We start from the raw sequence: 122,643 nt of genomic DNA, 5'->3' as shown, positions 1-122,643 counted from the left end.
GAAAATGTTCAGATTAAAAAAGTTTAACCCCATGTCCATTAAATCAATATTAACAGCATGAAAACTGGTTCAGCGCCCTCTGACGGAGGTAGCTTTCAAATCTGAGATAGTTTTACTTGTCTGTGGTGCACTGGTTTCCTGTCAGGGGATAAATTTACATGCTTAAGTGTTATAGCGTTCGTCCAAATACCATTCACTAAAATCGACTTCAGTACGGAAATACCGAACACTTTGAACAAATAAGCTTATGCACGCTATGGACTTGAACAAACCATAGTTGCATTGAGAAACAGATTAATCTGTCACAGGTTTGCCACATATTCTGAAATTCTAGATTGGGCTTGCATATCGTAACCAACTCCAAACATTTAAGTGATATTTATTTGGCAAGTACGGTATTTGCCTCTGTGTGACCATTGATATTAGTATTTGAAGAGCCGCCTTGCTGATTGCCACGGAATTTCTTTTGCGACTGGAACGGAGCGTACAGATATTGTGAATATTGTATGGCTAAATATCGACAAGGAAACACAAACGTAAATTCGAACATTGTTCAGTCTTAAGTATTGACATTTGACACTGACTTTCTCTCCCATCTTCTGAAATCATTTTCTAGCAAGGCTCAACAGGAGTTAAAATGTGAGCGTCAAGCAAAAGTTGGGATACGTTTCGTCTAAGATTACACTGCTACACACATGAATGTGTGTGTTAAAAACTAAAAATAGAGTTAGCTTACATTAGCTGGGAGATTCATGAGATCAATGCGCGCAACCGATAAGGAAACATTTTGATTCACAACCGTCCAACAAGACAGCAGAGACAGGTGGTCGGATTGATATCTAGATTTGGTGTTTTTGGCGTTGCTATTCAGTATCTGGCGTTATTGACATTAAAAGGTGTTAAAATTATTCCTTTTGAAACGCCTAATAAATCATATCATCTTTGGTTTTAAGAACATAGCTTTGAACGTTTGAAATTTTAAAATTGTCATCAGCGATAGTTCGAGATAAAACATCATTTTGTAGTATTGTCCTTCGATTAGAGCGTATAGTTGCAAGCAATAAAATCACGTGCACATTCTTTTAGGATGGCAAACTTTCGTTTACGGCTAACAGCTGCCAGCAAAGTACAATATCATCACGCACGCGTTCTTTTTGGGTCGAAAAATGCAGTATAGTCTTGTAATAAACATTTAGATGATATTGTCGACATACAATAACAATGCGATAAATAAGTTGAGGTATGCGGATAAAGCTAAAGGGTTGGTAGAATCATTTTGATTGCAGTAACTTTATTTGAACTTTCAGTTCTGTAATTTTCCAAACCCGTGTCACTTTGCACGTTTTCACGTAAGTCTGACGGTTGCTGTAAACAATGGTGAGCCAACCAATGGGCATTACAGAGGCACGACCTCTTTGTGGTGTCAATTGACAGACCGGCTTCATATACTGGGATGTCTCGGCCGATAGATGAATGTTTATCCTATGTATGCCCCGTTTCCTTCGTTGACATGTGACCTGCCTTTACTCGATGTTTGATTAAATCTCTCTACACAGACATTTCTCTCAGAACGGCTTGTCTTCCGTGTCTGTAGGTTCACGTCGCTCTCTATCACCTGCGATGCATTACTGTCATTTTGTTCACACATTCTATTCACAAGTAGCACTGTAACAATTGACTGCATTGACATCCGACGACCATGAGAGGGATTAACCAGGGAGTACAGGGCAACGCCCGTGATGTTCATATTCTTACTGATAGTAGGAAACGTTTCTAATCGATATGCTTATGTAAATATTTTTCACTGACAAAACGACTATGATTCATTATAAAGACGTTGCGTATTTAGGAAATTGCTCTCTCGGAGATCTCTCTCTCTCTCTCTCTCTCTCTCTCTCTCTCCTCTCTCTCTCTCTCTCTCTCTCTCTCTCTCTCTCTCTCTCTCTCTCTCTCTGAGATTTGTCTTCTGCAATAGCCATCATAAAATTATGAAACTAAGTTTTCGATGGAAATTATTCATCCCATACTTAATTTCAATTCCAGAGGGACATAAATACTTCAGCATAGTCACGCTCGGGAAGTCATAAATTGCAAAAGCTATCGAGGTAAAAGTTGTTGATATTTTCTGCAACTTTTTCATCAGGAAGTGTCCCACGGCATTAAGGAATTCTATGGGAAATTTCATTAATCTATTAATATTCACGAAAGGTTTCAGTTTGTATTTCCAAGTGGGCAAAAGTTACCATGCACCGTCTAAACAGGTCCTGGCTTGTGTTCTTTCCCGTGGGCGTTGACTTGTATGTCCACGTTGGATCCCAATCAGATTTCCCGCATCTTGGAGAGAAGGATTTGCAGAGTGAAATCACCCTTTCCCCTCCCTGACTCAGCACTTCCCCTCCCTGATTTCTTCAGCAGACATTAAAAACAAACCAGTGAATGGATGATAATCCACGCACAAACTTTGAGAAAACGCACATTACTTTAAAAGGAATGCAGGACATGTGAACGGGGTCTAAGAATCAATGTGAGTGGCGTGAAAATGAGAAATACCAAAATTATGTTCATCAGATATATTTATGTTGTGATCCCGATTTATTGCAAGTGTTTTATAGACATATCATGGAAGTGTTAAATTGCAAATCAAATATTATCCGCAACTGTAACAGAAATTGTTTTTACGAAGTCGTATAGTGTAACAGAAAATTCGATTTTAGATATCTCGCCTTAAATACAAGTAAATACAATATTTAGTGTTTAGAAGGATCAGCATTCATACACATTTTATCCAAGTCAACTTGTTTTAGAAGATGTCCCGTGCATGTGGAAGGGAATGTATCTTCCTGTGCGTAATTTGTCAAGTATTTAATAAATTTTGTGGTAAAAAAAACGTGGCTCTCACACACACTTAAGCTTCAACAGTGTTGGAAACGGAAGCTGAAAATAAAGGAAGCGGTTTCGATGAAACAATGAAAATCAAATATCTTGCCAGACTAAGTCTCACCAGAATTAATTACAATTTTCGATTTTCCCAGCCAACGTCTTTTAAAGTAAGAATACGCCTGACAGATGATATAATGAAATAGGTGCCAAATAAGGGAAGTATTTGCAAGCGTACAAATCATAACAGGCGCATTTCACTTCCTCCATCGAGCAGCTCTTCATTCACTCTGTTTCTGCCTTTGGTATTTTTAACAAGGCCTTGCCAAGTAATGTGGTTGTCAGGTCAAACATTGCAGAGAAATTTGGTCAATGCGTGGTGTCTTATGTGCAGTATATATCATATCACGTGTGCAGGTTTATGAGCTTGATTGACCATGGGTGAGATATCCGGTCACACATTTTCGTCATGGGAAAGTTTTGATTGTATACTTCAACCATTAGCCGCCATGTTAATGTAATAGAACACAACATCGTAAATTATGTTGTACCATTGACAGCCGTTTAGTAACAGTTTGGATTCCTCCTACTCAGTCTGGACCTCATGTTATTCCAAATAAATAAATTGTTACTGGTCGTGCTTCTAAACGTAAATGTAATTTTTAATGTGTTTTAACAAGGTTAAATTTGGAGTGGAAAACGAAAGCTGTTGCAACTCTTTGTAAAATATCATCTCCATCTTTTCATTTTCGCATCTCCAACCCCCCTGACTCTCTATTTATTATATAATCTTCGAACTGCCCTCTCCTAAAAGCGCTCCCCACTGTCCTCTCTCATACATAATACACAACCCTTGCAACTCTCGCAATCGACTTGATCGTATACTCCCTACAACTTGCGTTGAGCTGGGCCTTTTCAAGCTGTTAGTTGAGCAACAGAACTATATATGTCGCTATATATGATTAAAACTGTCTGTTTACGCCCTCTCTAAAAAAAACAAATATTAACTATCGTCCCGCGAGAAACCTCATGCGGTTTTTATACTATTAGCTTGACTATTGCATCGCTAAAAATCAGGCGGCACTCACTTCAAATAAGGTACAGATTTGCCTAGAAAGTTCAAATGACAAGCACAAACTCTACAAACGGATTTCAAGTTCTAGATGTAGGGATAAATACATATGTCAAACGCTCCCTTTCTACAAAATCATTGGTCTAAAGCGCTCATTTTCGATTAAAAGTTGTGCTAGCTTCAATATGAGAGGAAAGTCCACATTTGATCACATTTTATCGCTCAATTATGACGAGAGAGAGAGAGAGAGAGAGAGAGAGAGAGAGAGAGAGAGAGAGAGAGAGAGAGAGAAGAGTGGCGACGGGGAGAGATGGGAGTGAGTAGGGTGAGGAACTTAATAGTAAGAATAGTATAGAACCAATGAGCAGAATTTAATTGAATAGAGTTAAACAGAACGGAGATGGGGTTTAATTACTGTTGACGCATATGATGTCAGAAATATCACACAGTCGATGACATAATTTTATCGATAGTGTTCTTATTTACTCTAAAATTAGATCTTGTATACTCTTTGTTGGTGACATTAATCAACACAGACTGACATTTTGAACGCGTGCTTGTCGCTGATAACTATGCTTAATTTCGAACAGCTCACAATTCTCATCAATTCAAGCAACATGCAGGGGGTAAACTCGGGTCACCCGTTAACGTTACCCCAACAATTTATAGAATAGAAGAAGGAAGTTTGTGCTCGAGACTTGCACCGTAATTATCACGTAAGCGTAAACCCTCTTTAAAGTTTTCCTATGAAATGAGAAGCATAGTTATTTTCAGACCGTTGGAAAAACCGATGACTTGATTACAGCGGTATGTAGGCGTGAAAATTTTTCGACCACGAGAATATAGGTTATGAGAATAGTCTTCAACCTGGCCTATTGACAAAATCTTGATTAGGCCACATTTACAAAACACCTCTGGAGGGGAAGGGGCGGGTAAATCCAAAAAGGTAGTCTAATTTTTATAATTCTCCCGTAACAAACTTAAAGTGCGTTAATATGCGCCCTTCTGACTCTATAATTTTGAAATCTCCCCTCCGAGGGACTGCACAGAAATCACAGTGGGGAAGGCCAATGTTATTTGGGTTTGGGTCGCAAATTTTCGCCAAAGCATTTTTGAAGGGTCGTGAAATTTCACGCATGCTTTTTGGGGAGGGTCATATATTTGCGCAATTATTAGAACGCAAGATGTGGCCGATATAGAGCTTCATCCAAAAACATCAAATCATCATTCATGGGAGTCCATTAGGCAAACTATTAACAAATTTCCCCTAAAACAAGCTATATCTGTATATTTATATATGTTTGATAATTTATGTGAATGTACTTTGCCTGAAGTGGGAGTTAAAAAGTACATGTGTGCACAAGAAATTTGATTTTTTAATTTCTTCGAAAATGTTGATTCATTATACATGGTTGTAGTCTATAAGAAAACTATGGACAATATTTTTCCAATATAAAACTAGCAATATGTGCATTTATAGATGTTTGTTAATCTATATCAATGTACTTGATTAGATTAGGATGGTTACAAATGAAGTGCATACATGTACAAGAAATTTGACTTAGGAATTTCAGCATAAATGTTGATCCACTATACATAGCAATCTATGAGAAAACCAATTGTATGAACAACATTTTTCCTTAATAAAACTAGCAATATATGTGCTTTGTAAGTGTTTGACAACTGATATAAATGTACTTCATTAGAAAATGGTATTTCAAAGTGAAGATGGGGACAAAGATATGATATTTGAATTTCACGCAAAATATTAATTCACCTCTCACATGATGGTAGTCTACGTGTAAATTATAATTCACTGACTAAACTTGCAATATCTGGACATTTGTATGTTAATGTTGTTAAATATTGACTTTTAGACTGCAATTATTTTCTTGATAAATAATTATAGAGCTCTCTGTACAATTACAAGCGAAACTATATATGAAGGTCAACTTTACAGCTCTTGTCCCTCTTTGATTTTGAATAGCCAATTGTATTTTATGTACTTGATAGAATTATTTATTGTTAAATGTGATCTTTTTTTCATCGAATTACTTGGAACCTTTCATAAAAGTGATTGTTTGTAAAGGTTAATTAAAACGTATTTGTTGAAAGATTAAAAGTCAAATACATTGACTGTGACATGCAAGGGGAGGGTCACTGTTTTTTTGCATCAAAATTGTGGAGTGTCACTTGTTTTCTCCAAATCGCAAACGCTTTTGAAAGGTTACTATTTTAAAACTATTGTAAAACTGGCCTTATTTTGAAATGGACAGATTATTGCGGTGTGTGTCTGTGTGTATATATGTGTATGTGTGCCTGTGAATGTGTGTCTGTGAGTGTATTCGTGTGTGTCTGTGTTTTCTCCCAGGGAAGGAGGGCGCTGTTTATACATATTTTCTCTTACAGGAAAACCTCATCTTGCAAAACAAAAAACCAGCGATCACAAAAAAAGGTTTGGAAACAGGATGACTTCTCTCACCTGTCGGGAAAACTGAACATAATTGACACAATTGCATATAAAGGCACTTTGCTGTACCTTTTGAACAATATTTCAGTATGTTTTGTTCTGTGTATCGCCTGCAGTTTCTTGTTCTACTCCCCACAGAATTTTAGTCTGACAAATATCCTATTTAGAAAAATACTCTGTACATGTGTAAAGACCGTAATCATTGTTATTGATGACAGATGAATACTGGTCCGAGCTTGAATTCAATTTAAAACAATAATAATGCTAACTGTACACATTTGGCTATGTTGATTAGCTAAAAACTGGACCTTTCATCATGCTTGGGGAGTAGAACAAGAAACTGCAATGGAAACACAAAAAATCGCCAAAAAATTAGCCAAACGTTACTGCTATAAATTGACAACCAAGCACATATTTCGAATCAATCAAAGAGAGTTTCCTTTCGTGTCCCCTTTAAGTCCCAAAATCCCTTCAAATGTCCAAACATACCCTTGATATTTTCAAATCCCCCCGTCAATTCCTCTCCAGAGGTGTTTGTGAATGCAGCCTTATAATGTTGGTTAAGCACGGTGGTAATGTTAGCGGACTCTTCATTATGCCGTGTGATTATGTCTTGAGGGTCATTGATCTAACAGTGACTGTTTATGATACTGCGACTTTTTCTGACCCGAGTGTTGAGAATAGGGTTCACACAGATCTTTACACGTGCACAGTGTGTGTTTAGAGTTGGTAGTAAAATGTACACTGCTGTAGGGCCCTGTAAGGGATTCTAACTTCATCGTACTGCCGGCAAAGTTCTACAGAGGCGAGGTCAATAATACACTGAGAGTCGCGCCTTGTAGGTCTCTCTGCCATTCTGCTCAGATTCTTTAATGGTGAAATACATCATAGTCTTACTGCTAAACGCTATGCCCTAGATCTCTTACCTCACCGAAACATGATCTCTGTGTATTGCCCATTTGAAGGTCGTTACAATTTTCCTTGGAAGTGAGGTTCTGTTAAAATGAATGATACACAGTTTTCAATCAACCTGGTAGACGTATATTAACAGAAATACTAGGATGTGTGGTCCAAAAAGGAATAATCGAAATGGCTATGTAGTTTTGGTCCAATGCCTGTTGAGAAGTACACGACAAATTACATTTAAATGGGAAAGCTATATTTAAATTACATGCAGATGATTTTCACATAATAGAATAGAAAGTACAACAAAACACACATACATTTTACATATAAAATTATTTTTAACTGAATAGACGATATGTTAGATTGCAACAATTAGAGAGTGACAGGGCAACGACGTAAGAATTAAACAAGTAAATCCGTGTAGCACATATACTTCACTCATCACAATCTGCAAACCAAAGGGAACAAAGGAGACAAAATCAAAGCAGTTACCTGTCGTGTGCTCAGGAGAGAACAAGAAAACATGGAAACTCGGAGAAAGATCATATATCATTTAGAAACTGTTCAAATCACAGATTTTGACAGTAACAGTGACATATCAGACTCAGAAGAAGATGATGGTACAAATCAGTGTTGGAAACTGGCCAAAATATTTGCCAGACATCAGGACTGGTAACTTTCAAAACTTGCCTGTCCTGCCAGAAAGTTGCCTGTCCTGAATTTTTGACAAATCTATTCATTCAAAAAACACAAAACCATTATGTACTTCAAACTGTAGACAACTTTATTTTCAAGATGAGTATTAACTGTGATCTTACAAACAAACTGTTCTGAATTCCACTGTTTGAAATGAATTCTAATCCGGACTTACAAAATACAAAATTCTACAATAACAATGCTGATAACACTCTGATACATCGTGTTGATAACCGAGTACTGGACATTTCATCATGGATCTTTGCATGGTCTCCTTGATGAAATCAGTGCTGACATGAGTCAAGCACAGATTACATCAAGTCAGTGTCACTACCAACATCACTTTCCAGGAGATCAGAAAAGTCTGATTCATAATCAGAGTCCAGTCCCTGTCCTGCTACAAATGACTGCAGCATCTGCCCCCTATATATTTGGTTTTAACAATGGGGAAACTGAATTTTTTTTTTAATTTATCTCCATTTCATGCCACAACTTATCGTATAAAACCAAGATGCAATCTGTCATCGAATTGGTACTACAATCAACCAAACTGAAAAGATTGCTGAGCAATACAGAAAACATCATCTGGCAAAGAAAATCAAAACTGAGAGAGTTGCCATATAAGTAATCATAGTTGGCGGCATGAATTAAATAAACCAATACTCTCCTCAGACCAAACCGATTTCAAAGGCCGTTTACAGAAAATATTGTTAACGAAACCATGAAACCTGGGAATGGCTTAACACAGAGAAACAAGATTTATTTCTCGAAACAGCCCTTCACAACATGCTTTTCAAACACGGAAAGCAGGCACCAATATCGACCCGAAATCTATTACAAAGTCCATGAAAAATTGACACAAAACTAAAAGTTCCGATAATCGATTAAATGCCTAAAACAAACCAGTCGTTGACAGATTAGTACAACATTTACTGTTAACACAACGAGCACTAGCAACGCTCAAAATATGCCCTAAAACAAAAATCCTTATAACCGTCCAGAAACTCCGGTCGATGCTGGGTCATGTTAATTATAATATGACACCACACACCGGATCGCTCACTATAGAGTCAGTCAATAGTGGCTAACTCTCTCAATAACGAATCTGGCTTCTCCTCTTCGAGGACGAAGATGACTTCATCACACAACCAAGCGGATGGGATACAAAACAAGAGAGCGACTGATGAAGGAACCCCATTTTTGGTTCCGAAACACCGTTAAGACGAATCACTCAATCAACAAACTGGTTTAAAGGGGACCCAAATCACATGACTAGGGTCAAAGCACTATCGATTCACCGTTGTCTCGCCATCTATTCCACACAAAATAAATGCAATGATCCTCTTATTCACCATATCGTAATACTGAACAATCTTGGTAGAGCCGATGTGTGGAGTTGCCCTCATTTTCCTTTATATTCCTTTATAAGCGGCTGATCGATGAGATTACTGGGCATGCCGTATGGGCTACTATCGAGAGCCCGACACACGGACGTGGAAGTACAATTTCTCTCCCGTCCGACTGAAAAGTTACCCGTCTCGGACGGGAGGACGGGCGGTAGTTTCCAACGCTGGTACAAATGTAATCCATTAAATGGGAAGCAGCACACAAGTGATGAAGAAGTTTTGAACCTTCCGGAACACAGTATAGTGTATATGAGATCTGGAATCTCTTTTCCACTGATGTTATATTTTATCTATGCACCAGTAATGACTAGCGTTATCATTCAAAATTGGATCAATACTTACTCAGGCAATAGATGGGGGTCAGAATATTTTTTCATCTAAAAACGAGGTCATCAATTTTTGGGGGCAATGGGTGAGAGGTTCACTTATTTTTACTGATGTACAAGAAGAATTTGCCGGCCCATTCCTGAACGGTCCTTTACATGCTTCGTCGAGAGGATAATCCACAGGCGCTCATGGGTTGGGTAGTCTGCTTGATCGATCGATCGTCTGCTCGATCTATCGATCGCGTACTCATTGCTCTTTTCTCCATCAAAACTAATGCGATGGAGAGCAGAACAACGAGTACTGTCAAGCCCTCGGGCGCCAGTGGGATAATCCGACATGGGCAGGCGTCCATGTTTTGCTACATTTATGTCCTCACGAAACACTTTTCACGATTAGGATTTCATCGTGAGGTCCTTGCATAATAGTATTTTCGTCCTTACATTTTCAAGCTTCCATTGGTATTTGGAAGTTATTTGGTAAGCCAAGAGAGTCCCTAGGCTACTGGTATGAGGGATTTGTCAGTTAAGGTAGTATGCACCTCGAAAGTGAAAGACTACTTAAACTTTGCTCCAACTTTCCTCAAGGGATCTTTCAATCATTCTCTTTCAAAATCAAGAATAAAAATAGGGGGTCACCGTGCAAAGTTTTGTTCTAGAGAAACAAATTACCCAAGATTTACCGATATTAGAAATTCAAAATGGCCGCCATCCCTGTGTTAACTCTATGGAGAAAAATAAAAGTTTTCGAATTTCGAAAACTAAGCTGGTGAAAAGTTTCTTTCACCAAGAGCTTAAAATGAACCCCCACATGTGGTATGTCAGAACAGAATTGTAAAAGTTTGAGAGTCCGAATGTCTGTCCCCGAGGTGCGTTCTACCTTAAGCGCGATTTTGTCCGATAGTTCTCTTACACACGTGATACGGCGTCCTATTGGCAACATAACAAATGAAGCGACCGTTCGACAAACTATGACAATAGCATTAAGAATATTCCCGCATTATGTAAATTGATAACGGGTTTTGATCCAAAATGTATCAAGCTGTGTTCTGTCCCCGTCATACAGGACAGAGAATTGTCATCTGTGTGTATGTTTGTTTGTTTGTTTAGTTGGTTGATTGCGTATATGTGTGTTTGATAGGTACATGGTGTGCTTGTTTGTTTGATATTTAATTGATTTTATGCTACGATGCGACTTCATCTGGGGTTTCTATTGGTCAAAGTCGTTGTAAGTCGTCAAAACTAAATTCGCAAGACTAAAATACTAGACAACCGTCTGGCAATATTACAGTACTGACAAGGAAAACAGTCACTGGAATCTTTGATATCTATTCATTGTTAAAACAATATGAATACGCGAAGGCTCGACGCCTGTGATTTGTCGGTTACGTGCCATCAACGTCAATCATAGGAATTTCTTTCGTTAGTCGAGCAGTCTTTAAAGTCACCGAACGACCGTTGATAACGCTCTTTGAGTACAATGCGGAAAGAGTACGACCCCGGATACTGATTGTGTACCACTTGGTGGAAACTATTCTAACGTTTCAATTGTAATCACAGCAATTACATGTACTGCATGGCAAGATGGTTTACATAGTGACTTGTAAAGGCAAGGTATGTGCCTTTGTTTTAGTACTGGCTTGGAGTTTAATCCTCACAACCAAGGGAGGTACGTGAAGCCATGTGATTTTTCTCTTGTCATTGGAAGATTGAATTGCACGACTGCTAAATTGGAAATTCGTAATCTCATGCTTTACGAAATTTGTGAAGAATGTTTCTTTATGTTGCTAGAGCGAATTTCGCTATTCAGTACACAGACGTTATAAAAAACCGACATTCTTTCACAACACTCTACTCGATCTTGCTAACAGTTAAAATGACTTTTTTCTACTTTTAAAATGTAAGACATATAAACACCAGTATATTGATGATATGGTTGATACTATTTTTAGAGGTTTCAGAGGACTAGTATAATTAAACCCAGGCACAATGTATGATTGACAAAATATTTGACTATGTTTTAATGTAGTCCAAAAGCTGAAGTTCTATACCAATAATAAGTGATGCATCGATAAGGAAGCGAGAGCCCAACCATTAATATTTATGAACTCCGATCCCATATCATGCTCTGACGGAGAGCAGACGTTCACTTCTCCATAATGCAAAGATAACGTAGCAAAATGATGACCCAATATCATAATAAGGCAAATTTGCATGTTCGGTTAACACTGTGCTTGCACCGCATCTACACCTTTCGTCTTTTCACAATTGAAACCAGCACTGAGAAATTCTTTTTTTCCTATTTGCGTTGTCGTTTATTGAAGTCCCTCTTCACTTATAGAATATCCTCCTCTGTGCAAATGGTTTATTCCATTGTGTACAGTACTTCAACGCTGTGAAGAGCCTCCGGTCGCCGTGCAGTTTAATATATCTGAACAGGAGAGCCTAGCGTGACAGGTATTAATGGAAATATACATGCTTACCCAAATAAGAAACAGTTAGTATACAAAGAGCGGGGGAGGTATTCATTAGTACATTAACCGTCCTCTAAGTAATAACCATTGCTACACATTTGTCACAGTTTTGTTGTACCAGGGCGCGTTCGTACCACTGGTATTTGAAGTGCACTTCAAATGAAAAAAAACAGCATGCCATTACCTCATGTTAATGAGCACAGGTTACCTTTTGTTTGTTGACAAGCAACTATTATTTTCTAAACATCCAAATATAATGGTCGTCTACAAGCATAAGAAATAACTTTTTGCATGGAAGATTCCACAGATGATAGCCACGACAAAATGAGAAGGTTGTATTGCATCGTCCTTTCCAAATTCGATTACTGCAAAAGACTCGAGCGAAAACTGTACAATATTGTCTTTGACCCGCAAACAAGTCCAACAACCAGAACCGAAATTTAGTTGCGCCAACAATTAGAAAATTGTATGACCGCAAAGGTATGACCACAAACTTTTAGGTATCATATGATGGAAACTATTCTTACCTAACAGTTCGCACCGCGGGCCGCCAAAGATGGCCGCAAACGGCTCACTGCTGTCAGTGCATGCGTCAGTGCAGTACGATGAGCATAAAATTCTTGACGCCATTGCAATGGTATTCTTGTGAATGTGACGTCTCACGTCACGGCCCAGCTTCAATACTTTTTTACTTTGGGCAAGGTTTGCAAACGATAATTAATGTAACTATAAATTAACTTAAAAGTGAAATTCAAAACCATTGGGCATCATTTTACAAGTGGTATAGCCACAAACTGATGACGTCAAAATCACCAACCACAAGACATAGACGTCTTGTAATTAGGGCAACGATTAACTAATAACGCTACAATAAAATAAATTTCCACTTCCAATCACTTTTACAAATTTCAACTGCCTAGTTGAAGCATAGTGGGAGTCAGGAATTCGTCGGAACTTCGCTGAAGCGCTTTGTGTCAAGCGGAGGCAGCCATTTGTGTCAAGATTCATCGCCATGGCACAAAGTACGCTGAGGCGTGCCGAACAGTCGGTCGGCCTCTGCAAGATGCCACACAGCCAGCGAGTTTGAAAGGCTATAATTAAACACCTGTAACGAAGAGGGGTATCTTCAGAACATCTCTCTGCAAGCCCCATCTACTACAAACAGTGAACTGTCACTTTACAGTTACATAGCTGTGCGAGCTTATGGGTTCAGTCCTCGTGTGATATTCATGTTATACTAACACACTTTGCGAACTATGACCGGTAAAGTTCGCAAGATCAGCAGCAGCAAGTCTCGTTAATTACAGTCGATGACAAAGCTACCTGGTACGCACATAGGAATACCGGCCAGTGTTTGTCCTTGTTCACGTGGTATCTAGCCACACATTTCGATTGAAATCACGACAAGTTGACATAGTACATAGCCTTGCTCGTTTACACTGTTACAGAATGGTGACTTCTAATGTCGAGGTTTCTGCCATATTAATACTGCTCGCGAATTTGATCCTCGCGACGTTTGGAGGTAAGTGAAGCCATGTAATTCCTCTTTTTTATTCTCAAATGATCAGAAACTGGGGAAGGTGAGCTTTGTGGACAACTATACAACACGCATATAAGTGTGTTTATTTCCTTCGCTAAATCTGTCGTTTTGCTCATTGCGAGTAGTATCCCTTTTTATTCGTATTATCAGATCGCACAATTTAATGTTTAGTTGGTAAAACAGCAAACCTGTTTGTGACGACCACACAACATTCCTTAAAATCGACGTTCAAAGTACACTGGAGTCTGACATAATAGTAGTGACGTCCTAACAATGGAAGAAATAGTTACATAGCAGAGGGAAATATATCACGGTTTAAGAGAATGTTTAAAAGTATTTGGAAAGAACCTAATAAAGTTTAAACACGGTACCTTATAAAATGTGTGTTTAACAATCTTTAAATGACAAACAACATTTGACTCTTCGAACCAGGAAATACGAAGTTCTAATCGTATATGATGTATTTTTACATTGGCTGTGCTGATATAAGGAACGGCCCGTATGCAATATATGTGCTCGGATATTACTATGTTCCCACATAACTGCTTGAGGCAATGGTGTTGTTTTGATTATTGGTGTAGTACCAGGGAAGTATGTATTACACTCTGTCAAGCCTAATGTTGAAATTAACTGCGTTCGTCAATTTAAAGACTTGATCATTCCGCCCTTGTAAACCGAATCTGCGTTTTTGATCAGAACTCTCACTTTATCGTGAAGCTTTAGGCTACTTCATAGGACCGTATGAAAAGTATACTTGACGCGATTTCATATTCACGGCATAACAAAAGTAAAGCGACTATCTGACAAACTATGATTATATGAATATTCAAGAATATCCTCTGAATGTTGGAGATTGTAAACTCATCAGTACCCAATATGTCGATCTGTATTTTTTCCTGTCACAGGACACAACAGATTTTCATCTCAGTGTTGTTTTTACTTCATTGATTTATCATACATGATAGGTACTGCTTCCCGGTAACGTGATAGCTGGTCAATGTTTTTGATTAAAATCACGGCAATATCACATATACTGCATGGTCAGCTCGTTTACACTGCGATGGTGACGTGTAAATCGGGCGTGTAAAGGCTAGATATCTGCCCTTGTTTTAGTACTGTTTTGGAGTTTAATCCTCACAACTGACGGAGGTACGTGAAGCCGTGTGATTGTTCTCTTGTCATTTTGAAGATTGAATTGCAGGACCGTGAAATGGCAACTTCGTTGATTTTATCATACTTCCCCTCTACTGTCGATGATTTCATGCTTTACGATAATTGTGAAAAATAGTCAGTCGTTTTCAGCGTGAAACGACCTGTGTTGACGGATATATTTGCTGTGAGCGATTCTTACGTTCATGTTGTTGCTCTTGTTCTTATTGATCGGCGTCAGATTTTTAGATATTTTAGGTAACAAAAAGGATAAACGATTACACAGAACAAAGTCAATGCATCTTGTGCAGAGGAAATCGTAGACGAGGGAAGACGTCGCACAGGCCCTGCTTTGCTGATATAGTGCAGGCTTCTTAAATCAACATTGACATTTGTTTGCCCATCAACTATACGGGTGCTTGGACATCGCTAAAATGTGATAATATGACAGAACCCCATGACCTGTCAGTGCAAGCGCGCCGTACTAGCGGTATTTGCACGAGTGCTGCGGTGCAGTGTATTCGGCGGCAGTCCTTTCACGAGCGAAGCGAGTGAAAGGACAGCCGAATACACCGCAGCACTCGTGCAAATACCGCTAGTACGGAGCGCTTGCACTGACAGGTCATGGGGTTCTGTTATTATTACATATGTTTCATCTTTCATTTGCGTCAAATATGAGAGAGAATCGACGATTACGAACGTACTACATCTCGTCAATCCAACAGTCACAACGCTACCTCGACACGTCAGCCTTATCCTGCGGAGTTATATAACATTGACGATACTGTAATGAGGCATTGATTCAGTTCTCACTTTCATTGGTCAATGTTGACACACCCTCTATTTTGATTGGTTAAACAATTGTTTACTTGTTTACTAACATGACCTCAGAGGAACGTCAGAGAGTGGGGCTGTACTCAACACACATACGTCTCATGCAAAATGCAAAGGCAGCCAAAATAAACTTTGAAAACGGAACACTTTATTATTATTTGGTGATTTTGCAAACGTTATGCTTGAAATTGTTCGGAATTGTCAAAACAAATCACAGGAAGTTCAAGAATACGATACGGCAGACGTAACTTGTCGAAAATGATTAAATTTCAGTCTCCGCGGCCAAGGCAAGCAAGGACTGAGTCTCACGTTATATTTGTATCGTGGACGAAACACAAAACAGAGTAAACTGCACCATGCATAAAAAGCGACTTTCTTAAAATTCTCAAATATCAAAATCGGGAACTGTCCGGTGATAACGACTATCAAAAGTGTCACTGAAAACGTTGAAAGTTTACTCATCGTCTGAATCGTACATAACCATGGGCGGCGTCTCTTCATGGCAGGCATTCCAATGGCGTGCACATCACTGACACTAGATTGGTTACGGTTGCCTTCTACGGTGAAGTTAAAATTAAGTCCCACCGGGTTATTGTTGCATTCGCAAACATACCCGCGACAGCACTCGCTTGTTGTGATGTTATGGCAGGCTGAGGTTGAGAAACTTCGGCAGAGAGAGAGGTGTTACCAGTCGGCAATACTGCGAGGTTGTAGGGCTCATACTTCGGTTGACCGCCGGTGAGAATGTCGCTCATTTGTTTTTGTTGGTCGTTCGAAGCTACGGCGTATCTGTTCAGACTGCTAACGTTTTTATGGCCGCTAAGTTGAGCCACGGTGTTTGGTGGTACACCAGCGTGAAGCAAAACGTGTAATTGAAGTCTTCCTTGCGCTGTGGTTCGTAAGTTTTCCATCCAAACCCGCTGCTTACACATGCGTTTCATTATGGTGTCGATTTTATTTCTGCCCATTGGCTGAGCTCGGAACCATATTCCCCTTTCGAGGATTGCCGTTGACGTTTGTATGCCGAGATAAAAGGGCGAAGTTGGACATTTCATCGTTTGCGGCCGACGAAGCTCGTACTCCCGGTGAACTTGCACGGGGCATATTTTTTATTGTCCGGTACCGCATATGCCTTTGGTGAAAATTTCCGTGTGTTTCCCGGTTCACCTTTGCGCGTCTTCGTGACTCTTTCATTGTACTCCAAATATTCGCCGCGTTGATCTTGCTTAACGACGACGTCACCCCATGTCATTTGGTGGTGTTCGTTACTTCCACGAAGACCGAACAGCTTCGTCATATTAAACCAAACTGTGTTGATGATTGCATCTGGCGATGAAGTGCCAAGTTGGCCGCTTTCAATAAGTTTGGTCTCGTCGCTCTCCGTCAAAGCGGATGCCTTGCATGGCATGTTTCCTTTTCCTTCGGCTTTTAATTTCTTGCGCTTGGCAGCGAGTGATTCTCTGCTTCTTTGAAACTCGTCGTCTCGAATTATGCTCTTATTGTATCTCATTTCTCGGAGATGTCTATCTATACTTTTCTGGTAACTTGACAGTGAGTCTGGCTCGTACTCTTTTCCGTTCTTCATTTTCACTGACCAGAAGAATGATGCCAGTAAGTTATCAAGGTCCGCGGGTGGTATTTCATGCAGAGGCCGTCGTTCAGCTGTCATATTTATTTTCCACTCGTTGAAGACAGCTACCTCACGCCTGGTCTTGTTGGCGGTATTTGTGTTCTTTTGAAGAGCAATTTGATGGTTCAATGCATCTTCAGTTAAAACACTTGCGAATCTTTGCTTGACAGCTACACCTAACGTTGTACTTGTACTTGGACCAGGTAGTGGCTCCGTTGAGCTGACGTCTTGCGTTGTCAGTGTCGATTTTGCTTCGCTGACGACGGACTGCTCTTCCGGATAATAAAAGTCATCCTCACACTGAGATAAATAAATGCAGTTTTCTTTGTCGTAGATTTTATCGGTTAGGCTATCCATTATGGGGTAACTAATAACTTGCAACAGCCTCCGAACTGATATGAAATTATGCAGACGACAATTTTTGTGTTTACAAACAAAAGTAGTTCCGGGTCAAAACTGGTAAATACTCATTAACATAAAGGAATGGCATAATGTTTTTGGTATTGCACTGCAGTGCAAATACCGGTAGTACGCGCGCGCTTCGATGCACGTAAACTGTGGTACATATGTAATAATATGAGGTTATTACGAAAATACCGCAAAGGATGCACGAGGACATTGGCGCAGCGTATCGCCCGACGCGAAGCGGAGGGCGATGCGCGGCGCCAATGTCCGAGTGCATCCTTTGCGGTATTTTCGTAATAACCTTATTATTATACATCTTACATTCCTGATCGGGGCATCAAAATGTCGGAGTAGTGACCGTTTTCGTGCAATGTCAACAATTTTTCTTCCGATTTTATCGCGCCAGTGTGGAACGCTACCTCGGACGCGCTTCTGCAAGTTTTGGAGTGTGTGCACTACACACATACGTACGTACAGAGCGCGCGCGAGACTTGTTCTGGCACTCGTCCAAGGGGTCCCTTGAAACCGTTCTACAGTGAACGCGCAGATACAGCCGCAGGGAATGGGGCGCCTTGAAACCGTACGTGTTACGGAACGGGCGCGCGTTCCGTACGGCTTTTTTAGCGCACGCTAAATTCTATTGTTCTCGATGGTAGATGTTTAGGGGTTATTACACGAAGTTTGGGCGATACCGCGTCGTATTCGAGTGATGTGTCTGTATTTTGACGAGTTGCGCAGCAACGAGTCAAAATGCGGACACATCACGAGAATACGACGTGGTATCGCCCAAACTTCGTGTAATAACCCCTTTATCATACATGCATGCTTTGGTTATGATTGTTTTCCTACAGACGCTCCGAAATTAGCGACGAAATCAACTTGAAATCGACCTTGCTTCCTCCAGGCTGTACTTATAAAAAGTTGGTTGCTAAGGAGTGATGACAACCGTATCACTTCTTGATATTATTCCGCTATTGGGCCGTTCCACTTCAAAGGAGGGTTATGGAGCACTTTTAAAGCAAACAATTTAAATATTACGATGTTGACACAGGTTTTCACAATTTGAAGAAGATTTATTTTAGTTTAAATGACGGTGGATGTAAAACATAGGCGGGAGTTTGTAAAATGGGTGTGTTTTGTGTTTTGATACATAATCTCATCCCTGCGTGAAAGTTATGAGGCCGCCAAAATCGGGTCAAAATACTCGCGCCACGCTCAAACTCTATCGAGTATGAACAGCTGAGAGCACAGAGCAAGCAGCTCTGCGACATCTATGAATGCACATACAGTGGATATAATACCCGTACCAGTCAGTTTATCTCAAAGAATTATACATGTTCCCAGACGTCAAATATGCCGAATTTACCATCTCAGTACGTAAGCGGATTAGTGAAAACATGAAGTGAGTACACTGTAAGCTGTAGTGTCGTAACTCGTTCGTGATTTTTATTTGTTGCTGTACGAATAAAACATTTCAAAGGTATTTCCGTCGTCTGCTCGTATATTTTCGTTCTGGCTTGCCTAAATAGAACTAAACTTCCTTTAACAACCTAAGCGAAAGTTTTACTTTCCCTAGATGGTACTTGTATCTGAAACCCGCACCGCATCGGTGCCACCAGACACGAACATGACCTGTGCACTGACAGGTACAAATCGGAAATATCATGTGCACCTTCAACCTTGTCTGTCGCGAGTATTTTCGTGCGATTGGATTTTCGTGGCTCATTTACGACTGTAAACGATGTAATTCACCGCTTGTAATTCAAGCTCATCAACAGGAAACTTGTCGTAAAGCGATTCTATCATGATGCTCTGTCAACCGATATCTTTACGTGTAATCATACATCCATGGTGTAATCTTCAGCAGCGTAGACGACACGAAAACACTGCCGCCACGGGACCGGCGCGGCCGTGAATTGACAGGTGTCGCGATGCCGGCAAATTATACAAATTTTCAATACGTTTGTTTGTATGATTTTGGTACAACTGTACTTGTGCCTAAGTGTAATGCCCATAAAGTGACTGCAAACAACATAATTTTGACCATAATCATAATGACATTTCGGATTGTCATTTGTCTTATTCGCTCAGCTGTTTTATATGTACATATACCAACGATGGTCATGCATACAGCGAAGGTCACGCGTACGCGTCGCTGTAAGTAGTTCGGTTACAGTGAAAATATAATCCATATTTTCACTAGTTAAAATATGGGCTCATATCAGTACCGTCTGAACAATAGAAGAATGGCAATACAGGCATAGCATGTATGATAAATGATAATATGCAAGTTTCCAACTGATATGAAAGCTAAATTATCCAGTGAATGCGATTGATGCATGTCGGATGTGCGAGTAAGAACGACCTAAGGTAGAATGCGCCTCGGGGACAGATATTAGGACAATTCTCTTCTGATCTACCACTTAAGGAGCCTATTTTCGAGCTCTTGGAGTAAGTTTTATTTCCCCACAGAGGCAACATAGGGATGGCGGCCATGTTTAATTTCAAATATTGGTAAATGTTAGGTAATCTCATTTAGTCCCCAATTCCAAGCTATTCACGGTAACCCCTGATTTTTTTCTTTATTTGGTGATAGCATGATTGAAAATTTTAACTCTCAACTTATATTCTGACGGAAGTCTGTGGAAACGATATTTTTATTTTCATTACTTAAACAAGTTCTGACGTTCCCTTCCCCATAATGTAATAAACGTAGAGAAATTGCAATCAAATACAATAATCAGACAATTTGCTTGTAGGGTTAACATCTCCGCATCTCTCCTTTCGTCCTCTCACACTAAAACTGCCACTGGAAACTTTATGATTATTTTTGAATAATGAAATATTAATATGTTCTCGCAGGTTTGATTAAGGCCCAAAAGTGTGGATTGATTTCAAATCATTTTCGCCTTGTTGTTTATCGCAGTCGCAGCTCATCTATTATAGAATATCTCACTCCGTTCGGATGATTTATTCAGTAATGTAGGGTACTCTCGGCGCGTAAAAGAGTCTCAGGACCCTCGCGGTTTTGACACATCTAACCAAGGGTATTCAGCGTGGCAAGTATTAAAATATACGATTAGGCACATGATTTATAAGTCTGACCGAATTCCTTACGGCGACTCTCTATAGATGGCATGATTATACGTCTGCCTTGCTTGTGATGCTTTGTGCAGCACGGGAGCAATGCGTGTTTTAGGCCATTGCAACTTTTTAACAATATTTTCATTGACTTCCAAATAATTATTGTCAACGGCCCTCTCAGGGTAGTTTCACTACCTCTAACGGTGAAGGGTTCCGGTTTTATTGAGAGGGTAAACCTGACCTGTAAACCTGACGTGTTTGCTTACCTTTCGAAGATAAGGTGGTGCCGTGTGACACGGTATAAAGTACATCTGCGGATTTTCTGTCAGGTCTTGTGTGCGGCTTCAATGGAGTAACTATCCCAAAACCTGTTAACATATTTTCACCAGAGATATGCAGAACGCAACTCTGTTTGAAGCAGCGGTTGAATTCGTCCTTTTTTGGGACATTATAAAACCTCAGACTTTGCATTAGACATCAAGACTTCCCATTTCTCATAAAATACTGTAAGATCCGTGAAATATTTATCACTAACAATATTAAATCGGTTCATCCTTAGCCACTAATAGAAAGTGGTAGTACCGGGTATCTGGAGTGGATACGTAAGCATTGAATTTCCCTACAGACATTCCACACCCATCGGGATTGGCCCAAAATTGACAAATTTGTGAGTGATGCATTTTAATGAACTTTGTCAATGTATGCTGTCACACAGAAGTGTCATATTTGCCCCAAATATTGCAATATGTAGCTTACTTAACTCCTTGCCTCACTAATCTAGATGCCAATGCACTGTCACGTGCCTCATTTAGAAATCTTCATATGAATCAGAAACTATACAGTGTTTCAACAACTGACAGACATGTACACAATAAGCTGACACTGAGGTAATATTACTCGACCAGTAAGGATAATTGGGATTTTAACATTAAAATCACCCCATTTGTCAAACAGCTTGTTAGTTATTGGTCAGGATAGTACAATTTATGCCTGTGTCTTCCAAGTCCGGCAGCTTTACAATATATCAGTAAGTATTGTTGAAATATCTTGCAGGTGTTTTTGATCCTGACTTGTAGGGAGATTAAAGGAACTCAGCTTCATAATTTTTTGAGAATGAAAATAAATCATCAAGAAGGGCTGCACAGTTTTTTGCCGACAAATCTGTCATGATGTTATATCACAAATATTAACAATGTGGTGTCAGGAAAATGTAAATCACTTTAGTAGTCCCATAAGCAGTGCAATTTGTGAAGTGGCATGTTGTTACCAAACGCACCTTTGCGTTCCAGCCTGATGAATATATACTCAGGTCCTGAAAATAGTATTATTCAATGACAGTCAATTCTAAGTGATTTTCATTCATGTAATAACGCAAGCATGCCAAACTTTACTCTTAACCCGTAAAAGAAGTGTGAAAGTTCAACTTTGTTTCGTTCATTCTCCATACATGCCAGGTATAGGGTTCATTCAAGTCAAATTCGACCAAACCACAACCTCCATTAATAATTCATATTTTACACCATGCTGTTTTACAAAACTGCTACAAAATAAATTATCGTTAGATCAACAGGGGTCAGTTCATTAGACCAGTATATTTAAATATTTCACACATTATCTTTGTGTATGGTCCTCTTAATGTCTTGTTAAGTTATATGTATCAAAACTATTTGACTTTCGTCCTTACATTTTGAATGCTTTTAGTCAGTAAGTAACGAGTGGTGTGATAGCGGAATTTGCATGATCATGAAGACCTGAATCTTGAGTACTCGCCGATCGGCGTATGTTCGGGATGTACATACTGTATGCACTTATACAGAAGACAGAGCAGAAGTTACGATGTCATTCTACACAAAGCGATGGCCTTGTGTGTCGGAGTATATTCACGTGGCGTGAATATATACAAATCCCCTACGAATACTTCCTTGTTGGTTTTACAGTTCCAAATAATTACGTGCATTAACACAAAATATTTCTAAAGGCAGACATTGAACATGCATGTAATAAATTTGTTCAAACACAGATCGAATTAACATAAGTAGGAATACGCTTTTTGTCTGTTTTAGGAACCGAGATTAAGAGTATTTTCTCTCATGCAACGATTTTTACTGTTTTTTTCTGCTATCTAGCCCAGTTAATGTATAGAATTTCGATCCACCTTTTATTTTCGAACAATGAAACATGTTTCTATAGTTTTGTCACGAATAGAATGTGGTCATAAAAGATGGTTACTTAGTTGTTCCTAATTTTCAAACAAATCTGCCTTATGTCACTTATTAGGATCTGTTCCTTTGTTTATTCTGCATAAACATATTTTAAAGTGTACAATCGGACTTCAATGCTAATGCTTCATCGTAGAAAACTTTGCCTAAAATTTTACTGTAATAAAGCTAAATCATTCCAGCACTTTCCCAGATCGAGAATGTGTTGCGCATGAGCCTGATCGAATCGACTGTAACCCAAGAAGTGGTGGTGGATCATCGGGATGTGAGGATATCGATTGCTGCTATGAATATCCACCAATTGGTCGCCCATGGTGTACATTTCCAGGTTAGTATAAGCCAGACCATTACGCGATGGGTGTGCTACATTCACTTGGCAAAATAGTTGATATACAACAATATGACACACACACACATAATGATTCTGATGTACATCATCTGCAAAATAAATGTATTTATGTACAGCTCCCTAATAATGTTTTAGTTAATTTACTTTTGGTAACTTAAGTCAGTCAGTGCAGCTATAAGTCCAGGGAAACGTTTCTTTCCTATAGCCATGTACTTTTCCCCGTAGAAACTCAAAGTAATGATTTAGACCGATCTCTATATTTGTCGAATTTGTAGTGGCTACGTATACAAGTATAGTCACCATATTCTCAACAGTATTCAAACACGAAGTTTGGTAAATAAATGGTTAGAGTCAAGTAGATATATTTCATTTTGCTGATATTTTGCAGTGAGCCGTCGAAGGAAATGCGAATTATTGCTCTTAACCATGCGTACTTTGCAAAACTATCATTGGCTTAACTTACGAGAGTTCATCCACATATTCATTCTGAGATGTACATCACACCTTCGCATACTCTGGAACCTTTGTCACAGAAAGGCCAAGCATACTAATGAAGACGAATGGCATTCGAATTGGAGAAACTTTACATATTCTCTTTCCATAAACTGAAACATATGTCGATTGAATGTCATGCTTGTATACCTCTATTCATATTAACATATAAAGAGTTGTAAACTTCTTGGATACTGTTTGAATATCTGTTGATTAAAAAAATTACAACTAGCATAGCATTCATCCAAAAAATATTTACTTAACACACCGATTTCAATTGCAGTACAATGTTCAATAGAACAAAGCTATAGGGTTAACTGTGGAAATGCTGACAATGCTGATGCCTGCTTAGCCCAAGGATGTTGCTGGGAGAGGTCATCGCCAGGTCAATGTTTTCTCAGAGGTAAGCTATTACTGAAGAAATCATTTAATTTGCGAAGTAAAGGAAAAGAAAATTAATACTTCTATCTTACAATCAACGAATCTCATTCCGGTATGTCATAAAATGTCAGAACATAATTCAGTGAGAAATAACTTGTCATAAACATTTTGCAGTAGAGTGTTCCATCCCTAGCCGAAACCGCATTGACTGTAGTTCAAAATCAGAAGATGATTTTTTTTAAATGTTGCTATGATAATGTATGTATCTCTTTTTGCTTATTATCACATGAACTTGCCCAAATCGCCACCTGTCTGACGTATACCAAGACAGATAAAAATTCCACATTACCTCTGTTCTACCGGAGCGTTTTTCCTGCACGCGAGCACGCACAGACCTATCTGTCGCGATCGGTACACTACATTCCCACGATAAAAGGAAATGCGATAAATTTAGATATGGAAGCCATGGATATTTCGGGTCGCTATTCTTCAGCAATTCACAATAAGCGTACCGGTTGCCAAGGCTCAGTAGGCCTAATGCCAAATGTCTGTAAGCAGCGATCCGTCCATCGATTAGCTTTATCAACGTCGTGGCTACGGTGGTATGGCTCAATGTGGAAGACGTACGTGGCGATAAACCTGAAACCGTCCTAAGCTTAAGTTCAACTGAAGAAATAAATAGATACCGTATGATCTTCAGAAAGCTCAAAAATCAATTCATTCGACGAACGTCGACAAATTTTCTTCCCCAAATAAAAACTCCCGTAAATTATCGATTGTGATGTTTTTCACGGAACCGTACAACTTCAAGCCGAATGCGAAAAGTTATGCGGCTCCACAAAAAACACCAGTATACGATGATGTCAAATACAAAACTTTCATGGAATTATACGTTTATCACATGGTCAGTCTTCTTTCCGTTTAATGTGGGTGAATCAAAATTATTTTTACAGATTGCAAAAACATTGCCGCGATCTATGGTTTCTTTCCCAAGATTACTTTCGTTAAATTTGTAAAACGGTCCATCACCAAGCGAATATGCACATTACTGACAGTGTACTTTCATTCATAAATCCGATCAATTTGAAATTTTGAACCACCGAATGCCATCTTTACCAATCAGACTTATGGATTCGGTCATATAAGCTTGTCAATCATTGTTTCGCACTTTTCCAACGCCAAAACAAGTCCGCCATCGGCGGGCAGAGAGGTTTCACCGCGGTGGCGATGGGTGGCCAAAGTAATCAGAGTTATTTGGAATATTTTCAAATATATTTATGAAGTAAATGCAACGACAGGACCGCAATAGTAGTTCTCAGGTGATATCGCGGCTTTTAAAAATATCACAGACTTACGATGTTGTAACCCCGAAAGGTTACGTTCGCTCGATGACACCGAGATTACCCCTTTGCATGCTTGCGGGCACAACGCTGCCATCATCACCGGTCTCCGCTGGTGTCAACTCGTCAATCTCGATCCCGTCGTCCGATAATACATCTACAGCGTTGCAGAGTTCAGGTTACAGCTAAGACCTAATGTCTTCGCCGGCCCTGTTAAAGATCCATTTTCGATTCCGATCGATAATTTACGGAATGTTTTATGTGATGAAGGGAATTTATCGACGTTCGTCGAATGACTTGATGTTTTGAGCCTTGTATGTCGCTTTTCTGAAAATCATACGATATTTGTTTCTTCAGTAGAACTGACGTTTGGTTGTAGCTTTCAGGTTTATCATCAAAAAACGACGTCTGACCGGAGCCGCGGCGTTACTTAACTAATCTATCAACGGATCGCTGCTTGCAGACATTTGGCATTGGGTCTGCATAGCTCGTTCGGTAAGTAGGAACTGCTAAAGCTTTTGTGACTCAAAATTTCGTTAGACATGCCTTCCATGTCTAAATGTTATCGCATCTTCTTTTATTGTGAATATATACGGTGTCGATCGCGATAGATCGGTATGTGCGCTCTGGCGAGCAGAAAAAACACTCTGTTAAAAAGGGGATGAAATGGATTTTTATCTGTCCTGGTCTATGTCACACAGGTGGCGACCCGAGCCAGTTCACGTGAAAAGGTGAGTGATCTTACAGTCTTCAAGAATAGGAAAATTGTACAAATATGTTATTGCCCTTCGCATCTGTCTCATTGAACAAGTCGCCGTTATTGGAGACTCACATGAAATGGCCGATAACGCCAAACGGGTTTGAAAATGGCGTCTCTTTTTGCCAAACACTACATGTTTGTCGTTGATTTTTGGGGCGGGAATTTAAGGTTGCGGCATACCAAATGGACACTTTCAGATTTTTTCGTATCTAAGTTATAGAATTCCCAAACCCCAATAAAGTATACATTTTCTGAAAGCTCTGGTATTGGGAAATTGGACCGTGCACACTACACAGTCATTATTTGCATAATTGTCACGTGACAAGTTTTTTGCTGAACCTTCCAAAAATCTTTTTTCCTCCCTTTGGCGAACATGGTGCAAGATTTCGATTGAAATTATGCAGTGACAAGACCTAGCAATGCCCTTCGAAGCAGTGTCTGCGATTTTTTCTCCGAGTCTCCCTTCAAATTATATGGCGCGACATTTACAATTCCTTGAAAAGCACCGTAGTCTAACACCTTCCATAGCGCACAACAAAAAAGCAGTTGCAAAGGCATATTCAGCCTGAGGAAATTCCAGACACTGATATTGCCAAAGCTTGTAAATGAACAAATTTCCACCGGATATGCGTGTTCACTAAAGGGAGGAAAACCGATTTTTGACGGTTCAGCAAAACGCATGTCACGTGACTATTATTCTAATAATGACTTTGTACTGTGCATGGTCAGATTTCCCAATATCAAGGCTTTCAAAAATTACATATTTATTGGGGTTTGGGATTTCTATAACTGAGAAAAAATATTAATCTAGAAGTTTCTATTTGGTATGTCGCATGATGCAAGATTCATCAAACATCAATCGTTTGTGAGAAGTGTAGTGTATGTATGCTGGAAGTTTGTGTTGTATTTTGATATCACAAATACATTTCTATATGCCCAATAACACAAAATTCGTTTTTCGTGGATGATAACATACATGATAATTTGGTTATGTTTGGCCATATATCAACTAAAGCGTTCATTTGACACAGTTTGAAAGTTGGCTGACCAGTATTTTCAATAGTTTGGCATGTAACGGTTTTGAGGATCCATAGCGATATTGTCTAGTGTTTTATCATGAAGCATACTAGCGGTAACGAATATAACTGTAAATACGTAAACGTAATGAAAGTAAAAATCAATACGTTGGTGAAACTAGGACCAAAGTTTACATATTGTGTTGTGATTTTTCATTTTCATTTCATAGAAGTAACGAAAGTGCTTCTTTTCTGCAAAAATCAGTCAGTTAGTGCTATGCAAATTTAAGTGGTTTTCAGTTTTATTTCGTGGAAATAACACACGCGCTTCTTTTCTGCAATGTTCTACCATAGGTATAGAGTGTGCGGATTACACGTTTCATGAAAACGGTAATTGCATCGGTTGCAATTGTAATACTCCATGTGAAAAGGCAACCGGTGAATGCGACAGTTTCTGCGATTATGGATATATTGGTAATACATGTCAAGATGGTAAATGATTTTATTGTTGTAATCACTGTTTGATTAAAGTTGCTCTTACGGTCAAAATTGCAACATTGAACACATGTCTCTTACGATAGATCACACAAACAAACAGACATCATTCTCGACGGCCGTTCCTCCTTAGAGCATTTTACTAATAAAGTCTTGTAGTTCTTTGAATATACCGTTGAAATCAAAGCAATATATCCCGAATATAATTGCTGTAAACACATGAGGTTCTTGTAGTATATCATTGCGATTTTTCAATATAACGGCTGCTGCCCTACAATTTGCATTTGCGATTACTTAATCAACGCAATGCTTTGGAACTCAATATCGATGATGACACGGGCTTCTCACCTTCCTTACACTATCGTCTCCCACAAGCCTCATTCCCACAAATGTCAAACTATAAACGACAGTACAGCGATCAAATAAAAAGTAGGTTCGAAAGAATTACTTTCATCACTTTCACAGGTGAAAGCACCCCGAGAATTAAAAGTTTCACTCAAGATGAAACGCCCAATTCAAGATATGCTGCAACCTTCACTTGTACAGTTCAGGCCAACGAGGAAAACATGGTTGTTTCACTACACACGCAAACAAGCGTATACACCGGCGATGTTACTCATGGCACCCATCCAAACTATGAATTTATCAACAATTTCGACGATGTGGTTGTAACAAAGGATGAAACTGTTACATGTTCATTGACGCCGGGTGATCAACAACGTTCAATAAATGCTAATGCATATAGTGAGTATAGTGCAACATTTTGTAACGATATGTTCCGGGATACCAATATTTCTTTAATGTCATTCTCCTATGTTTATTTGCTTGTTTATTTATTTATTTATACGTTTGTTTTTGTTTGTTTTTTGATTGGTTGGATGGTTAGTTAGTTAGTTAGTTTGTTAATTAGTTAGTAAATTGCTTGTTTATTAGCAAGAATCATGACGTTATGATTATATATGTGCCTATATATGTTTCTTTTCAATAAGTCCAACCGGTGCTAACACGTGACCCATGGATAACCGATATCGATAAAATCAAATGAAGGTGAATTGGAATGATTGGGACAGTTCTGTTGACATTGGAGATGACCCAATAGAGCAGTATGGACTTTGGTATAAAGTTACTGGTGGTGATGAATTCGAGGAATACGGCACGACAACTCCGCCGCAAACGACCATACTTGTCACTGAGTTGACACCCTATACAAGTTACACATTCGCTGTGAAGACATACAGACCTGGTGAAGGCGGTGGTGGCGATTTAGGCCCTGATGTAACAGAGCAAACACTGTGTGATGGTAGGCGACTCAATCAGTTGGATGTAACGCTAAGAGATTGTGCTGTGTTTGCCTTAAATAGGGAAAAAGAAATGGTAACAAAATAATTAACTTCAGAATAATTTTAAACCGAACGTATTTTCATATTAGTAGTAATGCCTACGGGTTGCATTTTTTGTAAAATTCGAAAGCAAATGCCAGTTAACGTTAATATGGGTTGATTCAATATTTCCTCGACTTAACTATGATGGTGAAAGTGATAGCAACATTATGGTACTTTGTCTTGAAGTAATTCTTACATGATACAAAATGTCAGTTCCATTAGGAACACCGAGTGTGGAAACGGCCAGGACGATCAGTAAAAATGAAATTATGGTATTTGGAAGTATGTAAATGTACATTTTCAATAATAGCCCTGTAATGATTTTGTCATTAGGTATATAACCATGTCGCCGTTGGCTGACTTATAGGTATTACTCGTATTTACATGTCATTATAAGTAGGCTGTGAATAACTTTGAGGTACGCTGTATTAGGTCGGGGTGCATTACTGAGTATCACCCATGTTGCTGATAGAAGCCTGTCTGTTTTAAAGCGGCTAATGAATTATGTCGCAAAATGTTTAATTCACAGCGAATCGTATGAGTTAGGAAAGTGAAGGACTAACTCTAACTGTCAAGTGGTGAATACGTTGCGTAGTTAAGGAGCCGACGTTCAGAAACGTAATTAGATGTGCTTTAGCTTTGCGTGTAGCTGTGCTACTTTTAAGAAATGGTTTGAGGAATGGTATAATGGTTCTTTGTGCCTTTTCTACAGCTTCGATTGAGAATTTCAGCTCTCTCCCATTAGTTTTCACCTCTCTCGATTCCCAATAAGTAATGTCTCTGCTTTCCCTTTGCTCACATGGAAACCCACCAATGTGCCATCTTCTTATTAAAAGGGCTCCATATTACCCGCGTACATGCTAGTAGCAGTCCGACTCACTGCATGACCGTTGAGCAAGAGATTGAAAATTTTCCCGCGGCCAATGAGCAAAAAAGTGCCATATTCCCGTTCTCATCCAACAGATGCCGGGGCAAGACATACTTCCTGCCTCAGGAAATTGATTTCAAACGCATTTTTGCATGAAGGTCATTGTCAGCTGTTCCTGATACATTTTGTGACAGGAAAAATAAAATTTAGTGCTATTGATACAATATCATGTACTTGTTTGTCAATCAAATAATGTGAGCACTACTATTGAATAGGCAATTTTTCCAATCGTCTTAAACGTAAAAGGTCGACGACGACCGACTTGGAACCGAAAACTCTTCATGTGAGTCTGTGACGTCATACACTGTATATTACCGAGTTGCTGGAACCCAAACAGACTTCGATCAGAGAGTTGTAGCGCCAGATGAGACGAGTTTTCTGCTCGATGGACTTGATCCCTGCACAGAATATGATATTAGCTTGTCAATGGATAATGCGGCGGGAAATGGACGATTGAGTGATTCTGTATTCAATACTACACTTTCGTCAAGTAAGTGTCTGATCGTATTTGACTGAGGGGAAGTTACATGATGCTGCAAGACATAGACTGTCTATGGCTAATGGTAAATGGGAACATAATTTTGAAAGAGGTACCTATATGACCTTGAATTTCAATTTGTAACATGCATTTTATCAACAAGTGTAGGGCGACAGATAGATGTATAGTTACTTACTCTTTCCTTTTCGGCAAATACAGCGTTCTCGATTCTTACACACAGCTCCGCAGGAGGTAGAATGGCTTTCAGCAGATGCAATATCGTCATCAGATATTAAAATAAAATGGTCACAGCCGGCAACTGTACACTGTCCCTGGAAAGTTATAGACTGGACTTTCAACAAGAAACTACATATGAATGTGGAGACAGACAGATTTTCGAAAGCATTTACTTTGACACAACTCAACTTGAATACCTGGTAACAAATCTGTATGCGTTCTCTATTTACCGAGCTACAGTTACTGCATATACAAACGCCGGGGGAGGAATCCTTCGCTCTACCATAGAAATAACGCATGAAAGTGGTGAGTATTGATATGCATAAAGTGTGTTAGGACTTCTTAGTTTCGGTGTAAAAGCTGTGTCTTTTTTCAGGTGTTTTATATGGGCCCTCTTTAGTTCAAAATGTGCATATGACCCAGCATAAGCATTCAAGATGGTGTGCATAATCAATGTCGTTGTGGCTTGTCTTCGGTTTTAGACAGTTCTTCGAAGAAAGACATCAAAATTCCCCTGTATCACTTCATCTGTTCCTGTCTACTTCTCCTTGTGTCAGAGTTGCAGCAACTTGATTTTCAATTCCCCCTTCTGGCTGTTCGGTTAAGTTCCTTTTGCATAATAATTTCAGCTTTTTTATAAACATGGCTGTCCTGCAAGTTCAGTTCAGCATTTAGTCTGAGCAGACTGAAATCAGTGATTTCACCGCTGAAAGGACCGTTCGCATATAATTTTTTCATGGTAGTATTTGACCTGAGGCGTTTCAGAATCGTTTTAATGGACCCAGTGTGCACACGATAAATGTTCAACAAGAATGACCTCAAGTGCAGGTGATGATTGGCATATATATGTTCTCATAAATGTCAATACAAGCATTAGCATTAACGTTATTCATATTCATCTACCTTTTTCAGTTCCTACCGTACCTAGAGACGTATTGGCTAATGGTCTGTCTGAGATGAAAATAGAGGTGACTTGGACAGCACCTAGGTGCCCTAATGGTACTGTGAATTCATACATGATTCTTTACCGGGAGTCACTCGATCAGAATATCACAAACTCTGTTGCGGCACCTCAAGATTGTTTAGATTACACGAATGCATTCAGCTGTGTGATTGGAGACCTTCAGCCAGAAACTAATTATATCGTTCAGGTAAGTGATGATGATGATGATAATGATGATGATGATGATGATTGCCCTGATGACCACTACGAACGTTATTGATCTTTTTATGTTAATCTTAAATCTATTTACAAGTCAATTTAAGGTGGAGTTGCACGCAACAGCAGCATATTTCGCTCAAAATAACATTTGTGCAAAGATTCATTCACCGTTTAGCTTGTCAAGCTGTCGTAAGTTGGATGAGAAAAATGTACAATTATGCAAAATTATGCAAATCATTCTATTTCCTGGCTTCACTTTTCTCCCGATTTCAAGATTTCAAAACAATTTAACTCCAGTCTGGTCAGGTCAATTTTTGTGAAATTTTCAAATTACGTTTTTTAAATACTATATAACAAAACGACTTTTGGTTTGGTAATAAAGTTCTTACATTTTGAATGAGGTATTTCACTTTTTTAACCATGATTTTTGGAGTGTCAGCCTATCAACTCCTGTCATATGAAAATAAGAATAGACAATGCAAAATAAAGTTTGTAGTGGTTTTTTTTCAATATACAACACGTTTAAGGTGGTTGCAAAGGCTATTTTTGCACCAATTCTTTTCTCAGAGTTAATGTCAAATTTCAAGTGTTAGAATCAAGATATTTAGTTCAAATTTTCAGGATAACTCCCTTAGTTAATATTTTCTCCAAAGAATATAAAAATTGTATATTTGCAGCCATGATTTTGAAATATGACACCAGTAAATATTAAAATTTAATTTTTCATATTTTTTTTACATATTTGAATTTAATAATAATTGGATAGTATTAATATTACCAAATTAGTTATAAATATGTTGACACTATTTATTGTAAGATTTGTACGGCAGGATTTGTAAATAAAATTTGTTTTTATGATTTTACATGGGTTTATATATCAAAAAATTATAAAAATTCTTTCAAATTTCAAAATGTGATTTTTCAAAAAGTACTTCAAATACAGAAAATTGTGCCGTACAAATCTTATCTGTAACCTTGTTAATAGGCTGTAAAAATTCCATGTCCATATCTCATTTCAAAGTTGGATTAAATTGGTATAACAATTATGTAGGAAAACTGTTATTCTGTCAAAATGTTGAAAACAAGCCATATTTGCACCCCTCTTTTGAAGTCATAGAGCAGTTTTTTTTGGTTAATCTCACTTTTGACACCTCTTTGACACTCAAAGAATCTAAAAATGCATTTACAATAGCAGTCACTCACTCTGAATGCCAGCACCGCCTTGTCAAACTTTCCTGAAAAACAGCAAATAATGACTTTCCCTTTTCAAACATTTTATTAAAAGCTAGGGACCTCTACCATAGTTAATACACTAAGGACTCCCCAACTTCTTCTTATTTGGTCAGTTTTTCAGAAGTTTTAACAGGCTATAACTCTGCAATGCCTTTGTGCCCAAATGTCTGTTTTTTTATTCCACAGAGAATGTTGACTACTTTTATATTTTAATAGTTTTGTTGAAATTTATAACTGACGCTCTAGCCTTTCCAACCACCTTAAGAAAATAGTATCACGTTTTGACTTTAATTTTTTCATTTATACCAAATATATATATCTCCTTATTTTCGAGTTAACTATGCTACCATATTACACGTTAGATTCCATGCTTTTTGAAAATATATAGTATTAAGGTTTCCTTGTCAGCTCTAACGAGAAATATTCCTTGAAAAACATGTTGGTTATCACTCAACTCCACCTTAAGTTGTGTAGATTTTACCCGCATTGAAAGCTCTTAATCATTGTAATGGCATACATGGTTTTGTATATTACCGTGTAGCTTCAAATCAGATATACCAAAATTGCTTCTTTTCATATCGTGAATGGTTCCGCCATACAGACTGATACCAATATTGACTCGTTCTTTCTGAAAATGAACCAATTGTCTGGCTATGCATAGCTAGAGCTTTGAGATCTTGAGCATTGACAAGTACCTAAGGGTACCTATGCCACAGCATGAGCAATATTCACGTGTCAAACATGTCTGCAAAAACATGTGTGACTCATAACTCAATGGTGTCTGTTATCGAACTTCATGCAAAGGATTGTCTCACATTTCAATAACGGCAAAAATGGCAATGGCAATACAGTTTTCTTATTTCTGGAGGAAATGTCTTCTCCTCTCATGCAAGTTGGTACATATGTTTCCGGGGATTGCGTCACTCAGAGTGCTCGTATCAAATTTAAAGTTTTGGGGCAAATATTCTGTACCTAATGAAAATTTGTCTTAAATCGTTTTCATTTTTGCATTTTATATTTGTTGATGTTGTTGTTTCGTATTAATTTTAAGGCGCTATGTACCGAGTCAGACTCCGTTGTTGCCAAAGTCATACCAATATGATGTACTTGTAATTTTGATAGTCTTTATTAGTTATGTTCTGTACATGTACCATTAACAGGTAGAACCGGGCAATTATCTCGTTTCTCGGCTAAGGAAAACCCAAATGGAGCTATTTTGGCAGCCATATCACCTGTTTAAATAATTCACCTTACCTTGACATCTAATTAGAGGTGACTTTCTTCCTTTGGAATCGTATGCACGTTAAATGTTGTTAAGTAGATCTTGGCATGAATGAAGTTCCCTGGACTAATTTAATATTGAAGATGATCAACGGTACTAGCGTTTTATAAAGCATTTATTTGTTCATTCCAATTCGTAATAGGAGGGCACCATACTTTGTTATTTTAATAAATGTGACATGTGCTGTTATCACGTTATTCGCCTTACTATATAACGCTTATCTTGCTTTAAGGCACATCATTAAATATTCCAATAACATATTGTATTTTCGATATACTGAACACAAATAACACTATTTAGAACCTGAAACAGTCAAAGTACTTTAACATCGTGCATACGGTGACAAATCGAGTTTTACATTAATTTCTTCACCAGGTGTCAGCTGAAAATGGTTGTTGTTTCAGTGCATGGAGTGACACAGCTCAGGCAAGCACTCTACGCGTAAAGGGTAAGCAGCATTTTACGCGTTTATAAACGTTTGTATACGCACATTGGAAATCAAATCTGTCGGTCAACTACAAAGACAAATTTGTAAAATGCAAACATGTTCAGAAATAATACGGCGCATGTTCATCATGGAAGCATTGACATTGAAGTACAGAAAAGTTCTCTTCTTCCAGTGTGCATTAGCAAAGAGACATGTTTCGAACAAATCGCTTGTCCTTATTATGTCCACACTTGATCTGACAGAAAGATCCAAATGCAGACAAATGCATTCAGAAATGGACAACATTTTACTAGGGTTATACTACAGCTGCGTAATATCAGGTATTTCCGTAGTGGCTTTTGAAGGCCACGCCTTTTGGACACATTTAGTGTCAACGTGCCCACAGTGTTTTTTCCAGGGTGTACGAGGTAACACAAAATTCTCAATCACAGAAATTCAACAGTTATTCCAACTATAAAGATGTGTAAACTTAAAATAAACATTTGTTTTATCATGGCCGAAAAATACGTTATCTGACGAAATTTCACAGTTGATATTATGAAGTGGATCTGAAGCATATTTCATGTTCAGTAATTGGTCTTTTGAAAGCTGACGATTTGTATCTTGTCAAAATATTTACTTTGATATGATATTGTGCTGCTATTATGAAAATGTAAACTTCACTCAACTGAAAAATGTCTGCTCTAAGTCATCGCACTCAAAGCTATGTACTGGATATAGTTATGCTAAACAATTACATATGACAATAGTCGCTGTCGCTGTCCAAAGTCTGTCCGTTCGCGATATAAAATATGGAATTTACAGCCTATATAGGCGTAGTACTTCACAACAACGGCATCCATGCCATCGATGGTTGTTATATAGGAATCTTTTGCGTCGACCTTCCAAGAGTTGCTTAATGTAATCGAACACCATAGGGATCGGTATTTGTCGCACGATCGAAGTTGGAGTGACGTTAAAATTTCCAGAAATCACTCATAATCATTAAGCAATCCAATAAAAATCCAAACCGCACTTTTGACCAAAAAGTCGTCATGGCATTAATATTTTCCATAGACTCAGCGACGATATTCCGCACAAAGTAATTAGCTATATCTTTCGAAAACAGCAGTTACGTCACTGTAAGAGTAAATAATACGGTCAGAACTAATCATAAAATATGGGTTTTCCACACGCTTTGCTTGTAACTCGCATTAGATCTTTGAGTGTAGGTTGTAGCTTGCTGGAACGGCGTGACAGTGTCCGCGCCGTCGAGATTCAATTGAGGAGTTTTTAATGTTTCTTGCCTTTGAAAAAACTAGCTTTGTCTACGGTGAATTTCTGGGCCTGTACTTTCTTTGAAATTTGTAAAACTCCGCTGGAGGTACGTTTTGAGTCATTGTCTACTATTTGCCTCGCAAATGCGGTTCTTTGCTCAGGATTGACACCTTGAAATAATTTATTACTAGCCTGTGGCATATTGATAGCACTGCAAAGGAGTATTTAAAAAAAATTAACTCGGTATTATTCGTGAAAACTCCATTTTGCGAAATATAATGAGTAACTGGTATGTGTATGTTCAAGTATGTTATTATTGGTTCACTTTTGGATAATACCAGTAACGAAATGACCGTTATTTTTGTCGTTGGGGGCGCACGATCATTTTGTCAGTTATTCTCCTCAGCTGAAAAAATATTTCGGAGTGATATGTAAATAATTACTAAATAACACCGATACAACGACGTTTTAGTAAACTATCAAACATAGTAAGGAGAAGTAGACAACACTCTTCAGACCACACGGTGTCATTTTGACATATGTGCAGCAGTACGTTTTGACGTGTTATTTTCGCATATTGCCCCTCCAGTTCCTGGATCGTCTGTCGGAGTAATAGTGGTAACTTCCATTCTCTTGATGCTTCTTATATCCCTGGTAATCGTGTTCCTTCTTGGTTACCTGTACAAAAAACGGTAAGACCTAGAATAGATTATCTCTGTTTCTTTATTCTTGCTTATATGTCCTGTAAGTTCTTTTGAACTAAAATATCAACAATACCATATTAACTAACTTATGTTCCGTAAAACAAATACGTTTATCACAATACACCTACCAATGTAAAGTTACAAATCTTAAAATAACGAAATGAAAGGCATTGGAAATATTCTTAATTTTGTAGTAGACTCCATCAGATACATTTTAAATACCGAATACCGTTTTGTTGTCACTTTATTTGCACTTTGTGTTAACCTGTGTTTTTCAGCACTGGAAAATCATGGAAAGAAATATTTTGTAAAACTAGAAAGGACCTATCAGGTAAGCTCGCCTTGTATCAAATGTATGTCAGCAAAAGTTAATTTCATACTTATGTAGGTAATTCAAATTAATTTGTGAGGGGCTCGATAGAAAATCTAAACATTTAAAACTATAAATTTTCAAAATTCCTGTCAATATCTGCAAGGTAACTTTAAGAAGAATAGTCTGCCATAATAATGGGGACACAGTCGCGAAGCAAATCGAATAATCAATATCTAGGTTTTGCCGGCACTGTAATATTCGAAAGACGACTGTGCACGATTAAATTAATATTACATAGGGCTCAGCCCTTGGTTGTCGCGTCAGGGGTTAAGATTGGCAATGTTTATTGTATTGATTCACGATAAACCGTAATTAGTACTTCATAACGTTTATATGACAACTATGCCCAGTTTCCCTCTGATGAAAGCAGTTCGAACTGCCCCCTCTGATGAAAGCAGTTCGAACTACTTTCATCAGAGGGAAACTGGGCATAGTTGTCCATATAAACGTTTATGAAGTACTTCACGTACGTACACGACGTCAAACCCTGCAGCAGGGCAGGTATAGGTGTAAAAATTTTGGACAAAAATTGGCAATTTTTACAATGATAACAGCCTATTGCGTTAAACAAGGGACGTATTATGCAATCATTATCACTGCAATGGTAACGCCACTGCCCACCTTCCACTTGCAAGCTGAAAACTATAGCGTTCCGTCTAAAAACTGGCAATTTTTGAATCTAATTATTGACACAGGGGGCGCTCTTCTATAATTCAATCCCAGCATTCTTTGCGTATGCCACCGTTCATATGCACGACAGTTTTCTCCCTTTATCTAAATTAACGATATTTGTATCAGCGACAAGGTGCATAATAACATTTACTGGCTAATAAGAGAGGTATATTTATAAAAGGCATGTTATATAATAGTAATTTGTTTCGTATTTGTTTATTTACGAATACTCAAAAAAAAACCATGGCGGCGCCCATGAAAGAAAGGTACACTTCGGTTACTCGCATAGTATATTATGAATAAGCGCATGCGTAGTCAGTAAGCCGCTGGCGCGACTATTAATGCAGATGTGAATAATTACAAATACCCACTCACACGCTATATGACACGTCTATGGTGCAATAAGCAATCGTTCATCAGTTTATATGCGAATAAATAAATCACGTGTCCAGCTTTACTGTTTCCTGTTTAGCTTGTGAATCTACATTTCGCAATACAAAGCTTTATCGAGATAGTAATGTTATGGGGAAAGTCGTCAAAACTCGCCAAATTCTGAGTATAAATTGTTTATAGTACGAGCATTTAGAATTTAACAGGAAATTGATACCAATTGATATCACTTTTGAGTGCCTCCGACTACTCAGAATTATAATAAGTCACATACTCATTCCGTGTTATGATTTGCTAGAACACGTCACGTGGCGAGAAAATATATGCGATCGGTCTCCACTGGCTCAAAAAGGTTGTGTCAGAGGGTATTTTTAGATACCAGATACTCATCTACTAGCTTGATACCCGCCAAACAGCGTTTGAATGTGGAGACAAGTCTTTCTATGGTGTAACCTTGATTTAAAAGTTTATAAGACAGATTGCCATGTCTCTCTGCAAAATAACCATATGAACTGCATGCTCTTTCATATCGAATAAGCTGGAAAATGTATACCCGAAATGTGCACGTTGTTAGCGATGAATCTCTGACCGGGCTTCATCCATGTCGCAAGATGCGCAAGTGCGAGATCACTTGAATGAACATTTTGCTTCTTAATAATATTTCAAAATTTTGAAAAGAGTGGTTGTAGAAGTCTACCGTCTTGGCTTCGATATCAGACTGCGGTTAACAATGGTGAACAAGTTCGTAGACTGACTCGAATTATCTGATTGTTACGTATACTATATAGTACGTCATATGGTTTATCACAATTTCAGCATTCGTCACATTGTGAAAGTTGGAAATGCGTGTATGACCTTGATAGCACTGTATTTTGTTGGGATTTCATTCCAACATTTTATAGGATAGTATTTAATTACAACTGTTTAATATGGGCTACAAAGTACAAAAGAAATGTGATCTCTATCTATTTTTAATCTCTTCCTTTTCTTCATTTAAGTTAATTTTGAGTCACCGTACATACAAAATGTGCATAACTTGTAATGTCTTTTATTGCAGAAGATACACAAGATAGGCCACAAGATGTTGCCGATGACAACAATGCTCAATATGCCGATATAGATGACGTACCTCAAGGATCGACAGAACTTAAGTCCTCTTCAAAACCTCATTACAAGCAAACAGACAATGAAAAATCATTGTACACAGGTCTCGTAAGGGAAACGGTAAGATTTTTTAATGGGTATTACGTTATCGTGTTCATATTTCGTCAAAAGGGTGATCACAAAGGCACGGTACGTGAGTGGGGATATCAGTTTATGCCTTAGAGTAGATAGTAAGCATACCTTACCTTGTCGTTCAAATATGTTACACGTCATGTTCGGTAATGAATATCGCATGGGTCACAATAGTCTTCTGTTGACATTGGTCAATATTTATGAACTTGTATTAAAATGCTGAGACACTATTCACTTGTGTCGACGTTGTGAACGTTCATGGAAAAGTCTGAACGTCCAGAAAGTAATATAGTCTTGGTTTCATTACAGCAAAGCGAGTCGGAGTACACATCCTTGAACATTTCTGCAAGGAACACAGACACTGCAGAGGTGGGTTGTAATATGCAGAATTTATCATAAGCTTACTATAACTTACCAGGAATGCAGGAAACAGGGCTTTGAATTTACGATTATGATAAGTTAGGCGGTAGTAGAACATCCTCCAAAGCTCGGCTTTAAACTTTAAAATCTCATTTCGTTTAGGCATCATGACTGTCAATAAGGTGTTTACAATCGGCATTGACTGTCAGAGACATGTTGCTATTTAGAAAGATGTTTTTTAGTTTTACACGATGGTTAATGTATTCAGTTCTTTGCATTATATCGTCAGTCAATGGGAAAGATTAAGTACTTCAAATAGTCTTGTATGGCTTTAAATTTAATGAGTCAGGATGTTTTGTTGTTAAGTTTGCACTTCTAAAAGTATTCTTTTTTCACACTTTCTTTGATAAAATTTTACGTTAGTAAGAAAATTAGAGATTTCAAAAAAAAATGACGAGTTCATTAAATAAATTTTACTCCATATCAGTCATTTTTCCGGTTCACCGTGACGTGAAAATATCAACTATCAGAAATGCGTTTTCTAAAATATTCGTTACACACGCAGATGATAGGTACAGACATAGTAGTGATTTGCATCCTTCTGTTCTGTTCTCACTCAAACTTTCAGCCAGGCTTGGCAAGTTACTCATGGATTACTGCTCTTTGACATTTTAAGACTTACTCGATTGTTTTTACAGTGCGATATTCATGCAATATTCTATGATGCTGTATTACAAAGCCAATATACATCACAGGAGTAGATTTGAATAATGAAGGCGCAATTGCTGAGAACTGAGTGTGAGTCAGAGTGTGACTGAATTGATGCGATGTTTAAACCACATTGCGTGTGATGCATAATTGTTTCCAAATAAAGGACATATTGGATCACAAACAATTCAAAGATTCAAACTATTGACTGTGTTATGCTTCTACATTTACAGTCCCGTATTTCTAAAACCCATCATATCTATCACAAACGCGGCCTTAGCAATTAGTTTGATTAGTTGCCATGAGTAGTACGGAATATTTCCTTTCCATGATAAAAATAGAATTCTACACCCATTTTATTCATTTATCTAAATGGGCGAAAGGAAAAATTAACCATCCATGTAACTAAAGTATGACCCTGACCTATATATGAACTTACGCACGCGCAACAGTGCATTGTCCTGAACTAAGCGGGAAATTCCCTGCTGAGCATGTTTATACATGTACGGGAAATTCCGTGTGAGTCATCACCATCAAACTAGCCTATATAAAGGAGCCCCGTTGTCAGTCCGGCCGGCCGGTCGCGGAGTCTAGCTGATGTTGAACACGAAGTTCCTATCGGTGCGAACTAAATTTCATATCCATTCAATCCATAATGTCTTAAATATCTTTCCAGAGGTGGACTAAATCCTTCTTGTTTTTGAATTTCTAGCGCCTGATGAAATATGTCCTGAATAAGTTCTGACCCCGGAGCCTCCTCGTTCCGAAGGGTTGCGCCCTTTTTCTTGTATTTGTGTAAGCAGCTGTTTATATTGAACATAATAATGTTTATATTTCTCTCGTCTCTTTGCTACACCAGTTTTCCCTTGTATCACATCAATAACGACGCCAGGTATAGGAGTTAAGGCTAACAGTACCGGAACTGTTCGGAATTGCGCTATTACAGCAGAGCTTACAAGAATTCCCTTAGTAATATTGAGAGCCATATCAATTCGACCCATTAATTTATAACTTCGTCGATATGCAGCACTTGTTCTTTCTATGTAATCAGCCAATTGTTCAACGCTTTCAACAACTGAGATGTGCATTTTTACTGTATATGTAAGGGGATAAAAAATAATTGTAGTAATATAGAATACAATATGGCAGAAGGAGGAGAAGATATACCACTCCAGGATTTCGATGATGCAAATGATGAAATGATGATGATGACGCTACTGCTGAAACATACTTCTATAGACGATGATAATGCCCTTGCAGAAGCTGATCCTTTCCTTGATAGCCCAAAGGTCGATCGTTTGACTGAACTTAAAGCAAATGAAAAATTAAGAATGGTTAATAAATTCTTAGATGAGAATAAAATTACTGATCCGGATGCACTAAATGTATTGGCTATGGAATCTGAGGTTAGGGATGGAAAGCTGTATTATAAAAACCTCAAGCTGTCTAAAGATAGAGGAGGTGGATTTTATAAGCTGTCCACATTAAGAGAGTTAAAAGGAGGACATGAATTTATTAGAGAGTATAGTCTTAGCAGAGCCCGAATATGTGAAACGTACATTGCATTCTGAAGATGTGAAAAACGATAAAATACCGGCTGAGGAGATGACACCAAAAGACATGGGTATATACAAGATAACTGACAGAGTTACGGCGAGATGCTTCTGGTAATGCAGATAAAATAAAAGCTTTTGAAAATAAAATCGACCAATGGAACAATCTAAAACCCTGAATATAGAGCTTTTGTTGATGAATTAAAGATGGCAAATATGCGTCTTGATGAGCTTTACAGTGAAGAGAAAATCTGTTAGAGCAGACAGAACTTACACCCGAACTCAGAACAAGACTAGCTAAAATTGATGATCGAATTGAAGTACAACTTGATATGATCAGTGGGGCACGTGAAAGACTGGCGTCGACTAGGTCTCTTCGTGATGTAATTTCCGATCCAGAATTGTCACTCAGGCTGAAGCTGACAGAGTTATTTAAACGAAATGGTATTACAATCGCTGCAATACTGACTGCCCTTGGAATGACAATATCAACAATTGCCCTGGCTGTGACTAGAGGAGGAGGGGGAGGAGGGGGAGCGGAGCAGGAACTGGCGCCCGGTGGTTCAGGTCCGCCCAAAGTATATACAAAAGCGAAAGAAATTGTAAACAATTTGGCGAATGGTTAAAAACCTTGGCCGCAAAAAGTGCTGCTGCAATACCAGGTTTAATCGGCTCCCTTGTCAGTTTTCTATTAAAAACAGCAGGATCGGTGGTCGGATTTGTTGGAGAACAGCTATGGATATTTTTAACTGGTTTACATTAGTCATTATAAATAAAATTATGTATTAATATGGCATCAACATGTTTGGTGAAAAGAATATTGCAAAGTTTCTTTCTAAAAATAAAGACCTGTTTGGTTTCTCCGTCGAATTGGAATGGTGCAAACTCCGACGAGTAAATCGACATATACTTCGAGCAAATCCAGGTGTCCGACTCAAAGATGATAATCTATATCATAACATTTTAGCTTTCGTGAAGGAATGTCAAAAGACTAACTTCTTTAAGCGACTAGAATTCATAGCTGTATTCCAGGATACTGAGGATGACCAAGAGGCTCATCATCTCCAAGAATATTGGGTTCTTCGATTGATTCGCGACACAGGCAATCGATTTATCTTTCAGGCAGACGGAAATATTTATGTAAAGATGTGATTTTGAATTTTCTTCTAAGTTATTATATACACGAAGTGAAACTTAAGATGTGATTAATTTTCTTTTAACATGTAATTTCTTTTTTCTTCTACTATATACATTACACAAAAATGGGGTACGATAGAACATTATCACCGACTTTCACCAACCGAATACCGAATGGAACGAAGTCAGAAAGAACTCATCACGTGATTGCTCATAATCCAAGTGAGGCAGATCCAGGCCAGACACTTATCATACGATGTCCGAAGTTAGAAAGCGGAGTACTCTTAGTTCCAGATACTTTCGACCTGGTTTTTGATCTCGAAGTAATGGGAGGTGGAACTACCCGTGTAGTACAAAATTGCAAAAAATTTGGTGGAGCGTATGAAACTCACATTTGAGGCCAGACACTTTCCGATTTGAATAAATATAACCTTATTGAATGCTATCGTGATCTCTTCAAACATAAAAAGGAGAGATCGAACATGACACTGTACGGAATTCAGAACGAAAATCTAAGAAAATTAAGAAGCGGCGCGGCCGATGCAGATGCCGCCGTCGTGGGCGATAATTTACTTTTCGACACATATAAAACAAAATATGCTATTCGTCTCACTCATCCCCTCGTGACAGGTCATGGAGTTGCATATCCAAAAGCGTTAGGGAGTCATATCGAATGGGAAATTACGTTGGCACCCGCCCCCCAATTACTTGTCAGTAATAACTGATTACAACCAATTATAAATTAAAAAACATTCAAATGGAATACGAGACAATTTCTGACCTCGATCTCGCGAGGTCAACTGCTGGTTATTACAACGGTGGAAAAAGTTACCTTTACGAGCATATACATTATTTTAGAACAATCCCATTCAAAGAATCGGACACGGTTATCAATGAAAATATAAATGTACCACGACGTAGCATTAGAGGTATCGCTATACTCTTCACTAAAAATCAGAATCAGGCAGAACTGAACAGTGAACTTTTCTTTAACCCTCCATTGAATCTGTGTCTGTAATGATTGAAGGCATTGCAAATAAAGTGTACGCTCAGAAGATGATACCAAGACAATTTTGGCGAGAGGTGCGACGGTATTTTGCTGAAGATAAAGATTGGTGTGAAATTGATATAGATGAGGCCGATTATTTGAAGAATAAATTCTGTCTGTTTATCGATCTGCGTAGTTTAAAGATATTGAGTTTCATGGAAATGGTTTAAAAGTAATGAACACAAAGGACGGAATTCAACTTGAGATCCTGAAGAAAGATACCGCGTGGGTTGGCGATGACGCTCACAATGATAATATATTTGCCCACATTTATGTTATCAGTGATGCCCTAGTCTCTATTGAAAATAGTAGATTAAAGTCTTTACAATTTTACAACCCGTCGTCCGTCCTATCGGCCATGTTTCTGCCAGCCATTCGCCCGTGTCTGGATTGTATAACTGCACACGTTTGATATCATTTGGCGCCATCATGATTTTACTACGCTTTTCACTACGGATTTCTCCAGCCTTTTTCCGTACAAACTGTACAAACTGTGCCGGCTCCGGCTTCTTCCCAGTTTCAAACAGATCTTTATAATCTTCAAAGTTCAAATGTTTTCTAACACAAACATCTTTCACCCCTTTATTTTTTTTCGTCTCCGAAGTTGGAGTTCGAAAAGCATACACTTTCGAGCGTATGCCGACAAAATCAAGAATAGGTTCACCATTCAACTCATCTTTAAATTTACCTATCACTTTTTTATTAATCTTCGGAAAGTTGGGTCCACTCATCCCACTAGTACATATATAGACTTCTCACCATTCTTTTCAACATCTTCACGGACTATATCATTGAAAGTGCTACCGTAGCCGTCCGGGTCCGGGGAGGGTATTGGCACACTGTAAACAAAACTGTCAGTATCCATGTAGGCTAATCGTATTCCAGGGAACTTGACCCGAAAGTAATTGTAATGCGTCTCATACATAAGCAGCTTAGAAAGTTCCAGTACTGCGGCGCCGATGAAACTGGTTTTACATATCTATGCTCATCCGTTTTCAGTTCCAGTAGGGCACTGTCGCAGGAATCACCATCCTCTTCGGAAGTTATGAAAGTTATATGTTTCATCTTTGGATTATACTTCTGAATCTTTTTACGTCCACTATCCGTGCCGTTCCAGTCCGAAACAAATTTAAGTCTCTGTACTTTCGAACATCTTCTATTGTCTTACCGAACATTGCATTATTCATCAGCTTATAGAAATTCTTTTCGAAATCTGTCCTCCCCTTTGTCCTCATTTTAGTGTTAAAGTCAATATATTTCGCGAGACATGGAGCTTCATCGAAAGCAAGCACCGATAAATCTTTTTCAATCTCATTCCCATCCGAAGATAGAATTCCAGCAACTTGTAGTGTAAGACATAGGACTCTCTATCCATCACACTTGTAATCAGTCGACCGCCCTGCCTCGGAAATTCATAGTGATGTCGGCGCTAATGGCAAATCGCTGTGTTCTTCATGTAATTCGGGGGGATATTCTAAGTCTACTTCTAGAAAACTTGGTGGAAGGTGGAACCAGGTCCCCACCCTCCGGAACCGCTCCCCCTCCGCTCCGCCCCCTTCTTCCCATTCCTCCCACTCTTCCATCGTCATCCAATGAAGTCCGCCCGTAGGCATTGGCCTGACTCATTGCCCAGCCGTAGAGATTGTTTGCATCGAGATATTTTATTTCGGTCACGGTTTCTCAGGATCGTAATTCGCCGGCGTCAGCGTGGCCGGATGATTTGGTCTTTAAATATGAATATTACACTGGCTGATGCCGCCTCGAATTCCCTCTGTACGAAAGTCATCTGCTCAGCATCTTGAATGAGCCCAAATTTATTACCCGTGTAAAGTAACATAGCATCCCATGTCAAGCCAGGCGCTGACATATAGTGGGCTGGATCTAACTTGTACGCTTCTAAACATGTGTCGCGGAAATTTTCAAATATATTTGCAAGAAGGTAGAACGTCAGTCTCACAATAGAATTCCATATAATCACGAATCGTCTTACATCCAACTTCGTCCCACACTCTTAATGCATGTTCGTAATCAGACTCTGAAATCCCCTCTTCCTGTCAATTCGCTATAAAATTCCCCCCTCTCCGGGAGCTCACCCTCTCCCAGTCGCTCAACCGAGTCTAAATATTCGTATGGGAAGAAACCTTTCGCCCGTTGAATGTCCGGGTACGAAAGTGGTACTGCCGTCCACCCATCCGTCCGGCACAGTCGTTTGCCAACTTCGCCAATGACCCCATCATCAACTGAGCACTATCCATAAACTTTATAGAAAAGAAACGTTTCTTTATCTCCCTCTTCCCTCCAGCGACAACAATTGAGCCACTAAAAATAATGTTTTCGAGAGACCCATAATTCCACCATTGCCCGTCTTAGCTATGATTTTGGCTCTGGTCCCCCTCCGGCGTCAGCATCTATTCATGTAATCTTTCAAAATAAAAGAACCATCGTATCCCTTGAGGTTGTGAAAGTAGATAGGAATGGTTCTCGACGGCGACAACCCTCGCAATAAAAAGTCGCCTCCTCCTTCACTACTCGGTATCCTGCCGGCTCTCCACATGCATACAGACTGATCATCGCGTCGGTAATTAGAAGGATCCTCATAGCGTATTATTTTCCAATAATACGATTTCGAATAATACTCGGCCCTTTCTTCATATCCTTTAGAAATTCTGTAACACAGGAGAGACCTGTGAATGTTCTTTTACCATAAACAGTGGGCCGCCTCGTTCCGAAGGAGCCCCACCCCCGTTCCACCATAACATACGAAAGACAAATTGGAATGTGCCGGCCGGTCCCCTTCTCAATAATTGCCTCAGTATCTGCATAGACGACGTAGGGACAGGGCACTTCTTCTGATGTCCTTCGAATTGACACACTTCCTTAGGAAAAACTGGCTGGCGTCGTCTGTTCCACAGTACACCTGATGTATTTTCTAATTCTTCTGTTGACTTAAAACCTCTTTTACAAACCGGGCAAATACACTTCTTCTGCGCTCATTCTTTCGATTAGTATGAGAATTAACGAAGGCGATTTAACGCAGTAATTGGAACGAAGTGGACGCCGCCGTCTTCGCCAACTATCAGTAAGATATTTGCTATTTGATCCATTCCGACAGGGCTCCACACTATATAACACAGTTATGCCGGATGGATCGGGATCATTTTCGTAGATCTGAAATACTTGAAGTTTGACCCTGGATTTTGCTGCTCGAAGCGCCTGAATACAGTCTATCGGCGGGCGTGGGAGTGGTATTCCACCCCAACAGTAGTCAGCCATAAATGGGGCGTACGTATTCCATTTTTCCTTACCTGACCACATTTCTTTTCACGAAACTCGGGGTCGTTCAACTTTAAACTTGCTACGACGGCGTACTGGAAACAGTTCTCGCTACCGAAAGTAGCATCAGATCGCTCACACAATGCTTATTTTTTAACCATTCAGGTAGTTGGATCGAGCCCAGCCCCGAGTAAAACTTCTACTAGAATTACTTCAAAATTAAGTATCTCCTCGAGAACGAGACCAGAACCCTCAACATTTTCAATTGTATCAAGCATACGGTCGTAGCGATCTATTAATTGTTGCCCACATCCGACCCTCTTGCTTTGTGTATGTATCTTTAATTTAACATACAATGTACGCTTTGTGTATTACCAGTTTTCGGATCCGATAATTTGACTTCCATTTCGTATAAACAGAGTACATCTTTCGGGTCCCTTTGACCATACCTTCAATATCCACCAGCTCCCTGATATCCTTGACTCGCTTGACTTCAGGAAATTCTTTACGTAAAACTGCTCCCTTGAATGCTGTATGTAATCGACGGGCCATAATAATCTTTATGATATATACTATCCTAAAAATTTTTTAAAATGAAAAATAATTATTCTAGATAGTCATCAAAATCCACTATAATATTTTTGTCAGCATTTATTTGTTTATAATCTCACCTAATCTTTCTAAGTCGACTAGTTCTTCCACATCTTGAATTTCTGGTTTATTAGGCGCAGCACAAAATATTAATCTCTCAACAGTGAAAGAAAGAGCACGCTTACTTAAGCGCGGTTTAAATGCTAAGAATTCTATCTTACTACCTTTCCGGATATTACGAGGTACAATAGCAGGATTTTCTCGGACTGGCAATGGGCTCACTGCTTTAAAACCGCAGTCAATTTCTTGAACCATATCAATACATGTAGCGAAATTGGAAGCTCCTCTTTTAAACTGAAATTTAAAATACGCAACTGGCTGAGGCCCCTCGCTCCTCGCTTCTGATACACTTTAGATGGATTGTAAAATCCGGTAGTATTCTTGGAGTGAGCGGCCAGGCTTGCAGCATAACTTTTAGCAGTGCTTGCATCGAAACTTTCACCTAAGGTACGGAATATTATTAAATCAGTAAACTTTTGAAGACTCGGTTGCCAACGGACACACACCCCATCACATGTAGCTGGATCTTTAGAACCATATTTAGGTCCGATGTTGAAAACTACTTCTAGCTCACTGTCTACGTATATGAAAGGATCTACATATTCACCAAATACTAATTTGCCTCCATCATCAATTTTGATGTTTTCTCCGGTTTCAAGTATTTTTATTGCATCTGAAATAGAAAGGATTGTCATTGTCTTATCGTATATATCTTAATAAAAATAATTTAAAAAATTTTTTTCTATGATATAGTATCCTAAAATGTCATACATATTCATAAATGGACCAACTGGAAGTGGTAAGAGTTACGATGCAATAAATTTGGATCCGTATCACGTACCAGAATTTGACACTAGTTTTTCAGCAACATTGCCGACTTTTATAATGGGCGCTCCCCCGTTTCGATTGCCGATTTTCAGAACCAGTTTATAGAACATACTCTTAGTTTACAATGTCAGGCTGGGAGGAGGAGGGAGGGAGGGAGGATTTCCCCTTCAGAACAATACATTATTTGTGACTCTTCCATAATTCAACATCTGACTTTTTCTCGAATCCGGGGCGTTTCCACGGAGTCGGAAGAAAAAAAGATTGTTTCTAGAGCATTTGACCATTTACCCAGTTCATTATCATATTCAAAGATATGCCTTGGGATTATTGCAGGCGGAATGTGTTGACTCGAGCCAGGTCGTACGAAATAGACCGCCTTAGAAGAACTAGAAGAGATTCACAACAAGTTCAAACAGACTTTCTTAGAAATTTGCCACGACTACAGGCTTCCATGTTTGGTAATTCGGAACGCTCTTACCCCCCTCGTTCTCAAGAATATACTTAATCCAACAATTGATACCGAGACAGTCGGACCAGTAGAATATCCACGAGCTTTGACTTTGGAATTGCATGGGCAGCTCACGCGATGCGCAGCCAGGATTTTTAATAGACGGTTTCAAGGAGGAGGAACTTGAAAAAGCGTACTTCCCACCTGGTCAAGAACAACTAGAACAACCTCGAGTCTCACTAAAGAACCTACACAAACTTCTTAACGCTTGTGAATCTGTGTGTGCTTATAATGCTTCGTTTGACCTACGAGCACTTGACATTATGAAACCCTACGGTTCTGTAACACCGGACTTTGAAGTTACTTGTCTATGGCTTATGTCAGTTGTGTACATTATACTTCAACCAGAACTTATCGATAAAGCTGAACAAGGGGGACTCGAAAGAACGGACTATGGCAACATGAGAAGTCGTTTTGAAGATCTTGCAAACTTAATATGTTCCGGAGAACTGAGGGGCCCCACCTCATCCACATACGGCCGAAAAAGATGCAGTAAGTGAACATTACTTACGACAGTACATGATAAATACTTGGCCAGGTGGGGGTTGGAAGTGGGGTGGTAAACTGACACTTTCGGCTTTCAAGAAATTAAGACTTTTTCCATGGTACTTATTGAATAACTTTCGTAAATACTTACGTTAGTACTTACGTAGTACTTGACAAGTACCATGGACAGGAACTTACGTAAGTACTTACATAGTACCATGGACAGGAACTTACGAAGTTCTAATAACATTTTCCTCCGGCTCCCAACTATTGAAACTTTCTGGATAACCTTTCCATTTTATCAGATAATATTTCTTTCCTCTAATTTTTTTCGTCTTCAAAATTCGTTCTACTCTGTACAGCTCGTCGCGTTCTGAAGGTGCGCTCTGAAGTTCATCGGAGTAGAAAGTGCCAAGTATTTCCTCTCCATTCAGATCTTTTATTTTGTAAACTGGTGGCGTTCCCAAGCCAGCTGCGTACACAACTTTTGAAACTACGAAAATCTCCTCTGTCCAATTTGGTAAATATCCTTTCTTAAAGTGGTCTTGTATTTTGTAATTCGGACACGTTCTCCCGGCTTGAATTCAGGGTTGGCTCCCCCGGCTGCCAACTCAGGACCGAATAGTGTATAAAATGCCTGCCAATCGTTCTCCTCTGTTACGTCCCTGGGTTTCATTTTGATACTTCCGTGAACGGTGTTATTGTAATTCTCGAGAAGGTGGGGTAGAATAGAAAGCCAGCACGTGTCTGTCTGTATGTAAAGTATTTCCACATCATCGTCTTGAGGGTCCGATTAAAACGTTCAACGACGCTAGCTTTTTTGTCACTGTAGGTGTGAAACCAATGAATGCCTGACTCCTGGAGCCACCCCTGCATTTTCTGATTAGTAAATTCCCGCCCCTCATCTGTCTGAAGTTTGTCGGGTCTTCTCCCAGATTTCTTAATCACATCTTGTAGTGCCTTAACGTATCATCAGCCGTTTTGACTGTATTGGCCTAGCCCAGGCATATTTACTGAGTACATCGATTACTGTTAGCATGTATCGAATGTTATGATTCTCTTTGCGAAAGGGGAGGGAATTCCACGAGATCCGCTTGCCATTGAGAGTCTATCGATGTTACAAAAACGCGCCGGCCGCCCGTAGCATGAGAACGAGGTACCGGTTTATGTAGATTATAAGTTAGCTGAGTTTTTAACCAGTCCTGCACCTCTTTCTTAGTAATTTTAGTCCGCTGGCCCGTGCTGCGTCATACAATTTTTGTACACCTCCAAAACCAGTTTTCGGGTTGTAATATAATTCTCTAAGAGTACCCTTCAGCTTCCATAATTGCTATATTATACGAAAAATTTTATGTCGTACGGATTCCGTAAACGAAATACTAGTTTACTGAATGGCCTACTTTTCAATTGCTTGATTAGGCCCACGGCTTCCCGTTCTGACACCTCCATTCCATATTCTTTTATAATAGTTTTGTTGTCTATCTTGTTCGGTGTGTAAAATAGTACTAACATCTGTATGTTTTCCCTGAATGGTTTACTAATACTAGTATATTGTTGAGTCAGAACCCAGACAGATAATCCGTCATGTCTTGCGCTGAAACCAAGTTGGACTAAAACGTTACTGCGCTTCTTCATATCTTTGGACGAGGCGCAGTCATCGAGGATTATTAAAGTGTTCGTTCCAGCCCATTCTTTATGCACGTAGGTTAATGTATCATCCACTGCATCGAGTCCGACTGGAAATATAAACACATTATCATCGGTGAAAATGAATCTTCTATTATACGCTTTATTATTCATGAATGTTGGGCAAATGAATATCACATATTCGAATTTCCTTAAGTACGGACCGGTGAGGAGGTCCAACATAAATTCTGTTTTGCCAGAATATGTCGGTCCAGTTATAATCATGTTGAATGGTGGGGTTACGTATATTGACATTTCCTCTGGATCTATATACTGTAAATTAATGAATCTCTTCTAGTTCTTTTAAGTTACTGGTTCGAGTTAGATGAAACCCAGTCACATCGACAGCATCTGAATGAACTATATAGTTAGTGACTTTATTCCAGTACCTACAATAGTAATGAATATTGCTAAAGATAACAAACCAATTTTACCATATTCGTGAATAGGGTCTAGCGCTGGTCGGATGCTGCCCGTTCCGGGGAGGGGAGGGGAGGGGACCGAATCCGAGTCGTGTCATTGTGAGGTGGTGACTCTCCGGGCTCGTCTTGCCACTTCACAGGATCCCTCCTCCTCCTCCTTCCATCTCGTGTACAGCACTTTCTCGAACTTCCGTGTTTATATCACCGTTCACCCCGAAGGACATAGATTCTGTAGCGTATTGCAATTCATTATTATAACCCGAGATTGCCGGGCCCGAAAGAATGACCATCTCAGACGGTAAGAGAAGTAAATTGGGTGAGACTGCCATATCAAGTTTGACGCCAGTATTCATTATTGTGTCTTGATATCGCCTATAACTAATTACTTGTCGGTATTACGAATTTCATCTTCGAGGGAGAACACCGAATTCTTTTCGGACTTGCTCTGCACTGCCAGTATCACCCACTATGGTACTACGAATATTTGCTTGTGCGCCGAGTATGCAATATACGTAGGCTTCAAGGCTTTCATTGAGGCGAGCGAGACCGGCCTTTGTTAGTCCGGAGTCTCCTGTCAGAGGATGAAACTATTATATTGTCCCTCCGATCCATCATTTCGGAAGAAATAGTAGTGCGGTCGTTCTTTGTCGGACAGTACATGTTTTTTCTTTCCAAAAATGGTATGTGTATAGAAAACGCCTCCGTCGGAGGAGAGAAAAAGTCCCGACCGTTGTATATCGCTTTTGGCTGTCGAACAGGCCCACGATTAGTGTAATATTCATATCCATAACCAAGACCTTTATTTTGACTTTTCGATAACGAAAGTCGGACTTCGTTGGACTTATATTTCCAAATTCTGTACATAGAAGTTCATATTGGACGAGATTGTACGGATTGTCGCCCGATTTGAAGGTGGGGGTATCGTCTGGAAGTGCAACGCCCATTTCGTGAAGGATACGACGTATTGTAAAGTATACATGGAAACGGCAGAATGATCGTATTTGGGGCGGAAATTTCTTATCGAAGAGATGGGCGAATGATATACCACAACCAGTAGTGCTGCACCATACGGCGAAATTTAATTGCTGGTCCCAGTATTCATGTTTGGACCGCCCAGCCAGACATTACTTTCTTTCGCTGATCGATGAGTGATTACGTTATCTTTAAACATATCCCGAGGATGAAAAGTAAATTTATCTGTCGGCGTTACATATATTTCTAAGTCCATGAGAATAGGTTTTATTCCTCCATTCGGTTTGGAAGGAATATCAGCATGCTGTACTGTCGGTACGCTCGTCTTATTCAATTGAAAAGCAACTGGGAATAGTCTGTACTCATTATTCGTGTTTCTATATACAGATAGATTTAAATGGAGGAGAATTTTCCCGGAATCCCTGTCGGAATCCCTATCGGTACGGTTCTGTTAGGGGTACTAACATTCCAGACTATGTTAATACTTTATTTCGGATTCAGGTTTAAACGAATTTTTTATTTTTTACTAAGAATAGATAACATACTGCAAACAATGGAGAATTTAATAAAGTCATCAGCAGCGGCAAATATGCAGCGCATTCCGAAGGGGCTTCGGCACCTTCGGTCGCCTTCGGACCAATCAATCATCCATAATAGAGACAAAACGTGAAAAAATACTCTGTGTCATCGCAAGTGGTCAAAGTAAGTTATTTTTTGGTAAGGAGATTACAGTTAGAGAAGTGGAAACGTGGAAAGATGAATTCATAAACGAGCCTTCAAAAGTGTACGAAGCGAAATACAGTTCTCTTATAAGTGATACCATCACTCAAAGTTTCATAGATCTAGGAGCCCGTGCAATAAGTCAGGTAGTTCCAATCGATGATCGAGATAACTATGCCACTGATCTTAAAAAGGATTTTATTCTAAATAGTGAAATAAAACGATTATCAGGACGTATAGCTTACACATGGGGGCCCCTGATTGCTCTAATTTCCACCGGTTTAATTACGGGTAAACATTTAAATTTTAAAAAAATTGGGTTTAATATAGTACCCGAAATAAATGGATTCAACTTCGCCGACTCAGCAAACGGCTCCGCCAGAGGATCCGTCAGGGACGATCCTAACACCAACACCGACACCTCCGACACAGCGCAACATAGAGAAATGACGTTACCGACGAAGCATCCAGGGAGAGTTGCTGCGGGCAAGAATTAGCGGAATGGAACAGGCAAAACAGGGAGAAGAAACTAAAAGCAATGGAGGGGGGAGAGGGGGGGAGGGGAATGATGCGGTAGCAGACCTACCGCCTACAATGAAAGAACAGTGTGATAATAATTCACGCTGGTATAATAAATGTTATCTTGTTTTAGAATTGTGGGAGTTTCATTGACTGCATTAGGGCTATATTGGGGGCGTGCTCGGCATACCCCCTGTCTCCCCGGAAAGATCCTCCACAGAAAGCGAAAAAACAGAGCACGTAGCAGCTCCATCCGGAACAGTTCCGAGAGGGGAGGGGGAGGGGGAGGGAGGACCCAGCTCCTCTACATTGTATGAGATGGATTAACTCCCCATATTTTTTATTTTTTATTTTTTATTTTATATACTAGTCAGCAATCATGGATATTAAAACAGTTGTAAACACAATGTACGATGGTATTGTAATCGCAGGACTTGCGATGGGATATCTTATGATCTCCAGCAAATTTCTGAAAATAGAGGTTGGCGATCCAAGTCGACCAAATTTAACTCGATTGGCAAAATTAGGTGGTGCGACTGCTGCCGCGGTTGCAACCAAAGATCTCCTTGAACAGAAAAATATTATTCCTGCAGAACCTTATACTTCGTAATGGTCACCTTCGGAATAATATTCATCGAACATTTATACTTAGTAATATATACATACAACGCACAACGATGATCATTTGGATTGAAAGCAAAACAGGTGAACCTGTTACTGTTAATTTTTACCCTTGTATTGACACGACACAGTTTACGAAGATAAGACTGCTAGAGTGCGGACTATATAATTCATGGCATAACATAACATCGACGAATAATGTAATAAAATATCAAGAAGGTGACCAACCGAAGAAGACTAAATCAATACGTCCAGGTAACTACAATATCGATACGTTAAACAAAGCAATCGGGTTGAAGCAAAAAATTAATTTTGAAAAACATCTGCCGACAAACCATGTTTATCTAACTTTGGCTAAAGATATTAAAGTCTATTTCAATGCCACAGGTAGCTTCGCCAACGTCGTTGGCTTTTCAGATAAGCCCAGAGGACAACCCAGTTATAAAAAGTACTATGAGTCCGAAGAAAGTGGATTTCTTAACAGTCACTAAATATATAGTTCATTCAGATGTAGTCGATGTTACTGGAAATTATGTTTCATTTGGTTCGGGTGCCTCCGGAGGATACATACAGGGAAAGTATCGAACTGTTTACAAATACTTCCCATCCGGGATACGAGAGAAATAAGTGAAAAGGTTACTTACGATTTTAAAAACGGAGCAATTCTATGCCATTGAGAAAAGGGGGAGATTACATGAATTCAATGCGTATCTGGATAACAGATCAGGATGGGAACATGATCGATTTCAATAACTGGCCAATTAGCTTTTGTATTGAATATGCTGTAGTAGTCCGAAGCGTTCCGAAGGAGCCCCCTACCGGTGTAACCCTATCGGAAGATAAACCATCCCACGACCAATCCTCCAGCAATATAGATCATCTCATATTTCTTTTGCTCAGGACTGGGTTGATAATAATCTGAGAATTGAACTGCCCCTTCGGAACGGCTTTGCACCGCTTCTGCTTCTTCCAGGATTTCTGCATCTGTATCTCTTAATTCTGCCGCAGCATGTGCGTCCTTTGCCTGATTTTCTCTTTCCCAGTCAGCCTGTAGTAATCTTTTTTCTGACCAGACGTTGCGATCATGTTCAAATTTTTCTAATGCTTTATCATGTCGGACTTTCTCTTCAATAAGAGCATCACCATTACCAGAAAGCTTTTGTCCGATAATATTTCCTCCTGTGAATGCCGTTGCATTTAATACAGCACCGAGAACTGTCATTCCTATAGCTGAAGCCATGATTGTAGTTGTATATTACAAGGTATTATTTTAATTTTCACTGTATATAGGTCCCTACGGAGTATGTCTGATCCAAGTGGCTTCGGTCTAGGTACAATTCGTATGCAAAATCTTGAGCTTGAAGATCTGAGTGATGTTAAAGTTAACAATAATACTAAGATGGCTGCTAATCATAATAAGGATTACGTCCTTCGTTATAAAGACCGCGAAAAATTTCGTTTTAGCCAATGCCGCGGCGCCACCCCACGAACATGCTGTAGAATTTTCCGAACTTAAAGACATTGATGAAACTGTAATTGACGCCACAAAGGCTTCGAATGATTCTACTCTTTTGCTCTGACATGGGATTCGCTAGTCAGAAATTCATGCCTTATAATGTGCCGCGTAACATCTTAGATATATTGGATAGTGAAATTGCAGGAGGTGTGCTGAACCACCAGGAACTCCGAATGTGATTTATTTTGATAGCAATGTAAACAAATATAAATTGTTAGATTTTCGTAGTTGGCTTACTCCTACAAATCCATACATTGCACTTCTTGGTATACCGATTCACCTTAAATTAGTCCTCTTAATACAATAATGAAGGCAGATAATACACTAAGAAGGTGGATAAACGAGGGGAGAATTATTGCTCGTATACAGCTAGCGGAGTTCCAGTTAGATTATTTTGGGACACAACTTTAAAGAAACTGGGTCTGAAAAGTGTCGGTGATGAGGCAGCTGTTCTCACTTTACAGACTGTAAATCAACAGATGACTGATAATATGAAAATACTTCAACATGGTACAGTTCTCATTAGATGTGTAAAGTTAGCTACTGGAGATGAATTTGACGATTGGTTGGATATTATGCTATGAAAACAGATAACAGAACAACTTGTGATATTATCATAAGTATTGATAAAGATCGGGGAGGGGAAATGAGTATTGAATGTTTTGTTGGTGGGAATAGAATAGAGAACGACTTAGGAACTACATTTGTACGTAGAGATAAAAGAGTGAACACTTTAGATATCAGTACCATTCATATGAAACGTCTCATTTTGTTTGAAGTAATGGTCTTCCGACATATTTTAAGTTCAGAGGAAATTACTAAAATTTTATCTATCGGGTGAACAAGTTCGCACCGATAGGAACTCCGAGTTCAACATCAGCTAGACTCCGCGACGGCCGGCCGGACTGACAACGGGGTCCTTTATATAGGCTAGTTTGATGGTGATGACTCACACGGAATTTCCCGTACATGTATAAACATGTTGTGTATTTAGGTCAGACAGAACAAGTTTCTACATGTCCCAGCACTAGTGGTCCGTTCTAATACCCAGTGAGTCATAGCTACTGTATTGCGCAAGTCCAGGATCTGACTCAGCAGGGAATTTCCCCGCTTAGTTCAGGACAATGCACTGCTGCGTCAAACCCCTGTTGCGCGTGCGTGAGTTCGTATATAGGTCAGGGTCATACTTTAGTTACATGGATGGTTAATTTTTCCTTTCGCCCATTTAGATAAATGAATAAAATGGGTGTAAAATTCTATTTTTAATCATGGAAAGGAAATATTCCTTACTACTGCCATGGTTCAATCGAAAGTGAATATCCAATTTTACGGGAAAACATATGTAATGTTGTGAGTCTATCTATCTACCGTAACCAATAGGCTAAGCGTGCAATAAATTTGACTCAGAAACGATACGTACGAACAAAAATGTTAAACACTTAACTCTTTAAGCCAAAGCACAATAAGTTATTACAAGGTTATTCAATATAAATTTCAACCTTTACATATTTATAAAAGTTGTCTAATATTTTACTGGATACAAAAGTTTGAAGCTTTGAAATGTATTTGATACGTTGACCGAACTGCTGACACAAGAATTTGTTTCGTGAGATACACTGGCTTACATGTAATTCTACAAGAAGGCATGCCGTTTTGTATAAAAAGCCTTCATAATCAAGTAGGGCTAGGTCACGCAATCGGGTATGAACATGATATATGACGGTCCCTTCGATAGCGTAACACGAAGGAATACAAAATATTTTAATTTGGCCTAAAAGAAGAACATTGTGCGATTGGTACGATAAGGAGTTTCCTTTTTTTCATTAGCAAAATGCTTGCATACTACTATTATTAGCAACCACATGCTGATGTTGATCATTTTCACTACACTAGGCATGTGCCATTAAGATGATTCACTGGTGTACCTAAGTAAAACCGGGGAAACATGTTGATGCGTCATATCAGATCATTGATTCGATGTATGCTTTTTGTCTTTTTTATTTAATTGCTGTGCTTAAAGAAGAACTATTACTGGCTTAAATCAGTGCGAATGTTAATGACTACAAAGGCTCAACTCGAGTTCATTAATATATGTATATTTTTGTTGGTCATTTGCCAACAACGTCAGAACAAGATATGTCTTTTGTTTCACCAAAGGCAATAACTAACTATTCATTGCCCTTCAAAATCACCCCCAAAAAAGCTTACGAACTGGTTGTAAAAAGGGAAAAGTTATGACCGCAAACTTATCAGTTATCATGTGGTGAAAGCTATTCTAACCTATTAGCTCGCGCAGTGGGCCGTCATAGGTGGACGCAGGCGGCTCACTGATATGCATGCGTTATCCATTGAATCTTTTGATTGCGTCATCTCACGTCACGGCCAAGCTTCAATAGATTTTACTGCAAATTATTTAATTCTCTTTTAAAATTGATTAAAATCAATTAACTGCAAAATAAAAAGAAATGTATTAAAAAGCGTAGACATATTAACGGTTTTGCTAAAACATATCACTCCCTTCGCCAGCGTCAGCAGTGCGAGCACTGCACGTTGGCAGCCGTCTGTGTCAATGTCACTGGCCGTGACACAAAGTACGCTACAGCGCGCTGAGCAGTCGATAGTCGGTCGGTCTCCGCAAGACGCAAGCCAGCGAGCCTGTGACGAAGAGGAGTATCTTCAGAACTGTCACTTTACTGAAATTACATAACTTTTCTAGCGTTTTGGCTTAGCCCTAGTGTTACAGTTAATACACCGTGCGAACGTTGCCTGGTAAAGGTCACAAGTTCAGCAGCAGTAACTGTTGCTCTTGTTAACGGCCAATCACAAAGCTGCCAGGTACGTATATCGGAATACCGATGTTTTTCCATGCTTATCTTGTCACATTTTTCGATTGAAACCACGACAAGTGCACATAGCGCTCGCCAAGCTCGTTTACACTGTTACAGAATGGTGACGGTGACTTCTGAAGCAGAGATTTCTGCCATATTAGTACTGCTCGGAAATTTCATCCTCATGACTTTTGGAGGTAGGTGAAGCTTACGATCGTTCTCTTTGTATTCTCAAATGGTCAGAAACCGGGGAAGGAGAGTTTTGTGGACAACTGCAGACCTCGCATACAGGTATATACTTCTCTGGCTTACTTTGTGGTTTTGCTCATTGCGAGTAATGTCCCTTAAATGTACATATTTTAAGGTATCACAATTTAATGTTTATTTTGTAAAAGCGGCAAAAATGTACGTGACAACCAATAAACACCCGAACATAAATCACTTGAGTCGGACATAAACGAACATCAATAACGTTCTAACCATTGACATATAGTTATATACCACTCCCCAGAGAGGAAATATATGATTAGTATTTAGAAAGAACTTAATTTGATCGCGGTAATTTACAAAAGTGCGTGTGAGTAACTTGAAATGAAAAACAACATTTGACACTTCTATCCAAGAAACACGAAGTTCTAATAGTGTATATGGTGTATTGTCACGTGAGCTGTTCTGATAAGGAAGTGATGACATAACAATATTTATGAACTTTGATCCAAGAGTAGGACTTCAGAATTTCTCTTTGAAAAAATCTGCATTACATCAGTACTAATTAAACATGATTAATTAACTGATTCAACCTTCATCAAAAAGAGTGTGCACACTGCACAGTGACAACCAAACATAGTAAAGAAAATTGTAAGGGAAAACAATGAGCATTCACAGGATACCGAAACTGCTCAAATGCATTTTATTTACCCGAGTATTACTATGTTCCCACATGTCTGCTTGAGGCAATGATGTTTTTGTTTATTGGTACAGTACAGGGGAAGTATGAATTACACACTCTCAAATCATAACGCCCTTGTAAGCTTTGAATACCTTCAGTACATATATCACTAACATTTAGATGAAGAATATCAATCTAGCACACAGTACCGAGTGTCCTCCACTTGTCGTGTTTAATTTTTAATTGACATGAACCTATCTAGCCTTAGGGTAGGATATGCGTACATGTATAGACATATACAAAAACGCGTTTTACATTCTTGATATACACCATTACGTTCGTCTTCTATTTTCAGCTTTTTTGTAATCACATGGCGACAAACATTTTAGATTTTAAATGTAGAGTATTCTTATTTGATTTGTCATGAATACATCAAAAAGTGAAATATACTTATTTTCGTTTGAATTTATCCCAACTCTTTCAGTTGAAGCCTATTTTCCATTCAAAATTCAGAGGCTGTTCAAAGAAATATATTAGTAAATGATATTGAAATAATTGAAGTAATGTGTTCATTCTTTTAAACGTGCTGTTTATGCTAAGTTTCAAAAGATAAAAAGGAGTCGATTGTTCATAATTTGAATTTGTAAAGTGTAAACGCAAATGTTCAGCTTTTTCCTGATCTCTATGTCATAACGATTTTGAGTGTTCGACCACCGATCTCATCTCACATCTTTTGCGGGTATTTTCAGAGCAAATACTATACGGATTGAAATCCTAGCTACCAATAATCCATATTGACAAGTTTTCAAATCTGAAAGTATAAGTAATTTAAATTTCATTGTTGACAAAGCTTGTAAGGCATTGAAGGCGGATGATTGTAACAATGCCTGTGACCTGGAAACGATGACAGGGTTTGCTAAAGAGAATGAACAATGGAGGAAGACGAGTGCATCCTAAAAATATGTGTGAAAGGTCGTCTTAAGCACCGTAGACATAAAGAACCAGAATAAACGCCATTGAAGATCACCCTTTTTTTAGGAATTAGACTGAGAAAACAGGAAGTGAAGAATAAAAAGAATTCGAACGAAACTAAAAAGAGGCCCGCGCCCAGTTTGTAAAGTGTAAACGCAAATGTTTAGCTTTTCCCTGATCACCATGTCATAACGATTTTGAGTGTTTGACCACCGATCAAATTGCTTACATCTTTTGCAGGTATTTTCAGAACAAATACTTTAGGAATTAAAATTCTAGCTACCAATAATCCACATAGGCCCCTAGTAACTTGCACTTCTTTACATATGCAAATTTAAACAATACAAATCATCGTATATTGCTTCAAGAGTTTGATGTTTTCTCAAGATAGATTGATTATCTTTAATTTTATACTTTTTTTAAAAAATTTGCATTTCATTCGTTTTCCGTCGATACACAAAATCAGTTACCTGGAAAATAAACTCATCTGTGCATCACGATCACTTCAGTTTGTAGTTATCTGATAGAAAAAAATTATTGCCAAGCTTGCTTATTACAATTTCGAAACTTTATGGTTCACGTTGTAAATGCTTTAAAATTATTTCTCTCCAGCATAATTTCTATATGTTCTTTCCTCATAAATCATGTTAGTGTTCGACTTTTCTTTACAGCCCATAGTCCCGTTATTTATCAATTCACTCAAAACAACACGGAAAATTCTGGTCAGCCAACTACATTTGTATGCTCTGTCATAGCCAACAAAGCAGACATAAACGCAACAGTAACAACTAAGTCCAGGTCTTATCAAGGTGTCGTCACAAGCGGGGATCATCCAGACTACGAATTTTCGAACGCCTTTGACAGCGTAGTTGTTGAAAAAGGTGAAACCGTGAAATGTATATCTACTCCTGGTGATGATGAAAAGGACATTACAGCTGACGCTTATTGTAAGATTTCTGTTTGTTTATTGTCGCCATGCCCGCATTCGTCAGAACAAATACATAGTCACTGAATCATTCGACATTGTATGACCCATACGGTAATGAAAGGTCACATGTGTTTTAATAAAAATCTTAATTTTCGAGTACTTTCATTTTAAAAATCTTAATTTTCTACTTACCTTCAAATGAACTTTCCTTGACTTGTACAAGGTGTTTGGTTTGTTGTCGATAAAACCGTACAATACAACTTTGACTGATAATGTTCATTCAAAACCATGAGCTTATTTATCGTATACTTTGAACAAAAAATCGTTCTAAACGTTTAGTAAAAGCTATTCGTCGATATCCGCAAATTGTTCCATGAAAACAAAATGAAAAGAGGGTTGAGTAATATCGCTTCAGTTTATTTTGAAATTCGACCACAAAATCACACCATGACGAACTGAGTGATTGTAAATAAACTTTCTCTTTATTTTTCTATACAAACATCTATTTCAAGTCCAACCTGTATTGACGAGTATCCCTTGGTTAACTGATATAAACAAGACTCAAATGACGGTTCATTGGGATGCCTGGGATAGTTCTGTTGATGTTGGAGATGAGCCAATAGAAATGTATGAGGTCTGGTACAAAATGACTGGCGAAAATAACTTCACTTCATACGGTACAACTGAAGACCAAGCGTCCCTACTTGTCACAGCGCTGACACCCTACACAAGTTACACATTCGCTGTGATGACATACAGACCAGGTGTGGGTGGCGGGGGTAACCTAAGTGCGGAAGTCACAAACCAAACACTTTGTGATGGTAAGAAAGTTAACCATCTTCAAGCCGTACAAGACACTTTACTATCAAGGACTTCACTATTGGTTTGTTGTGAGATCCATAATTCTACTTTTAATGTGACACTTCTATAAATGAACGCTTTTTCCGGAAATTTTACAAGTTTATGTTATCAATTTAAACCCATATATACATGTCACGAGCTGACCTTTCTATACACTTATCTCGTCCAAACTTGACATTGTCGTTTTTGTGCCTTTAATTTGTACGTGCAGATCATTGAAATGTATATTGAAATTAGTTTTACGTAATAACTAAGTTAAATGTATCGAAACTAACATTATTCCTTATAATTATTCCAGTTCCGCTGGGACAACCAAGCATAGAAGAGGCTAACACTCTCAGCGAGACAGAAATTTCAGTTTCATGGAAGGTAACTAGGTACTCCTTTATCATTTTTCCGTTTCAAAGCACGATTTATGCCAGCTGTCAATACTGCACTTTTTGTGTCTTTGCAATTATTTTTATTTTCTACTTCTTCGAGACTACATGATTCTAAGGGAATTATTCGTGAACACAATGGAATTGATTAGGCGATTGACAGGCCGACCAGTCGATTGACTTTTGATTAATTTACTGACTGACTAACTTACTGCTAATCGATTGGGGTTTTTTCTAAGATTCACCGGTTGGAAAATTTACGTAAGCTAGTAATAATCTTTGGCTTATAAATATATTCGACATACAAATATTACGTTCCTCCATTGTATTCGGCTACCGTTATTTTACCATGATTCAACAATTCACATACTTCATGCTCGCTTCCTGGGAAACAGGCCGTGTATTATTCATCCTTGTGACGATTATCAATAGACAGGTATGTCATATCACTTGGCTAACTCGTTACTTGTTAAAATCATAATACCAGATAAATGAAGCCGACTTAGAACCAGAGATTCTTCGATGTGACGCTCTGACGTCGTACACGGTACATTATCGAGTGAGTGAAACGTCTTCAGCCTATGAGACGGAACGAGCAGACCCAGACAAGACAAGCACAATTATTGATGGGCTACATCCCTGCACTGAACAGACTGAGTATGAAATTTCCCTGTCTATTGATAATGATGTTGGACATGGACAATTAAGTAGCCCAATTTTCAATGCAACTATGTCGACAAGTAAGTACTCAACTGGAATAATGAGCTTACTAATTTGTGGAAAGATATGAAAGAAAAAGAGAAAGATTTGTTCGGTTCAGGGACGGGGTGGCAGGAAACGTGAGTTGCATTCAATATTCAAACACGCCAGGTTAATTTTTGATAAGAAATTACGCCATTCTGAAAGGATGTACAAAAAGAATATTATAAATGATATTGAATCCAGTTGCATAGAAAATCCACGTCGGTTTGGGACAATTTGAAAAGGCTTGGGGCTATTAACAACAAATCGATTCAATGGAAGTTTACGATGACACTGGTAATATTATTTGTAGCGATACCGATGTGCTTAATACTTGGCATCGTGAATTTTCTGCATTGTATCGTAATTCAGAGAATGTAAATTTTGACTCTGCTTTCTATGATAGGATGATTTTTCATAAAACCTTCTTGGAAAGGAATTTTGAAGATCCGTTGTATCAGTGTAATGCATTCTTAAATCGGAATTTCACAATTGAAGAGGTTAGAAAAGTTGTCCTAAAAGCAAAATCAGGCAAAGCTGTTGGTTTAGATAAAATTCCATATGAGGTTTTGAAGAATGACAATGCAATTTCAGTGCTTCACCACCTATTTCAGTTGTGTTTTGATTCGGGTAAAATCCCAATGTTTGGAAAAAATCGATTGTGTCTCCTATTCCAAAATCAGGTACAAAAGACACACGGATCCCCTTGAATTACAGAGGTATAAGTCTTCAATCAACTGTATCCAAACTATATAGCTCATTGTTGAATGGTAGGATTTTACAGTATTTCGATGAGGGTAATATTCTAGTAGATGAACAAAATGGCTTTCGTCAAAATAGGTCATGTCAGGATCATATATTTGTTTTATCTTCAATTCTTAGAAATAGGCTTGTTCATGGTTTGTCAACTTTTGCTACATTTATTGATTTCCAGAAAGCCTTTGATTATGTGGATAGGAATGCTCTTTTATACAAACTGTTACTAAATGGCATTGATGGCAAATGTATAAAGGTATAAGTGCCATGTATAGTAATACAGAGGCATGTGTAAAGGTCAATGATTTGTATACTGAATGGTTTGACACAATATGTGGAGTTCGTCAAGGCGATAACTTATCACCATCCTTATTTGCCCTTTTTATAAATGATCTAGCTGTAGAGTTAAAATCGTTCCAGAAAGGTATTATGGTCGATAATTACAATGTATCTATTCTTTTGTATGCGGACGATGTTGTTATAATTTCCGACAATGAAACTGATATGCAGTGCATGTTAGATCATGTAAATGTCTGGTGCTCAAAATGGAGACTTGTTATTAATAACTTCAAATCAAAGGTGATTCACTTTCGAAAACCAGGTTATAACAGGAGTGATGTTCAATTTCATATAGGTGAAAATATTGTGAATTATACTGATAACTACAAGTACCTAGGTATTGTACTCAATGAATTTTTAGACTTCTCTGTTACATCATCTTATCTGGCTGAGTCAGCCAAAAGAGCACTTGGGTTTATTATTTCAAAGTTCAAAATTCTTAAAAATATGGGTTTTAGCACATATACAAAGCTTTACAATTCATGTGTAGCCCCAATACTGGACTATGGTTCAGCTATTTGGGGTTACGGTAAACATCCAAAGTGTGACTCGGTTCAAAATCATGCTTTACGGTTCTTTTTAGGAGTTCATAGATTTACACCTATTGATGCTGTATCTGGTGACACAGGTTGGAATTCATGTCAGGTGCGAAGATACACTTGGATACTCAGATATTGGAATCATCTTGTTAACCTTGATGGAAACAGATTAACAAAGAAAATATTTCTCTGGGACTATGCTCTTCAGCAGTCCAATTGGTCTTCTGATGTATGTCATATTTTTGATGACCTGAATTTTGATACAGATGGACTACTTCATGTAAACTTAAGTCTTGCCTCAAGTCGTTTGCGACTTGAACATTCAACTGCTTGGTGTGAAAGTGTAAACCGAAAACCAAAACTAAGAACATATGTGCTCTTTAAAACTGATTATAATGTAGAATGCTATGTATCGATGTGTCTCTCTCGTAGACAGCGATCTTATTGGCTCAATTTAGAACCGGTGTTTTGCCTTTACGAATAGAAACTGGAAGATATAGGGGAGAAGCTGTTGACAATAGAATCTGTATTTTCTGTAATCAAAATGCTGTAGAAAATGAGACGCACTTTCTTTTCCATTGTAATCTATATGACGATTTGAGGGAAATGTATTAAATTTAAATACTGATTATCAAACTTTGACATCAGATACTGAGAAATGTAAATTTTTGATGTCTAGAAACGTTAGGGGAATATCAAAGTTTATTGAACATGCATTTACAAGGAGAAAAGAGCGTTTATATGTGAATGTTTGAAAGCGTATTGTTTTCCGCTTACAATGCCCTCGTGACCTATATTTTGAATTGTCTTAAAAGTGACATATAAGCCCATTGGGCTGGGAGATGTTAACCTTATGCTGAACTGTATTCTTTTGGAACCATTATATCTCATGTCACTATAATAAACTTAACTAACTAACTAACTAACTCAACATTCGTTTGGGCAACAATTCCAATACAAGAAACAGTACACTGAATATTTTGTTATCTAGGATAAAATGTAATATTTATTGATCACTATTCAAATAACATAGTGACAACTTCTAAACTATCAAACAAACAGAAAACGAGAATGGTATCATTTTGACATACATATAGACAATTTAAAGGAGAACAACAAGGTAGAGAATACTCACTTTTGTTGTTACAGAAGAAATGAACAAGACTGTTGCCATGAAATGTTGTGCTATTAATTTTGCATATTTTGGTTGCAACATTCACGACCTTGAAACCTGATGAAAGAGTGGTTTGCACACACAACATTGGAGGCAACGGCACAATAACATATCATGATATAAAAATTCTAAAGTAGACTTAAATACACTATATTGCTCATGTAAGCATACAAATCTGCAAGGCGAGACTTACACCATTACAGGAACGGTCAATAGCAGTTGGTAAATTAATAATGGGTTCTAGATTTATATCACAGAAACACTGAAAACTGATGCTTTGAGCGCTAAAATAAACATGTAACCACTTGTGTTGTTAGTATCATGCTGGACCAAAGAGTGCTGTGTTTTGTTTAAACAGGGTGGTGGTGTTCGTAGCACCAGTAACAAGAACCTCTTGACGACTATGAAAAGTGTTTGTGTCCCCTTTATCAACTAATTTTCCCATACCAGGTTTCCTCTGAAGCACATTGAAACAATTAATTCTCATTATTTGAGGTGAATTAATGTTGAAGTCAGTACAAACATGTCAACATGTCTATGTAACAACACGAATAACTTTATAAACCGTCTTGACAAACCGAGTGCTTAGCATTTCTACATGATGTTGTAGCAGAGCTAGGGCGCTTAGAATACAACCTATAGTAAATAATGACATGTAATGTTCGTTTTAGGAAAAGTGTGCTAAGTATTGGCCAGATATTGGCGAGGGGGAAATCTATTATGGCAAAATCAGTGTGGAAAATATGGATGAAGAACTCTTCGCTGACTCAGTCATCAGGACCTTCTTCGTCAAGAAGGTAGCAAATCTTCTGTATTTTATTTTTACTTTTTTCTCCAAGAGAAGCAAGTGATATGTCATGTTGTTTCGAGTCTAAAAATGGGTAGAAAACAGTACAGTCATTGACCAAAAACCTGCTTGTAAAGTGCTGCCTGATCTAATTAACCGGTGTGTTTTGATTCTTTGTTGACAAAGAAAGGCGACGCCAGGGCTCAAGAAGTCAAACATTTCCATTTTACTGTTTGGCCAGACATGGGAGTGCCTCAGTATCCATAGTGTGTTAGCATTCTTACAACGGTTCAAATATTACACCCCACCGAATGCCGGCCCTATCATCGTGCATTATAGGTCAGTTGAACGATTTAAGCCTGACATTGTACTTTTGCCTACAGCGTTTTACATGTGTGTATACTGACCTTTAAAACAGAATATTAATTTTCTCTTGTTCGAGAACAGCATAAAATTTATTGGGCAGGTGCGCAAAGCTATGACAAGAAGTCCTGCACGAATTTGAAAATTCAGTGTAACACCAAAGAATATCATAATAACACCAGTATCAAAATAATTTTGAAGTGTGATGGTATATGATCAGTACGTCATGGGAACCAACAGACGTTTTCGTGTCATTGTTAATCCCCGAGACAGACGACTGATCCCTTTGGAGTGTTTGATTATTATCGTTTTGTGATGAATGATAATTGGTTATTGCCAGATACGTATTCATCAATTTACCACCTTTTACCAATATCTAGAATATGCTAGAACTCTGCACTTTGATAACAATGTGAATTTTTCCATTAGGACTGCAAATATGTCTGGCGAAAATAGATGCAAATAGCTTTATTACGATGATCCATTCATGAGAATTTACTACGCTATAAAGGGCTAAACATATTTCGATTTAACTAAGTTTCATTGGTTGATATAAAAGTGCTGGAGTTGGACGCACTGGAACTTTCATAACGATTGATTCAATGCTGGAGATGGCTGAAGCGGAGGGACAGGTAGATGTATTCAATTTCGTTAAAAGGGCAAGACACGACAGAATGCACTTCGTTCAAGTTCCGGTGACTTTAGTTCTTTAATATTCAATATTGTCAATATCATCAGAAATCGCATCTAAAAATGGGTACGCTATGTTCCAGTTAATTGTAGTTTTAAATTCTTTATGCGGACTACGCAATCAGGCATCACAAACTCTGTCAGTTCGGAGGTCAGTATTGTTGAACGGCATGATGTTTTTTGTATAACCAATCAAATTTAAGGATCTGTACTCAGCTGACTATTCACACTCTAAAACATGATGGTTGTTCACAAGTTAGGTCGTTGATTATCAGCAGCTGGTTTTGACAGATTGCTATTTTTGCTCTTATGTGGACTTCTGCAAAACAAAGATAAATCACGACCAATTCGGTCGTGTCTCTTTATGGTAATTAAGTTCTCCCTGACCTGTGCGACATGTGAAAACTTTACTGATGCGAATTGTATTCAACTATAATTATTTTCTAAAATATAATAGTATCAAAAGTTAAAGGTAACTTGATTTCGTTATCTATATATGTTCGAAGTTTGATGTTATTCTTAACAGTCATATTTTCATTTGACTTTTGAAACAAAGAATTTCTGATTCTCTCATGTCTGAGACAAACTGTTACCACGGTTTTTTATTTTTACTTAAAAGGAACAATATGAGTTCATCTACACAGCTGTCTTGGAGGCTACCGTGTGTGGAGATATACAAATATCGGCAGCCGATTTGAGGATAAGACTTCAGAAACTCAAGGCTGATGACGGAAGCGGAAAGTCTGGCATCGAAAACGAATTTGAGGTAAGGGATGGTAGCATTTATCGATGAAGCTGTAGCGTCATCTTGTGATGGACGCCGAGTTTAATACGAACTGTCCTGTTATTGTAATCGTCGACACACGTCCAGTAACGAATTCGTTAAGTAAATAACAGTCACGAATGCCTTGAACTGTGGTTTTGAAGAAACAAAAAGATGTCCCTTTCTTGTACATTGAATAATGAAAATGTCATATTATTCATTTCGTTTTGTTGAGAGATTTTAGATTTTTCAAACCTGGAAAATTACTTTCACTATGACAAGACGTGTATATCGTTTATAGCCACTTCTGAAATATAACAATGCTTCCTTGAGGTATATACCGTGCATATGAGTTTTACAATTACCCAGTTAACTGTTTTCCTTTCTCCTGGGAAACAGTCTTTATCCAAGGTGTGCCATATGCCATCGGCTGAAGATTGCGAAATCAGTGACGAAAACTTCCACAAGAAAAGAGACAGGGTCATTATACCGAGTAAGTTACAAAAGAACACGAAATTAAAATATCTAAATTTACACTAAAATTATTCATTGTTGGATTCAATCTCGCTTCCATAACCGAGTTAAGGTGTCTCTAATACGATTGCTCGCTATTCATCAACATTCAAACAACCACAGAGCGTTTATATAGAATATTAGAATTTAGAATATACAACTTAATGGTTGTAGTATTTGCTTTCATTCGTCAACTTGAAAACGCGCAAGGCGATTCAGAATTCTTAATGCATTTTTAACGCATCAGAATGTCAAGAAAAATCGAATACGTCTTGTTAGCAATGTAAAATTAGTCCAGTCTCAGTGACGTCGTTTCCTGAATGCCATGTATCTTTATAATTGTAATTTCCTTCAAACTGTTTGATGAGCACTAATTACAGAAGTAAACTGTTTTTCTTCTAAGATGATAGATTCGCACCCTACTTGATGACTCGATGACAGCAGTCCGGAGACAACCCAAGTGACTGTTCACTGCAGGTATGCTGTTTGATATTTGGAAGATTATGTTGGTGCTTAATTATAAAATGTCCGAGGTTTCCTCGGGGCATCAATAAAACCAGCATTAAATACCGGTCTAGTATCGCTTATATTGGAAATATTGCAAGTTAATGCCATCTTTATTACCTTATACGTTGGCATTTGCTAACATGTGTGATGGGAAACATATAACTCACGGTGAGCTTGAATGAGATCATCAATATTGAACAATGATATGAACGATTCGCAGGGCAACTTTGAAACTTATGAAACACTTTGTAACTTTTATAACCTGCGATGTTTTTTTCGACACCTCTTATTTAACTGACTAACCCTGATTCAACCCTTCCCCGCATGAAGGCTCATTGCAGCACCTACCTGCACTAAGTAAACACGACTTTGTAAATATGATCTGCGTTATCGCGAGTGAACTAGGGCATGAGGAGTATACTCAGTATTCGGCCAAGCCGACGAAGTTTCGTTTCCGCCATCACAAAGATAAGCGATCAATAGCCTTTGTAATTGTAAACAGTGAAAAGAAATTCCACTTATAATTGGCGAATGCTGTATGGAGCGTTACCAAAATTTACAGTACAATTGCCTGTGAACAGGGCTATAATTTTGGGCTAGCAACAAAACGTCGAGTCCAGCAGAAGGCGCGGGCTTGAGTCGATCCCTATACGCTATACACCAATTATGTCATGTAGTCTGGTTGAGTGGCGGGCAGCTATCTTGATACGTACACTCTAGGTTAGAACGTTGGAGTCGAAGAGACGGCAACACACAAGTTACACGGTATAACTTCTATGACTCGGGCAGTCTACCAATAGTCGTCAGGTCACGGTCGTATGCCGTTTCAAGGTGTTCTCCGCAGGTTCTCCCAAACGTTTCCGCCTAATTTACTAAAATGCACAATTTATATCGAGTGAGAATCTACATATTATTCACGACTTTGGTATGCGTCTAAAATTTACTAAAAGTTAGTCGGCAACATCAAAGAGAAAGGAGGTAGTTCCCATTATACGATCTATCAACATAGCGCACGAAAGTCCAGATTCCACGTAATGTCATATATTGCTAATAACATAGCCAGTTGTTGACAATACATTCACTCAGTCCGGAAACGGTTACTTCAGAGGTGCGAAAAATAAGAAGAGATCAGTCTTACGATGCATCACGTGTAGACTTTCTTTAAGTCAATGTCATTCTCTGTCGTTCAATCTAAATTCAAACTATTAACATTCTCATCAATGTCGGGCAATATCACAATAATATTATCTATGGGTCAGACAGGAGATGACTGCCTCAGGCCGATTTTTATGGGAAGTTCTTATCGCCGAAACCGACAGGGCCTGTCAAATATGTTTCGCTGATTATCTGTGGATACCATTTAATGTCGTTGATCTTCCCTTATTTCGACATGTAACAACATGTCTCTGTCAGCAAGTTGTACACATAGTGGCTTGGCATGCGAATGAATGATAAACCTTAGCTCTGATTGAAGCAGTCTCTAACTATCTGAATATTCTATCTCTACGAATTACGCACCTTTAAAATGATGTGTTTCGTTTGTTTCTTCCCGTTAGAAAAGTTTAAAAATCCGTCCTATGTCAAAAACGTAGTTTCCGCACAAACTTTGGACAACAAACCCAATTTCATGTAGACATCTAGTTTAGAATTCAAAATTGCCCAACTTTTTTCAATTTTTTTATTCGGTATTTGTCAGGAAATCAAATTCTCGATTTTCTGTCTGCACAATTTTTTTGAATGTTTAAAATAGTCAAAAATAGTCAAATAGCATGACATAAGAAATTCAAGAAGACTTAGGCGATTTATTTTATGTTTTTCCAACATTATCCCTGAGTTGCTTTCTTAATAAAATTCCACACCTCCAAAAACACGTATAAATCTGTTACAATTCTAGAAATGGTATCGGGAGAAGTGGTGTATTCTGCGCCATTTACGCAGTTTGTGAGAAAATCAAAGTTGAACAGATGGTCGACGTGTTTCAAGCGGTGAAAACGTTGAGAAACAATCGACCAGGCATGGTGGAAACTTTGGTATGTTTGTTTTTCAGTTTAATCCACATTTGTGTTAAGTATGTTTGTTCGCGTAAAAACCAAAAGCCAGTGTTTTCTCACTATTCTGCAATATTTGCTGTTGCTTGTATGCCAAAACTTGACACTGAACTTTTAAATATTGACCATGAACAAGGGAAACCTGTCATTTATTTTTTGCACTAATCTCATTCTGTCAGCTGCTTAATCATGAAGTGTTGAACCCAAAATCTAAAAAAATAATGTTTAAAGAGTAGTATAAAAATTTACATACACTGAAGTAAGAATTACAACATCAAGAATGCCAAACAAGAACAAAAGCTTTTTAAAAATAATCTCTACTGTATGAGAAATTTTCATCGATAAGGGAGTGTCAGCATAAACGCTGTCGTGTTTGTAAACCCTTAAAGTCAGGACACGAATTGACCTATTGACCAGGTCACCATGAATCAAATGATTGTCCTCTAATGCCCCCCAACAACCCAGCTCGAATATTACTGTCTTTGTCTAGCAGCTAAATGGTCCAGCCATAGATTCCGCTGATTACCTTTATTTTTATTTATGTCTGAGTGTAAATACCTATCGGAAAATTAAAGGATAAAACGTGAAATAGCATGTACATACGTCTATTCTTCTAGATATACGGTTACTGTATCCCTTATACTTCTCTATTGTCTATCGCCATGTAATTATGTTCCCTTGATTATAACCTTTCGACATCTTCTGCACTTCCAGACACAATACCAGTACTGCTATGATGCTGTTCTCAGCTACCTGGATTCGTTTTCAGCTCACTCAAATTTTGAATGTTAGACAGCGTACGAGTAACCACTTCCCGTTTTCAATTTTAACTATCTGATTTCCGGGTATGTTCATAAGCTATGCTAGTCATATGTGATTTTTGGATACTCAGCATATGACCCTGGGAGAATTAAAGAACATGTACTACAAATTTGCGACTTATTTTTGACTATTGTAATGTATTTTATTTCGAAATGGGATTTTTTATTTTATTCTAGAACAGCCGTTAGAATGTATTTACTTATTTACACGAAGTGAGCTCGTATTGTCGTAGAACCTTTTGCCGCAATTTTCTTAAAATGTTGGGAATTCAAGAGTGGCGAATTTATGACTTGTTACGTTTATAGTTACGAAAGCGAAAAATATGTAATTCATGTGTGCAATTTTACATGCCTCTACAAAGGATATCAATATATATCAATACATCAAAACGTCGCGTTGTGTGCTCTTTGATAATCAAAAAATTCGCTTATTAAAGACCAGATATTTTTCTTCCATTTAATACTACAATACAGTAATAGAATGCGTAGAACAGCTACAAGGTTGACGCTATATCTACATCCTTTTTATAATATTAATAAGGATAAAGTGTGTAACCTCATGGAAGTAATATTTTTGTCGATTGTCAACACTTCCAGCGCTAGTCTTACTTTTTGTCACATAATGATTTGTTATCTGGTTTTTTCCTTCGATTACATAAATTAACCCAATCATGACGTACCACTCGCCTGTGTGTGCGTTATTACCGACCCTGTACATGAGCAATCGCAAATGAACAATATACGTAATGGAACGATTTTGGCCAAACGACCACTCGACTACGCCACGTTACAATATGGTCAAATAAGTGTCTATTGTGTTTCCTATAATGACGATGATGTTTCCTGACTGAAAATGACCCCTGATGCTACTTGAAAATTATGATTCAGGCTGTGTATGTCCATATGCAGGCTGTAAATGTATATGTATCATAATTCCACGACTGATTTCGCAATATCAATACAAAATTTCTCAATATAAAAAAGGTGGATGTAAAGTGACTAGCGTCTTTAAACTGCTCAGATCTCTGAAAACCGCAATGTAGTTATACACCACTCGTGTAAAATCATGGGCAACAATACGCAGCTACTGGTGAATATTAAAGACGTACGATTTAAGCTGTCGCCGCTGGTGGCGTACAGAGTTACGATTATAAGTAAAATTGCGTTGTTTCTGTTCAGTCGCTCACGGGAAGGACGTCGTTTTTATTCTTTTTCAATCCAGGAATTTTGCTCCAATGAGGCGTATTCTCGTTCAGGATTTGGCATTAGCCAATTAGATTTGATCATTCTCCACATAACGGACATTCTACATAGCTATCAGTGATGTCATGACAGCATCTCATTTCTAGTTTTGATTTAACAGGCCGTGCAATATTTCTAAAAACAGATCTTCAGAAAGGGATTTCTTATCGTTAAACAAGCGTTTTATCAAGCATTATTACACCTCACGTATCATCAAGGTGCTGTGATTGGCTGAGTCTCACTCACGTGACACAGGAGAAAAAGTGATAACACATAGTTTTGGTGATAAAGCCCTGTCGCGTGCACTGATATAGCCCGCTTGGTACATCGCGTGCGCTGATATACAAAGCGACACCCTGGATTGACACCAGCTCAGCTGGTCGACATTGTGCTTCAGATGGACAGTGAGCACACAAGAATTGCGACAAACGGTGCAAAATCGGTTTTCCGAAATTACCTGAATTCGAAGTAAACTTACAGTCTCAGGGAGATCAAGACGTTCACAGCAGCAACCCACGACACTAGGTGTACATTTTACGAGGAAGTAAAGACTCAGAAGGGCAAACTCTATACCAAAACGTTCCTACAATCTTTGCAATAGGGCAGAGATTTTTTCGTCAGCCGCCAATGCGCCGAAACTTTTATATAGTTGATGGCGAAGATTTTTCTAACAGCCGACAGATATTTGGTGCTGTTTGGAAGTAACCCAAGAGCCAGGGCAAAGGAAACGCTGTTCAAAAACCAACTATACTCCCCGGTGATCTTGCTAAGATAGCCACATACTTAGGTCGCTCGAATTCGGACGCAAGACTACTGCTGCACAAGGTATGGTTCAACATAATGTTGTATTTTTGTCGTCGTGGAAGGGAGGGACAGCGTGATCTCCATGCAGAAAAATTTGAGATACGGGAGCCTTCAGTAATTACAGGGGGTGGGCCGGGGAATTCTGTGCGCACCTGTACTATAAAATGCGACCCTCCTTCCCCATCCTTGTGTCTAAAATGTGACTCTCCCCCTTGTCCGGCATTATAAAACGTGACCCTCCCCAATCACTGAAGTATTCTCCCCAGGAAAACTCAGCCTGAGAAACAAAATCACTGATTTACATGGCAATACGTTTAATTGTTATGTAAGTTACGGACAGAAATTACAGGGGAGGACTGGCATTTTGGGAGGGGGTTGCAATTTATCATGCAAGCATTTTTGAAGGATCGTGCATTTGCGAGAGGGTCACCATATTTGGCACAACTATAAGGAGGCAAGATGAGGCTGATATAAGGCTTCACCCAAAACATCAAATGATAATACATGGGAGTCTTTCCCATATATTTTTTCTCTTTCCTGTTAACTGTTCGAGGTGTATAATGTAGGATACCACTGCATCTTCTTTGCTTGTGAAGCTTGTCTATAATGTGAATGTATTTAAAAGAATTGACGTATTTCGTAGGCGATTTCATGTTCAGGGAAATATAAAACGGACATTCAAAGGTTTGGCCGTAAAATCATCTTCTACTAAAAGTGACCCTCCCCAAGATAGGTTTTAAAAAGTTACCCTCCCCTTGGACAATTTTCGAAAAAGTGACCCTCAACCAATTCCCTAGGCCCACCCCCCCTGTAATTACTGAAAGGATCCCTAAAGACGGACGATTGCGGCAATAAGTATGTAATCCAAGTTGATAGTGAAGTCACAAAAAAATCACCAGTCCAACGACGATGGTGTATCAGGCGATGTGATGTATGCCAATCCCAATTCACCTCAGTGTCCTGTTCCTGCCTTCGAACTGTACCTTCCAAAGGTGAATCGTAGTTGTGATGCTTTATTCCAAAGACCTCGTGACAACTTCAACACCGAGGATGCTGTATGGTTCGACAAACTCATCGTCAAGAACAACTTGTCAAAGATGATGGCAATAAACATATCTACAGCAGCAGCATTGAGTCAACGCTATACCAATCATAGTATTCGGGGCGACATCGATCACACTTCTGAGTGACGTGGGCTTTAACAATAGACATATCATGAGGGTTAGCCGTCATCGAAACGAAGGCAGAATCAGTTCTTATGTTAGGGATACATCGATCCAGCAAAAGAAGCAAATGGCGGAAACGTTGTCATCTGCAATTGACATGACCGGCCAAGTTGCCATCAGCGAAAACTGCAATAGGAGTTCATGCGTCCCGACTGCATCTGCTAGCCATGTTCAACACAACTGCACACCGTTATCATCCGTCATTTCTCAACCTTGATGTTCCAAATCTGCAGCAGTGTCTCTTTTCGCGGGTGCTATAGCTATGATCGCCGGCGGAAATTTCATATTTTCCTTAGACAGCAACAGTAGGCCTGAATGCTGGAACGAGTCGTCCTTTTAACAGTTGTCCATTTGGATATTTAAAATATTTTCGGAAACCAAAGATTCAAATGAATTAATTTGAATTATATTTCGATTGAAATTAATGAATTCCCAAATGTTGAATGTTCGAAGTGTTTTCTGCCATTCAAATTTTAAAAAACATGCTTCTAAAGTATTACAAACACAACATATATCATCGGAGCAGATTTGAGTAACAAATGCCTATTATTGTGTGTCGGAGTGAGAGTGTGACTGAACTGATGCTACATTTAAATCACATCGTGCTGTTCACACTATTTCTAAATAAAGGACACACTGTGTAGTTTGATTGGTTGCCATGGTTTCAAATGTGAATTTCCGTTAGATTTTTACGAAAAGCAATATATGTGATTACGTGAGTCTATCAATCTAACGTAATTAATTGGTTAAGTGTGCAATATATTTGACTCTTCGTTCTTGTAACGTTCAGAAACGATATATACAAACACAAAATCAGACAATCACATCAATTTTTGAAGCCAAAGGACATTGACTTTTGTCGCCACTTTACTGTTAATTTAACCTACTTAATGCTGTCAGAAATTATGTTTGTATATGACAAAATAGATCCTGTAAAAGGGTTGTATATGGGAGCTAACGATTGGCACCCTGTGTTAAAAATTAAGACACAAGATACGTCTTTCATTCATTAAAGCCTCTCCTCGATATTCAGTTTTTGAAGCAAAACGTTTTTATGAGATCACTGCTATTAGCGCCAAAAAAAGTGTGTTCCACACACAGCTGACAGTGTGTCGTGGTGACTGAAATCAGCTGCATTGATTTTTATAAACCTTAAAAGACTCTTTGATAAGGAGAAAAAATATATACCTCGAAATCCATATTTGATCTACAGAGAATAGTCTGTAGGTTACAGTGACACCACTTTTCCCTTTATTTATCATGTAGATAGAACAAATAAGTTGTCTGAACAAGACTTGTACATGCACTAGTGCATGGTAATGTTATCGCAATCTTGTGCACACATGGTGTCAACCGTAAACTTTCATTTACGACCACAGGTAGGGCTGGTTTTTCCTTCGTCCAAACATAATTTCTGACTTACTCAAGTGAGTTTAATCAACAGTTAAGTGGCCACGAGTGTATATCAATATAGGTCCGACACTTCATATTCATAGAACTTATAATCTTATATTGTAATATAAGCTCTGAACTTTATTTGATACTTGGACCGTTCTGCTAACACACAAGCATTTGTTTGGTTGAATAGACTACACGTAGCCCTTCCACTTTGAACACAGTCCGTACTTTGTCAAGTAGGGCTAGGTCACGCCATAGGGTATCGACATATCCATGATATATTACGGTCCTTTCAACACCGTAACACGAGAAAAAATTTAATATTATAATTCGGCCTAAAAGAGGAACATTCTGCGATTCCCACGATAAGGAATTTCATTTCTCCTATTAGCAAGATACTTGGACCGACCTGCTAACACACAAGCATTTGTTTGGTGAAACAGACTACTCGTAGCCCTTCCGCTTTGAACACAGTCCGTACTTTGTCAAGTAGGGCTAGGTCACGCCATAGGGTATCAACATACCCATGATATATGACGGTCCTTTCGACACCGTAACACGAGAAAAAATAAAATATTATAATTAGGCCTAAAAGAGGAACATTCTGCGACTCCTACGATAAGGAAGTTCATTCCTCCTATTAGCAAAATGCTTGCGAACTGCCATTATATGTAGTCACATACTGATGTTGATCATTTCCAATCATGATGATCATTTTCAATCGCGTATCCTCCACAAATATCATATGCCATTAAGATCATTTACCGGTGAACCCCAGCAAACCATGAGAAGATGGTGACACGTCATGTCAGATAACTGATTTAATGTGTCCTTTATCTGCCCTTTTTTACTAAACAGTTTGCTTAAAAAATGTTTATAAAATAAAATATAACTGGCTAGAATCGCTGCGAACGTTAATTACTACAAAGGCTTGACTCGACTTCATTACTATCTGTTTATTTTTGTCTACCATATCGCTATATTTACATGTCACACCGTTCGATAGCATCAGCCGTGTATGGGCTGCACGCTGGCAGTCGTCTGTGTCAAAGTTCACTGTCGTGGCACAAAGTATGCTGAAGGGCGCAGAGAAGTCGATAGGTCTCCGCAGGCTGTGTAACACGCGTAGCTGTAAGGCTGTCGTTACACACCTGTGACGAAGAGGTTATCTTAAAAACATATTTATCCAAAACTATTTATTAGTAACAGTGAAGTGTCATTTATTGAAATTGCATAGCTGCTCGAGGTTATTGGCTCACTCCTAGTGTGATATTAATGTCATAGATAACACACCTTGCGAACCTTGCCCGGGGAAGTTGGCAGGATCAGGGGCAGAAGTTCCTGTTATCTGTCGATGACGAAGCTGCCTTGCACGCACATCGGAATACCAATGTTTGTCCTCCCTTATCACGTTATATCTAGTCACACAATTGGAATCTGGACATTACAAGTGCGTGTAGCGCGTTCGTAGCTAGTTTACACTGCTATAGCTATGGCGATTTCTAAAGCCGAGGTTTCTACCATATTAGTGGTGCTCGGAAATTTAATCATCGTGACCACTGGAGGTACGTGAATCCCTGTGATTGTTCTCTTCACATTCTTAATTAAGTAGAAACTGGGGAAGGAGAGTTTTGTGGAAAACTATACAACATGCATACAGGTGTCTACTTTCTTTGAGATCACTGTGCTTTGCTCATTGCGAGTAATGCCCCTGTAATTTGTATTATCAGATCACACAATTTAGTTGGTAAATGCAGCAAAAATGTTTGTGACGACCACGCAACATTCCTTAAAATTCAACTCACATAAATCCCTCGAGTCGGACGTAAACAAACAGTAATGTCGTCCTGAAAAATTGAGGAAATAGTTATATAGCAGAGGGTAATATATCATGGGAATGTTTAAGAGTATTTGGAAGGTGTTGTGATAAGAGCCCGGGCAGTAAATACGTAAGAGAAAGATCGACTGTAAGAGCCCGGGCAGAGAAATCAAGTAACGAGAAAAGGATAAAGAAACTCGAACCCAGGGGATCATAAGCAAGAATGATTCGTGCATGGTGGAGTGGGGTCCTGGGCAACAGGTGACTGTACCAACCCAGGTTGGAAAAGTGAAGTGACGGGGGCAGGTAATTTGAGCCCAGGATCATGGTAGAAAATGATTTATGTACGAGTTAATACTTCTGTAAATTGTAAACAGCCAAAAACAAAAAAGAACAACTTTTTTCATTTCTTTGTTTTAATAACCCCTAGAAACCTGCATACTAAATACCATAGCTTACAGACGAGTTGTGTTAAGAAACATATGTAGACCGAGTTTGAAAGGCGAAAAAATATGCAAAACACTAAACCACGTACCAGTGGCAGCAAAACAACTGAAAGTAACGCATGGAAACAGGCTAAGTCCAAAGTCACTGTAACCCATTCATGACAAGCCAGGTCCCTAAAAAGTAGTTGTCATAAGATAGAAGTGATAGATGGAAAACTATACAACATGCATACAGGTGTCTACTTTCTTTGAGATCACTGTGCTTTGCTCATTGCGAGTAATGCCCCTGTAATTTGTATTATCAGATCACACAATTTAGTTTAGTTGGTAAATGCAGCAAAAATGTTTGTGACGACCACGCAACATTCCTTAAAATTCAACTCACATAAATCCCTCGAGTCGGACGTAAACAAACAGTAATGTCGTCCTGAAAAATTGAGGAAATAGTTATATAGCAGAGGGTAATATATCATGGGAATGTTTAAGAGTATTTGGAAGGTGTTGTGATAAGAGCCCGGGCAGTAAATACGTAAGGGAAAGATCGACTGTAAGAGCCCGGGCAGAGACATCAAGTAACGAGAAAAGGATAAAGAAACTCGAACCCAGGGGATCATAAGCAAGAATGATTCGTGCATGGTGGAGTGTGGTCCTGGGAACAGGTGACTGTACCAACCCAGGTTGGAAAAGTGAAGTGACGGGGGCAGGTAATTTGAGCCCAGGATCATGGTAGAAAATGATTTATGTACGAGTTAATACTTCTGTAAATTGTAAACAGCCAAAAACAAAAAAGAACAACTTTTTTCATTTCTTTGTTTTAATAACCCCTAGAAACCTGCATACTAAATACCATAGCTTACAGACGAGTTGTGTTAAGAAACATATGTAGACCGAGTTTGAAAGGCGAAAAAATATGCAAAACACTAAACCACGTACCAGTGGCAGCAAAACAACTGAAAGTAACGCACGGAAACAGGCTAAGTCCAAAGTCACTGTAAACCATTCATGACAAGCCAGGTCCCTAAAAAGTAGTTGTCATAAGATATAAGTCCAGAGTCCACAGTGACATGAAAGTGTCAGTATACGCAAAGACCGAGGGACTGAGGGACAGGTGAACCGTACAAGCCTAGGAGTTAAAGAATGAAGTGAACCCGACAGGTAAATTGAGCCAAGTGGATCATAAGAAAGAATGGTTCATGCCTGGGGGAGTTTGGTCCTGGAGGACAGGTGAAGTGAGTGAGCCCAGGTGGTAAATGACAAGTAACTCAATCCCAAGGGATAATAAGCAAGCGTGAAGCATGCCTTGGGAAAAGTCCTAGGGGTTAACTCTACGAGTCCAGGTGGTAAAGGTGAAATGAAAATTACTGGTAACAGGAGCCTGGGGGATCATAAGTGAATATGATTCATGCCAGGGGGAGTAGGGTCCTGGGGCCACCCTGGGCAGCCAACAGGCAGAGAGTGGAGCAGAAAGTGATACATGCATGGGGTATACGTGGAAATGCAAGCAAGTAGACAAAAGAAATGAACTGAAAAGTCAGTGATAACAGAACATGTGAAGTAAAGTCTCTTCAAAAGGCACATTTGCAATGGTTGCGAGTCCAAAGTCAACGGTAACCAGAAAAGTTAGTTCATGAAAAAGCAAAGCTTCTGCAAACAGCAGTTGACATCGGTTGAAAGGCGAGGCACAAGAAAACTTCTGATATACTAATTGAAAGGCGGTAGCTGTTGCTTGACCCTCTATCCAAACATAGAATGCGACGGAAGTCGACTAGGTGGAGAACGTAACATGCACTATTACGTGCACGGAGTATTAGTAAGCGGAAAAACGCAAGCAAAAAACATCAAAGCAATTAACTTAAAACGGCAACCTAAAGTTGGTAAAAACAGTGCATGTGAAGCAAAGTTCCTTCAATGGCACATTGGCAATGATTGCCTATCCAAAGTCCATGGTAAAAGAAAAACTGATCAGACTATGAAACATGCATAGATTGATTTCCAGGGTATCGCGGTGGTCTAATACCAGAGTAGGGGCATAAGACAGGTTCTATGGCGACGACTCCTGACCGGAGCGCAATCGATAGACGCCACAGCACCGCTGCGAGATCACAACCTGTATACTGTCTAGCCTGTTGACTGCATCCTGCCCTTGGTTCACAAAATGGTGTCCTGTTGATTTTCAGGCATGTGACTAAGCGAGCGCTCAGTTATTATGGCCGCGGGTGAGCCGGCAAAATCCAGGGGTCACCTTAAATTTGAAAACTTCAAAGGGGGAGGGGGGTGTCGTGTATTTTGTAAACAGCACAGAGAGAGCTCACTATATTTTCATAAGTATCCGTCCTGTCAAAAAGCAGTTTCAGTGTTCAAAATATTCTGGGATCATGGAAATAAAAATAAAAATGATTCACTGTATGATTTCATTCTCTGAAGTCATAACTGTAAATCTAAATAAAAGTATAATTATCTGTCACATGAACATCTTGCCTTGGCAACTCTGAGGCTTATCTTCTTGAAACGAGTTAACTGAATGAACAATGGATGGGACGGCAAGAAATTCGATTTTTGATTTCACCAAATGTAGATTCACTGTACATGGTAGTCTATGAGAAAACTATGAATAATATTTCCCTTTACAAAACTGGCTAAATCTGTGTATTTATGTACTTTTGATTATATATATTGATGTACGTGATTAGACTAAGGTGGTTATAGGTGGATATGTGTGCAAGAAATTTGATTTTGGAATTTCACCGACATGTAGATCCACAATACATGGTATTTTATGGGGAAACTATGAATAATTTTTTTTCCACTACAAAACCAGCTAAATCAGTGTATTTATAGAAGTTTGATAATTCATTTTAAAGTACTTGATCAAACTTGTTTTCATACATACCCAAAATATCGACCTGTGTTCTTTTACGACATAGAGGACAATTAATTTTGATGTTTTTATTTTTTGTTTGTGTTTCTTTTTTGTTCCTAATCTATTTCAATGCCAGAAATATTACTTATACTTGAATCAATGCCTTGATTGTTAGAAAAAGCTGATTGTCCTAATACTTGAATCCTTTAAAAGCTTGTAATTTGCAGGTCACTTGACATCAACGTCAGCACTAGAGAGTTTCTTTCGTTCATCAATCATCAATGCGGAAAGAAAATCAAAAGTAGCATTTTCCTCATATAGGCAACAAAGAGATGGCGCAAATTTTATAATTTCAAATATCGTAATATTAGGTAATCTAGATCTGCTTCTCTACTTCCCAAATTTTTTAGGTTAACCTCTGATGTTTGTTTTTGATTTAGTAATGGAATGTTGAAAGCTCCATTGAGAAATGTTTAAGCTAAAGTTTAAGTGTTACACTTCGAAGGCGCATACTACCATTCAAACCGAATCTTTTCAAACAGCTACATGTGCACGTACGCAACGCGTAAATCTAACAGTCTTATTACGTTTCTTGCTACTAGTGCAGTCTTAACCTCTTTAGTGAGCGAATAGCATTCTTTCAAAATGCTCGGAGCGTCTAACTCAAAAAAGTTACGAACTCCAATCCAATATTCTGACGGAAATCTGTTGAACAACATTTCTATGCATCCGTGGAAATAATCTTTCTATTAGCATTACTTTGATAAGAGCTGACGTTAAGTTCTCCATAATATAATAAACATAGCGAAATGGCAACCAAATTCCATAACCAGACAAATTTGCATATAGGGTTAACACTGAGTTTGCACTGTATCTAATCCTTTTGTCCTCTCACACTGAAACTGCCACTGTGAACTTTATGATTATATTTTGAATAATCAGACGTTAATATGTTCCTGTATGTTTGATTAAGACCGTGAAATGTTGATTGGTGTTCATGTTGATTGTTGTTTATGGCAGAAACTGCTCACCTATTTTCGAATATCTCATTCCGTTCGGATGGTTTATTCGGTGATTCCAGCACTTTAAAGAATCTAAGGACCCTTTCAGTTTTGATACATATGACCAAGTTTATCTAGCGGGACAAGTATTACCCCGATTAGGCACATGATTTATGAGTCAGACCGAAATACTCACGGCAACTCTCAGAGATTGTAGCACGACGTGGAAAATAATAACCTAACTGGGGAGTCTCACCAATGGCCTCATTGAATCTCTGCCACATTTACGATTATCACGGCCACTTTTTGGGTGTCGCGCGTTTTCCAAAATGCATAATACCTCGAAATCCCTCAAAAATATTACAAAAAAACCTGTTTCAATATCGATCCTCGAATCCGCTAACACATGCAAAACATTGACCTTGCTCTAGCTTACATGGATGTGAATCAACAATTCAAAATGACAGCCCGAAAGGGGCAGTCAGCTTTGCAGACGCGATTGTCAAAGTTGTGGCAGATTATTAATTTTTTTACTAGTTTACGGAAAGTGCAGTCTCTAGCTAGATAGCTCTTATCAAAATCTGAACCAATCAAAATCTGAATCAAACGTGTATTGAGCCAGCTGGGCACATGCAGGATTGAAAAAGAACCAGTTTGGAATATTTAAATTTGCCTGGCAGAGATTGGTTGGAAGCGCAGTCAACGGACTATAGCAATATTGTTCCTTGAAGAGCAGGAGTTAGTCAATTACAACTTGTGTATTCACATATTTTACGCCCTTTTCTTATTATCACCAAGTCAACCTTTTTCTATGGTTCTATATATGGTGTTATGACTTTAAGTGTATCAAAACTACAGGTTTTTCGTCCTTACATTTTGAATGACTTTGAGTGGGTAAGTAACGAGTAGTGGTGTTATTTCGAAAGTTGCGTGATCATAAAGACGTGAATCTTGAGTACTCGCCGATCGGCGTATACTCGAGATGTAGGTACTGTATCCACCAATACACACTACAACTGCAAGAGTGACGATGTCATTCTGCGGTAGAGGAAGGTCCTATGTGTCAGGGGGTAAGAAACTAAACTTCATCGACAAGAAAGTGGTGTTAACGAAGTCATCTTTGTCGCCCTTCTGTAAACGTATGTGCACTTATGATGAGGAGATACAATATCCTCTGCGACACTTCCTTGTAGGTTTTTCGGAGTTACGGAATAATTAAGTGCATTGAACAAAATATTTCCACAGGCAGATATTTTACGTGCATGTAGTACACTTGTTGAAATATAGATCGCATTAGCATGAAAGAGCGTAGTAATGCACCGTCTGTCTCTTTTGAGATAGAGCATTGTCACTAGATAAGAGCATTGTCTCTCATACAGTAATTTGTTCTGACTATTTTCTGCTAATTTTCGAAGCAATCACACGTTCTGTCTAGTTTTGTCGGGGATACAATACGGTCCAACAAGATACTTATTTGTTCCCATTTTCAAAAGAATCTGCCCTGTGTCACGGATAAGGATATTTTACTTTGTTTACTCTGTATGAACATATTTTAACTCTACAACTGGACTTCAATGCAAAACGAATCCTTGCCTTATCGGAGAAAACTTTGTCTAAATTTTATGGTAAAACAGCTGAATCATTCCTGCACTTTATCCAGATCGACAATGTGTTGCACATGAGCCTGATCGAATTGACTGTAACCCGAAACTTGGTGGTGGAGAATCGATGTGTAATAGTCTCGATTGCTGCTTTGAAGAAGCAACAGGTGGTCGTCCATGGTGTACATTTCCTGGTGAGTATAAGCCAGACTATTACACTATAGGTGTGTTGACATTATATGTAAATCGCCTTTTTGACAACCTGTATGACGTAAAGCAGATTTTGGAATAACTATAAGCTTATCACCCATTTGTTTATATTTTGATGTCGAATTTCTTTTTTTTTTTGGTAGTCTGAGAGACAAATGATAGAGTCAACGGTTTCAATAGTTCTATTACGTGAAGATATTTCGTCGAAAGAAACACCACGAAAGTTTATTCGTCGTGTTTTCAAACATGATATTGGTCAGTTTTCGTCACATTTGCATGCGTAATTAACGATTACGGTTTTATAAGTCTTGAATAAATTGCGAGCCCGGTGTTACTGCCGCACCATATTAACGATTGATCATCATATGATTAGATCCTGCTCAGGTAGTTCTCTAACTGAGAATTTTGTCCTAATGCAAAGACAAAACGTAACATGCCTTGCAAGCACTATTGCAAACAACCATAGACCCTCCTTTTGGAGGGTCTATGAAACAACTATGCAACCCTTCGTGACAAGACTTACGCTAGCTTTGTGATTAATAAAGTAACAGGTCCACGGGTTCGCGATATTGATATATTCCAACAAAATAATGTATATATTGCTGGAGTGTATCGTTTATTGACTGTCACTTACATTGAAGGCTGTGACAAGAAATTGATTCTCAGAATCCTCTAAGTTTACCGCCACAGAAGACATGTGATTACACAAAGCTGTACCCTAATATGATAATCAGACGAACGACGACGAGAAAAACTGGCGAATAACAAGTAGTTATTTGACTCTCCAATCTCTTTGCCAACATAGCGATAAGACATGCAAACATGACGATATCTGTCGAGTGACATAGTTTAAACATGACGCTCGGAAAAGCTTTCTTACTCGGTCGTTCAGTAAAACATCGGTAACAGAGCAGATTAAGTCCCCTTAACAGCAATTGTACGTGGATTTGTATGAATTTTTGTTAGAACTGCAGAACATTACATTTCTTTTGACGTAGCTCTCCATGACAAACTAAATAGTAGGCTTCTGACGTACATGCAAAATACATGTACTGATATACAACTCGATATTAGTATTCAAGTAATTGTAAGGGTAATGATTAAAACAGATTTCTATATTTGTTGCATTAGTAGAATCTGCAAGTAATGACCTTATTCTCAGCAATATTCAAACACGAAGTTTGTTAAATGCTTGGTTTGAGTTTAGTAGATATATGTTTTCATTTTGCTAATATTTTGCAATGGGCAGTCAACGGAAATGCGCATCGTTGCTCTTTACCTTGCAAACTCTTCACAAAATCATCATTAAAATTTACCAGATTTTAACCGAATAAATCACTCTTAGATGTATACCACAAATTTGCATACTCGAATACCTTTGTCGCAAAAATGCTCATGCGTATTGATGAAGACCAATTGGCATGCAAATTTAAAACTATACATACTGTCATAATATATAAAGAACATATTTCGATTGCATTTCAATCTAGTATACTTCAAATATTCAAAAATCCATATTAACGTATGAGGAGTTGCAATGTTCTTGGATGTTGTTTGAATATCTATTGATTGGAAAATTACAATTGGCATGGCATTCATCCACAAAGTATTAATTTAAGACACCGGATATATTTAGGTATTTCCCATGTTTGTATTTACAGTACACTGTTCAATAGAACAAAGTGATAGGGTTAACTGTGGAAATGTTAACAATACTGATGACTGTTTAGAACGAGGATGTTGCTGGGAAAGGTCATCTACAGGTCAATGTTTTCTTAATGGTAAGTGACTACTGAAGATACTTTAATTATCGAAATAAAGAAACTGAATTTTATATTTTCACATAGTTATCAACAAATCTCATTGTATGTCACACAAATGTAAAGACACAAATCTGATCTGGAGTGGAGATTTAGCCGAGCGGTTCTGTCTATGGCCTTTCAGCTAGGCGACTGATGCCGTATGTTGTGGGTTCGAATCCGACTGAAAACTAGCCGTATTTCCTGGCAGTAGGCTGATCACATTGTTTGTTTTTTTATTCAATATATTTTGCAGTGGAATGTTCTATCCCTAGCGCCAACCGCATTGACTGTGGTCCAAAATCGAGAGACGAATGTCTAGCAGATGGATGTTGCTATGATGATACATGTTTTTATCCCATTGGTGAGTAATCTCACAGTTTTTAGGAATAGAAATCTTGTGTAAATACATTATTGAATCTGTCTCATTTAACACGTCGTTGTTATTGAAACTTTTTCTCTAAAACCACACGACAAGTGCAGTGCAGGCCTATCATTTATTTTTAAGGCTGGGGAGTTCGATGCTTCATCAAGCATCCATTGTTTGTGAGAAGTGTAGTATATGTGTATAGCAATTTTGTGCCACATTTTGATATCACAAATACTTTTCCATATGCCAACACAAACATTCAGTGTTTTTCCATCAATGATAACATAAAGGATAATATGGTTACTTGGCTAAGTATCATATCGATAGCACGATGCAAGAAGGGCGTATCCACTGTTAGGATATACGCACCTCTTCCACAGGGCCATCGACATACTGTTCATTTAACACAATTTGAAAGGATAACAGACAGGTTTTTTTCAGTCTGGCATGTAACAGTTTTGAGGATTCATGGAGATATTTTTCTAGTGTTTTATCACGAAGCAGACTTACGGTAACGAAAAATGAGTGATATGTAAAATGACGATAAAGCTGTAAATAGGTGAAATATTTACCTTGACCACTAGATGGCGATGTGATAAAATAGAAATAATGAGCGACGCAATGACCATTCGTCTATTTATGGACAAGGGCGAGAGACAGGCCAGAAATTAACGGGAGGGGCTTGCCGAGCCCGTTAATCTTGGCTTTCGTCTCGCCCGCGCCCATAAATAAACAATAATAAACAGGGCGGAGTCTGTTGTTTCCATTATATTATCAACAAAGCCGAGAAAACCGCCAAAAAATACGAAAATTCCCAAAGCGAAAGACAACTCGGCCGAGAACTTGTACAATACGCGACGCATTGTCACGCCTGCTTTAAAAAGTGTGCAAATTCGGAGAATTGTTTTGAAAAAAGTGTCTAAACTTGGCCCACAAGTACTTTATTTTGTTTTGTGATTGATTATGTTTTTTCCCGAATAACAATATACATTTTAGCTGTAAATTTACGATGTTAAGAGCATAATTTATATTTACGGGATGTAAACAAACCATTGAGTATTTGTCGTCAGTTACGTGGTTTAGCTCGACCAATTAAAATGGGATGGACATGGCATGGTAATAAAATTCATAATTTAAATGTGCTGTTTTATGTTACTGCTACAATAGAAATTATTCTTTGATAAATGGAGGTTAGACAATTATACCTGTGTATTTTCATATTTCACACCCATTTTTTGTTATCACCGTAACCAAGTCAACCTTTGTCTGATTTGGAGTGAGTAACGAGTGGTGTGATTGCGAAAGTTGCATGATTATGGAGACCTAAATCTTGAGTACTCGCCGATTGGCGTATGCTAGGGATGTACATTCTGTATCCACCTATTCAGGGTAAAACTACAGGAGTTACGTTGTCATTCTACGGAAAGGGAAGGCCTTGTATCAAGGGGTATGAAACTTAACTTCATCGACAAGAAAGTGGTGTTAACGATGTCATCTTTTTCGCCCTTCTGTCAAAGTATGTGCACGTAGCATGATGAGACACAATATCATCAGCAAACACTTCCTTGTTGGTGTTTCGTAGTTACAGATATTTAGGTGCGTTAAGACAAATTATTATATTACCGTGCCCTGTCCGCCGCATTTTAATTGGTCGAGCTGAACCACGTGAATGACCGCAAATACACGTAAATCGTTTTTTACATGCCCGTGAATATGAATATTAACAACTCACCGTATCGTAAACATCGTAGCCTTCCAGCTTAAACGTAAATTGTAGCTTGTGCAAAGATCATAATCAATCACAAAATATAAGGAGCACTTGTGGGCCAAGTTAAGAAACTTTCCCCCTAGATCTCCGGATTTTGCAAACTTTTTACAACATGCGTGACAGTTGCAGTGAGCTCACATACAGTGCAGCACGTCACTGTTCAGTGAATACAATATTTGTGTAGGCCTACTACAAGTTCTGAGGCCCTGTTGTCTTTCGTGTGGGATATATGGAAATAACAGACTCAGCCCTGACCATTAAAGTTTATTTATGGGCGCCGGCAAGAGGAAAGTCAAAATTAATGTCCTCGACAAGCCTCGCCTGTTAATTTTTGGCTTTCCTTTCGCGCTTGCCCATAAATAACATCAATGGTCAGGGCTGAGTCTGCTATTTCTATAATTTTTCCAAAGGCATGTGCAAGTAGTAAACTTGTTGAAACAGACTGAATTAGCATAGTATACATACGAATGCACGGTCTGTCTTAATACGTAACCGAAACTTACAGCATTTTCTCTCTTGCAATGATTTGTACTGGCTGCTTTCTGCTAACTCAGTCAACGTACGGTATTTCGATCCACTGTTTTTCCATTTTCGATGCAGTCACACAGTGCATCTCTCTAGTTGTGACGGGAATACAATGCGGTCATGCAAGATACTTAGTCGTTCCTGTTTTTTACAAAAAAATCTGCCCTTCGTCACGGATTAGGATGTGTTACTTTATTAACTCTGTATGAACAATTTTTAACTCTACAGTAGGACTTCAATGCTATGCGATTCCGTGCTTTATCGGAGAAAACTTTGCTGTAATTTTACAGTAAAATACCTAAATCTTTCCTTCACTTTATCCAGATAGAGAATGTGTTGCACATGAACCTGATCGAATCAACTGTAACCCAAAACTTGGTGGTGGAGAATCGATGTGTAATAGTCTCCACTGCTGCTATGAAGAAGCACCAAGTGGTCGTCCATGGTGTACATTTCCTGGTGAGTATGAGCCAGAGCAATACGCGATTGGTGTGCTGACATTCCATATAATTCAGCCTTTTGACAACCTGTATGACGTAAAGCAGATTTTTAAAAACACAATAATAATAATAATAATAATAATAATAATAATAATAATAATAATAATAATAATGGGTTCTTATATAGCGCACATATCCACAAATACATGTGATCAAGGCGCTTTACAATTATTATTATCCCTGGTCACTGGACCTAATATGATACCACTCAACTCCCTGGGGAGCAAACAACAGCTCACATGTGGGCCGATAAGCGCAGCAGAGCTAAACGCACACATTACAACCACTGTATACCGGGTACCCATCACTCTTGGGTGGGGAGAAGTAATGAGGAATAAAGTGCTTGCTCAAGGACACAACACAATGACCATGCCGGGGCTCGAGCTCACCATCCTGTGATCGTGCGTACACTGCCCGAGCCACTGGCCCATGATGCCTCCTCACTCCTCACTCATGATATCACCCAAAATTTTTATATTTTGATATCCGATTTCTTTCTTCCGTAGTCTGAGAGATAAATGATAGAGTCATTGGTCTCAATAATTCTATCACGTTTCAATGGCGATATTTCATCAAACGAAACGGCACGAAAGGTTTTTCGTCGTGTTTTCAAACATGCTATTGGTCAGTTTTCGTCACATTTGCATGACTCATCATTAACATTTACGGTTTTGTAAGTCTTGAATAAGTAAATGGTGAGCCCGATGTTACTGCCGCACCATATTTACCATTGATCACCATATGAGAAGATCCTCCCCACGTAGCTCTCTAACTGAGAATGTTGTCTTAATGCAAAGACAAAACGTAACATGCCATGAAAGCACAATTGCAAACAACTACAGATTTTATGTAACCCTTCCGGACAAACTTACACTAGCTTTGTGATTAATTAGCAACATGTCCATGGGTTCGCGATGTTAATATATCCCGACAATATAATTTATATATTTCTGGAGTGTATTGATGGCAAAAAAGTTGGTATGGCATTCATTCACAAAATATTGACTCAACACACTGGATATACTTAGATACTTCCCATGTATGTTATTGCAGTACACTGCTCAATAGAACAGAGTGATAGGGTTAACTGTGGAAATGTTAACAATACTGATGACTGTTTAGCTCGAGGATGTTGCTGGGAAAGGTCGTCGACAGGTCAATGTTTCCTTAATGGTAAGTGGCTACCTAAGAAATTGTTTTATTATCGAAATAAAGAAACAATTTTAAATTTTTAAATAGTTCTCAACAAATCTCATTGTATGTCAAAAATAGTTAGGACACAATTAGTTACAGAGATCATAAATATTAAGTTGGAAAATAAAAAATCATTAAATTAGGAAAGTGTCAAAAATTCATCGACCACTGCTTGATCATGAAGCTGTTGTGGGTTCTAGTACGGTTATTCAATGATTTTTCATACGGGTACACCTATATACAATTTAATACATAACTAAATAATGTAGAATTAAAAGAAATCTTTCCTGGTAATGGTCCAATCACATTAGTTTTTTTTATTTTTAATATATTTTGCAGTAGAATGTTCTATCCCTAGCGCCAACCGCATTGACTGTGGTCCAAAATCGAGAGACGAATGTCTAGCAGATGGATGTTGCTATGATGATACATGTTTTTATCCCTTTGGTGAGTAATCTCAGTTTTCTGGGATAGGAACCTTGTGTAAGTACGTTATCGAATTGGTCTCATTTAACAAGTCGTTGTTCTTGGGAATTCATACGAGATGACCGGTATTAATAAAGAGGGTTGAAAAATGACGTCTCTTTTCCGCGAAAACCACACGACAAGTGCGGTGCATGTGTGTAGTACGTTTGTGTTTCATTTTAATATAAAAAATACTTTCCACATGCCCTGCAACACAAAAGTCAATGTTTTTTTAGGTGATAACATGAAGAAAAATATGGTTAATTTAGCAACGTACCAAATGCTGTTCATTCGAAACAATTTGAAAGACGGTAGACCAGTATTTCTAATAGTTCGGCATGTAACAGTTTTGAGGATCCATGGCGATATTTGTTACAGTGTTTTATCACGAACCAGACTTACCGTAACGGAAAGAATGATGTCTAACATGACGATACAGCTGTAAATAGGTGAAAAATTATAACAGAAAAATCAAACACGATTGGAACTTATTTGGGATAATTGGATCTTTATATTTTTCAAATTTATCAAAAGTTTTAGGTACCCTAAAGCTGAATGTTGCGATATTAAAAATTACTCATAGAAACAAGTGTATAACTCAAAAAGAAATGCAGATGAGGCTACATTTACAGATTATATCGGCCTTACTTCACCATCCAATTATCGCAAATTAGTTCCAATCGTATTAACTAGAACTTAAGTTTATATATTGTGATGTGATGTTTTATTTTCATTTCAATGAAGTAACACTCGTGCTTCTTTTCTGCAACGTTCTATCTTTGTCACAGTGTGTGAGGACGACACGTTTTACGAAAACGGTGATTGCATCAGTTGCAACTGTAATAGTCCATGTGAAAAGACAACCGGTGAATGCGACAGTTCATGCCAATATGGATATATTGGTAATACATGTCAGGATGGTAAATAATTTTATTGTTATGATCGCGGTTTGATTAATGTTGCTCTTACGGTCAACATTGCAACATTAAACACACGTCTCTAACGATAGATCACACAAACAAGCATACATTTACATCATTCTTGACGGCCGTTCCTCTGTAGAAGATTTTAGTGATAAAGGCTTTGGAATGTTGAATGTTCTTTGAATATAACCTGGAAAATCTCAAACGTATATCCAGAATGTAACCTCAAGTACTGCTGAATTCACATGCCAGCGAAACCTGTTCTTACGGACACCTCTCTAATCAGGATACCTCTTTATTAAGGACAGAATTATCAAACCATAAGTTACACTTTGAATAGAATTTCACCTGTCTATTAAGGACACCTCTATGTTAAGGACACTTTTTCCCGTGCTGAAGGTGTCCTTAAACAGGAAGTTACAGGACAGTCCGGTGGGTGGTGTGGTGTACCACGGGCGTAGAGTAAGGAAATTGATGATTACACAGCCATTTGCATACACTGGGAGGGAGTTTTTGAAATTCTTATAGCATCGCTTTGACCATATGAAAGATTTGAATAATCATGATACGCACTTTCCTGACATATGTAAAGAGGGGTCAAATGCTCGTACATTGAACACATTTTGAAATATATGCGTTCTCCGACTAAAAACGGAACATGTTTTCAGTTTATTTTCGACTCAAAATTAGTCGCTATATATTCAAAGACATCATATGCAAGTATCAATTACAATGAACACCTGAAACATGGCAAAATTATGGGATTCTGGGACCAAACACGGCACGTCCGATCAGTAGCGTGATTTTTTTACATTTGGATATATATTGCGATAATCCGGCTTTTATAGAGGAAGTTCTTTTTAATAAACAGGTTTCACTGCATTAAAATTTTACGATATTACGGCTTCTGCCACATCATTTACATTTGCGAATACCTAATAAACGCAAAGCTTTGAAACTTAATATCGACGCTGGCTTGGACTTCTACCGTAATTATATATATCGTCTCCCATTAGCTTCATTCCCTAAAATGCCAATCTTAGGGTAGTATGCACCCCGAAAGTGATTTCAACGTTTGCTGGAGCTGTCCTAAATGAAAGAAGAACCAACTACGTCGCACTTCAGTTACTATGACCGTTCTCTTACCAAATCAAATATAAAAAATAAAGGGTCACTTTGTAAAGTTTGGTACTAGAGAAACAATGAACTAATATTTTGAAATTAAAATTGCCGACATGCCTGTGTTATATTTATCGGAAGAATTAAAAATGTCCACTTTCGAAAAACTAAGATGGCAGATTTTTTTCTTACTTCAAGAGGTTTAAAATAAGCCTCTATAAGTGGTAGATCAAAAACGAATTGTAGAAGTTTGAGAGTCCAAATATCTGTCCCCTACAGACGCATTGTACCATGAAATCATAACAATTTTATGGCGAACAAATACAAACTAGCATTGAAAAAATACTTTCATCACTTTTACAGGAGAAAGTACCCCGAGAATTACAAATTTCACTCAAGATGAAACACCCAATTCAGGATATCCTGCAACCTTCATTTGTACAGTTCAGGCAAACGAGGAAAACATGGTTGTTTCAGTACACACGCAAACGAGCCAGTGCGACGGAGCTGTTACTAATGGCATTCATCCAAATTATGAATTTACAAACAACTTCGACAATGTGGTTGTAACAAAGGATGAAAGTGTTATATGTTCATTGACGCCGGGTGATCAACAACAGTCAAAGAATGCTAATGCATATAGTAAGTATATGGCAAAATTTTGCAACAATGCGTTCAAGGATACCAACACGCTGTAATACCATCCCCCTTTGTTTGATGCATATCATATTCCTAAATTGCATAGGAATATGACTTGTATAGAATGGCTCATGAGAACATCAAAAACCTTATTTATATATTTATAAGTTTGTTTGTTGGTTGGTTGTTTTTAGGGTGGTTGTTTGGTTGTTTGGTCGTTGGTAAGTTTGTTAGTCAGTTGTCGCGCCAGCGGCTTACTGACTACGCATGCGCTTATTCATAATATACTATGCGAGTAACCGGAAGTGTACCCTTCTTTCTTGGGCGCCGCCATGTTTTTTTTGAGTACTCGTAAATAAACAAATACGAAACAAATTACTATGATATAACATGCCTTTTACAAAATATACCTCTTTTATTAGCCAGTAAATGTTATTATACACCTTGTCGCTGATACAAAGTATCGTTGATATAGATAAACGGAGAAAACTGTCGTGCATATGAACGGGGGCATACGCAAAGAATGCTGGGATTGAATTATAGAAGAGCGCCCCTGTGTCAATAATTAGATTCAAAAATTGCAAGTTTATAGACGGAACGCTATAGTTTTCAGCTTGCAAGTGGAGGTGGGCAGTGCGGTTACCATTGCAATGATAATTATTGCATAATACGTCCCTTGTTTAACGCCATAGGCTGTTATCATTGTAAAAATTGCCAATTTTTGTCCAAAATTTTTACACGCTACAGAAAATCTATACCTGCCCTGCTGCAGGGTTTGACGTCGTGTAAGTACGTGAACTGCTTTCATCAGAGGGAAACTGGGCGGGCATAGTTGTCATTTAAACGTTTATGAAGTAACAATTACAGTTTATCATGAATCAATACAAATAACATTGCCAATCTTAACCCCTGGCGCGACACCAAGGGCTGAGCCCTATATAATATTATCAAGAATTATGATGTTATGATTATATATGTGCCTATATATTTTTCATCTCAATAAGCTCAACCTGTGTTAACACATGATCCATGGATAACCGATATCGATAAAAACGAAATGAAGGTAAACTGGAATGATTGGGACAGTTCTGTTGACATTGGAGATGGCCCCATACAGCAGTATGAACTTTGGTATAAAGTTACTAATGATGATGAATTCGAGGAATACAACACGGCAATCCCGCCGCAAACGACCATAATTGTCACTGGGTTGACACCCTATACAAGTTACATATTCGCTGTAAAGACATATAGACCTGGTGAAGGCGGTGGTGGCGATTTAGGCCCTGATGTGAGAAAACAAACACTGTGTGATGGTAGGCGGCTTAATCCATTGGATATAAAGCTAGGATATTGTGCCATGTTTGCCTTAAAACAAGGAAAAGACATTGCAACAGAAAATTACCTTTAGATTGATTGTTAACCAAACATATTTTTATATTAAAGGTAATACCTGTTGATCATATTGTTTTATGTAACTTTGAAAGAAGATACATGTTAATATAGGTTAATTCAATATTTCCCTTACTGAAATATTATCATTAATGCACTAGTGATAGCATTGGTAGTTTTTGTCTCGAAGTAATTCTTACGTAATATCAGTTCCATTAGGAATGCCGACGGTGAAAACGGCCATCACGATCAGTAAAAACGAAATTTTGGTATTTTGGAAGGTATGTAAATGTATAATCTTGATTAAATCCCTGTAATAATTATACCATTAAGTGTAGAGATATCGCCGTTAGCTGACTAAAGTTATTAGCATTGTATTGGGTATCATTAACATGTCTTGAATACCTTTGCTAAGCACCCTGTTAGGTTGCGGTCCAGTACTGAGTATCACTTGTGTTGCTGATAGATGTGTTTGCGTTTGTGATCATTGTTGTCGCAAACGTGTATTTGACAGCGACTGTACGAGTTCGGAATCTAAAGAGACTGACTATAAGTCTCAAGTACTAAATACGTTGCGCAAAAGAAATAGACCAGGCGCAGTTAACCAGCCGAATTTTAGAAATGTAATTAGATCTGCTTCACATATAAACATGCTACTTTTATAGATTCTTAAATAGTTTTGACGGGGAGATAATCACTGTTTGAATCGCCCTCCCACCACTATGTGAAAAGTTTACCTCCTTCCCATTAGTTTTCCCCTCTCTCTCCCCTCTCCGCTTTCCCTTTCTCCAAAACACTCCAGCTGCCCTCTCTTCACTGAAATGGCTCCCTACTGCCAGTTCACAAGCCATTAGCAATCGTCGCTGTTCTACTGCATGGCAAGAGAATGAAAAATTTCCCTCTACTAATGAGCAAAACATGCGTATCCCTGCCTCGCTCGCCCGCCCGCCCGCCAGGGAATCGATTCCGAACACATTTTTTGCATGAACTTCTTTGTCAGGTGTTCCCAATGTGACAGTAAGAAAACAAAAGGTAATACTGTAATGCAATATCATATACTCCTTTTCCAATCAACCTTGTAAGCTAATTTTAACAGGCAAATTGTTTACTGGCCGTGTTAAACATGATAGGTCAACGACGTCGACTTGGAACCAGAAACCCTTCGATGTGAGTCTGTGACGTCATATACCATATATTACCGAGTTGCTGGAACTCAAACAGACTACGATCAGAGAGTTGTCGGGTCAGATGAGACGAGTTTTCTGCTCGATGGACTTGATCCCTGCAAAGAATATGAAATTAGCTTGTCAATGGATAATGCAGTGGGAAATGGACCATTGAGTGATTCTGTATTCAATACAACACATTCGTCGAGTAAGTGTCTGATCGTATTTGACCGAATTGAAGTTTACATGATCGTGCTAATACATAGACAGTGGAGGTATCTGTCTATGGCTAATAGTAAATGGGAACATAATTTTGCAAAGAAGTTCGTTATATGACCTTGACTTTCAATTTGTAACATACATTTTATCAACAAATGTAGGGCGACAAGTAGATGTCTACTTACTTTTTCCTTTTCGGCAAATACAGCGTTCTTGATTCTCATACACAGCTCCGCAGGAGGTAGAATGGCTTTCAACAGATGCAATATCGTCATCGGATATTAAAATAAAATGGTCACAGCCGGCAACTGTACACTGTCCTCTGGAAAGTTACAGACTGGACTTTCAACAAGAAACTACATATGAATGCGGAGATAGTCAAATTTTCGAAAGCATTTACTTCGACACAACTCAACTTGAATACCTGGTAACAAATCTGTATGCGTTCACTATTTACCGAGCTACAGTTACTGCATATACAAACGCCGGGGGAGGAATCTCTCGCTCTACCATAGAAATAACGCACGAAAGTGGTGAGTATTGCCATACATAAAGTGTGTTAGGACTTCTTAGTTTCGGTGTAAAAGCTGTGTCTTTTTTCAGGTGTTTTAACAGGATTAATTGGCCCTTTTAAGTTCAAAATGTGTATATGACCCAGCATAAATAATTTCAAGATGGTGTGTGTGATCAATGTTGTGGCTGGTCTTTGGTTTTGTGACAGTTCTTCGAAGAAAGACATCGAGGTCTCCCCTGTATCACTTCATATGTTACTGTCCACTACTTCCTTGTGTCAGAGTTGCTGCGACTTGAATTTCCAGTGCCCCTGCTCGGCTGTTCGGTTCAGTTCCTTTTGCATAAATAATTTCAACTTTTTTATAAACATGGCTGTCCCTGCATGTTCAGTCAAGCATTTAGTCTGAGCAGACTGAAATCAGTAATTTAACCGCTGAAAGGACCTATCACATATAATTTGCTTATGGTAGTATTTGACCTGAGGCGTTTCAGAGTCGTTTTAATGGACCCAGTGTGCACACGATAAATGTTCAATAAGAGTGACCTAATAGTACAGGTGATGATTGGCAAATATGTGTTCGCATAAATGTCATTATTATACATCTACCATCGAGAACAATAGAATTTTGCGTGCGCTTAAAAAGCCCTACGGAACGCCCATTCCGTAACACGTACGGTTTCAAGGCGCCCCATTCCCTGCGGCTGTATCTGCGCGTTCACTGTAGAACGGTTTCAAGGGACCCATTGGACGAGTGCCAGAACTAGTTTCGCGCGCGCTCTGTACGTCCGTGTGTAGTGCACATACTCCAAAACTTGCAGAAGCGCGTCCGAGATAGCGTTCCTACTGGCGCGATAAAATCGGCAGAAAAATTGTTGACATTGCACGAAAACTGTCACTACGCTGACAATTTGATGCCCCACTCACAAATGACGTAAGATGTATAATAATAAGGTTATCACGAAAATACCGCAAAGGATGCACTCGGACATTGGCGCCACACATCGCCCTCCGCTTCGCGTCGGGCGATACGCTGCGCCAATGTCCTCGTGCATCCTTCGCGGTATTTTCGTAATAACCTCATATTACAAGCCGTTAACATTAACGTTATTCCTATTTATCTACCTTTTTTCAGTTCCTACCGTACCTAGAGACGTATTAGCTAATGGTCTGTCTGAGATGAAAATAGAGGTGACTTGGACAGCACCTCGGTGTCCCAATGGTACGGTGAACTCATACATGATTCTTTACTGGGAGTCACTCGATCAGAATATCACAAATGCTGTTGCAGCACCTCAAGATTGTTTAGATTACACAAACACATTTAGCTGTGTGATTGACGACCTGCAGCCAGAAACTAATTATATCGTTCAGGTAAGTGATGATGATGATGATGATGATGATGATGATGATGATGATGGTGGTGGTGGTGGTGATGATGATGATGATGATGATGGTGGTGGTGGTGGTGATGATGATGATGATGATGATGATGATGATGATGATGATGATGATGATGATTGCCCTGGTGACCACTACGAAATTATTCTTATTTGTATGTTAGTCTTAAATCTATTTACAAGTCAGTTTAAGGTGGAGTTGCACGCAACGCAGCATATTTTGCTCAAAATAACATTTTTGCATAGATTCATTCAATTTCGAGTAATTTTAACACGAGATAAAAAATATTGGTTTGGTTCACCGCATAGCTTGTCAAGCAGTCGTAAGTTGGATGAGAAAAAATGTACAATTATGCAAAAAGTATGCAAATCGCTATTTCCTGACTTCACTTTCATCCCAATTTCAAGATTTCAAAACGATTAAACTCTACTGGCTTGGTCAAACTTTGTGAAATTTTCAAATTATTTTTTTAAATACTACATAACAAAACGACCATTTTTACATCTTACATTTTGAATAAAAGTATTCAAATTTTTCGCACCCTGATTTTAGTAGTGTCAGCCTATCAACTCCTGCCATTTTGGAATGAGGATAGATAATGCAAAATAAAGTTTGTAGTGGTTTGTTTTGCTACATATACTCTTAAGTTTCAGAAAATAGAATCAAGTTTATTGCTTAAATTAATTTTTATCATTGAAACCAATGTTAAGGTTTTCTACCCCAAACATATATATTCCCTTCATTTTACGAGCAAACTACGACTACCATACTAAACCTTAGATTCGCTGCGTTTTGAAAATATATAGTATTAGGAGGTTTCCTTGTTATCTTACACGAGAAATATTCCTTTAAAAATGTTGGTTACGTGCAACTACACCTTAAGTTGTGTAGATTTTACCCGCATTGAAACCTCTTGATCATTGTAATGGCATACATGGTTTTGTATATTACCGTGTAGGTTCAAATAGGACATTAAAAAAATTACTTCTTTTCATATCGTGAATGGTTCCCGCCATACAGACTGATGCCAATATTGACACGTTCTTTCTGAAAGTGAATCATTAGTCTGGCGATAGATAGCTAGGGCTTTGATCAGATTTTGAGCATTGACAAGTACCTAAGGGTACCTATGCCACAGCATGAGCAATATTCACGTGTCAAACATGTCTGCAAAAACATGTGTGACTCATAACCCAATGGTGTCTGTTATCGAAATTCATGCAAAGGATTGTCTCACATTTCAGTAACGGCAATAATGACAATAACAATACAATTTTCATATTTCTGGAGGAAATGTCTTCTCTTTTCATGCAATGTGGTACATATGTTTCTGGGGATTGCGTCACTTAGAAATGCTCGTATAATTAAATTTTCAAATTTAAAGTTATGGGGCAAATATTATGTACCTAATGAAAATTGGTCTTAAATCGGTTTTTATTCTTGCCTCTTTAATTATTTGTTGTTGTTTTTTCGTATTAATTTTAATGTGCTATTCACCGAGTCAGATTCTGTTGTTGCTAAAGTCATACCGATCTGGTGTACTTGTAATTTTAATATTCTTCATAAGTCACGTTCCATACATGTAACATTTATAGATAGAGTCAGGCAATTATCTCGTTTTTCAGCTAAGGAAAACCCGAACGGGGCTATTTTTGCTGCCATACAGCCTGTTTCAATAATTCATCTTACCTTGATATCTAATTGAAGGCGACTTTTGTCCTTCGGAATCGTATGCACGTTAAACGTTGTTTAGTAGATCTTGGCATGAATGAAGTTCCCTGGACTAATTCTAATAACTTCTTGTATTTTCGATATACTTAACACAAACCCTATTTAGAACCTGAAACAGTCAAAGTACTATAACATCGTGCATACGGTTACAACTCGAGTTTTACATTAATTTCTTCACCAGGTGTCAGCTGAAAATGGTTGTTGTTTCAGTGCATGGAGTGACACGGCTCAGGCAAGCACTCTACGCGTTAAGGGTAAGAAACATTTTACGAGTTTATAAACGTCTGTGTGCGGGCTTTGGGAATTCAAGCTGTCGGTCAACTACAAAGACAAATTTGAAAAATGCAAACATAGTCATAAAGAATACGGTGTATGTTCATCATAGAAGTATTGACATATATTGAAGTACAGAAAAGTCCTCTTCTTCCAGTGTGAGTTAGCAAACGTACATGTTTCGAACAAATCACTTATCCTTCATCAGTGTCCACCCTCGATCCGACAGACAGATCCAAATGCAAGAAAATGCATCCAGAAATGGACAACATTTTAGTAGGGTTACACTACAGCTGAGTAATATCAGATATTTCCGTGGTGGTTTTTGAAGGTTACCGCCTTTGGACGCATTTGTGTCAACGTGCATATAGTGTTTTTTTCCAGGGTGTACGAGGTTAAAGAATTTTTTTCAATCACACAAATTCAACAGTAATTTCACTGTGTAAATTTAAAGTAAACATTCGTTTTACATGGCCGAAAAATACGTTATTTGATCAAATTTCACAGTTGATATTATGAAGTGGATCTGTAGCATATTTTATTTTCAGTAAATGGGTCTTTTGGAAAGCTGACGACTTTCACTCGTGTCAAAATATTTACTTTGATATGCATAGTGCTGTTATTATAAAAATGTAAACTTCACTCAACTGAAAACGTCTGCTCTAAGTCATCGTATTCAAAGCTATGTACTGAATATGGTCATGCTAATAGTCGCTATCATGCACAACCAAAGTCTGTCATTTCGCGATATAAAATATTGAATTTATGGCCATGGCGTAGTGCTTCACAACAACTGCATCCACGCCATCGATGTTGTTATATAGGAATATTTTGCGTCGACCTTCAAACTGCTTAATGTAATCAAACGCTACAGCGATCAGCATTTGTCGCACGATCGAAGTTTTTAAGTGACGTTAAAATCCGAGAAAATCAATCGTAATCATTACACTTTTGACCACACATAAATATTTTCATAGACTCAGCGACGACACTATGCACAAGTAATTAGCTTATATCTTTCAGAAACAACTGTCAGTAGGTACGCCACTGTGGGACTACATATGAAGTCAGGATTAATCATGAAATATGGCATAAATTGGGTTTCATACGCTTTGCTTGTAACTTGCATTTGATCTTCGAGTGTCGGTTGTAGCTTGCTGAATCAACGCGACAGTGTCCGCGCCGTCGAAATTCAATCGCGGGTTTTATGGGATTCTTTGCCTTTGAAAAACCTAGCTTTGTCTTCGGTGAATTTCTAGGCCTGTGCTAACTCTGACATTTGTAAAACTCCGCTGGAGGTACATTTTGACAGAGTCACTGTCTGGCATTTGCCTCCCAAACGCGGTTCATTGCTCGGGATTGACACCTCGAAATAATTTATTACTAGCCTGGTGCATATTGATAGCATAACAAAAGCAGAATTTCAAAAAACTAAACACTGTATTGCTCAGGAAAACTCCATTTTGTGAAATATAATGGGTAACTGGTATGTGTATGTGACAAGTATGCTATTATTCGTTCACCTAGAAGTATACCAGTAACGAAATGACCGTTATTTTTGTCGTTGGGGCGCACGGTCATTTTGTCATTATTCTGCTCAGTTGAAAATATTTTGGAGTGATATGTAAATAGTCTAAGACATAATTAAAGCTGCAAGCAGCGTTGGCGGGGCCCAAGCGGTTGCCATGGTTGAAAGTACTTGCATTGATGATACAATGTGCAAATTTTGAGCTTCCATGTGTTTCATGTGTAGAGAAATCTTTAGACTAGTTGTTAACACATGTGAAAATACATTTATAAGCTCACGCATCTCAATTCCCATGTGAAATGATTGTGAAAAGTATGCTTGACAGAGAGAGCGAACAAGCATTTTAAGTACAATTGATGTAGAGCATTATAGCTCATTCTGGAAATTTACCATGGTCCTATGTGTTGACAAATCCTTTGACTAGTTGTTATAAGTGAAAATTTCCTGTCAAAGATCATTTTTCTCATTTCCCATTTACATGATTTTGAAAAGTGTGTCATAGACAAACGGGAAATAGCATTACAATAAATTTCCACTGATTGTGTGGTCACTTGTCAGCCATACAGACTGATGTGATGACAAGAAAAATAAAAATTTTGTCTGTCATCCTCGTGCCCGTCAATTCAGATCCGCCGCGTCAGCCTTTATTCTGCTCATGGGGAAATAATTAAAAAACAAAATAAACACAAAAAACTCGGCGATAGTATATGTATAAAACAGAAGCTTAAAAAAATAATTGACACTTATATTCCATTCAGAACTGTACTCATATGTAACTCTTATATTGCGCTGTCAAAACTGTGCAAATGCTGCGCTTAAGTTAATCAAAGAACTGTTGTTATACACAAATAATTAAGCAACACTGCTGTGCAGTCTGCGTGCATTCCTATGATGTTGTCATGTTTAACTCCGTGTTGTTGATTGAGAATAAAAAAAATTACAGTAACAAATTCCTGCCTCACCACATCATTTTATGTCTAGGCGAACCAGCATTTTAAGCCAAATTGATGTATACCATCCTAGCTCATTCTGAAATTTAATATGTGTCCTATGTGTTGATATATCCTTGAACTAGTTGTTGCATCCATGGCCAGTAGTCAAGAATTCTGCACGTTTTACATTTAATACATTTATCCATGCACGAAATACATTCTTTACATTTAATACATTTATTACATGAAAGGTCTGCACGAAATACATTCTTTACATTTAATACATTTTTTACATTTTTTACATTAAAGGTCTGCGCGAAATACATTCTTTACATTTAATACATTTTTTACATGAAAGGTTTGCAGGAAATACATTCTTTACATTTAATACATTTTTTACATTTATTACATGAAAGGTCTGCACGAAATACATTCTTTACATTTAATACATTTTTTACATTTATTACATGAAAGGTCTGCACGAAATACATTCTTTACATTTAATACATTCTTTACATTTATGTCGTGAAAGGTCGGGTCAACAGCTGGGTCTAGCTGGGCTTGCACGAAATACATTCTTTACATTTAATACATTTAATACATTTTTTACATTTATTACATTAAAGGTCTGCACGAAATACATTCTTTACATTTAATACATTTTTTACATGAAAGGTCTGCACGAAATACATTCTTTACATTTAATACATTTTTTCAACAAATGTCCGTACGAAATACACGGACCTCTCGGGCCTTTCTCGGGAGTTATCGGACATGATCGGGATTTTGGGCCGGTCTTGCACGAAATGCATTTTTTACATTTAATACATTCTTTACATTTTTTTACATTTAGTACATGAAAGGTCTGCACGAAATGCATTTTTTTACATTTAATACATTTTTTACATTTATAACATGAAAGGTCTGCACGAAATACATTCTAAGGTCGGGTCGGGTCTAGCTGTGCTTGCAGGAAATACATTCTTTACATTTAATACATTCTTTACATGAAAGGTCTGCACGAATTACATTCTTTACATTAAATGCTTTTTCTTCATAACATGTCCGCACAAACTATCAGGACTTGGTTGGGAGGGACGGTCCGACCTTATCGTGAGTTTAGGCGGGCCTTGCCCGAAATACATTCTGTACAATTAATACATTTTGTCGTAAAAATGTCCGCACGTAAACACGTTACAGGGGCCGTGGTTGAACTATCAGGACTTCGACATGGCCATAGGTGTGAATGAGTGCTGAACAACGATAGATTATGTGTCACTTTGTCATGTCAAACTTGTCCTTGGCGTCGCTCAGCGGGAATGTACGTTGTGCCATGGTTTGCTAAGACCCATTTTGAACTTTTACAAGCCACATCTACAACCTGCCCCGAGCTTATGATGTATTTTGTGCAGAACTTTCATGTCATCCATGTAAAACATGTAAAAGTGTATTAATTGTAAAGAATGTATTAAATGTAAAGAATATATTTCGTGCAAGGCCATCTAGACCCAGCCCCGATCATAAAATGTATTTCGTGCAGACCTTTCGTGTAAAAAATGTAAAAAAATGTATTAAATGTATTAAATGTAAAGAATGTATTTCGAGCAGACCTTTCGTGACATAAATGTAAAAAAATGTATAATGTAAGAATGTATTTCGTGCAGACCTTTCGTGTAAAAAATGTAAAAAATGTATTAAATGTATTAAATGTAAAGAATGTATTTCGTGCAAGCCCAGCTAGACCCGACCCGACCAAAGAATGTATTTCGTGCAGACCTTTCGTGACATAAATGTAAAAAATGTATTAAATGTAAAGAATGTATTTCGTGCAGACCTTTCGTGACATAAATGTAAAAAATGTATTAAATGTAAAGAATGTATTTCGTGCAGACCTTTCGTGTAAAAAATGTAAAAAATGTATTAAATGTAAAGAATGTATTTCGTGCAAGCCAAGCTAGACCCTACCCGACCATAAAATGTATTTCGTGCAGACCTTTCGTGTAAAAAATGTATTAAATGTAAAGAATGTATTTCATGCAAGCCCAGCTAGACCCGCCGACCATATATAGAATGTATTTCGTGCAAACCTTTCGTTACATAAATGTAAAAAATGTATTAAATGTAAAGAATGTATTTCGTGCAGACCTTTCGTGTAAAAATGTAAAAAATGTATTAAATGTAAAGAATGTATTTCGTGCAAGCCCAGCTATACCTGACCCGACCAAAGAATGTATTTCGTGCAGACCTTTCGTGACATAAATGTAAAAAAATATATTAAATGTAAAGAATGTATTTCGTTCAGACCATTCGTGACATAAATGTAAAAAATTTTTTACAATACATTTTTTACATTTTTTACACGAAAGGTCTGCACGAAATACATTCTTTACATTTAATACATTTAATGTATTAAATGTAAAGAATGTATTTCGTGCAGACCTTTCGTGTAAAAAATGTAAAAAATGTATTAAATGTATTAAATGTAAAGAATGTATTTCTTGCAAGCCCAGCTAGACCTGACCCGACCATAGAATGTATTTCGTGCAGACCTTTCGTGTAAAAAATGTAAAAATTATTAAATGTATTAAATGTAAAGAATGTATTTCGTGCAAGCCCAGCTAGACCCGACCCGACCAAAGAATGTATTTCGTGCAGACCTTTCGTGACATAAATGTAAAAATGTATTAAATGTAAAGAATGTATTTCGTGCAGACCTTTCGTGACATAAATGTAAAAAATGTATTAAATGTAAAGAATGTATTTCGTGCAGACCTTTCGTACATAGATGTAAAAAATGTATTAAATGTAAAGAATGTATTTCGTGCAGACCTTTCGTGTAAAAAATGTAAAAAATGTATTAAATGTATTAAATGTAAAGAATGTATTTCGTGCAAGCCCAGCTAGACCCGACCCGACCAAAGAATGTATTTCGTGCAGACCTTTCGTGACATAAATGTAAAAAATGTATTAAATGTAAAGAATGTATTTCGTGCAGACCTTTCGTGACATAAATGTAAAAAATGTATTAAATGTAAAGAATGTATTTCGTGCAGACCTTTCGTGACATAAATGTAAAAAATGTATTAAATGTAAAGAATGTATTTCGTGCAGACCTTTCGTGTAAAAAATGTAAAAAATGTATTAAATGTATTAAATGTAAAGAATGTATTTCGTGCAAGCCCAGCTAGACCTGACCCGACCAAAGAATGTATTTCGTGCAGACCTTTCGTGACATAAATGTAAAAAATATATTAAATGTAAAGAATGTATTTCGTGCAGACCTTTCGTGACATAAATGTAAAAAATGTATTAAATGTAAAGAATGTATTTCGTGCAGACCTTTCGTGTAAAAAATGTAAAAAATGTATTAAATGTACTAAATCTTCGTGCAAGCCCAGCTAGACCTGACCCGACCAAAGAATGTATTTCGTGCAGACCTTTCGTGACATAAATGTAAAAAATGTATTAAATGTAAAGAATGTATTTCGTGCAGACCTTTCGTGTAAAAAATGTAAAAAATGTATTAAATGTACTAAATCTTCGTGCAAGCCCAGCTAGACCTGACCCGACAAAGAATGTATTTCGTGCAGACCTTTCGTTACATAAATGTAAAAAATGTATTAAATGTGAAGAATGTATTTCGTGCAGACCTTTCGTGTAAAAAATGTATTAAATATATTAAATGTAAAGAATGTATTTCGTGCAAGCCTAGCTAGACCCGACCCGACCAAAGAATGTATTTCGTGCAGACCTTTCGTGACATAAATGTAAAAAATGTATTAAATGTAAAGAATGTATTTCGTGCAGAGCTTTCGTGTAAAAAATGTAAAAATGTATTAAATGTATTAAATGTAAAGAATGTATTTCGTGCAAGCCCAGCTAAACCCGACCCGACCAAAGAATGTATTTCGTGCAGACCTTTCGTGACATAAATGTAAAAAATGTATTAAATGTAAAGAATGTATTTCGTGCAGACCTTTCGTGTAAAAAATGTAAAAAATGTATTAAATGTATTAAATGTAAAGAATACGGTATTTCGTGGAAGCCCAGCTAGACCCGACCCGACAAAGAATGCATTTCGTGCAGACCTTTCGTGACATAAATGTAAAAAATGTATTAAATGTAAGAATGTATTTCGTGCAGACCTTTCGTGTCATAAATGTAAAAAATGTTAAATCGGCAACTATTGGCCATAGCTCAGTTGTTATACATGAAAATTTCGTGTCAAAGATCATTTTCCCCATTTCCCATTTACATGACTTTAAAAAGTGTGTGTCATAGACAAATGGGAAATAGTATTACAAAAAGTCCATTAATTGTGTGGTCACTTGTCAGCCATACAGACTGATGTGATGACAAGAAAAATAAAGTTTTTTTTTCTTCCTCTGCGTCCTATTTTCTGCTAATGAGGAAATACATGAAAAAACCTGCAAAAAATACATCACGATAGTGCATGTATAAAACAGAACCGTACAAATAATTGACACTAACATTCAGATCAGAACTGTATACATATTTCACTCTTATATTACTCTGTGAAAACTGTGCAAATGCTGCACTTAAACCGCTGAACTGTTGCTGTACAAAAATAGTAAAGCAACACTGCTGTACATTTGTCTCTGCGTGCATTCGTATGATGTTGTCATTTTTTCCTGCGTTGTTGATTGAAGAATGAAAAAAGAAACCCGCGTCACCACATAATTTTTGAAATATGTCTAGAATAAGAAAGAAACGTTTTATTTTTCTTGGCGTAGTACTAGTTGTTTTAATGACCTGTACACTATGATTTCAAAATGTTGGGTAGAACAAAGGGTGTTCTTCAAAACCTGAAAATTCCAAATATTAAAATGCAAAAGTTACTGGCAATAACAAAGTATGGAGTTGTTACTCAGGAAACAAATGCTAAACATCGTGGTAAAAGTTGAAACTACAGTCTCTTTTATAAGATTAAAGTTTTGCAGTAAGAAGAGTGGGTAGCTGAACAAATCATAACAGCCTTGAGTACGAATCCTCCTTTTTAAGTGTCAAATAATACTAGTCTGAGGCAAAAGTTAGCGTATGCGATGCAGCTATATTTAATAGTTACAAACCTGCAATCGCTATCAATGCTGTACTGCACATATCACTATAGACAACGGCACGAAACCTGCTTCTGCATACCAGTTTTTCAAACGAATTAGATATCCATTCTCATAGCAGTTCAAAAGTAAAATACTCTTAGACTTGAGAAATGTGTGCATTATAGACTTTCGATAAATTTGCTTTACGCTTGAATTTAGCATGGAGCTTTGGTAGCTCTATGAATTTAACAAGCGATGCTCGGACACTGGCAGCGCACAGCGCATCGATGACACTTGGGTCAGGGGTCATCATCAAAAACGTCAGTGCCTATTCACGGCCAGCTTGATATGAATCATGCCACGGATCGCGAAAATCATGGATCATATATCCAAATGTTCATGTCTAATACGTAAAGAGAACCCGAAAATATAAAACACATAATGATTTGATATGGAGAAACATCATTTTGTTTCACTGACGGTCAAGTTAAATGCTCAAATATCGCGACAAGACTTGCACATTTGCACAATATGAATGCGGAAGTACGTTGACTGTACTCTGCGGACGAGCGAGCGCCTTCCCTGGAAATCTGTTTACAATATCACGTCACAATACACTGAAAATTCTTGCGAATTCATCTTAAGGAAGCCAATTCACACAAGTTCCTAACGTCAGTACAGATATTTTCTTGTTGGCAGCAATACACCACAACATTTCGCCGTTCAGGAGTGCCTTACTCGCTCTACCATTTAACCATGCCGTTCCTAACTTTGCAAATTCCAGTCGACTTTCCTACTCTGATCATAATCTTTCTTTCCATTTCATAGCTTTACTTGCGCTTACAACCTGTGTTAGGGGTGGTTTCTCCCCAATATTGGTGGAGCTGCCTAAAGTCAAAAACGAAAGTTTGCCGTTTTTGCTTAGTTTCACCGTCACTACGATCCTTCAGTGTTGATGATGACACTCACAGGCGTGCTGTTTGCATGGCAGGGCTGTGTGTTACCGGCGTTATACGGCCTCCCACCACATCGTATAACGCCGGTAACACACAGCCCTGTCATGCAGAGCTAGGTATTTGTATAAGTGTAGTTTATGCTATGTTCTGACGTTCTACGGAAGAGAACGTCGGAACGTAGCATAAACTATACTTATACAAACTACCAAGTAAACAGCACGCCTGTGACGACGTTGTACTGCACAGTGCACGGAGCAATCTGTAGGTACATTGTGCGAAGTTGTCCAACCCAAAACTTAGTAACATCTTAGTCAAATAGTCATGGTAAACATGGGTACTTTTGGTTTGTTAGCTATTTCGTAACAATTTTATTCATTACTGTATGTGTTACAATACGATCTTCTGACGCATAAGGTCGGGGATGCACAGAGATAAAGTATTACTTCTCAAGTTGAATGCAGGAAAGCGCGTGGACAGACAAAGTGATGACGTCATCTGCAATTTTCGACCCTAAATCTTCTCGGCAAACGCTACTTTTTTCTCGCATTTGCGATTTTGCGAGCAGGCAGCGGAAACACTGCCTGCGTCATTGCGAACAAAGGAAGGCCACAACGCACCTTATTTTCAAGCAGGCGATTTATGTTTGTTTTTCAGATTTCGTCCATTGAAAATCCTACCAGCACGCGAACGGCAAACAAAGAATTTATTGTATGGCACCTAATGTAGAGTGTTTGGATAACATACACAAGAACGTTCTAAATTACTCATGGAGTTGATCGTTGAAACTGAATAGTGACAGTAGTGGTATTGGAGCAAAAGTTTCTAGCATTGTTGTTTCTGAACGTTGGTGTCACTCAAGTCCACATGCTTAAATATTCAAACCTTGGAATTGAGGAAGTGCATATTTACTGAGTGTTCCCATTGTAATAAGCTGCGCAAACAAACATTCTGAACAGCTACACTAACAACTGAATGATGGTCGCACCTAATTAGACCTAGAACAATGGCAAGAGCGTCCAGCTCTGATTAACCATTTTACCTGCAGGCTGTGAGTGACGATTTTGCAGTTCGCCGGCATTGAGTCGATAGCCTGTTATTTCAGCAACAGTGACGCAATACATTTTCTACAAGTATTTTACTTCTCACTTTCCGATTTCAAAATGTTTATGACAAACAGCCTATAATGTTTATCATACCCTTACTTCATAATATTGACATTTTAGTTTCAATTAGATCTCAACGTCACCACGAACTTCATTACACAAAGTGTTGTTTTAATCGATGTGTATCAGCAATTTTGATGTGGTCTTGTTTACATTTTTAATCAGCTACATGCTCTCAGTTACACAACACACCAGGGCCACTCCATGCATGTCAGATAGAGAAACATAAAAAATCACCACACCTTGCAATGTCATATATCTTACTTTTTTATTCGTGATGAACAAGTGAGCGTGCATTCAGACACCTACATACAAAATTACCCGAATAGCTTCATTTATGATCCTTGACACTCACAAAACAGCTGTGTGTAGACCCCAGTAATTGTGGCAGGACCTTGTCCCGCTCTATTTCAGTCAATCACAGCAGTCGGCCACCCCTAAAGTTAGTGGCACGCTCTTCTAAGTACTTCCGTGGCAGTATACTTGACAACGTCATCCTGGCGTACAAAACCTGGGCGCTGAAGTTACTATACACAATGGGCCGAGATTAGGGTTCGTGCGACTGCTAGTTGAATTTGACAGCGGGCATTGCAGTCTGTTGTTCCGTCTTTGACTCTCAAGTGTACAATATAACACACATCACTGATCGATCTTCTGACTGACAAGGTTTTAAACTGCTGCCTTATGAACATTGGGGCGACTTAACCGATCCAAATACCTTTCGCAAACTTGAAAGTGCTCGCACTAAGAAAGATATGAAGTAACATTTCAGTTAAATCTGTGTGTTGGTTTTTGAGAAGAAAATTTTTAAGGATTAAATTGCGATTTTCGCTATATCCACTACAGCGAACAAACCTCCTGACTGACCCAACGCCTTTCGGAATTAGAAAGAACTACCACTAGGGATTATGAGTGTAAAATTTTAGTTCAATCTGTGTATTGGTTCTGGAGGAAAATATTTTAAAAGATTAATTACGAGTTTTGCAAAATCAAATATGGCGGCAAAACCATGTGACCTATCCGAATGCCTTTCACAAACCTGAAAGAGATATTACAATAGATGATACATGTAAAATTGCAGTCTACTCGGTGTGTTGGTTCTAGTAGAGAAGAAGATTTTTAAAGATGAAATTACGATTTTCGCAAAATCCAATATGGCGGCCAAACCACGTGACCGATCAAAACGCCTTTCACAAACTTGAAAGTGATCACTGTAAGCATGACATGAGTAAAATTCCAGCTTAATCAGTGTTTTGGTTCTGGAGAAGAAGATTTTTAAAGATTAAATTACGATTTTTTGCACAATCCAATATGGCGGCCAAACCACGTGACCAATCGAAACGCTTTTCGCAAACTTGAAAGAGATCACACTGTAGATGACATTTATTAAATTTTAGTTCAATTGGTGAATTTGTTCTGGAGAAGAAGATTTTAAAGATTAAATTGTGATTTCAAAAATCCAATATGGCGGCCAAACCACGTGACCGATCAAAATGTCTTTTGCAAACTTAATAGAGATCACTGTAAGGATGACATGAGTAAAATTTTAGCTTAATCGATGTTTCGGTTCTGGAGAAGAAGATTTTTAAAGATTAAATGACTATTTTAGAAAATCCAATATGTGGCCAAGGTCACGTGACCGCATGCGATTTTATTTGCAAATTCTAGAGACCTTAGGTCATGCTTACTATACAAAAAATTTCAAATCGACTAGACCCCTAGGTCTTCTGGAGAAGCCATTTTTAGGTTTTTGGAAAATCCAATATGGCCACCAGGTCACGTGACCAATCAAAATTTCAAGGGTCAGGTGCACGAGTACTAATTGATACCTACTAGCCCTGCAAATTTTAGAAGTTTTCGTTCAGCCGTTTTAGAGATCTAGGTCGACAAAGAATCGGCAGAAGAAGAAGAAAAAGAGGAAGAAGAGGAGTAGTAGAACTTGAGCAATAACAATAGGGTCCCAGCCGGTCGGCTTGGGCCCCTAATAACACTATTCAACGACGTTTTAGTAAACTATCAAACATAGTAAGGAGAAGTAGACAAACTCTCAGACCACACGGTGTCATTTTGACATATGTGCAGTCACGTTTTGACGTTTCTTTCCAAATATTGCCCCTCCAGAGCCTGGATTGTCTGTTGGATTAATAGTGTTTACTTCCATTATATCGACGCTTCTTATATTCCTTGTAATCCTGTTCCTTCTCTGTTACCTGTACACTAAACGGTGAGACCAAAAATAGATTATCTCTGTTTCTCTATTGTTGCTTATATTTCCTGTGAGCTCCTTTTGAACTTTAATATCAACAATACCATATTAAGTATCTTATGTTCCGTAAAACAAATATGTTTATTACAATACACCCACCATTGTAAATGTTCAACGAAATGAAAGGCATTGCAATATGTTCTTATTTTTATAGTAGACTCGATCAGGTAAATTCGAAATACCGAATATAATAATTTCTTTATTCATTTATTCATTTTTTTTTGCTTTGTTGTCACTTTATTTGCACATTTGAGTTAACCTGTATTTTTCAGCACTGGAAAATCATGGAAAGAAATATTTTCTAAAACTAGAGAGGACCTATCAGGTGAGCTTGCATTGTATCAAATTTATGTAAGCAAAAGTTAATTCCATACGTACATTTCAAATAAATAAATATTTAGAATTTATTTGTGAGGGGTTTGATAGAAAATCTAACATTTCTGAAAACTGTAAAAATTTCAAAATCTCAGTCAACATCCACAATGTCACTTTCAGAAGAATAGTCTGCCATGATAATTGTGACACAATCGGTAAGCAAATCGAATGAGCAATGCTCAGGTTTTGCCTGCACTGTAATATTCGAAAGATGACTGCGCGCGATATTCATGCAGATGTGAATAATTACAAATGCCCTCTCACACGCTATATGGCACGTCTATTGTTCAATAAGCAACGGTTTATCGTTTTATATGCAACATTGGGAAGCCAGATGCGAGATCTTTTTGGAAGCCCTGAACGCGTTTTAAGAGACCAATCACTTGAATGAACATTTTACTTCTGAATAATATTTCAAAATTTTGAAAAGAGTGGTTGCAGAAGTCTACCCTGTTCGCCGCGATGCCAGACTGCGGTCAACAATGATTAACAAGTTCGTAGACTGACTCTAATCATCAAATTGTTTAGTATGCAATATAGTACTTAATATGGTGTATCAAAATTTCAACATAATCCTCGGCGCCCGTCACATTGTTAATGTTTGAAATGCGTGTATGACCTTGATAGAATTGCATTGTGTTGGGATGTTCGTTCCTACATTGTACAGGATACTTCTAATTATAGCTGTTTAATATGGCATACTACATACGCAACGGAATGTAATCTTTATCATTCTGTCCCAATTTGCAATGTCTTTTGTTGCAGAAGATACACAAAATAGGCCACAAGACAGTTTTGCTGATGACAACAATGCTCAATATGCCAATATAGATGACGTAACGCAACAATCGATAGAATTTAAGTCATCTTCAAAACCTCAGGACAAGCAGACACACGATGAAAAATCATTGTACACAGAACTCGCTAGGGAAACGGTAAGATTTTTTAGTGGGTATTACGTAATATTCTCTAAGATTTCGCCAAAAGGCCGATTACCAAGGCACACTGCATGCATGGGGACATCATTTTATACCTTACAATATATAGCAAGCATGCCATCGTATGCCATACAAAAATATTACATGTCCTGTTCGGTAATGAACATCGCATGGGTCACAATAGTCCTGGGTCGATAGTGCGCAATGTTTATGATTTTGTATTAAATGCTGAAACACTATTCCCTTTCAAAAACATTTACAAATTAACTTTTAATATTGAGTTTCAAAAAATAACATAGTCTCGGTTTCATTACAGCTAAGCGAGTCGGAGTACGCATCCTTGAACAAATCGGCAAAGAGCACAGACACTGCAGAGGTGGTTTGTTAAATGCAGAATTTATAATAAGTTTTACTATAATTTTACCATACATGAAATGCAGAAACAGGTCTTTGATTTAATGCTTGTATATTTTATCCATGATTTTAACTTGCCATAGACGTTAACTAAATCCCTTAGCGAAGAGGTCTGCATCTAGGACAATCCGGCTAAACCGCCACTCCTAAAAGTTCCTAAAATACCCACCTGAGTAAGTAATACTTTTTCGCTTGTTTGCTTCTCGCCGAGAGATTTCAATAAAATAGTGGAACGTACTGGCTGAACCCTTGCTAATACTGATGTTTCATTGATGTATACATAACTGAATGTATTCTTAGCATACATATAATTCATTGCAATTTATTATGACACTTTCGTTGCGATTATTCGCTTTGTACTAAACCATTTACATAAGTGGGAAAATATCCATGAATGAATGTTATGTATACAAATTGTCCGAATTTAGTGTTTAGGATTATATCTGCGTTGTACTTTATCAAATATCCTTTAGACGTGTCTTTACTCCGAATGCTAACAGTCCAGAACATCCATGATTGTTTCGCTACCCTAATAAGTCACTAGAATATGCTTTTCTTTATAAAAGTTGGAAATATCACGAAGCCGATCTCAATATATAATATTTAGAATGTTTGGGGCATTTTTAACCTTCTTAAAATTGGCAATTGTTTACCTGACATTACCTTTACATCTTGGCTCACACTGTCAGTTCCTTTTTGATTATACCCCTTATCTAATATCTTAATAATCATGTGAGCGTCAGTGTACGATTGCAATACAGTGCATGGAGGGCATGCCTGAATGATATGTTTGTTATGACATTTCCAAGATTCGAACAAGCTAGAAGCCACTGATAATTGTTGCAATATCGAATGAACTATTAAAGGTAGCGGCCCTTCTGAACGGCGATGTCTGTGCTACAATGACTACAATCTTAACTTCAAAGGGCAGCGATGCAAACATACTCGTAAGCCAATGAACGTTTTGTTTATACCGAAATCCCACTATTTGTCTTCCTCTTTGTGTGAAACATTGCACTGCAGTTTCCTGTGCGCGGTTATTGTAACTTTTTATCGACGGTTATTAATTTTGTATCCTTTGTTTTGCGCTCTTGTATTGATCCATTTCATTTTTTTTAATTCTGAATCATCGAAATGTGATTCTCAAATTATGGCTCTGATATTTTTTGAGAAATGAAGTCACAGGTACCATTTCTTGACACATTCACAAAAATCTGAGCGCTTTCATCTGTAAAGGCAATAAAAAAATCTTTTGAATAGATTAATTTCTCTAAGGACACAACACGTCAATACTTTATTTTCGAGAAAAAAAACTTTCCTCGACCAATTACACTCTATTTCATAATATTAAAAAATGAATATTTTAATTTAATAACTTGGTCTTGTGTATATGTAAAGTAAAAGTCTCCGGATCACCTTAGGGGACTTGACAGAATACTTGGAGAGTAAATACTATTTCAAAAGAGAGTAAAATTGTTGAAAAAAAGTGAAAGATTGTCTCATTTTATGAATGTAAAAATGTAAAAATTAGGAGACATCAATTCCTTCCTATTATGCTAGCTGTGTCTGCAAAATACTATTTTTCGGTCCCTACTATTGTGTCTTGACTCAGTAAGAAGGACGAAAACGCCTCTTCTACGAATAAAAGGACCTTTTGTGCAGACAATGAACAATTGAACATAGTCTTTATGCAACGTCACTAACGCGGGAAAGATGGATGTAAATGATCTTTTTCACAATGAATTTATTATTTAACGTATTTAACGTTAAATATTACACCTTGTGCATATGGGAACAACCTTGTTGTTGAACAGAAAAAAAGTAGTAAACACTCCGTCAGTGCTCGTTAGTGCTTCAAGTGATGTACATGCTGATCACATGTGGAAGACACGTCGATTTAGCGCACTATCTATTTTCAACTCTGTACTCTAAATTACAGCCTGGTTACTCTATTAAACAGACATTTACATTGGCCACTACCCATCAAAATAATGTAATACTACAGCAACGATATTGTCTACAGCATAATTTCTTGCCTTCCTTACTTTACCTCAAAGGAAGCAATGTATGTCTTCACCACTCTCTTACACACACACACACACACACACACACACACACACACATACCAACGTACGCATCTATCATCGTCTACTCTTAAGTAACATCACCTCATATTATCAAACGGCAGTGCAAAACTTAGACTTACAATAACATAAAAATAGGCCGACAAACTGAATAAAACAATTCTGACATCTTTGTGAAGCGAAGGCGAATGAATGTCCTTGATTTTCCTTGTCTTGTCAAGGTGACATTGAGAGCAAAACATTTGTGCCTCCGGCGTGTGTGCGCTCATGAATTCTCTGGTTGCAAGCCTTTGAAATACTGAACATACACCAAGACCCCTGAAAAAATGAGATAATATGTATGATTTGCATATTTCACTGACAATTCAATTTTTAAACCGAGTACTAAGAACCTAAATAATTCACAATGAAGAAAGAAAAATAAAAGACTTTCTTTTGCTATGGATGTATTACATTTGTAGTGTTTGAAGTAGACATATGAGCGCTTTGACTTTTCCTGTGTATTGCCGATGGAGACATATTCTTTTTTTCGATTTCGATTTCGATTTCCCGAAAGCATGCGAACCGTCTACTGTATCTGTCATCTAAATTTCGCACAATCATCCTTAATTCACAGTTAACTTCCTGACACGGCCAACTCTTACAGGTGATCTCATGCATTTGCCGGGGACCTAGAAAAGGGTCACCTCCACGCTTTCGCGAAATTCATTAATCGACTCTTGACACTGTTTCTTATCCAGCAGCTAACTTCATACTTCATCTAGGGGGTGTTGTATTATTTGGCAAGGGCAAACGTTTGTGTCATTTAATCACTATCATTTACGCTGTTACCAGTGAGGACAGGCTTGAAAGTAAAACATACTAAAATCTATATCGAAAGCCTCGGTCGGGGGGAGCTCCGGGGGGCGGCACTCTCCCCCTATTTTGGCACAGGTGTCCCTTGAATAGTTCGAAATACAAAGGACAAACTCTCTTAAAATGGGAGGCGGTTTCCAAAAATCTACATTTCGGTCAAATGCTAGCGTCAAACTCTACATTTTCTACAGACTGATGGGCAAAACCGTGCTTGAGACAAAATCAGGGCTTAAAAGTCTACCTTTTATCAAACTTTACCTTTCTAAAAATCTACAGGAGTAAAAAAAGGAGGAGGGATCAGAACCGCGATTATTAATCTTTTTATTATCGATTTTATAACATTTCGGATGTTTGAAGACAAGCAATATCATAAAACTTCCAAGAATGCTCGTTTGACTCCGCAGACTCAAAATAGCCCCCCCCTGCGGGTTGTTGTCCTTTTCACGTTGTATTTTTGAGAGAACAATTTAAAAAATTATCATTGCTTCGCAGTTGATAAAAAATGGGACCCTTCTCGAGTCATTAAATTGTGATTGCTGCGAGATATCGTGAACGAAATTACTCATATCGTCTTATCGTGGTTGGTCCCTGGAAAAATTTGCATGAAGTAATTTACCAGGGGTGGACGAGAACGTCCAACGGCTATTGTTCAGAGTAAAGATAAATTTTGAGTTGGGCTGCTGCATTTTGGAATGCGTATTTCCTACATATGTTGTATGCAATGATACAGGAATTGGCGAAGTAGTTAGATTTTTGTTCAGATTCAGTTTTTCGTATCACTTTATTTTTCCTATCAGTGACACTTGAGCTTCCTTGATGTTGCCATTTTTGTAGCACAATCTATTTTAAATTTTCGGTAGCTGGTATTAAAAGTATTTTAAGATTGTGTTCCCCAGACATTAAGGAAGATGTGAAGAACGTAGCGAAAATGAAATCAATACTGCAATACTTTGCATTGTTTGTCGGTTTGCTTTGTTTGGTAACGCGTTACACTTTATTAATCTGCTGCGATTTTATTCCTTATATCAATCAAACATTGCAGATTTTAATCATACCTTCCGTTTTTTGTCGACAGCGAGAAAGCATTTGACAAAACAAGTAAAACTTTTTAATTCGCATTAACGTAATTTGCACTTCGTAAGTAAAGACTTTTGCTCAAACTTTCCTTAAAGAAACTTTCAACCATCCTCGTACCAAACCAAGAACAAAAATCAGGGGTCATCGCACAAAGTTTTGATTTGAGAAACAAATCACCCAATATTTACCAATATTTGATGTCAAAATGTCCGCCATCTCTCTATTAACTCTTCAGGGAAAAAAATGTTCGATTTTCAAAACACTGCGACGGTTAATTTTTTTCATACTCCAAGATTTCTCAAATGATAAAATTATCGAAGACTGAACTATCGACTTTTGTTATATTTCTATTCGAGAGAATGCAGGCGAAAAAAAGAACATGTATTAAAATTACAAAAAAATACAAATATAAAATTAATTTTGAAGACAGCCACTTGGTTAAATATTGTTAAAGGCAGAATACGCCTTGAAAACACAAACTGAGTATTTCATCATTTCGGGAAACTCCGATTTATTGCGTTTTTATACTGTTTATGTTGTAATGAATGATACTGTCCAAGCTTAGACGGTCAAAATTGCAACCGAATTACAATACAACTACTTGTGGAACGTCAGATATTTACTGTAGCTATAAGGTGGCGCCCTATTCGAATGCCAACTTAGCGAAATAAGGAAATGATTGGCTTTTATTTGGTACATGTGACCAACATCTTCCTGTATGTGACCATTACTGTTACCGTTCATTTACTGATAAGTTTGCGCATGTTCTTGCTCATGACTGCATATGAAAATCAAAATACGTGCATTCTTCCACACTTATCGACACTCCCAGATCCTATGCATTAGGAAATACAGAACGCCACAGAGAGCAAAACTGCCAATAGAACTGCCGTAGATGTCGCTCTACCCACCCAGGTACTAGGTACCGGAACCTGGTGAGAGATAACAACAAACAGCGTTCATTCAGTGCCGTTGACATTGATTATATCAAATTAGTCTTTATAGCATCACTATCATAAACTAAGGGTACATTATTTGACAAATTAACATGCAAAAACCAATGAACAAAGTAAACAAGGTACTTCAAAATGGTGAAATATTAGAAATTTACGAGCGAATTATCACGGAAAATATCTCCATCATTTTCCCCATTTTTATATGCCCTTTTCCCTCCACTGAAACGAAAAGATTATCACACGAATCAGTGTACTGACAATTAGGATGTAACTTTACTGCGGAAAGGTTTATAGTTATGTTGTACTCAAAGCACTGGTTTTCCCGGCAACTGTCTAATTCATCATCGCACAGCGAGCATGGAGTTCCGCTTGTGTAAGGCTGCCTGTTATAATTGCCTCTGAGAAATGTTTAAAGCATGTGTATATTAAAATTGGGGCGCTCATCCCGATTATATATTTTTTTGCATAAATTGTATGTATCTCTATTGATGACCATATGTTTGCCAAGAAACTATTTTAAGGTAGCTAAATACCTTTTAGCCACTTTCAGATTTTTATTTTTTTCTCAATTGAACACGTCCCAAACCTCAATAAAGTATACATTTTCTGAAAGCCCTGATATAGAGCTATCCGACCAAGCACAGTACACGGTCATTATTTGCATAAGAGTCACGTGACAAGCGTTTTGCTGAACCCTCCAAAAACCGGTTTTTCCCGCCTTATGCGAACACGCTGCAAGATTTCCGGTTGGAATTTCTTCATTGACAAGCCTTGACAATATCCTTCAAAACAGTGTCTGCGATTTTTCTCGGAGGCTCCATTCAAATTATATTGCGTGATAATTAAAATTCCTTGAAAAGCACCTTCATCTAACATCTTTAAGAGCGCATTAAAAAAATACCGTCAATGACGCTGTACCTTCTCTAATGTGTGGCCAGGTCAGGTAATTCACGGGTTGTTGGCATGGAGTTGTTGGTAAATAGTTGACGATGTAGGGGCATGAGGTGGGATATGGACCCAAAGAACCCAAAAGATGATTAAATACATCACTCAAAAAAATTCTAAGCTACAGTATAAACTGCCTAAAGATAGTTCAATGTGGAAAAAAGTTATATAATTCAGAAATAAGAAGTAACAGTCCAAAATAGTAATGACGCACTTCCCTACTGACTTGAGTGCATGTGAAATACACAACCTGGCATCTGTAAATTAAATCATATGTATACCAAGTGACCATTTAAGTCACTTTTAACTGTTTTTAATGGATTTTCCAAAGAGTCCTGTGGAAATGATGAAAAAACGCTTATCTGGTCTTGTGTTTGTATAACCTCATGGCTGATAATTGTCATAGTATTGAAAAAAATTGAAAGTGAAGAAATTACTGTTTTAATAGGCATATTTTCCTTGAAATACATGACCGCGTAAAGAATATATGCTAAAAGTGTTTTAATGGTAAATATCTTTTCAAAAAATAATTTAATCTGTTACCAAAGGATTTTTATTCTTTGAGTTTACAATTCAAACATTGCAATTTGTTCAATCATCTTGTGCAGTGCAAAATTTATAAAATGACTGAAAAACAAAAAAATTGGCAGAATTACAGTCTTTGTGATGTAAAATTATGGGTTGACATCACAATAATTGTCAATCTGTTCGAAGTACTACTATACTATAATTTAAAAAAGAAAAGTTCATGCAGAAACGGTAACATATATTGTCAGCAATTAGTGTTAAATTTTGACTTTACATCAAAATATGCCTTTGCTGGATACCAATATATAGGACGAAATATTAAAATCAGCCATGTTCAGCAAAATCCACGCAACAGCATTG

At 38.0% G+C, this 122,643-nt stretch overlaps 1 protein-coding gene and 4 long non-coding RNA genes across 6 annotated transcripts; 4 read left to right on the top strand and 1 right to left on the bottom strand.

Moving 5' to 3' along the window:
* Positions 1-16,798: 16,798 nt before the first annotated feature.
* LOC139138072 (uncharacterized protein KIAA1958 homolog) lies at positions 16,799-17,734 on the bottom strand. The gene has a single exon (XM_070706296.1). It carries the CDS (start codon positions 17,732-17,734, stop codon positions 16,799-16,801), a length of 936 nt encoding a protein of 311 aa, XP_070562397.1.
* Positions 17,735-31,959: 14,225 nt separating this feature from the next.
* Positions 31,960-114,054, top strand: LOC139139105 (uncharacterized). Of its 2 annotated transcripts, none has more exons than XR_011553724.1 (3): positions 31,960-32,094; positions 34,996-35,068; positions 113,967-114,054. It is a non-coding gene; the product is annotated as an uncharacterized lncRNA (long non-coding RNA). The 2 variants fall into 2 exon arrangements; XR_011553725.1 differs by lacking the exon at positions 113,967-114,054 and adding an exon at positions 36,915-36,996.
* Positions 86,120-88,370, top strand: LOC139137954 (uncharacterized). Its single transcript, XR_011553511.1, has 3 exons — positions 86,120-86,195; positions 87,873-87,992; positions 88,267-88,370. It is a non-coding gene; the product is annotated as an uncharacterized lncRNA (long non-coding RNA).
* LOC139137953 (uncharacterized) lies at positions 92,246-93,747 on the top strand. Its single transcript, XR_011553510.1, has 3 exons — positions 92,246-92,346; positions 92,707-92,814; positions 93,621-93,747. It is a non-coding gene; the product is annotated as an uncharacterized lncRNA (long non-coding RNA).
* LOC139139104 (uncharacterized) lies at positions 97,115-98,817 on the top strand. Its single transcript, XR_011553723.1, has 3 exons — positions 97,115-97,186; positions 98,036-98,279; positions 98,521-98,817. It is a non-coding gene; the product is annotated as an uncharacterized lncRNA (long non-coding RNA).
* Positions 114,055-122,643: the final 8,589 nt, after the last annotated feature.

Source organism: Ptychodera flava, chromosome 8 (genome assembly GCF_041260155.1).
Source record: "Ptychodera flava strain L36383 chromosome 8, AS_Pfla_20210202, whole genome shotgun sequence".
In the NCBI taxonomy this organism is placed as follows: Eukaryota; Metazoa; Hemichordata; class Enteropneusta; family Ptychoderidae; genus Ptychodera; species Ptychodera flava.
Note: the sequence above shows the minus strand (reverse complement) of the source record. Positions and strands in the feature narration are given on the sequence as shown.

What these genes read in the sequence shown, in the direction of transcription:
- LOC139138072 (XM_070706296.1), bottom strand. Translation starts at nt 17,734, where the DNA reads ATGGATAGCCTAACCGATAAAATCTACGACAAAGAAAACTGCATTTAT.